The 144,179-nt window shown below is 39.5% G+C and overlaps 2 protein-coding genes, 3 long non-coding RNA genes and 1 pseudogene across 16 annotated transcripts; 1 reads left to right on the top strand and 5 right to left on the bottom strand.

Moving 5' to 3' along the window:
- The first annotated feature begins 8,899 nt into the window (after nt 1-8,899).
- LOC131251559 (glutamine synthetase nodule isozyme-like) lies at nt 8,900-14,615 on the top strand. Its single transcript, XM_058252316.1, has 12 exons — nt 8,900-8,996; nt 9,140-9,243; nt 9,352-9,400; nt 9,489-9,595; nt 10,585-10,672; nt 11,788-11,916; nt 12,015-12,089; nt 12,667-12,720; nt 12,830-12,867; nt 13,370-13,529; nt 13,628-13,688; nt 14,264-14,615. The coding sequence occupies exons 1-12, from the start codon at nt 8,973-8,975 to the stop codon at nt 14,356-14,358; spliced, it is 984 nt and encodes a 327-aa protein (XP_058108299.1). The 5' UTR covers nt 8,900-8,972; the 3' UTR covers nt 14,359-14,615.
- A 54,595-nt stretch (nt 14,616-69,210) lies between these two features.
- On the bottom strand, nt 69,211-105,306 carry LOC131251554 (beta-glucosidase 44-like; annotated as a pseudogene).
- On the bottom strand, nt 76,069-86,131 carry LOC131251556 (uncharacterized). Of its 11 annotated transcripts, none has more exons than XR_009173968.1 (8): nt 85,593-86,131; nt 84,868-84,933; nt 82,921-84,564; nt 82,725-82,809; nt 82,482-82,550; nt 82,120-82,198; nt 81,455-81,572; nt 76,069-76,537 (listed from the first exon to the last, which is right to left on the bottom strand). It is a non-coding gene; the product is annotated as an uncharacterized LOC131251556 (long non-coding RNA). The 11 variants fall into 11 exon arrangements; XR_009173966.1 differs by having other exon boundaries at nt 82,775-82,809; XR_009173961.1 differs by having other exon boundaries at nt 76,070-76,537; nt 82,725-84,219; nt 84,318-84,564.
- LOC131251555 (uncharacterized) lies at nt 99,426-100,645 on the bottom strand. 2 transcript variants are annotated; one of them, XR_009173956.1, is made up of 3 exons: nt 100,211-100,645; nt 99,887-100,088; nt 99,426-99,774 (listed from the first exon to the last, which is right to left on the bottom strand). It is a non-coding gene; the product is annotated as an uncharacterized LOC131251555 (long non-coding RNA). The 2 variants fall into 2 exon arrangements; XR_009173957.1 differs by having other exon boundaries at nt 100,019-100,088; nt 100,211-100,637.
- Nucleotides 105,307-106,655: 1,349 nt separating the features above from the next.
- LOC131252164 (uncharacterized) lies at nt 106,656-107,193 on the bottom strand. The gene is made up of 2 exons (XR_009174223.1): nt 107,046-107,193; nt 106,656-106,932 (listed from the first exon to the last, which is right to left on the bottom strand). It is a non-coding gene; the product is annotated as an uncharacterized LOC131252164 (long non-coding RNA).
- A 24,606-nt stretch (nt 107,194-131,799) lies between these two features.
- Nucleotides 131,800-132,759, bottom strand: LOC131252163 (probable calcium-binding protein CML25). The gene has a single exon (XM_058253029.1). The coding sequence runs from the start codon at nt 132,599-132,601 to the stop codon at nt 132,002-132,004; it is 600 nt and encodes a 199-aa protein (XP_058109012.1). The 5' UTR covers nt 132,602-132,759; the 3' UTR covers nt 131,800-132,001.
- Between the last annotated feature and the right edge of the window lie 11,420 nt (nt 132,760-144,179).

The raw sequence follows: 144,179 nt of genomic DNA, 5'->3' as shown, positions 1-144,179 counted from the left end.
GGATTTGATACCCTTTCTTGGCGTTACTTTTAATGGAAAAATCAAAAGTTGAAGGAATGATAAGATGATCTGTGAGGCAAGTTTTGGTTATCATGAATCTTCTTATTGGTTACCAATGATATCCTGAAACAGAGAAGTGAATTTTAATGATGATAAGCTGAGATTACACTGTATGCTCATAGATCTCAATGATTAGAATTTTTCTAATTAATGGAATAATACCTTGAAATTGATTATGAAGTTTACCGTGTGCTTGAGTCTAAGAGAAAGTAATATCCAACATTCATGAATCTGAGAATTCTCATATCTGGATTATTCTACAAAAATCACTCGAGTTTATAAAAATTGTTCTATAATTCTCAACTTATTTTTCGCATACTTTGCTCGGGACTAGCAAAATGCTGGTTAGGGGTTGTGTTGAGGGTCAAATATTGCATATCAGACCCAGTTATTGCATGGATTTACAAGCATGATACTGTTTAATGGCCCGATTTAATCGTGTTTGTAATGCAGGGTGTGTTTAAGAGCCTGGACTGAAAAAAGGTGGTAAATGCATGGATTTAATGCTCTGATGACACCCAAGGCAAGGGACGGACTCCAGGAGACGAAGATCGATGGAATTATGCATCAAGGATCCGAGGAAAGCAGGCCATTCACATTAAAGAGGTCCGAAATTGGTGAAAAATGCAAGATCACGGGGTTCTCGCCATCCGATCAGCTCAAAACTTTATACATGGCTCGAGGACCAAAAACTAACCGTACACGTCAAATTTCAGCCATTGGATCCTCGTGAAAGTGGTTGAACTAACAGATCAGCCCATAAAACCCTGATTTGGGGCCCACCCGCTGTCCAGATACGCTTTAACTTTGGCCCCCACGGTTCAAATGAAATGGAGAACAAGATGAATGGTGTGGATTTCTCATAATCATTATACAGTGTATATACTACACTTTTTGCACTAAGAGTGCATGGCAACACACTCTGTTTACGTGAACTCTTTTTCTGTCATGAAACAGGGGCGCCGGTCGATCTCTATGGGCCACCATCATGGTCCAGATGACTGATCCAGACAGTCCATGAGAATCACAAGGGCCATATCATTCATGCCTAGGTGGCAAATTTCCAAAAGTCCCGAAGATCCATTCTTGATCGTCCAAAAGAAAGATGGACGGTGAAGGGATCTGATACAATGGGCCATGCAGAATTTTAAGAAAACCCACCCTTCCTGACCAGTTTTTCGTCAGGAATCCAATGAACGGGGTGGATTTCTCTAAAAACTATACTGTGGGGCCCACCGATTGTCACAGCGTTTCCTGCTTACGCATGGACGAGCGTCCGTGAAAAACGGCCACAGTGGGCCGTTCTGTGATCACTATCAAGGCCGGATCAGTGATCCGGACCGTCCAGAGGATTCTCAAGATAAGGAAGGTTCCAACCATGATGTCAGACGGGTAAGGTAGATGATCGGCCACTCGAGACGATTCGTCGAATGCAAGGATGTATACGGTTTTCCCTGTGCAAAACAGGAAGTCCAGCTCGGTTACAAACATGCTGCGTAAAGAGGAATGCGGAAGCCCTTCTCATCACGCAGCCATCACCTCCATCAGCCTATAAAGAAAGCCGTGGAGGCCAAGAGAAGTTGTCTTTTTTTTGGGGGAACGAAGGAAGAGAAACGGAGAGAAAAACGGGGAGCCAAGAACGGGTGGAGGACGGATCGGTTTGGCTTATTGCACAAAAGAGAGAAGTTGGAGTTTGGTATTTTTTATTTATTTATTTTTCTTTTTATTTTATTTTGCTTTGTTTTGGATCCAGCCCATTCATGTTGGGCTGAACCTCTTAGCTAGGGCTAAGAGGTGAAGCCTGTAGCGAGATGGGAGAGTTTATTCTATGCATTTAATTTAAAATTTCTGAACTTAATGTGATTTTTAAGTTGATAATTCAAGGAATATTTTCTCAGTATTTAATGGTCTGTTGTGACTGAAATTACAATGGATTTGCAATGGCTTTGAATATTTCTCTTCCTCTTTTAATGTTTATGACGTCAGGAGGCCCTGTTGTTCACCATCGTCTCCTGGGCATGGTAGGATGACAGTACCCTTCCTGATCTTCATACATTGTTGATTGGTTGGTAATTAGTTTAATCCTGTTGTTTACTTTGTCTCCTGGGCATGGTTAGATGATGGAATCCATTCTAATTCATATACCATTCACCTCTTGAAAACTATATCAAAGGAAGTCTAGTTAAATTCCATGATTTCTGAAGCAGGCATAATTTCTCCCTGATCTCTACAAGTGGATCCTCTGAATCCCTAGTTTCTTTCCTTTGAATTCCTTAAAAGTTTTACATTAATCTCTCACCATTATTCATCAAATTCTATTTGGTTTAGATCACATCTTAGTCTAGTTCTATTTCTACCTAGTTTCAGATAACGTACAGGTATCAGTCCCTGTGGATTCGACCTCGGTCTTACCGAGTTTATTACTACATCACAACCCTATACTTGGGGAGTGAACACTTACTGACCATTAGCACTCAATGTTAGTTTATACAAAGGTGGTACCAATAAAGAATCGCATAAGTCTGATTAATCAACCGTAGGAAGCCAACGAATCTGCCCGATCACTTGAACATCAAGTTTAGCCCCATGATTTATTCACATAGGACCGAGATTTAATCGACCCATCGTTAACTAATCAAGACAATCATAACTAAATTAAAGATCTAACTGAAGCCGAGTCGGATAAGGATCGGATCTTTACTAATAGACCAAATCAACCTCGTTACTCTTTTATCATAAAACTGACGGTTTAGAGTAATCATGACCAAATATCCACTTTCACTAGCTATAAATAGGCCACACTATGAACATAGTTAATCTAAACCCTAATCATTGTGTCACTCCCCAAACTCGAAAAACGGGCTCACAAAATTCCCGATCGCCGAATCCGGTGCCGATAGCCTCCGTAGTACCCCATTTTCGGCTCCTAGCGCCCATACACTAGATTCTGATCCTGGGATCCTACAAGGAGGATTTTCAGTATAATTTTTTTTTTTGTAATAGAGTATAGCCACAAGTATAACCAAGCCACAAAACAACAACACCACATATCCACTATATCAAAAACTTTAAGTACAATGCGTATGAAAGAGAAATACAATATAGTAACAGAATCACCAGAAGCTCGGCTGCACGTTCCAAGCTCATTGCTGCTGCAATCTAACGCCACCTGCACGCATCTATAGTGCATAAGCTTATAAAAAGCTTAGAGGGTGGTGAAAGTGTGTGTAAGGCGAGTGCCAAGTGTACAATATCAGAGTAATGCGAAAATATACGGTAAGTCCATGAATGCTATCAACTGTATCAAAGCTATGTGATGTAAGGCATGAATGTTATCAGCCATACCAAGGCCATGCGATGCGAGGCCTATATAGCCAAATGTCATATGCGAGATGTAAAGCAAGCGTGCCAGTACTCATTAAGTATACATATCAATACAGTTCCTCTCTGGATATCACTGGGGTCTAGTACACCTCACACTGACTCCCTCCTCCCTAGCTACACAGTCAAGTAAGTGGAAGAGACCACACTATCCGCCTGACCAGTAGTCTGCCAATACCTACCCGGCTCGTCGATAGCGGACTCATTTGCGAGCTGGTCAAACTCAGCCTAGCTTATAGCCCTCTCACTCGAGTGGATAAGGCCACACCCCCTTCCAACCGACCACGACACAGTGGGAGACGCGACCTACTGGTATTCGGCACTCGGGCGCTCGTGTATTTACTCAGTCTAGACGTTGGAGCAGCTCCTGGTACCAAAAAGGTTCTGGGACTTTCACCCAAGAACATCCTAAGTGCCCACAGTGCTAGAACCAAGTATTTCCGGTATCCGATATGGCCATCCACGATGTGTCTGTGGAGCCACGACCCTGATGTCACTAGGGCGTGCAGTGATCAAGTCACACGTATGCGAGATGCATGAGTCACACCGTGCAATCATGCAGTAGTCTCGCGCGTACCATGCGCTCATGTGGGACACTCCGTCTCATAAGGAGTCCCGTAAATGTCTCAGCCCAACGGCTTATGCGATGATCAAACATTCCTCATATCAAGCATACATATGATGCGTATGGGCATGAATAATGGAATTATACTAAGCATGTTATAAAGTAACGAACTATCCTTTCAACGTAGATGGACCTAGACGGCCTACACATAACAAGTACGAGTCTATCAATGGGCCCTAGGGAGATTTATAATGCGGACATTAAACTAACATTATTCTTACAATGTGGACGTCAAACCAACATTGCTCCCAAGGCATGGCCCGCCGTAAAACATCATTACACAACCATGGAGGAAATCACACATTGCAATGGACCCTAAGGACATCCCATTGGGCCTCGACCCATAGGCCTTAGATACATCAAGTGGGCCGCCTTATATGGGCCTTATATAAATCAAGTGGGCCGCATCAATGGGCCTTATGTACATTGCAACGGGCCATATCCCATGGGCCTTTGAATGCATCAAAATGGGCCTAATCTCATGGGCCTTATGCATACCAAATGGGCCTAATCATATGGGCCTTATGCACACCAAATGGACCTAATCATATGGGCCCTAGATATATACCAAGGTGGGGTCCATTTGAATTACAGATCTATCTTATATTTACTCTCAAGCCTAAAATGGGCTTTCAAAATGATTGGACAGCTTGGATGCAGCACATGCATCATGGTGGGGGGGGGGGGGGGGGGTCCACATGAAGGCCCACCATCAGGTATATTATAAAATATAATAGATATACAATGTAATACACACACACACACACGCGCGCGCGCGCACGCACACACAAGGCAGCTGTAGGGGTGGGTCCCACCGTCCAGGGTGGACGGTGCAGATAGAACATATAGATCATGGCGGGTGCCACCGTCCATGAAACACATACATCACTGTGGGCTCCAACCGTCCACTGCCTGTGGACGGTACCAATAAAACACATGCATCATTGTGGGTCCCACGTGGGGCCCACCATAATGCTTATATGCCATCCATTCTATCCATAAGGTCACGCAGACCTAGATGAAGAGTAAAAACAAATTTCATCTTGATCCAAAACTTCTGTGGACCCAAAAGGGGTTTCAATGGTAGAGTTCAATTCACACTGTTTCCTATAATGTGGGCCACCTGAGTCTTGGATGGACCTGAATTTTGGAGGGTGGTCCACTACCCTGAGGGCCCACCATATGAATGGCTGGAGCAGTGGGTCCTGCTGGCCGACCGTCAAAACACAGCAGCGTGCTGCTACTATGTCAGGGGCAGCAGGCGCTGCCCCTTATTTTATTTTTTTTTTGTAAAACCTGTATTTCTGTGGTTTTTCACGTGTGGGGCCCGCTTCAAGGTAATCCACTCTAACCATTAGATTTCATAGTCCATAACAAGTTCATCAAGCCCAATATTGGGCCTGTTTCAGCATGTAGAAAAATTCGGGGAACTTTAAACGGTGGAGATCACTGTTTGTTAAGCAATGGCCCGCCAGAATCTCAGATTGGCTCCGTTTTTCGGTTCAACTCCAAAAAAAAATTGAGCAAAGGGATGGACGGTGTGGATTGATCTTATACATCCAGGTGGGGCCTATATGAGTGACCCCTTTCCAAAGGCTTGAAAAACAAGCCAATATTTGTGTTTTAATTCATGTCCAGCGTCCCTGGACGCTGGACGGTTTTGACATAACACATGCATTGAAGTGGGCCCTACTTAGGCGGGCCACCATATGGTGGGGTGGTGTGGATCACATACACATGCAAGGTGGGTCTCACCCACAAATGGATTAGGTCCAAACCATGCTTCATGGTGGGGTCCATTCGGGTGGGCCATATGGCCATTCCATCATACACAAAATACATAAATAACAAGAGAGGGAGAGAGAGAAAAAGAGAGTGGGACACGCGTGATGGAGGGACCCCGATACTATGGGCCCTCCGTTTTAAACATCTAATCATACATCAAGTGGGTCCCATTGCATGTGGGCCCACCAAATTAAAGATCAACGGTGGAGATCCTTCTCCACCCAAATGTAAGGTCTAGATGACCCTATCCATACATGGAAAATAAACATCATGATGGGGTCCATGGAGAATGGCCCCATCATGGAATGATCATGAGGATCAAAGTGGTCCATCGGCCACATTAAGGGTCCAAAGTGAGATCCATACCATCAATCGGTAGGCCTCACTTGTCCCATCATAAAAATATAAAAAAACCTATCCTATAAGGCACCCACCGATCGATCTTCTTGGTCTGTTGGAATGCCGATCTCCTTAAGCTTCACTTTGATGGTGGAAGATGAGAAGTGAATGGCTAGGATGATGGGTTTTTTGGAAATGGGAGAGTAGGCCACCAAAATCACATTTCTCTCACATGGAGAAGCTTGGACGTGCACTTCCTTTCTTGGCTTGGAATTTAGTGTTGAGAAAGGAGAGAGAGAGAGAGAGGGTTGTAAGGGAGAGAGAGTGATGGATGTGAGGTGAGTGATGTGAGATGAGTGATGGGTGAGGTGAGTGATGGGTTGACTTTGGTGGTTGCTTAACTTATGAAGAAAGAAAGCATGGGTGCTCTTGTACTTGACATGAGGTGATGGATGAAATTGATTTGACATGTTGTAAAGATTCTCTTGGGATTACAAATGCGCGGCATTTTCTTCGAAATAAATGCCGGATCACATCTTCCTGTCAGGGTATCGGATCGGTGCGAGAGACGCGGCGTCGAAACTGCAGCGATGGTGCGGTCGCACTGGTACAAGTCTTGAATTAAGCTGACTCAAATCTACAGCATACGACTTAGGGTCGATCGCAAATGTCGATTACTGATCGCAGGTTGCCGGAACTCGACGGGAAGGATCGCGGGATTCGACAGAACAGTACGGACTAGGATACAGGTCTTACACATTGCCCACGAGAAATCTCAATACTTAATTCATTTCAGAAATGCCCCGATTTTTCGAACAAGCTGTACACTGCTCGTTGGTGGGCCACTAATTTCAAAACTATAGAATAATATCTGTTTTACTGGGCTCGACGTCCAGCGTGAGAGTCAGACCTGGGTACTGTCCAGAACCACTCAACTTGAGTCAAAGGATAAGTGCATGAGAAGTGTAAATACCTTAAAGGAAGAAGCTGAAACTTAAGTGAATTGGGTCGTCCACTCTTATGCAAAGTTGATGATTTCGGACCATCGGTTTACGACCAAACTTCACACGTGGAGTAAGGATATTTTTCTACTCATATTCGTATAGCCGTGGCACCAATCGACCATCGGTAGACATTGAATAGACTTCTAACCATATCTGTCGATCGACGCGTCCAAATGGCGGGCCGAACATGTCTATACGTAGATCATCATTAGAGCTAACTATCCTATGGTGTATATCAATATGTACACCATGTAGTGGGCCCTAGAGGCTAGAAAAATCCTCCCATAGGGCTAGTATAGTAAAAACCCAACCCTTAGGGCCATTTACACCAAATCTGGCACTATATAAAGGCCTTATTTGGGCACCCCCTCCTCCTATACGAATTTCATGCCCTAGAGCAAGAGAAAAAAAGGGAGAAAGGGAGAAGAAAAAGAGGAGAAAGGAGAAGAGAAAGACCTTGGGGTGTGGGTGTTGGTGCACCTCCGCCCTCTCATCCCCTCTTTAGCCGCCTTACCGTAGCTGGAGTCGTCGTTGGAGCTTTCCCGATAATGGTTGGAGGTAAGTGTTGAATTTCAAATATAATTTAGGGTTTCAATAGTTGTTTATCCCAAATCTCATAAGCTTGTATGTTTGTTTAGGTCTTTTAACAATTTTCTCTAAAAACCTAACCCTAGGAGCTCAAAATCGGAGATTCCTTCTTAAAGGTGTGGACTATTACTTTTAAGTGGCCTAGCACCAATTTTAGTATGAATCTAATGATTATGAATGCGTGGGTGATGTATTTGGATAATCTAGAGAAAACATAGGAAAGACCACACCTCTAATCCTTTCAATCAACATGGAATGGTTATGGAATATTTGTTGTCTCTCACATGATTAGGTATGAATTTGATGATTGCATGTTCATGTCTTATTTGATTCTTGTACAATGTTTCCTTATAGCATGTATGATGCATTAACCCTTGTGCATTTTTGTACTATGAGATATATGAAATTCTCGGCTTCCTCATTAACCCACACAACACACATGCACATTTATTTCATAATATTGTTAGTAGTTTACATTTATAGCAAATTCTGAATTTATATGTTTAATGCGTGATTACACGACATCACTTATATAAGATGATATTTCCTAACTTGTTGAAGTGCTATTGAATACCATTAAATCCCTATGTTGGTTAGGAAACTGAGGTGAGAGAAGGTGGTCCCGTTGGTAGGACTATCCTGAGGCTGAACCAACGGATTTGGGCAGATGCGAACGGGTGATAATAGTTGGACTACATGGGTCGCTTGTACCCGATGATGTCCGTCACGTACTCGCATAAATTTGTATGGTCTGATCCACTTATTAACCAACCATGTTTGTTAACCTTGTCTGCTCACACCTGTATGGAACCTGGAACACCCTTCAACCCTTGAAGCCTATTGATAACCATTTGAAACCGATCCACTGACTCGAGAGTCGGGTATGGTGGAATGAGACACTGTGTCCGAGCTGTCGGCCTATGCTGAGGTGACGAGCCTCCCTGTAGTGACCGCGAGCGATCCCTCTTCTCAGCACTCCCCATGTGCTTGAAATCAGGAATGGGGAACCCGATGGAATCAAGGATCACGGGGTCCTAGCCTCGCACGTTGAGGGGCCTTGGCATCGCAACCAGATGAGGGCAATGATACGTGGAGTGTACCAGTTTTTCCAATATATTTGTTTTTCCAATCTCTCATTTTCAAATATATTTTGTTAATATGTGTTCTTGAATAGGATTGGAGGATCTGGTATGAACCTCAGAAGCAAAGCAAGGGTATTTTTTTAATTTTAAAATTGTTTTGAATTGGGTTTTTAATGTTGGATTGATTTATTGGATTTTGATTGGTTTTAGTTATTGGGTATTTTCATTTTCTGTTTTATTTATTTATTTATTTTGGGTTTTCTTGATTGGAACAGACGCTTCCGGGGCTGGTTGCAAATCCTCAGAAGCTTCCCAAGTGGAATTACGACGGTTCCAGCACTGGTCAAGCTCCCGGAGAAGATAGTGAAGTTATACTATAGTAAGTTTTATTTTAGTTTTATTTTAAAAAAAAAAAAATTTTAAATTTTTTTGCATTTTTAATGAATATTTTTACTTATCTTTTTGTTTTTGTTTTTTTAATGAACAGTCCTCAGGCCATTTTCAAGGACCCATTTAGGAGAGGCAACAATATCCTTGTAATTTTTTTTCTTTTTTTAATCAAAATTAATAATTATTAATAATATAATACTATTTTATTTATTTATTTATATGGTTTTTTTTTAGGTGATGTGTGATGCTTACACACCTGCTGGAGAGCCGATTCCAATGAACAAAAGACACAATGCTGCGAAGATTTTCAGCCATCCTGATGTTCTGGCTGACGTTCCATGGTAATGTTCCTTTCTATATTTAATGTTCTATTATTCCCTTTTATTTTATTTTAGTTTTTGTTATATTTAGTTAATTTTTGTATATCGGTGCAACGGGTGCTGAATCATATTGGATCATGGAAGCAAGGTCATTCTACCACTTACAAGAACACTTATAGTTGTCGTTGTTGTTTGAGGAATGATAACATAAGATCATGACTTTTATACAACGGTGCAATCGTGGGGCTGAATCATAGTGGATCATGGAAGCAAGTCCATTTGATCACTTACAAAATCTTGCTTGCTATGGTTGTCGTTGTTGTTGTTTGAGGAATGTTCACATACAATCATGGAATGCTAAGTTCATCCCATCTATTGTAAGAGGTGGGCCCTATCCTAAAGATCATGATCAGGCTGATCTCCTCGGTAGGGGGCCAATACCAACAAATCGATGAACGGTTCCCAATCTGATCCAGGGTACAAGTGTGGCCCACTTGATTAGTGGATCAGCATGGTTTCTACACTGAGTGATGAAGATGGGGCCACCTTTTTTGTGTGGACTGGATGTATGTGATCATTCATGTTATTGGTTGTTATTGGATGTATGTGATCTTCCTGATAGGGCTACACCTATTGATGCACACTCCCTTCTTTTCTACTATAGATCACATATAGGCAAGGACCACAACTTGTAGTATCCAGGAAAGATCACCTGAGACAAAAATCAGGATGTTCCACTCATCTGGTCGGCCCCTCCGCCCCCCTAATGGTGGGGCCTACCATTTTCATGTATGGATGCCGTAAATGAGAGATCGTGCGGTATTGCAAGTTATTGCACCATTACCTGTATGTGATCAGTTCTCTTAGATTAGTCCCAAGAGAAGTGACAAAAGGGAGCTTATGCATAAAAAGATGGGGATGTAAATATCATTTCCCTTGTTTTCCTGTTTGCTATCTTCTCTATATTGTGTTTTTATCAAATGAAATGATTTTTTATTTTTGGAAATCAGGTATGGAATAGAGCAAGAGTATACCCTTCTTAAGAAAGATGTTAGATGGCCCATAGGATGGCCTGTGGGAGGTTACCCTGGTCCTCAGGTACACCATACCCTTTCATCCCTTCAAACATATGAATTTCAATTTCCTTGAATATTTTCTATATGTTTATTTAGTTATCTTTTGCCATGCTCTTTGTTTTTATGGGTATTGTCTCTTCTTGGAGTCTCCCATCTCTTGATATGTTGACTCGGTGTTTGAAAACTCGGTGAGTCAACCAGTGGCTCGTATGAGTTAACTCGGATCGGTAGAAAAACTGGCCGATTCATGATATGGATCATTCCTGTTCATAACTTACTGAGTTTTAGTCAACTCAGCCAAGTTTTATGTTGAGTCAGCCGAGCCAGCAAGTCATAAAACTTGGTCCAAGTTGATCCTTTGTGAAAAGTTGCTAAATCAACAACATTACTTGCTGTTAATGAACTGATTTTCTTTGTTTTTCTTAGTAATTTTTAGAAATTTGGTTTTAATAGCAATTCCTTATCAATTAATATGCTTGCTTAGATTCTACTCCTTTTTATTTCCAATTTTTAAAAAATAATGTATGCTATTAATTAGTATTTTGAATACATGAATATCAAATGATATGTTATTTGTAAATCTATCCTTAAAAAAAATTAAATTAAACATATGACCAACCTGGTCAAATTTATGAGATTCGGGCGAGTCACCAGGTCGACTCGTTTGAGTCTTGACTCATTGGTCAACCGAGCTGAGTTAGAATTCCTGGTTATCAAACAATGTGTTGACTAAAAGACCCAATATTTTTGTTAGTTTTGGTATGAGTGGGACACCTTTTTTTGGAGATCAAGGCTGTTCATTTGTTGAGGGCAACCTTTGGTGGGTGATGCTCGCTGCAAATGACACCCCTGTTGGACAATTCTAGCCATCTGATTGTCGGCCTTAAATGCATGGTTAAAAATAAGATATTTCCCATCCACTGTGGGGTCCACCAGGTGGATGATCTGGGTCACTGAAAGCTGGATCCGTGCTAGAACTCCGCTTGTTTGTATATCATTGTGTGATGTTCTCTTTCTAATCATGATTTTTTTCACCCCTTCTATTTGTTCTTTGGACAAGGTCATCTCTAACAAGAAATGATTTTTCTCTTTCGCGGATGTCTGATTAATCTACGCAATTATGTGAATATTGGTCAGGGCCCATACTACTGTGGTGCTGGTGCTGACAAAGCATTCGGCCGTGACGTAGTGGATTCCCACTACAAGGCCTGTCTTTACGCAGGAATCAACATCAGCGGCATAAATGGAGAAGTCATGCCAGGCCAGGTGAGAATCCATTTCACCCATCCTTTTCTTTAACAGATTTGGTCTGCTTGCATCTCTTCATTATTCGATGCAGTTCTTGAACTTTGCTCCTCATGCAGTGGGAATTCCAAGTCGGCCCCGCCGTCGGTATCTCTGCCGGTGATGAACTATGGGTCGCTTGCTACATTCTTGAGGTAAATTGCAGATGCCCACATGGCAACCTGATTCTTTTACTATCTAATACGAGATTCCCATGTGTGGTAGTCCCATTCCCATTTGTCATATGGTTCGGCAACCACACAATTCATGGGGTGGCCCATTGTTTCCGGGTTTGGTCCTGCACAAGTAATAATTATTCATTTGAATGTAGTTATGGTGTAATTCTAAAAAAACAGACAGGCATTCCTACTATTTGTATGTTTCCCGTCTCCATTTTCTAAAATTAGTCTCAAAAGGAATTGTACCAGACATATGATTCCTACAACCTGTTATGGGATTCCTACTGTATGTATGATTCCTATAAGATGGAATGTTGCTTGTGTGAAATTTTTAAAAGAATCATAGTATATGTATGATTCATATGTTCTCTTTGCTATGTAAACAGAGAATTACAGTCCATGGCTGCTGTGGAGACCTTAATTTTGATATATATAGGGCTGAAAAGGGGAATTACATAGAATGTCTTGCTTATTTTAAAAGAATCTAATTATATGTATGATTCTACATTTCGTAAAACTAGTCGTAAGATTGTTCTCTTTGCTATGTAAACAGAGGATTACAGAGATTGCTGGCGTTGTTCTCTCATTTGACCCGAAGCCTATCCAGGTAAATTTATTTTTGGATGCCACCTATCTTTTTTTTTTCCATTGTTTTACAACTTGTTGTGGTTCTCTTTGTATTTTGATTCCATTCATATTGTGTTTGTTGTCGCCAGGGAGATTGGAATGGAGCTGGCGCTCATACGAATTACAGGTAATATAGTTGTTTTATGTGGAATGAGAAGAGGATTCCATTCATTCCATGTTTCTTGGTAGCAACACCAAGAAATCCTTCTCTTTTTTAGTATCTTTATGATCCAATTCCAGACCTTTGATTTGATGGACCTTACCATGGATGGAGGATGGTCCCAAAAAATTTCTAGATTGGAGGATCATAGCCATTTAATCGTTGGCCTTTTTCTCCACCCAATGTGGAATAATTTTACTTACCTGCCTGTTTACAGGCCTGCAGATTGAAGGGGTTAGGATTGTTTTGTTGGGTGGATTTTTGGGGCATGGGCTATCTTCCATCCATAATGGGGCCTATCAGATCAATTGTCTTGACTAACAGCCATGGTCCCCACACGTACCTACCAAATGCCACCCACAAACACTATCCTTGATCATATACTTATTTTCAACTGATTTGGAACAATTTGAACTTATTTGGAGTGAGTCTTGTTTTTCTTTTTTTCTTTTTTTTTTTGGGGTTTCAGCACCAAGTCGATGAGAGAAGATGGTGGTTATGAAGTTATCAAGAAGGCAATTGAAAAGCTTGGGCTGAAGCACAAGGAACACATTGCTGCCTATGGCGAAGGCAACGAACGGCGTCTCACTGGACGGCATGAGACTGCTGATATCAATACTTTCTTATGGGTATCCCTTCCACTTCATTTAATCCAATACATGTTCTAAATACCAATGTCTGGAAAACGCATATTCATTTTTCGTTTTGCTTACTGTGATTTGTGCAGGGAGTTGCTAACCGTGGTGCTTCCATTCGAGTCGGTCGAGACACAGAGAAAGCTGGCAAAGGTAAGGGTTCTTTTAAGCTTTAATCATCATCTCCTTTGCTGTTTTCCAAATTCCGCCATTTGGGTATGTTTTCCAAATTCCGCCATTTTGGATGGCTGATCAGTTTCTCTTGAACTGTTTTTTCTATTTCTTAATTGGACAATCTTAACCATCCCATATCAGCTGTTGTCGACAATCGAATAAATGCAATCTTCGGGATATATTCCATCCAAAATGGCACCATCATTTGGATTGCTTGCCCTCACCATGGATGGATCTTCAGGATGTATTCTGTCTCTGGTCCATTTTGTTTTAATTTGAACTGTTGCTGTATTTTCTTCTTTGGCCATCCATTTCATTAAAACAATCAAAGGGTCATTAGTCAATTCTCCCATTTGGGTCAATGATTTGGATGGCCTGGATTTCATATTACATGTATGCATGTGCGCTGCAGATGAGTTGTTGCCATCTAAGAAATGGTGGAAAGCCCATATCAGTGTAGTAGACCTTTTATCTTTCAAATTCAATTCATCAATCGGCCTAAAATGATTCGGTCTTATGATGAAGGGACTAAACATGTTGTGATGATCTTGCAGGCTATTTTGAGGACAGGAGGCCCGCCTCGAACATGGATCCCTATGTGGTCACTTCCATGATCGCAGAAACGACGATCCTGTGGAAGCCAACATAAGCTAAACATGGGTAGATTGGCCACATCCCCATTCTTCGTGGGGCCCGAATTTCCATTGGTTTGAGATCTTCCAAATGCATTTAGGATCTCTAATCATCTATTCTCATTGAAAAATTGCATGTGGTGCACGTAGTGTGTTTTTACTAGTCTTCCTTGTCCTTTTGTTTTTTTGAGGTTGTAGAGAGGCAGGTGAGAGAATGCCTTATGTTGAATAACACATTAGTAACAGCTAATAAATTCAAAGTCTTCAAAGTTTCCTTTTTTTGAATGGGAAAAAAAAAAAAAAAAAACAAACGTTGTTGAATCTTCATCACTGTCTGATCTGGGGCCCACCTCGTCTTCATGAGCGAATCAGATTAAGTGGAAAGAAAGAGCTCTTTCATGTCTGCAAGAGTATGATTTCATGATTTTTGGAAATTCCAGGAGCTGTGGTGGCCCAAGCCATATGTAGCCATTTTTTAAAGGCCCGTTTGGATGGCACCTAAAAAGAAACATTAGGTGCCTAAACTACATTTTTCAGCCAAACCCGAGTCTTTATTGTACTGCGGTCTCCATCTGCTTGGCAAAATAGTATACGGATTGGCTACTCCCCCCTGCCACCAGCCCGGTGGCTGGTGGTCGGTGCTATGTGGGCCCCACCATGATGTATGTGTTCCGTTCATCCATTTTTACAGATCATTTTAGTCTTGATCCCGAAAATGATAGGGATGTAAATCTCAGGTGGATCACAGCAAAGGAAAACAATAGTCATTGGATGATGGATATCCACCATTATAATCCTCCTAAGGCCCACTGTACTGTTTATTTGACATCCAATCTGTTGATTAGGTCATACAGACCCAGATGAAGGTAAAAACAAAGATCAACTTGATCCAAAACTTTTATGGCCCCCAAAAAGTTTTTCATGGTTGACGTTCATTCAACACTGTTTCCTGTAATGTGGTTCACTTGAGATCGGGATATATGTCATTTTTTGTCTCATATGTTAAAATGATCTAGAAAAATAGATGGACGGCATGGATGAAACACATACATCATGGTAGGGTCCACAGAGTACTTCTCGTTGGGTCCACCAAAAAAGTTGGCGTGGAAACCCCTTTTGCAAAAGTGCATCCAAAAGCGGGATTGGGGAAATTGGATTCCGTCGGGCCGCCATGATTGTACGCTGTTTATCCACGCCGTCCATCCGTTTTTCCAGCTCATTTTAGGGGTTGAGCCCAAAAATCCAAAGCTCAAGTGGACCACACCACAGGAAACAGTAGGAATAATGATTTCCACCGTTGAAACCTTCCTAGGGTGATTTGTCATCTACCTCTTCATAGGATCACTTAGACATGGATGGAGGGAAAACACAAACATCAGCTTATCCAAAACTTCTGTGGCCCCTAAGAATTTTTCAATGGTAGAAGTTCAATTCACACTGTTTCTGTGATGTGGTCTTCATTTTTAGATCAAAACCTAAACTTATCTAGTAAAATGGATGGATGGAGTGGATAAAGAACATAAATCACGGTGGGACCTGCAGAGTTTACTCACTAGGCTATTCAGTTCCTTCCGGGTTTGGGTACTACCCCCACCAGGCCAAGCCAGAGGCAGACGGTCCTCTCAGGGGTTACATGAGGCCCACCGTAATGCATGTATTTTATCCAGACCGTCCATGCATTTTTACATATCATTTTAGGTGATGAGCCTAAAAATGATGCAGATTTGAATCTTAGCTTCATCCATTGAATGTTCTTATTACGAGTCTATGACCCGAGTAGCATATGCCGTGGATCATCATTTATGCAATCCGGGTTTCCAAACCGAAATCGGATTCGGATTCTGTAGTAACCCCTACAGTACCCAGGTCGGTACTGGTCCTTGTTGGAAAGCTGTAGGCCCCAACATGATGAATGCGTTTTATCCATGTCCATCCAATTTCCTACATAAGGCATATCCAAATCTTAGGAGGATCACACACCAGGAAACAATGGTGAGTGAATGCCCACCATTAAAAAATTCTTGAGGTCCACAAAAGTTTTGGATCAAGATGATATTTGTGTTTTCCCTTCGTCCAGTTCTGTGTGACCTTTGGATGGTATATAAACATTACAGCGGTCCCTAAGAACATTTTAATGGTGGTAGTTCAATCAGCACTATTTTCAGTGGTGTGGTCCACCTTCATATTTAGATCTGCCTCATTTTTGGGATCATGACTTAAAATTAGCTGATAAAATGGATGGACGGAATGGATTAAACACATAGATTATAGTGAGACCCACAGTAGCGACGGGTACCAAGATCTAGAGGCGGAGCTACTGTCCGAGTCCAATTGGAAACCGATACCAGCCCCGTACTGTACCATGGAACGGCGATTCATAGCCCAATCAAAGCCCATTTTGAATAAAAAAGGAAATGAGTAAGGTAGCGATATATTCAGTACGAGAAAAGCTACAGTGCTCCATATCACTATATAAGTTACGAAAGCGGATTGGGTGCGGATTGGGGCCCACAGTTAGTATGCGTTTTATCTACGCCGTCCATCCGTCTTTCCATCTAAGTTTAGGGAATGAGCCTAAAAATGAAGCAGACAAAAAACCTAAGGGGCCACTATTAAAAACTTCCGAGGGGCCACAAAAGTTTTGGATCAAACTGATATTTGTGTTTTCCCTTTCTCCAGGTCCGTGTGACCTTATCAACAGGTTGGATGGCAAATAAACACTACGGTGGTCCCTAGGAAGGTTTCAACTGTAAGTGTCATTACCCCCATTGTTTCACGTGGTGTGGTACACTTGAGCTTCAGATCTTCTTTATTTTTTATTTCATGCCTTAAAATGACATGGAAAAACGGATGGACAGCATGGATATGAAACAGATATATCACGTTGGGCCCGCAGCGCTAGGTGGTGTTGGGGTCACCACCCAATCCGCTTCCATAAGGTATAGGGCTCCTTGTTGCATTGCGATATTTAGAAGGCGCAATCCATTGATCCAGACAGTTCATTATGTCTAGAGAACATTTTTTGGGCTATCATTGAAACAACACACTGATCCGACAAATATTAACCATTTGATTGATGGTCTTCAATATGAATGGACAAGATCAGTTACATAAAAAATAGTCGAAATCATAATTCGATCCATCTATTTGTCAGGATAATCATGGATTGCTTATGATTCTAAAGAATTACTTTCGTAAGGCAATTGCAACCATCCCATCCATGGCTTGCAAGAAGGGTTGGCTGTCGAAATATGGCCAAATCAAGGTCGATTAGATCATCCGATCAATGTGAATTTTGAATAATAGATTATAAAATATATTCTGGACTTAATGGACGGTTCAGAGTAATTGATAGAATTGTCAAAGTGAACTGATGTAACTAGAAGCACCCTGACTGAGTGCTCTCCTCATTTCTCATTAAATATAGGGAATTTGAAATTAAAAGAATAACTTCGGCATGATATGGAATTTACATTTCCGTACCTTCATGAAGAAGGCTTTTTTTTAAAAAAAAAAAAAAAAACAAAACTATGCACCCCACTAGAGCTGGACATCAACCCAAACTGAGATGAGCTTGGCACAACTCTACTCGTTCGGCCAGCAGCTTACGTTGGCTTGAGTTCAGCTCAGCTCGGTCCTCAAGTTGTATTGGACAACTCCGTCTGGTTCGGTCAATAGCTTGAGCTAGCTAGAACCCAGTTTGAGTTTGAGCTTTGAGTTCGAGAACTTACGGTATTCACAACATCAAGTTAATATCTTCCATATGAGGAGTGCTTTCTTGGCATATAACCATGGTCGTGTCTATGATAGTTACCTCCCGCACCTGAATCGGATCCATCACTTTCGTCGTTGATCCATCCTTAGATGTGTTTCTGTCCTTTTTTACAACAAGAGATTCGTTTATCAAGCTTGAGTTGCTATCTAAATTTCTATATAGGTGCTCATTCATCTCTCTTGAATCATAACGTGGAGAGAGTTATTATTATTATTATTATCATGCTCTTATATAATTATAAGAGTTTAAACTAGCTTTTTCAAGCTTTCTTTATGAGTATATTTATATGGAGTACCCAACACTGTATATAATACACCAAGATAGAAGAGAAACTTGGTTTATTACTTTTTTTTTTGCTCGTGTTCAATTCTACTTCAATATCATGTTGTCTAGGAGGACATCGATGATATCTAAAAGCCTATTACATACCACGTTTCAAGGCGAGTTGTAATTGCTCTTTTTCCAATTCTAATAATTTGACTTGCTCTTCTTACTTTTCCATAGTAGTTCTTTGACTCCTTATCTTTCGTATATTAGAACTTTTGCCTATTAAAAGTCTTATGGAAGGTTTGCATAGGGTTACAAGCTTTTTATTTGAATTTAGAATAGCCTGAAAAATAAGTTGGATCTCCTTTGGGGCTTTAGGACACGGTTTTGCATCTCCACCCCTATATGTTAGGTGTAACCTAAGTTGATGAGTTTTGTTAATAAACTTTGTCCTATATAAACGATACATAATCTTTTTTTTTTTTAGACCTTGGGAAATGGACTAGGGAATCGTAGTCCCAAACGTCAAGTAATGGGTCAGATGATGACATATCTACACTTCATATTTTAAAAGTTAGTATTTTGATATAGTTAGAAAAAAAATAAAAAATAGAAGCAACAACTTGATGTAAAAGATAAACAAAAGTCTGTAATATAATAAACAAAAGCAATAATGAAAATAAATAGTCTATTATATGAAATGGATATTACTAGATTGGTGACGGTCGGAGTTTGTTGGTCAGACCGACTGTGTTCTTTTAGTCCTACCGACAAGAACCGACAATCCTGTTAGTCAGACCGACAGAACAGAAACTCAGTATGTTTGCTACTGTCCATAGGTTAATTAGACCGACATGGGTGCTGGTTGAACGGACAAAGCCTAAAAGTCTCTCTATACCGACTCAAAGATAAATTATTGACAAATCAAGGTACTAATATTATATAAAGAAAGTAAAATTAAAGTAATTGCATTTCTTCGTTTGTGTAATATATTCAAATATACAGTACACCACTTTCAACAGATTAATAATAATTTATAACCTCCTTCATGTTGATGTTGTTGCAGGTGCAGTCTCTTCTTGAAACTTAATATCCTCGCTGCTCCTTATCCTCATACTCAATATCAAAAGTACTGCCTCCCCAAACCAAATACAACCAATCTTGTATATAAATTAATGCTTTAATTATTTTTGGTGAAAGTGAACTTCGATACTTGCTCACAGCCTTACTCCCTATATTAAAAGCGGATTCTGATGTCACTGTTGAAATTGAAATTGACAATATGTCTCGTTCCATCATTGACAGTATAGGATATTTTGAGTCAATGAATCTCATCTTCCACCATCTTAAAGCATGAAAGTCTAAATCCGAGCACTTTACAATTGACTCTTTGAGATACAAGTCTAGTTCTAATTCCTTTATATGATCATTTGTTTTTTCTTATGTTAAGTAAGACATGTATTTATGGAGCATAATATCATGATTTATAGAAATACTCACAGTTCTAACTTCTTTATCACTTACTATGGTTGCGGATAAAGTAGAAACATACGAAGTGTACAATTCTTCGATTGCGTCATGAACCTTAGAGGTTTTAATTACGCCTTTTCAAAAGAATAATTTTTTTTATAAAAATGAACTTATCCATGCTCATATTGCAATGATAATAAAAAATAACTGCTAAGACTATTAATAAATGGTATTCATCCTAGTACTTATTAAACTTCATTTGCATATCAATTACTATTAGTTGTAGAAAATTCAAACCCTCATCGACACTTTTTTCAGGGCGTTTTTAATCTTCTAAACAGACGAATACAAAAAATTTGCTGTAGGATACTTATTTTTTTAAAAAAATTATATAGTCTTAAAAAACTTTGAAAAATGTGTGTAGTTGTTTTATTTTATTCCAACCATCTTTAGTAAGCAATCAAGTATACGTTTTATCATGCGTCGCATATTTAAGAAATGCAAGTTCTAATTCTATAACTGATTCTAATATTTTTAAAGTCGAATTCCAACATATGTATACATCTAATTTAATGTTTTTTTTTTTTTTGAGATTTCTCATTCAAACATTGGATTATATCACTACATGTACTCAATCTTGAAGGTCACTCCCTTATTATTTTACACACTCTTATGTTTTTTTATAATGTAGTTAATTATTTTTAACTATTCTTGTATAATCAAGTTTAGTATGTGAGTACAACACCCAATTTGAAATATTTTCTCAAAAAAATAAATAAATTTTTAGTTATCTTAAACTTGTTATGTAAGAAGGAAATTATATTATCATTTGCAGAAGCATTATCTAAAGTTATTAGAGATATTTTCTTTTTAATGCCCCACTTCAATAAACAACTATATATGCAATTAGAAATAACTAAATCAGTATGAGGAGGACGAAGGTAGCATAAGTTAAAAATTATCTTACAGAATTTTCAATTTTCATCAACGTAGTGTGCACGGTTAATGAAATATATCTATTTTTTTGATTGAACTTCATCCATAAATCACAAGTCAAACTTATTCTAAAGACTAATGCAATTTTTTTTTTCATTTTTATCTTCTTGTTTACGTATATCTTCATGCACTCTTATTACAGTGATGCGGAAGGTCTTCTCAAGTTGATGATTAAAGAATTTACTATATCTTATGAAAACTTTACTCTTTATCATTTAAATTTTTTTATCTTCAATAATTAATAATCTTACATACTACACTTTCAACTTTTCTTTGTCATACTTATGAGTAAAAAATATACGTTGAGAGTCGTGCCCTTCAATCTTGGTAAATGAAAGCAATTGTTGACCTGGAATTGAAATTTTTGATTTATTTCAACAACTTTTCTTATGTCTATTTAAATGAGTATTTCCCTCCTCATGATTCTTAGTGTATAATAATTTACAACGAACACATAATCTTCACTATATCATTAAGCACGACTTCTTAAAAGTTATTCCACACTGCTGATATTTTCTTTCCTTTGGTTTAGGCTGAAGACACTTCACCCTCCATAATAAGAGGAGATGTGGCTGATGCATTGATATTAAAGATACATGAGACTTTCTAACTAGTCATTTATAAATATAGAGATAAAAAATTAATTTTATGCATTTATCATAACAAAGTGGTGTTAACTTATAGCAGAGTGAGATTTAAGGAGTGAGAATTTGAATATCATGAAAATAAATTATCTACACTTCATATATTGTAATGCTTTCATACAGGCTATACTTGCCTAACTATAATATCTAAATCAGTTACCTATTTAAGATTAAATAGATTGTAATTCATTTATTTTATAATTAAAATGTCATATCAAAATTCTGATAGCATCCCCCCTTATTTCTATAGAAATATTGATCATGTATTTGATTCTCATGTTAAGTATCAATATAAAGTGTGGATATTTGACGACATAAATAAATATAAGAAATATATCTATAGAGAAAAGGAAGATGAGTCGAAACAAATATATGTATTTAAATTAAAACAAATGAAAGCATTCCAATATATATAATCTTGAACTATAAAAAAAAATGAGATAATTTGAGAATTTCTATGTGTTAAAAAATACACTATATTAATGCCTGAAAATATAAAAATTCTCAATTGAGTATAAGAGAATGGGTAACTAATTATCCTATACTACAACAATTAGAAAAAATAAAAAATTAATTTAACCAATTGAACAATTAATGAAAATTTGTTATACAACCTAACAATAACAAGAACAATCTAATAATAAAAATCTAATATACAATCTAATAATAACAATAATAATCTAACAATACAAATCTAATATATAATCAAACTATAACAATAACAAATTAACAATCTAACAATAACAATCACATAACTAACAATTTAACAATAAAAAATTAATATACAATTTAATATTAAAAATCTAATATATATACAATTTAGCAATAAAACTTTAATATATAACATAACTATAGTAATAACAAATTAACAATCTAACAATAGCAATCATATAACAAATAATTTAATAGTAAAAATCTAACATACAATTTAATAATAAAAATTATTATACAACCTAAAAATAATAATAACAAATTAACAATCTAATAATAACAATCATACAACTAATAATTTAATAGAAACAAATTTAATAAATAATTTACTTTAAAATTTTAATATATATATATATATATATATACAATTTAAGAGTAATAATTTAAATAATAAAAATCTAATATACTACCTAACAATAACAATAACAAATTCTCAATTTAATAGAAAAAATCTAATATATGATTTACTTAAAAATCTAATATATATACAATTTAAGAATAACAATTTAACAATAAAAATCTAATATATAACCTGACAATAATAATAACAAATTAACGATATAATAATAACAATCACATAACTGCTCCACCTTTATGTTTATATGCTATCCAAACCGTTTATAAGGTCATTCCCAATAGGATGAAGTGAAAACACTGAAAAAATAACTTGATATAAAACTTTTATGGTCATAAGAATGCTTCAATGGTGCTCGCTGAATTTTCGCTATTTCCTCTTGTATGGTCCAATTAAGTTTTGGATACATTTCATTTTTTGTCACATTCTAAAATGAGCTAGTAAAACTAATGGATGGGGTGGATTTCTCAAAAACATCACTTGGGACTCCACGTAAAATCCTTGCGTACGAACTTCGTAAGAAATATACGTCCCAAGTTACAGACGACATAAACCAAACATTATAAATAAAAGTCCATACCAACCCTTAAATACCTATAAAATAACAATGGTTAGAATCTTCCTCTCTATCTTTCTCTCCATCTCTGTCGTTCTGAGTTTGGCGATTCGATGGTCGACACTAGCAACAACAACTACATTGATGCATCGTTGAAGACTGATCACCCGTCGTATGATGTAGATGACCCTGATTATGAGGCTAATTAGACTCGTACTGTAGCGAATAGGTTGGATGGTAAAAAAAATCACGATAACCCTTAAAAAGATTTCAATGGTGGGTGTCATTATCATTGCAGCTTCCTTTGGTGTGGCCCACTGGAGGAATGAACCTGCCTCATTTTCAGGATCATACGTTAAAATGATTGACAATTTTATTGTCGACATCAGTACCAACAACTATATTGATATATTATTAAAGGCTGATCACTCGCCGTATGGTGTGGATTAGCCTGATTATGAGGCCACGAGCTACTTCTCAGATAGACGACTGATGCTCGATATCTTAGTGTTCGAGTTGAGCATTAAGAAATCGTTATCGCCGTTCTTGAATTCATTACTATCAGACGATGAAATCAATACCGATGTTAGCTTCGCGTTTGCGGGTTTCGGTATCGATGACTTAACTACGGTAATAACAAAAATATAATATATAACTTAATAATAATAATAACAAAATAACAATCTAACGATAACAATCACACAACTAACAATTTAATAGAAAAAAATCTAACATATAATTTACTGTTAAAATGTAATATATATATAATTTAAGAATAACAATTTAACGATAAAAATTTAATATACAACTTAATAATAATAATAACAAATTAACAATCTAGTAATAATAATTACATAATTGCTCCACCTTGATGTTTATATACTATCTAAATCATTTATAAGGTCATTCCTAATGGGATGAAGTGAAAACATTGAAAAGATAGCTTGATACAAAACTTTTATAGTCATAAGAATGCTTTAATGATGTTCACTAAATATCTTCTGTTTCCTCTTGTATGACCCAGGTAAGTTTTGGATACACTTCATTTTTGGTCACACATTCTAAAATAAGCTACTAAAACTTATGGATGGGGTAGATTTCTCAAAAACATCACGGTGGACCCCACCCAGCATCCTTGCGCAGGAAATCCGTGTCCCAATTTACAGACAACACGAAACAAACACTATAAATAAAAGCCTATACCTGCCTTCAAATACCTACAAAATAACAATGGCTAGAATCTTCTTCTCCATCCTCCCCTTCTGCATCACCATCATTGCATGCCACGACCTCGATACTTCGCCACCAAAGTTTCTCGCCGTTCTGATCTTTAGTGATTCAACGATTGACACCGATAACAACAACTACATTAATACATTATTGAAGGCTGATTACTAACTGTACTGTGTGGATTACCCTGATTATGAGGCCATGAGCCACTTTTCAGACAGACAGCTGATGCCCGATATGCTGGTGTCCAAGTTGGGTATCAAGAAATCACTACCACCGTTCTTGAATCCATTGTTATTGGATGATGGGATCAAGACAGGTGTTAGCATCACATCGGTGGGTTTCGGTATCGATGACTTGACCATGGTAGCGGCATACATGATACCGGTGTCGCGGCGACTTTCGATGTTTAAGAACTATATAAATAGGCTTAAGTCGATTGTAGGTGATCAAGAGGCTAATAATATAATTAGTAATGCACTAATATTAGACTAATGACTTTCTATTCAATTGGTATGATATTCCTTCAAGGAGGTCACAGTTTCATAACATTAGTACGTACTAGGATTTTTTTTTATAGGAAATGCTACGTAATCAACTCGAGGTTCTATTTTTTTCTCTTTCTCTCTATCTAAGATTTTATCATTCATTAGGTGGCCTACCATATGAATATTTGGTTTCAATGATAAGCTAATCAGCAACACGAATTGGATATTACCCCCACCAGGACCTTGCTAGAGACAGATGGTCCTGTCAGGAATTTTTTGGGGCCCATTGTGATATATTATTTTTTTTATCCAAGCTCAACTTGGCTTAAACACAATTTCAAGTCGAGTCAAGTGGAGCTTTTTCAAGTTAAGTCGAGTGAGTTAATAGAGCTATAGTTCTTGTGAACTACCAAATTCTTCACCCTCTAAAATAAAAAAATGGCCTGATTGCTTTTCAAAATACTTCTAATTTTCATATGTTCTATTATTATTATGTGTAGAAATTATACTATCTCGATGGTCGAAAGTTCATCGTGTCGGGCCTTGCACTAATCGGTTGTGTCCCATTTCAAATAACTACAAAATTTAAGAACCCATTGTAATGGGTGTGCATTGAAGAACATAACTTAGACCCTACCATCTACAATGCCAAGCTCAAAAATCTATTGCTTGAAATCCAGTGTTCACTACCTGGAAGTAGATTCATCTATGATGATTTTTATGATCCCCGGTAGCAGACAAGTTCAATCATCCTGAAACATATGACAATTCTTTTCATTTTCATTTTCTTATAGGTTTAAATGATCTGGATTAAATAGTGGTCTAATAATTAGAACCATTAGAGGGTGGTTTCTTGATGAACCATTCTCTACAGATGAGGTCATAGTTCAAAGATCCAGTGCCTTGATAAACCATTCTCTATAAATTGGTCCATGATTCGGTGATCCAGACCGTTTATTTGATGTGTTATAAATCAGTTGCTCGATCAGAGAAAAATAAAGCAATCATCCACATGAAATGCCGATAATTCAATTTGTAGGATGTTTTGACCTAAAAGAGTTTTGGAGTATTTCTTATCTTTGGTTGGTCTCATAAGATCAACGGTTTGGATCTCCAAACTACTGGGCTCACATGTACAAGATGGGTCAATAAGGACATTTTATAACATGGAAGGATTGCTCGAGTTATCCTACACAACTAGTTTGTATTATCTTACTATGCAAATCAGTTGTACTAGATAAATGGCAGAAATTATTAACTTATTTTGTGATTATGATTATGTATTACAAATTTAAATTGTTATTGTGTGGATCGAGTCGTACAAATCGCTTAAGAAAGTGGATGACTCACTTTGGGTTGATTATCCCAAACTTATATGGTTGACCAATGTTGAACACAAATGACCGATAGTAGTTGGAGCTGCATGGGATGCTCTGCACTCAATGTCAGTTTTGTCTGGGGACCTCCATTGTCGATCGGGTCAGTCCATTACATGGCTTAATCATTCTTATGTTTGGTGGTGGTATAACATTTAATGAAATCTGAGATACTATTGTTATCCATGATTATGTCCATTCATAATCTTGCGCATTACGATCTTACAAAGACTCATAAGCTGAGCATGGTAGTATGAGACACTGTGTCCTAGTTGTCGGCATATGCTGGGGTGACGTGCCTGCCAAATTGGCAAAATATTAGGTGACAAACCCACTATGTTGGTAAAACATTAGGTGACGAGCCTCCCTATAGCGACCATCGAGCATCGATGAATGCCACAACCTAACTATGTTTTTAATGATATGGGGTAGCATGCCTTTTTCACATTTATGGGCTTAGGTGACGACATTTTCACTAATTATGAATGTCTTTGGATGACGAGTCTTACTATTAATTAGATTAAGTTATATGGATTATTGGGTGATGAAGCTAAATTTAGATCAAGGGTCACTAGTGATGGGCCGCTAAATACCACTACGAGATACATGGATCCGTTTAACGACTTTTAATAGAATGGAGGTATTTTAGTGTCGCCAACCTGCTGTTTAAACTGAAAATAATAAATATTTAGCTAATCATGCGTATCATTATATTATTATGTTGTGGGCTAACTATTGCGCATATGTTGACATCCTCATTAATAATAAAGTCGGTGTGAAAAGTTTACGACTATTGTGTTCCCTAGCCTTATCATGGTAAATATTGTTGGGTTGTGCTATGAGATAACCATTGCGCATATCATTATATCATCCATACATTTAAATAATTAAATTAGAAAGTTTTTGTTTTGTAATGTTATCATTGCATATGCTTGATTGTGTTGATAACATATGAAACTTAGAAAATGGTACCACTGTGTTAGTTACTCACTCATACCTACAATAGTGTTTTAAAACACAAAGCATTTGATATATTTGATGTATGTATCATTGATATTTCAGATGGACAGATGTTAATCGATTCGTTTCACCGTCGTGATGTTTTAGGAGTGTTGGGCGAAAGCAGAATACTTTATATTTTTCTTTCATTTTGGACAAGTATATTATGGCTTGTGTAGTCCTCATTTGGGTGGACACCACTATTGTAACTGTACATTTTGAATATTACCCATATATTTATAAGTTTAGTTACTTCTACTTAACATTTAATGCCGCTGATTTAAAGTTAATCTGATTATTGATTATGTGTAAATATTAATCGGACTACATGGGCATGTGAGAACTCGCTTATGTACATTTTTACTAGCTTCACACTCAGAAACTCGGGATCAGAATTTTCATACTCGAGTGTCAAATTTTGAGACGTGACAATTCCTCTCCTTTCACTCTCTTTCTCTCCTAAATGGATGAGTGGTTGTTAGTTAATGAAGATAAGAGGTAAGAGATGAGAGATAAGAAATTAACGAATAGAATATAGTTTAGAAATAAAGAGGAGGGAGAATTTATAGGTGTAAGGGATGAAAGTTTTGTGATTTTGAAAAAGTTTATGGGCTAAAAAGGATTTGAGAGGCTGTGATTGGTTGAGGGTATGGTGTGACACTTGGCAATACCTTATTGGTTAAGGAGCTTGGTATAGAGCGTCATAATAGAAAACTAACGACAGAAGGATCATTTTAGCTTGAGCAAGACTCTCGAAGTGGGGTTTCATTTCTCTCTTTTCTATCTACCACGTGATAAAATATTATGAAAATTAACATTCATATGAGTCTTGGTGAGGTCTGATTATTCCTTTTTATTGGTTTCCTTTACTTTATTATGGTCCTAATGCTAAATGAGCTTAGGCTTGGGCTTGGATTGAGTTTTAAATTGGGCCTAGTCTGGGCTTGGGTCTAGGGGTCACATAGTGTTCATATAAGCTCTTTCACCCTGGGTAGGGTGTTTACATGTGTTGAAAATGAAGGTTGCATGTTGACACATTAGAGCATATGGCATGTTGACACTCTTAAAGATGAGTGGTTTTACCCATCGCACATGTGGCACATTGGCATGTGTACAATGCTTAAAGATAAAGGTGGTTAGTGACACGTGCTGCATATGTCGTGCATTGACACACATTACACATGTGAAGCACTTAAAAATGGACAGTGGCCATATGACACATGTAGAGGTGCTTGAAGATGAAACTGACACATATCTAGAGGTGGGCATTTTTTACCCGATCCGGTGGATCCGACCCGATCCGACCCGTTCCGAACCGAACCGACGGCCTGGATCGGGTAGGATCGAGTAAGATCATTTAGATCCGACTAGTTTTCGGATCGAGATCGGATAATGGTTAATCAGGACCGTTCCGATCCGGCCAGATCCGGAGTAAAAATCAATATTTTTACTTTTACTTATGGTGTGGTCCCCTTGAGCTTTGAATATTCATCAATTTTGGGTTCAACAGCTAAAATAATCTAAAAAAACAAATGGACGGCGTGGATACACCACATGCATTCATGGTGGGTCCCAACAGAGTTCACTCACATATGAGAATGAGTTACTTGCCCGGCACGTCAATAGGCGGGCAACAACTAGATACTGTGTATTACTTGCTTTGCACGTAAACACGATAGGTTGTGAGAGTATGTATTAAAGTGGCTTGACCAAGTTACTTGGGCCCCACCTTGATGTATGTTTTGTATCTAACCTTCCATCCATTTGGAGAGATCATTTCAAGGCAATATCTAAAGAATGAATGAAATCCAAAGCTCCAGTGGAACCCAACATAGAAAGTTCTATGGACAGTGACGCCCACCATTAAAAACTTTTAAAGGCTACAAAAGTTTTAGATTAACCTGGTATTTGTGTTTTCCCTTATTTATTTATTTTTCAACTTTTGAACAGGTTGGATTTCAAATCATTATTTGGTTCATGCCCTAAAATGATATCTCAAAATTGATGGACGGTGTGGATATAACACATACAGCGTAGTGGGGCCCACAAAACTTGGTGATGTTACTTCAATAGCATGCCCGATGGGACAACACATGCAACAAGCGTTGATACAAATTTTTTATAGTCATGTGGGGCCCACCTTGATGTATATATGTTATCTAAGCCGTTCATCCATTTTTACATATCAATTTAGGTGTTGAACAAAAAATTATGATACGTTGAAGAAATAAGCATGCCATGCACATGGGACAACGAAAATATAAGAGGAGTGATGGAAAGATAGTACCTGTATGAAAGAATCAAGAGGCTATCCAAAGATATCTTCGTAAGGGCGGGTCAGCACAAGAGAGTAACCAACAGAAGTAAAATAACAAAAATAAAATCCTACCTACACCACTTTCATAGGTGCTCTCGATTGCATTTAACGTATGCAACAAGCCTTTAAACCCCTAGGTTGCCCCTAGTGGACGAGTTATAGTCTCGTGAGGGTTTGCAGCAATGTTACCCATAAACATTGAACTAACTAACTAAGAAAATGAAATGGAATGAAAGGCTGGATTGTCTCCCAGGAGCACTAAGTTTACTGTCTATCCTAAAACAGCATAAAGGAAACTATCCCAGTCCTACGAAAGCAGGAAAAAACTACTTGATCATGCTGCAAGGTTCCTCTTCCGGCCAATATCGTGATAAGTCTCTTAGTAAGTTCCTCAGCAAGATCATCCAAAAGCCCTTTTTGCAATAAGCTTGGGCGCCTTGGAGCATGACTTTCCAGAGAGACTTATGTACCTCATAAGAAATTTTTCATTGAATAGCTTGAGGTATCCAACGTATATACGATTCACCTGTGACAGAAGAAGTTTCAACGTTAGTACTCCATGGTGAATCAGAGACTACACGTAAATAAAGTTTAGAAAACTTCTTAAGAAGTGATGTAATCTCAACACATTCCGAAGTATCAGACTTCGGTTCCATTGTCGGCTCTTCCTCCTTTAATGGTAGACATTTAAGATCAAGGGAAGAAGGGGCTTCAGAATAAGGGTTCTCTCGGTCAGTGATGACTGCCAAGATGTTGTCTTGCAAGGGATCCACTTTATCTTTTGACATGGGATCGTTTGAACCTGCAAGGTGTGCCAAGCAATCCCAAGAATTGGGAAGTTCAGTTGAGTGTGACTTATTTTCCACATTGTAGCTCGTGATGATCTGCCTAAGGAAACCATCATCCTTGATAGTAGCCGGATTTACGCTTTCTTCTTCCAATCCTGCACAGACAGATTGAAAATCAATAGCGTAAGCATCGATGTGATCACTTTGTTTATTGAGACTACTCAATCGAGGCGTTGAATTGTCAAACATGTATAGCTCAGATGGTGGCCTCAATTGAGTGGTTTCAAATTCTAGGGTCGTAGCGAGCAACTCGTCCTTCTCCTGAATCACATCATCATTCGATTCAGAGGCGTGGTCCAAACATGTTTCATAAGAGTTAAAAAGGTCGGTTGTAAGGAGCTCATCCTCCACCCTTAAATCAGACATGTCAGGTGCGGGGAGTGACTCATTATGACCGACCACTTTATGTACATCTTGATCATTGACCTGGACCAACCTTGAGATAGATTCCAGGGGAACTGTGGCTGCACATTCAGGATCGCCGTCCTAATATTCATCATATTCTAGTTCAGTGCAGTGCGCATTTGGGATGGGATCGCCTTCCTCACATTCTATTCCTAAATTTGGTTGAGGTTCGAATAAACTAACCTTTACCTCATCATTGAAATCCTGTATGTCATGTAAGGAAGGTGTGTCATCATCACTATATTTAAAAGACACCCATGTATCTTCACCATTCTTTTGAACAGTCATCGAGTTCTTTTCATCAGGAAATTGAACCGCATGCTCATTAATGGAATCCAACTCCTCATTCCAAATTCCCGATTCCTTCAAAAGTGAGTGAGGATCACTTTCCTCACATTGTATTTCTGGATTGGGTTGTGGTTGGGATGAGGAAGCTTCCTCTATCTTTTCGAGGCGCGAAGTGAGTGTTTCCATTGCTTTTTTAATTTCCGTAAAACAGGCCATGTCATGCTGAAATGAATCCTCTTGGGTCGTTTCTGGTTGGATTTCAAAAGTATGGGATCCAAGAGAATAATCATTATAACATGTTGTTGGTTCATTTACCCGATTTTGATGTTCCCACCGATTATAGTTATACTGATCATAGGTGGGAGAATCTGCTGGTTGGTAATACTTATTATCACTCATGATATAGTCAAGCATTGTTTTCTTTTTATCAGATGGGTGATAATAATTCTCACAACTATAGTTATGATAACCTCAACACTTACGTACTGTTTTGTTAATCTGTGGGGTGTAATTGTTCTCCTGCATATAATCACGTAAGGACTTCTTAGCCGGTGGATCTTTATATTCTGATCGGTTCTCACTGATAGTTTCAGAAAAGTTTTGAGATATAGGTTGATTTATATCTTCATCATCCCAAAATAGGTTTTTCTTCTCAGCATACTGACGTTCCCACTCGTGCATATACATGATGAAACCCTTAATCTGAATTTAATCCTAAGAAAAATAGAAGAAAAGATCCTACAGCAATGTGGAAAGTAAGAGGAGGAGAAGTTAGAAAGAAGGTACCAAATGAGAAGTTTCTATGTTAAGATCCTGAAAAAGAAAAACAAAAGAGATTAGTTTCTAAAATACAAAGTCTAAAGTTAGAAAGTTCCTACAATTGAAATAGAATGTTAGTTTCTAAAAAGGAAAGAATTTCTAAAATTAGAAATAACTAACCTAGTTTCTGAAAACAAAAGAGGAAAGTTTCTAAAAATAAACTAGTTCTTAAAAATAGAAAAATACTAGAAAATAGAAATTTTCTAAAATTAAAAGAAAGCCTAGAATAAGAAAATTTCTAAAACTCAAACCCTAATTCTAAAAATAAAAAAAGTAGAGGGATTAGAAAGGGATTACCAATTTAGAAGTTATTTCAGGATCCTACAAAACAGGAAAACAGGTTAGTTCCTAAAAATAAAATAAAAAAAACCTTTAATCCAAAGTTAGTAAAATCCTAATCTTAACCTAATTCTAAAACTAATTAATTTCAGAAAACATAATTGTCAATCCCCGGCAACGGCGCCAAAGACTTGTTCACTCCCCAAGTATAGGGTTGTGATGTAGTAATAAACTCAGTGAGACCGAGGTCGAATCCCAAGGGACTGATACTTGTACGTTACCTGAAACTAGGTAGAAATAGAACTAGCCTAAGATGAAATCTAAATCCAATATAAAGTGATGAATAATGGTGAGAGATTAATCTAAAACTTAAGAGAAATCAGAGATAGGAAACTAGGGATTCAGAGGGTCCACTTGTAGAGATAACGGAAGCTACCTTGCATTAATTCAAGAACACAACTGGTAAGAAGAGATGTGTCAGATCTCTGAACTTCTCGTGAATCTAATCATCAATAGATAAGATTGGTGAAGATTTGAAAGTGATCCCGTCACCTAACCATGCCCAGGAGACGATGGCAAACAACAGCGATTTACCAATCTCACAGCCAATACTAAGAGAATTGTAAAAGTTAAGAAGGGTTCCATCACCCAACCATGCCCAGGAGACAATGGTGGACAATAGGGCCTCCTAAGTTCACAATCTCACAATGAAAAGAACATACCCAAAGCTATTGCAGATCTACTGTAATTTGAGTCACAATAAACCATTAAAAACTAAAAGTATTTCTTAATAATCAAGCTAGAATCCAGGAGAATTCAATAAATAGGAATCAAAGCAAAGCAAACATCCTAACCACTCACCTCTTAGCCCTAGCTAAGAGGTTTAGCCTAACCACATGATTAGGCTAATTCCAAAAATAACATAAACAAAAAGAAAAATAATAAAAAAAAACAACTCCCCTTCTGTCTCTGTGCTCCATGTCCAGCCAAAGCCAAGCTTGGATTGGATCTCCAGATCTCCTCTATTCTCCCATCTCTCTCCTCTTTTATAGATCTAGAGTCGGCGAACCGACTCTCTTTGTGCTCCACCGTTCACAGCAGACTCCTCATGGGACTCTGCTCTTGACAGCAAAACCATCTTGCATTGGGGTGATTGGTGGGGCACAAGATCAATGTCGGTGGAGAAATCCACTACGTCCATTAGATGCGCCTCGAAATTCTGATCAAAGATGGACGGTTTTGGATTGGATTTGGTGTGGTCCACGGAATCAATCACGCTACACTTTTTTGAACGCTACAAAATAGTCTTCTTGTGACCTCTGTAGCGGGAATTTGCCAGTGTGATATTACCCAAATTCAACATAGGTTTGACTGGTTTTCACCCCTCTGCGTGATGAACGGGTTGGATTGTCAATCCGATCGTGATTGGGATCACGGAACCAGCCTACAGCGGCCGGATTTCTCGGACGCAGGGCCTTTTACACATTACCGATTGCAGCGAATGCTGTGGGGTCCATGTTCGGAGTCCAATGAGAAATCCACTCCGTCCATTAGTTCCCTTTTGAAAAACCCATCTGGAATGAATGGTTCTTGGATGATTTCGGAGTAGCCCCTGATATTATTCGTTGCACCGTCTATCGTCCGCTTTAAGACTGAAATCAAATATCCATCGTCTTCCGAGATTCCACCACCTAGGCAATGGTCACGCCTACACCCTGGAGTGAATGGACGGATCAGATCGGACGTTTGGACCGAGATGATGGCCCACAAGGATTGTATGTCGGTCTCTGTTTCTGTTTGCGCAGCAGGGACAAGGATTTCCAAATCCTTTTAAATTTCGTCGGTCAACAATCTGTTGACCGGTTTGGTTGGTTCAATGCACAGCACATTCGCGTGTGCTGCATGCGCACACGACCTAAGGTGGGGTCCTCTGTAACGTTCATGACAAATATGTTCCGTCCATCTCTTTTCTCAGATTATTTTAACCGTTAGGACCAAAATTGAAGCATATCCAGATATCATGTGAGCCCCAAATCAAGTTTTCAAGGCTGATCTGTCAGTTGGGCCACTTCTACAGGGATCCAGGAGCTGAAATTTGATGTGTATGGTTCATTTATGGTCTTCAAGCCCTGTATGAAGTTTCGAACTGAACAGATGGTGGAAACCCTGTGATCTTGTATTCTGGTTGACTTTCAGGCCACTTGAGCTTCAGTTTCTCGATTTTCTTGAATATCTGGCATGTAAATTCATCGATCTTGGTACCCCGGAGTCTGTCCCTTGCCTTGGTGATTCTGGAGCATCATTTTTATGCATTTAGTATCTTTTTCAGTCCACGCTTATAAATCCACCTTGCAACATAAACACGATTAAATCGGACTGTTAAATAGTACCATGTTCGTAAATCCAAGCAATAACTGGGGTCTACTATGCAATATTTGACCCTCAATAATAGGACCTAAATTTAATCGACCCATCGCTAACTAATCAAGACAATCATAACTAAATTAAAGATATAACTGAAGCCGAGTCGGATAAGGCTCGGATCTTGACTAATAGATCAAATCAACCTTGTTACTCTTTTATCCTAAAACTGGCGGTTTAGAGTAATCATGACCAAATATCTACTTTCACTAGCTATAAATAGGCCACACTATGAACATAGTTAATTCAAATCCTAATTATTGCCCATGAGAAATCTCAATACTTAATTCATTTCAGAAATGCCCCGATTTTCCGAACAAGCTGTACACCGCTCATTGGTGGGCCACTAATTTCAAAACTATAGAATAATATCTGTCTTACTGGGGTCGACATCTAGCGTGGGAGTCGGACATGGGTACTGTCCAGAACCACTCAACTTGAGTCAAAGGATGAGTGCATGAGAAGTGCAAATACCTTAAAGGAAGAAGCTGAAACTTAAGTGAATTGGGTCATCCACTCTTATGCAAAGTTAAGGATTTCAGACCGTCGGTTTATGACCAAACTTCACATGTGAAGTAAGGATATTTTCCTGCTCATATTCGTATAGCCGTGGCACCAATCGACCATCGGTGGCCATTGAATAGACTTCTAACCATATCTGTCGATCGACGCATCCAAATGGCGGGCCGAACATGTCCATACGTAGATCATCATTAGAGCTAATTATCCTATAGTGTATATCAATATGTACACAATGTAGTGGGCCCTAGAGGCTAGAAAAATCCTCCCATAGGGCTAGTATAGTAAAAACCCAACCCTTAGAGCTATTTACACCAAATCTGGCATTATATAAAGGCCTTATTTGGGCACCCCCTTCTCCTATACGAATTTCATGCCCTAAAGTAAGAGAAAAAAAGGAAGAAAGGGAGAAGAAAAAGAGGAGAAAGGAGAAGAGAAAGACCTTGGGGTGTGGGTGTTGGTGCACCTCTGCCCTCTCATCCCCTCTTTAGCCGCCTTACCGTAGCTAGAGTCGTCGTTGGAGCTTTCTCGATAATGGTTGGAGGTAAGTGTTGAATCTCAAATATAATTTAGGGTTTCAATAGTTGTTTATCTCAAATCTCATAAGCTTGTATGTTTGTTTAGGTCTTTTAACAATTTTCTCTAAAAAACTAACCCTAGGAGCTTAAAATTGGAGATTCCTTCTTAAAGGTGTGGACTATTACTTTTGGGTGGCCTAATACCAATTTTAGTATGAATCTAATGATTATGAATGTGTGGGTGATGTATTTGGATAATCTAAAGAAAACATAGGAAAGACCACACATTTGATACTCTCAATCAACATGGAATGGTTATGGAATATTTGTTGTCTCTCACATGATTGGGTATGAATTTGATGATTGCATGTTCATGTCTTATTTGATTCTTGTACAATGTTTCCTTATAGCATGTATGATGCATTAACCCTTGTGCATTTTTGTACTATGAGATATATGAAATTCTCGGCTTCCTCATTAACCCACACAACACACATGCACATTTATTTCATAATATTGTTAGTAGTTTACATTTATAGCAAATTCTGAATTTATATGTTTAATGCGTGATTACACGACATCACTTATATAAGATGATATTTCCTAACTTGTTGAAGTGCTATTGAATACCATCAAATCCTTATGTTGGTTAGGAAACTGAGGTAAGAGAAGGTGGTCCCGTTGGTAGGACTATCCTGAGGCTGAACCAACGGATTTGGGCAGATACGAACGGGTGATAATAGTTGGATTACATGGGTCACTTGTAACCGATGTTGTCCGTCACATACTCGCATAAATTTGTACGGTTTGATCCACTTACTAACCAACCATGTTTGTTAACCTTGTCTGCTCACGCCTGTATGGAATCTGGAACACCCTTCAACCCTTAAAGCCTATTGATAACCATTTGAAACCGATCCACTGACTCGAGAGTCGGGTATGGTGGAATGGGACAGTGTCCGAGCTGTCGCCTATGCTAGGGTGAGGAGCCTCCCTGTAGTGACCACGAGTGATCCCTCTTCTCAGCACTCCCCATGTGCTTAAAATTGGGAATGAGAAACCCGATGGAATCAAGGATCGTGGGGTCCTAGCCTCATACGTTGAGGGGCCTTAGCATCGCAACCAAATGAGGGCAATGATACGTGGGGTATACCAGTTTTTCCAATCTGTTGGATAAACGGAATTAACTAAATACTCGGCTAACATTATCCATACATCACATTAGTTAGAATTTGGCTACTCGGTAGTTGTGGTCACAATGAGGGTAGTTGGTTATGCGCGATCGTTAGACGAAGTCGCTCGAGGGAGTGTTGTTGTGAGGGCATACATCATATCGTAATACATGCATATGTATTAACAAGATTAGTTAGGAATCTGTGAATCTATGTCTTTCATTAAATTCATTGTATAATTGATACTTGTCGTAACTTAAGGCCAATAGTAACTACTGAGTTAGCTACTCACTCTCACTCTGGGATGGTGTTTTAAAACACCAACCAGACCCTTTACTAGATGCAGGTGAGGCGGAGCTCAACGAACCGAGCAGTGTAAGCACGGATGAGGAAGAGGAGCTTCCTACTTCCAGCTTATGGGCGGATCACCGTAGACTGTGTGGGTTGATTATGGGTTATTGAGTTGTGAATCTAGCGCACCATTTCTTTTAAATGTTTATTTTATAAATTTTTGGGCGACCCGTTTGATGTTTCTGTAGACTTGTGTTTCTTAGCTGCATTTCTTTCAGTAGGTTAGTTGTAGTTGTGGTTTATGTTCCAGCCTACCCCTATATCGCTCATTTAAACTGATTTATGTACAAATCACCATAATTAGAATATAAGCGGCACCCGAAAATTTGGAGGCCGAGTTCCTACACAACCCCTGAAAACCTGGGGTGTTACAATGGTGGATTTAGCAACCTAGGGTCTAATATTAACGATTGACGGTCCATATTGGAAATTAGCGGACAGATGATTTGATTTATGACTACAGATCACTCCCAATGGTTAGGTTGATCCCAATTCAATATCAATACTCAATTTATATCATGATATGTTTGTCAATCATTACAAAGGTTCTTAGCCTGGTTTGGATAGGTTTTAGCAAATTGTTTTCGAAGTCCAATGGCTCGATTGTATGATCAAGTGATGGATTACCTAGTAGTTGTAGATCTAATTATCAGTGGGTCTTGATGTACAACGATTAGTCCATAATTACTTTGAGGAATCATATGAGATTTCATCTAGGTTAGGTTTCCATGAATAGGGTATTTTGTATCAACTTAGAAAAATTTTCAGGTTTTGTTTATATGTGAGCATATTTATTGTATAAGTTACGTGTACTCTCTTACAAATGTGTTGAATTAAATTACAATGGTAACACTTGAGTACTAAAAAGTACGGGGTGTTATAAGAATGCTACACATCTGAGCTCCAGTCTGTTTGAGCAGCCAACTTCCTTAGCCTTCCTTGCCTAAGGCTCCTCCTACCCTTAGCCACCACCTCATTCAACTTTGAGTTACTCACCGATGAGAACTCCACTCTAGTGGATTCTATGTCACCACAAAGGTCCACCTAGAGGATCGAATTCTCCACTAGAATTCCTTAGGTAAAACTGGTTGAACCCCTAGCACCATGCACGGCTTTCCTCCACTTCAGCCTCAAGCTATCCAAACTTTGCCCCTCCCTATTTAGACCCTTCGATTCCACCGACTAAGCTTTGCGAAACCCTCTCTCATCCCTGCTATTGAGTCACCACTATTTGTTCCGTCACCTCTTCAGCTAGCGGCTCACGGGATTCAGATAGCCAACATTCTTCCTGACTGATAAACTGTTTGGAATAGACTCACTACGTATCCTGATTGGGCTATTTACAAACAAATTATGGGCTCTAGAGAGACACCCTGACACTACAAGAAATAAGTCGATTACCGGCGCATTTTTCTCCGGTGGCCAACACAAACCACCAGTGTATATGTGAAGCAGCGGCATTTTTGTGAGGCTATCAGTGATTTGAATGAATAAGCACTGGTGATTCTAAACCTATTTTGAAGTCCTTATTTTAGTGGGGTGGCTAACAGTGAAGTGTGAACTAACAGTGGGTGTACTAACAAGGTTTTTTAAAAAATAAAATAAAAAAATAAATAAAAAATCCTTATTTTAGCTCCCACATCAGGTCGTGCGATCTCCTCCTCTCCTCTCCCAATACCTTCTCTCCTCTTCTTTCCTCCCTAGAAAAACTGACTCTCTCTCTCTCTCTCACCATCACCATGGACATCGCCATCAGCAGCATCTGGTATGCCCTCTCTGTCACACCATAGCCATCGACAGCATCTGGTATGCTCCCACCCATCTTGGCAGCCCCCATCTCTCACAACCCTCATCTCTCATAACCCCATTTTGGCAGTCCCCATCTCTTACAGCCACCATCTCTCACATTTGCGAGCCTCCTAACCTTGTGCCCGGTTGGTGGTTCTCTCAGCCTTGGGAAAACATCACATTGACAGACGGTTCGGATGTATTTTGATTGGTACATTCATGTAGCATGCTCTGATCTCAAGCGTGGGAGCATGGAGGAAGCCTTTCATGTGTTGAAAGTATGGTCCACAAGGATCTCATGAAATGGAATTCCATGATTGCTGGGTAAACAATCATGGAATTCCATGATTTGTTAATTGTTGTGAATGGAGTGGGATTCAACAGTTTTTGGGCAACATTTCTATTGGTTCTTGGCCTGGAATCTCGTAACTGTATAATTTCCTGGCTATGATTGATCTTACTGCTGTTTTGATTGGCCGCAGCCCAAGGTTCTTCTCTGCCTCTGAATGGATTTCATTGATTGTCTTTGCTTTCACCTTAAAACAAAAGGAGCCATATGCTCAAATTGAAGGTCCAAATCAATGGTTTCAAAACCAGACAGGAACAAGCAGTCAGACCAGTTTGCGCCAGAACCTGCTACCAAAAATCCAAACCAGGAAAAACCATCAAAGCTCAAGCTCATCCCTGTACTTGAAACTAAACACTCCAACCCACCACTAGGCCAATAGCAGACCAACTCATTTTTTCCTCTTTAGAATTTCAAATGAAGCAAATTAATTTCCAGGCCATAGCAGACAGAGCGGTTCTGACCATTTTCATCGGCAATTCGACAGGCAGGCCTGCTGGAGCCTATGGAAACCCAAATGCCCTTAATGCTGGGTACGTAGGTTACCCGCATGGTGCAGCAAGAGGCCCATGGAACAACCAAGCTACTGTTGGATATGGCTCTACTGGTGGAGGTATGTTGCCGGTAGTGGTGGGATTGCTTTTGCACCAGCAGGCCAACCTCTGACATACATGCATGTATCTATCAGTAGGATAGAATTAGAAAATTGGGTGTATTTATCAACCAGGGTAGGTAATGACACACATGTATGCATCTATAGAATTAGAAAATTGGGTTTATATATCAACTGGGTAGGCAATGACATGCAAGTATGCATCTAAGTATGGTGAATTGATATTCAGACCCAACCTGATTGATATCCAGATCAAAATGTACAAGGCTGATGGTTCAGTTAATTAATTTTTCTTTGGGCACTATGATGTTTTAGTGACTGCTGCGCAGTCCATCAATTGCAACAGGTCTTGTGAGGACCTAAACGCAATAATCAAGCCAATCCAAAGCATATGTGGGCTACATCGCAGTGAACAGTGGAGATGGGACATCCAACATCAACATGATACCGTAATAGCTTTTCGATTAGATCAGGTGCTGATTGTTTTGTATATTATGATGCTGTGAATCTTTAAGCATATGGATGACTTTTCCCCTTTGCTATATCTTAAGGTTATTTGTTTATTTATTTATTTATTTTTTAGATCGTCATGATGATTGGAATTTTAGAGTGTTTCTTGGATTGGAATAGAAAAATTCGTGGATCCCACTGTTTGTCTTTCAATCCCTGTTTTGCATATGTACTTTTATCTAGCCTCATCGTTAGTATTAGTGTTCTTGTTTATTCTACAATGAAATGTATTGCCCAATTAATAGAACTACCGGTTGTCTGTCGGGCTGTACTGATCCCTTTGGAATTCAATGTACTTTTATGCTATATTTTTTTTATTTGCTTATGTGAAGATTATTTGTCGGACATTAGCTACTTATGTTACTTTAATGAGCAAGGACATTCTAGCAAAGTTGAGAGATTTGGGTAAGTCTTGTTTTCTGTGTCGTGTCATTTGGATGGACTAGTGGAAGGGTTCTGATTTCACTGTGTTGCCATTTTCAAGTGGTGACACAATGATCGTTGCATTGCGAGGTCTAGAAAACAATGAAGGCTGACAACCATCTGTAAGCTGCAAATCTAGCATTATGCATGCATATCAATCTAGTCTGTCAAAATCTTGACTCCAAATTTGCATTGATCAAACATCTTAATAATTTGATTATGCTGGAATTGGAACACAGTCCATTTTAACTTTAAACATTTATTTAAGCACCCAATGTGGTGGTCAAAATTGTTTCTTGGGATTGACCTGTGTATATGCTTGTAGATAAGATAACGTGGTGGTGAACTATCACCATCATCTTGCCCTTTGTCATGCACATTATATTTGTTACTTTGGAACTTCATTTCATATTCTGATCAAGCATATTGCTTCTCATAGCTGGGTATCATCTTCTTGTGAAGGGCACATCAGTTACCCTCTTCTGCATTTGGAATTTAGCTTATAGTCTATGGTTCCTGTATATTCCCGTGTTAAGCCATTCCTGATAAAATTTGCATCACACACAGTATTCCCAGATATTTGTTCACGCTTAGGCTATTGTTATGATACTTCAAAAAATGATTTGTTTTTAGTAACAACAAATTTAGAGAAAAATTACATTTATGAAAGCGAATTTCTAATTTCTAGTTTCTCTTTGTTGGATATCGGAGAGCGCACAGTTGAATGGTGTTGAAATGAATTCTGAAGTGATGAAGGAATTAATATGTTGGTTAGCTCTTTTTTGTGAAGTATAACTGGAACAAACCTTTCATGGTGCGGGCTGTAAGATGTTTTGCAGGATGGAAACCAAACACATAAGATTTGAATCCATATATGTGCAATGGAATGCCAGGTCTGCGACGTTATGCATCTGACCATAGTCTACATTTAAAATTTACAAGTCTGTGAAAGTTCAATGCTTGAATATGGTCCTCTCTTACCGTTTGCGGTTTCCTGCAGCATTTGGCTGCATCAAGTGGATATGAGGATCGATATCGTGAGGTTTCTCATACAACGAGGTGCAAATGTAAACTGCATAGCTGAATCATTAGATAACTGATAACCTTTTAAGGTCTATTTGGTTGGGGGATCCCACATAATCAGAATTAAATCTAATCCTGTTTTTGGTGGGCCCCATGCCATACACGTTGAATTTTCCACACTTAAGTGGCATTTCCCCCCTGCATAAATGCAATTAGTGAAGTTTTAGGAAATAAAAAATCTGACATAGAGGGCATGGGGCCTACCAAAATCAGTGTTAGGTTTAATCCCATTTAGTAGGATCCCCTACCCAAATGAACCCTTAACTTCTTTTGAGTGTCTAATTGCAATGAATTGGATGCTTCTGTTTTCTATCTTAGATTTTTTTTTTCCTAAATAGGAAAAATAGAGTTGTATCTTTATAAACAAACCTCGATTCTTACTCTTATAGCTTCATTTCTGATGCATCTCTCCCGTACAAGTATCCTTTCTTGGGATGCAAATGGGTCAGGTTGGGTCCAACTGTGCAGACGATTTGGCTCAAAATCAAGCTATTCCACCTATTTGCCAATTTTTTAAAAACCATCCAATATTATCGTATGTGTGGCTCATGTAATGAGTTGACCAGTTTGATTTTTGGGTCAGGTCATTCACTATGCATATGATCTATTAGTTACGGCACACATGTCACGTTGGGCCGTATAGAGGTGTGTTGGTGAGGTTGTCAATGGATTGGTTCTGGTCTGAATTCAATCCTACTAAACCGACACATATATAAAGATCCAATCCAATCCAATCCTATCCGTTTGAAATATATACATATATATGAATTTTTCTTTCTTAACCTTTTAAATAAAACCCATACAAGATCTCTCTCTCTCTCTCTCTATTTTTTTTTATTTTTTTTTCCCTTTTATTATAATGGTTTTGTTTTGATGGCGGTATATGAATGACAGAGAGTGCATGAATGCACGAGTGGTGTAAAAATAGACAATGGCTTATATGAGTTGATTTATCAAGGCATGCACTAGCAATGGTAAGAGACATCATTATATATATATATATATATATATTATTTCTATTTAGTTTTTCCCTTTGTTTGTTTTAGGTTGTTGCAGCTTCATCTTCCCATCAATCAATCCCTACCGTTGATTTTCACTAAGGGTGGAAAGAAGCAAAAAGTGGTGAAGGCACAAGTCATTTAAGGTGAGGATGGAGAACGGGTGAGAGGGAGAGCGCCCTTGGGAGAGAGTTCGGCCGCGGAAATCCTCTTCGCAATATTTCACCCTCTTTGTCACCAACCTCACCTTTGACACTATGGAAGATGACCTTTATCATATTTTCAGCAGATTTGGGAGGTTGTCGGACGTTTTTCTCCCCAAGGATCGCTCCAGATTGAAGCCCCGGGACTTCGCCTTTGTCCGATTTCAATATGAACAGGACACCTTCAATGCAGCTCAATGCCTGAATGAGAGGAGAGTCGACGGTAGGATCATCTCTTTTGCCAAAGCCAAGAACCAGTCGGGCAACCCTAGCACAGAGAAGGCCCGACAGGCCCCACTGAAGCCCCAAGCTGGCTCAAAATCCCTCCCGGACAGGGTACAGGTACCGCCTCCCATTCGACCGGGCAATCCCACGACACTAGTCAAGAGTTGTGCAGCAAATTCGTTCACGGTTGTGGCAAATAGAGGGGAGGTGGAGAAATTGGAGGCTGAGCTTTCTTCAGCCCTCATTGCCACTTCTTCAAAGGTATCCATCTCGATCTTGCACTTGATTGATTCTTTTCGCAACTCCACCTTCTCCTCCCTGCAAGTTGACTTCACTACGATTGGCCCCAAACATTTCCTTCTTTGATTTCAATCCCAGCAGGAGATGGCCACCTTTACGGCTGCCACTTCTTTGCACTCAGATATGGGGCTAGTAGATGTGGCTATCTGGTCGGCTGAATCCACTCTCCTGTTTCAAGGGATCTAGATTCATTTACTGGGGATTCCGGCCCATGCGTGGTTGGCCTCGGTGATTGAAGCTCTAGTAAGCACCTTCGGAGAGGTCGTGAAGATTGATCGTGCAGCATTGTAAGGAACATTCCAAGCAATCGCCAGAGTTCGGATCAAGCCCAAACAAGGGGCATGACCTTCATAGCCTGAGGTACTTGTTAGTAAGGGGGAAGTCTTTCCCTATCTGTGGGGTAGTGGAGAGCCACTGCTCTAGTAAGAGAGCAACTAATCTCTGCCCATCTATTCATAGGGCGTAGGAATCCACGAAATCTTGGGTGGAAAGGGCGTTCCACTCTCCCAGGGACCCCCTCATTTCCCGCGTCCCACATGTTTGTGCTAATGCCTCTGAAGCCCCCACAACATTCATGCCTTTCCATTCACCCCAATCCCTTCCCCTGCTTATGAGTGGTGCCCAATCCATACCCAATTCCGCTGCTAACCCCCTCGACCCCTCTCGCCCAAGGGTCGTAGGGCTCCAGGCTCTTCCTGATAGGGGGCGTCTACACTGCCCTAGCTAAGTATTCCCCATCCTTCACCCCCACCAAATGTGCTTCAGAGGGCCAGTCCCAAGCTTCATCAAGCATCAGTCCAATAGGCCCAGCTTCTTCATCAAGCTCGGCTAGTTTCCAGGGTCTCTCAACACCCCAGCAGCCCTCTCCACATAGCCTCTCAGTCATTCGAGAGAGAGAGAATTTAGCTCCTGCAGCTTGTGAGTCGATGGGTCCCTTGTCCCAGCTGTTAGGTGAAAGCCAAAGTTCGCTGAGGGGAGAGCCCCTAGTTGCAGTGGGGAGCCTGTGTAGAGTTAGTTCCCTTCATAATAAGGGTCCAGAGCAGCCACAATTGGGGCAGGATTAGAAGGAGATTCAGTCAGCCCCCATAGCCAGCCTCTCCAGCAACCAGTCGACAACTTGTCCAGGCAGATGATTCCCTGGTTAAGCTAGCATCTTGTGAGTTACGAGGGGCTGTTCGTCGAACGAGAGCCAGATCGGTTGGATGTTCCCCTCTTAGGCTTGCAGTTAGCCCTCAGGACTGGCTACAAGACAGGGAGAATATCTAAATCAACATCCCGACTCCAACTAGAAAATGGCCCAGTAGGGAGGGTCAGACTGGCGGAATCTCAGGATTAGGGAGGTTAGGTCACATAGTTGTGGACCTGTCTCCTTACTTCACCAACACCTTGTCAGACAAGGGGCTCCCAACCCCTCTATCCAGCCCTTGCTGGAGAGAAAGGTCAGAAGATTGAGATCCTCTCATTTCTCCCATGCTGGAACTGTGCGTACAGGCGATGGCCTATTAGATTCAGGAGGATCCAGCTGCAATCGCAACCCCTAGCGGTGCCCCCACCCACTCAGCAGGTGCAGCTAATAGTGTAGTTAAAGGGTGAAGGAAAAAGCTGTTGAGAAGGAAAATACCAAGGCAATTGGAAGACGGGGAGTGGGTTAGTAGGCTCCGGAGATTAAAGCATCAGGCCGTGAACTTAGGCTGTGTAATAGATGGATAGAGCCCTGATTTGGAATGCCCATGGGGTAGGCAATATGTCTACCATCAGATCGCTGAGGAGATTGGTCAGGGACTTTAAGCCCTCGCTGGTGGCTATTCTAGAGCCCATGCTGCGAGAGGAGTGGCATGTGGCCATAGGTTTGAAACTAGGCTTCCACTCATCCCTTTCCAATGGTGATGAGGGGGGTAAAATTTGGGTGTTTTGCCTCAACCAATTAAATATTTATGTTCAGTCCAAGTCTAACCAAATGCTCTCCGTGAGTTTGTCTGTGCAGAACTCCAATGACAATATCCTTCTATCCATTGTCTACGCTAGTTGCTCTAAAATCAACCGTAGAGCTCTGTGGCTCGAGATGGCAAGCCTAAGAAAAGGCTTATCAGTTCCGTGGGTAGTGGGAGGGGACTTTAATGCAATTACGGGTGCGGACGAGAGATTAGGGACCCGGTAGGGAGACAAAGCCAGCACGACATAATTCTCAGATGCCATACAAAATGCAGGCCTCCTTGATGCAGGTTATGTTGGGAACAAGTACACGTGGAGCAACAACTGCTCTGGGTCTGCATGAGTGTAGGCCAGGTTGGGCAGGGTTCTTCTAAATGATAAATGGTCGGCGGCTTTTCCTGCATTCAGAGTGGAACATTTGCCTAAAGCTCAATCGGATCACACCCTGTCACACCCCAAACCCAGAAATCGGATTCACAGGAATCCCGATCATCGAGTCAGGTGCCGACAGCCTCCGTAGTACCCCATTCTCGGCTCCTAGCGTTCACATGCCAAATTCCGATCCTGGGATCGTACAAGGAAGATTTTCAGAATAATTTTTTTTTTGTAATGGAACATAACCACAGGTATACCCAATTCACAAAGGCAACATCATCATCACATATCCACTAATATAATCAATTGAATATAATGATGAAAGGGAAATACAAATATCAAAGCTCCAGAAGATAGCTGCACGCTCCAAGCTCAACGCTGCTGCAGCCTAACGCCACCTGTATGCATCTATCGTGCATAAGCTTATAGAAAGCTCAAAGGGTGGTGAAAGTGTATGTAAGGTAAGTGCCAAGTATACAATAAAGCTTATAAATCATATATAATCAGGATAAACGGAAATACGAACAAGATCATGAATCATACAATATCAGAGTAAGCGGAAATATACTGGTAAGTCCATGAATCATTCAATAACAGAATACACAATGCGGATCGGCTATGCAAACGCAGAAGTTAAATATCAGATGCCGATGATGTAATGCAATATGCAAATCCTGCTAAGTCTGTCTAGGCCATATAAGTACAAAAACATATAGTAACTCAAAATGCTAAGTACTGCAGATGCACTGTAATATGTAGTGCGAATGAAATGACCATGTTGGAATGTGACATCGGGAAGATAGTACGAAGTATCACAGGCTATGGGGTCCATCACAAGGGACTTCTATCCAAACTAGTCCCATACCTAAATTTGGATAGTCAGACATAATGTGGTAAACTCCTGATCTCAGGTTAGTCACGCGCCCAACCAAAATCCTGGCTATGCGAAGGTACACGTAACTATTGTTATACACCACCAGCCCGAGTGGATAATGAATGAATGAATGAATGGATATGTAATTTTTGCTCAATAAGTCCACATATCAGTACGGTTGCTCTCTGGGGAAATCACTGGGGTCTATTACACTCTACACCGACTGCCTCCCCCTAGCTGCATAGCCCAACCAGTGAAAGAGACCTCACTATCCGCCTAACCAACAGTCTGCCAATACCTACTCGGCTCGTCGATAGCGGACTCATTTATGAGCTGGTCATACTCAGCCTAGCTTATAACCCCCTCACTCGGGCGGATAAGGTCACAACCCCTCCCAACTGACCACGACACTGAGAGACGCTGCCTACTGGTATTCGGCACTCGGGTGCTCATGTTCCACTCGTCTACACGTTAGGGCACCTATTGGCCTTGGAGATTTTGAGATTTTCACACATGGACATCCTAAGTTCCCACAGTGCTAGAACCAAGTATTTTTGGTGTCCCATTTAGCCATCCACGATGTGCCTATAGAGGCCACGGCCCTGATGTCGCTAGGGCACACAATGATCAAGTCACATATATGTTAGATGCATGAGTCACACTATCTAGTGATGCAGCAATCCTGCGCGTACAGTGCGATAATGTGGGCACTCCGTCTCATAAGGAGTCCCGTAAATAGTTTGCCTAAGGGCGTATGCTATGATCAAACATTCCTCATACCAGGCATACATATGATGCGTATGGGCATGAATCATGGAGTTATACTAAGCATTTTATATGGTAATGAACTATCCTCACAACGAAGATGGGCCTTGATAGCCTACACACAACAAGTATGGGCCTATCAATGGGCCCTAGGGAGAGTTATAATGCGGATATTTAACTAACATTATTCTTATAATGTGGACGTCAAACCAACATTGCTCCCAAGGCATGACCCGCCATAAATGTCATTACATAACCCATGGTGGAATCACACAATGCAATAGACCTTGTATACATCCCATTGGGCCTCGACCCATGGGCCTCAAATACATCAAATGGGCCTCAACCCACGGGCCCTAATGCATCACAATGGGCCTCAACCCACGGGTTCCAAATACAGCACAATGGGCCTCAACCCACGGGCCCTTGTACATCACAATGGGCCTCAACCCATGGGCCCTAATACATCACAATGAGCCTTAACCCATGGGCTCCAAATATAGCACAATGGGCCTCAAATACATAACAGGTGGGCCCTACACCTGGGCCTCAAAACACGCAACAGGTGGGCCCTGCTCATGGGTCAAAGATACATCATGATGGGCCACAAGTATATCCAAGTGCGCCTTTCGAATAGGTCACAAAATACATCAAGCTGGACCTCATAGATGAGCCATAAAATACGTCAAAGTGGGCCTCACAGATGATCATATCACGGAGTGGCCTGCCATGATGTGTTTGAGATCCAACTAATTCATAAGTTAACATAGAGCTAGATGAAGTGAAAACAAAATATCAACTTAATTAGAAGATATTGTGGCCCCTAAGAAGTTTGAATGGTGGACGTCACTATCCAGTACTTTCAATGGTGGGGGCCAGTTGAACTTTAGATCTGACTCATTCGTTAGCTCATGTCATAAAATGAGCCTTCAAAATGGTTGGACAGTTTGGATGCAACACATGCATCATGGTGGGGTCCACACACATGGCCCACCAATTAAATGGACAGCTTGGATATAACACAGACATCAAGGGTGGGACCTACTGGCCGTCCAGCAAATGCTTGGACGGCATTGATAAAACACATACATGGTGGGTTCCACTGTCCACTACCGTGGACGGTGTGAATAAAACACATACATCATTGTGGTTCCAACATGGGCCCACCTTAATGTTTATATGCCATCCAACCCGTTGATAAGGTCACGCTGACCTGGATGAAAGGAAAAACAAATTTCATACTGATTCAAAACTTCTGTGACCTAGAAAAGGATTTTAATGGCAGCCGTTCAATGACATTGCTTCTTGCCGTGTGGGCCACTTGAGTTCAGGATAGGGCTGATTTTTGGAGGGGCCACTACTCAAAAATGGGGCCACCAAATGCACAGTTTTGATGTTCCACACACAACACGGTGGGGCCCACGGCTGGGTCCCTGCCCGTCCGCCCATGGCCAGCGCAGGACGCTGCCACTCCCTGGGTTGTCAACAACAGCAGTGCCTACTGCTGTTGTGTGATATATATATATATATATCTAAAATAATGAAATTTTGGAGGTTTTTCCTAGGTGGGGTCCGCATCAGGTAAATCCACTTCACCCATTGGATTCTATGACTCGAGATAGACCAAGCGAGTCCAATATGTGATATGTCTCGGCATGTAGAAAAATTTAAGTGAATTTAAACGGTGAAAATCACTATTTACTAAGGTATGACCCACCAGTTACTCGGATCAGCTTCATTTTTTGGCTCAACGCCTAAAATGAGTTGGGGAAAAGGATGGACAACTTGGATTGAATCCATATGTCAATGTGGGGCATATACAAGTGGCCCACCCAAATAGCCTTGAACCAAGGCTAATATTTGTGTTTTCCATTCAACGTCCAGCGTCCAGGGACGCTGGACGGTTGTGCATTTCAAGTGGGCTACCCACATGGGCCACCAAATGAGGGATGAGGAGGATACAACACTTATAAAGTGGGCCCCACCTATGGATGACTTGGATAAAATACATGCCTTATGGTGGGGTCCATCCGGGTGGGCCATACGGCCACATCATCACATACAACAAGAAAAAAATTAAATAGAGAGGGAGAGAGAAATACACGTATGATGGAGGGACCTCGACACTATGGGTCCTCCTTTGCATGATTTACAACATACATCAAGTGGGTCCCAATACATGTGGGCCCACCAAATCAAATTAACGATGGAGATTCCTTCTCCACCAAAATGGAAGGTCTAGATAACCTCTAGCCATGCAAAGAAAATAAACATCATGATGGTGTCCATGGGAAATGGCCCCATTATGGAATGATCATGAGAATCAAGGTGGGCCATTGGCCACACCTAAGGTCCAAAGTGAGATCCATACCATCAATCGGTAGGCCTCACTTGGCCCTTCATCAAAATAAGAAATCTAGCCTATGGTAACACCCACCGTTCGATCTTCTTGGTCCGATGGAAAGCCAAGCTCCTTGTGTGTCACTTTGATGGTGGAAGATGAGAAATGAATGGCTAGGATAGAAGTTCTTGGGGTGGAAAGTGGGCCACACAAAACCACTTTCTCTCCTTAAAATGCATGGACGTCCACCCTCTCCTCATGCTTGGAATATGTGAATGAGAAAGAGAGAGAGAGAGAGAGAGAGAGAGAGAGAGAGGTGGTTGTAAGGGAGAGGTGATGGATGTGAGGTGATTGATGGGTGAGGTGAGAGACTTATTGACTTTTGGGGTTTGCTTGACTTATAGAGAAAGAAAGCATGGGTGTGTGTACTTGACATGAGGTGATTGATTGATTGATTGAGTGATGGGACATGTTGTAGAGATTCTCTTGGGATTGCAAATGCATGACGTTTTCTTCAAAATAAACGTCGGCCCACATCTCCCTACGAGGGTATCCAATCGGTATGCAAGACGCGGCGTTGGAACCGCAGCGACAGTGCGGTCGCAATGGTACAAGTCTCAGATCAGGCTGACTCAGATCTATGGGATATGACTTAGGGTCGTTCACAAACATCGATTACAGGTCACAAGTCGCCAAAATTCGTCGAGAAGGATCACGGGAGTCGACAGAACAGTACGGACTAGGATACAGGTCTTACACACCCCCTTTTATTGTCTCTTTCGTCGCAACACCAGCCCATAATCAGACTATTCCAGTTCCTCAGAATGTGGACATTCCATGATATGTTCTAGCAAACCATCAAGAAGGCATGGGAGGGTGAATGTTCTAGTTAGCCAATGGTGAACGTTTAGCTCAAACTCAAGAAGATGAAACAGCTGTTGAAAGTCTGGAATAAGGAAGTATATGGGAACGTCTTCCACAAGATCAAGGCAGCGAGGATGAGCTTCAAAACATAGAGTTTAGGTTTCAGGACTCTATCAGTGACGAGTTGATCCAGGAGAGTGTGTTAGGCAGGTAGTGGCTAGAGCATCTAGAGCACATGGAAGAGATCTATTGGAAATAGAAATCGTGTATTCATTGGTTGGAGGAGGGAGATAGAAACTGTAAGACCTGTATCCTGGTCCGTACTGTTCCTTCGACTCCCACGATCATTCCCGACGAATTTCGACAACCCGCGACCTATGATTAACGTTTGCGCACAACCCTAAGTCGTATCCTGTAAATTTGAGTCGGCTTAATTCGAGACGTGTACCATTGCGACCGCGTCGTTGCCGCAGTTCCAATGTCGCGACTTGTGCACCGACCCGATACCCAGGCCAGGAGATGTGGGCCTGCGTTCAATTCGAGAAAAATGTCGCGCATTTGCAATTCCAAGAGAATCTCTACCCAATGTCACATCAATCAATCAATCAAGGGTCAAGTACACATCACTCACCCATCACCCATCACTCACAATCCCTCTCTCATCTCTCTTATCTCTCTCATTTTCTCTATTTTTTCCAAAAAAACTCCAAGCAACCCAATGTCCAAAAATTTTCCATGGGAGAGGAGAGCTAGTGTGGCCCACCTTCCTACCTCTCATCTCTACCATCCAAGTTTCATCTCAATCGTTGAAATTGTTCCTATGGAGCCGTATCATGCATTGACGGAAGAAGGAAGAAAAGATCAAAGGTGGGTGCTTCTATAGGCTAATTTTTTTATATTTTTATGATGGGCCAAGTGAGACCTACCGATCGATGTATGGATCTCACTTTGGACCTTAAGATGTGGCGGATGGCCCACCTTGATTATCATGGTCATTCCATGATGGGGCCATTCTCCATGGACCCCATCATGATGTTTACTTTCTAATTTTGAAAAATGGGTCATCTAGACCTTCCATTTTTGTGGAGAAAGGATCTCCACTGTTGATTTTGATCGGTGGGCCCATATGGGATGGGACCCACTTGATGTATGTTGTAAATCATAGAAAGGAGGGCCCATAGTGCCAGGGTCCCTCCATCACTCGATCTCTTTCTTTCTCTCCCTCTCTTTTCATTTTTTTTCTTGTGATAGGCGGCTGTGTGGCCCACTTGGATGGATCCTACTCTGATGTGTGTATTACCCACACCATCCAACCATTTAGGTGGCCTACCTGGACAGTATATCCGTAGGTGGGGCCCACCTTAAATATATGTTTTATGCAACCGTCCAGCGTCCAGGGACGCTAGACGTTGCAACACAGTGAAGTGTGAGTTGACAGTGGGTGTACTAACATAAAAAAAGGGGGGGTTTTGGGTGGGCTGCTCATGTGGGCCCCACCTTGATATATATTTTTAATCCAAGTCATCCATCCCATTTCCTACCTCATTTTAAGTGTTGAGCCAAAAAATGGAGCCAATCCAAGGTTTTGGCGGGCCATAGCGTAGCAAATGGTGGTTTTCACCGTTAAAACTCACCCTGATATTTTGGTACACCAAAACATATTGGATATTGGGCTCTTTTGGATGGTCTCAAGGTATGGAGTCCAATGGATGGGTTGGATTTTCCGGATGTGTGCCCTACCTAAGAAAAACTATGAGAATACAGTTTTTTCAAAAAAAAAAATAATAATAACAAAACAGCAGGCGCTACTGCTGCAATATGCACAGCAGCGTCCTACGCTGTTGTGGCGTCCAGAGGGCCAGGAACATGGGTCCCTTCCGTACGCCCCACCATGATGTGGTAGAACATCCACACCGTGCATTGGGTAGGCCCCTTAGGGCAGTGGGCCCCCACCAAAAATCAGCAATATGTGGAGCTCAGGTGGCCCACGTCATAAAGAAAGAGTGGGATTGGATGGCTGCCATTGAAATCTTTTTTTGGGTTGTCTCAGAAGTATTGGATTGTTATGAAATTTGTTTTCCCCCCTTTATTCTGGTCTTTGTGACCTTATTAACAGCTTGGATGGAAGATAAATGTTATGGTGGGCCCCACGTGGGACCCACTTGCATGGAAATGGATTGGATAGTGTACCACGCACAGCTATATATAGCTGTTGTATTGATGTCAACACCCATGTGGGTCCACACAATATATGTATTGTATCCAACGTCCAGATTTTGGACGGTGGTGCACACATTGATGTATTTGCCATCCAACTGTCCGTCCATCTTTGGGCTGCCGTGAGACCCACTCCACACGTGCTGCACGTGTGGAGGTGGAGCCCACAGATGTCTGCATTGCGATGTATGTGGCTGGGAGGATGTAGTGTACATCTCAGCCGTCCGCTCGTCACACCTGGACGCTGGAACTTGTAATATTTAAATAATCTTATATATATATACTATATATAGATATATGATATATACATATATCTTGTATTTGGTGGGCATGCACATGGGACCCACCAGAGGGATTGGCTGATGTACCTTTGATGTATTGACGTCACCATGGTCCGTGGGCCACATAAGATAGATGTGTTTTATCCCTGCCGCATTGCAGCCGTGGGACCCACACACGTGTGGACTCTATGATGTATGTATCTTATCCACACCGTCCAAACGGCGAACCACACCTTGATGTATTTTGTGGCCATCTGTGAGGCCCACCTTGATGTATTTTGTGGCCCATCTGTGAGGCCCACCTTGATGTATTTTGTGGCCCATCTGTGAGGCCGACCTTGATGAATTTTGTGGCCATCTGTGAGGCCCACCTTGATGAATTTTTTGGCCATCTGTGAGGCTCACCTTGATGAATTTTGTGGCCATCTGTGAGGCCCACCTTGATGTATTTTGTGGCCATCTGTGAGGCCCACCTTGATGTACTTTGTGGTCCATCCGTTAGGCCCACTTTGATATGTTTTGTGGCCCATTTGAGAGGCCCACCTTGATATACTTGTGGCCCATCATGATGTATGGGCTTTCCCACGCCGTCTACCCATTTTTAGGCCCACCTGCTGTATGCAGGGCCCATCTGATGTATGTGAGTCCCATGAGCAAGGTCCGTTGTTGCGGCCGACCTTGATATATGTATTTTATATACACGCCGTCCATTTGGATGGTGCTATATGCGCCAACCATGATGTATGTGCTTTGCAGCAACGCCGTCCATCTATTTTGTGGGACGGTGGACCCCTTGATGCATGCGTTTTATACCCAACCGTCCATTTGTTTTTGTCATAGGATAGGTAGGGCCCACCTTGAGATGTGTTGTATATTCACACCGCCCATCCACGTGGCCCCCACGTGATGTACGTGTTTGATCCAAGTGGCCCGTTGTGATGTATTTGTTGCCCAATTAATAAAGCCTATTGTGATGTATTTGTGGCCCCCATGAGCGAGGCCTAATACGATGTATGTGTGGCCGCTACATTGTATATGAATTCCTTATGTAGGCCACTCCTTGGGAGCAATGTTGGTTAGATGTCCACATTGATGGGCAATGATGGTTAGATGTCCACATTGTGACCTTCCCTTAGGCCTTATTAGACCATTCTCATCATTCCCTTAGTGGGTTAACCCAAATAAGTGGGCCCTATTCACCGTAAACGGATGGTTTCGTGCTATCGGATTTGATATAACCACGGCTGAGTGCCGATCTTTATACTATGGTTGATCGGCTGATCATCTATGAACCCCGCTTTGTTTAACTACTGATTATCGGTGCTGATTATCGAGGTCGACGCCGATTATCGACCCTGATTATCGTGCCGATTATCGATGCTGATTATCGGTGCCGATTATCGAGGTCGACGCTGATTATTGACCCTGATTATCGGTGCCGATTATTGATGTTGATTATCAATTTCGATTATCGTGACCGATTTGCCAATTTCGATTGTCGTGGTCGATTGCCGATTCCGATTGACTTGACCGATTGCCGATTAGCAATCGAGGCCGTTTATCATGACCAATTGCCAATTCCGATTGACGTGATCGATTTGTCGATTCCGATTATTGACCCATTCTGATTGTCGTGGCCGATTGCCGATTAGCGATCGAGACCGATTATCGTAACTAATTGCCAATTTTCGATTGTCGTGACCAATTTGTCGATTTCGATTGTCGAGGCTGAGTATCGAGACCGATTCCGAGTGTCGATTTCAATTGTTGAGACCGATTTCGATTGTCGAGGCCCATTGTGATGTATTCGAGGCCCATGGGACGTAGCCCATTGTGATATATTTTCGGCCCATATGCTGAGGCCCTATTTGATGTATATTAGGCCCGTGGGAGCAGCCCATTGCAATGTATATTAGACCCGTGAGATGCGACCCACTTGATGTATATGTGGCCCATGAGTGAGGCCCATCGCGATGTGTATTAAGATCTTGAGTGAGGCCCATGATGTTATATATTTGGCCCTAGTGTGAGGCCATGAGTCCACTATATGTTAGGCTCTATATGGGCCATGCCTTGGGGGCAATGTTGGTTAAATGTCCACATTGTTGAGGTTGATTGTCGATGCCGGTTATTGATACCGATTATGAGTATGTGACCACATAGCATCATGATATATACCCATACGCATCATCTGCATGTTTGTTATGAGATGTGGTTGACCATTGCATATGTCATTGGGGAGGTTGTTATGAGACTCCCTAATAGGCGGAGGTCATCTCACATGAGCGCACGACATGCGCAGGATTGATGCATGACTGGATTGCATGACTCATGCATCTTGTATTGTGGGTTGTGATTACTGTTCGCTCTAGCGACATCAGGGTCGTAGCCTCCACAGGTATATCGTGGATGGCCAGATGAGACATCGAAAATGTTTGGTTCGAGCATTGGGCTGCCATAGATGGCCCTGGGTGAAAATTCCTAAAACCCTCTTGGTACCAGAGGATGCCCCAACGTCGAGACCGAGTGGATAGATGAGCGCCCGAGTGCCGAATACCAGGAGGCCGCATCTCCCACTGTGTCATGGTCGATTGGGAGGGGGTGTGGCCTTACCCACCCGAGCGTAGGGGGCATTGCTAGGCTGAGTTTGACCAGCTCGTGAATGGGTCTGCTATCGACGTGCCGGATAGGTATTGGTAGATTATTGGCTAGACGGATAGTGAGGTTTCTTATGCTCACTTTGACTGTGCGGCTGGGAGAGCGGCAGTGCCATTTGGAGTGTACTAAACCCCAGTGATGATCCCAGAGAGGAACCATACTGATATGTGGACTTATTGAGCAGGAGTTGTAAAACCCGTATCCTAGCCCATACTGTTTCGTAGGCTTCCGCGGTCCTCCCAGTCGAATTCCAGCGACCTGCGGCCCGTAGACAGCAGTTGCACGTGATCCTGAGTCGTGTCCCGTATATCAGAGTCGGCTCGACTCGAGACTTGTACCATTGCGACCGCACCGTCGCTGCGGTTCTAACTCCGTGACTCGTACATCTATCCAATGCCCTGGCAGGGAGATGTGGGCTAGTGTTCAGTTCGAGGAAAACGCTGCGCGTTTGCAATTTCAAGAGAATCTCTACGACATGTCCCATCAATCACCTCATGTCAAGTACAAAACAACCCATACTTTCTTTCTCCACAAGTTAAGCAAAACTAAAAGTCAACCAATCCATCACCTCACCCATCACTCACATCCATCACCCATCTCCCATCACTTCTCTTTCAACCTCTCTCTCTCTCTCTCTCTCTCTCTCTCTCTCTCTCTCTTTCTTTTCACAAATTCCAAGCAACCAAATGAGCTCATGTCTAAGCTCTTCCATGAGAGAAAAGTGAGTTGTGTGGCCCACTTTCCATCCCAAAAATCCATCATCTTAGTCCTTCATTTCTCATCCTCTCCATCAAAGTGAAGCACAAGCAAGTCGGCATTCCATCAGACCAAGGAGATCGAACGGTGGGTGTTTCCATAGGCTAGATTTCATTATTTTGATGATGGGCCAAGTGAGGCCTACCGATCGATGGTATGGATCTCACTTTAGACCTTAGATGTGGCCAATGGCCTCCCTTGATTTTTATTATAATTCCATGATGGGGCCATTCTCCATGGAACCCATCATGATGTTTACCTTCCTAGCTTGAAGTGGGGTCATCTAGACCGTCTATTTTAGTGGAGAAGGAATCTCCATCGCTGGATTTTTATTTAATGGGCCCACATGTATTGGGACCCACTTGATGTATGATCGATTTCAAAGGAGGGCCCATAGTGTCGGGGTCCCTCCATGCACGTGTTTGTCCTTCTCTCTCTCTCTCTCTCTCTCTCTCTCTCTCTCTCTCTCTCTTCCCTTTTGTGATGATATAGTTGAGTGGCCCACTCGGATGGACCCCACCTTGGTGTATATTTTATCCACACCATCCGTGCATGTGGTGGCCCACCTGAGCAAGGCCCACCTTAAATGCATGTGTTATGGCCAAACCGTCCAGCATCCAGAGACGCTGGACGTGAAATGAAAACCACAAATCTTAGCTTTGGTTGAAAGCTTTTGGGGAGGGCTATTTATGTAGGCCCCACTCTGATGTATGGGATTAATCCACACCGTCCATTCCATTTTCCAAATCATTTTAGGCGTTGAGCCAAAAAATGAAGCTGATCCGAATTTCTGGTGGGCCATACCATGGCAAATGGTGGTTTTCACCGTTGAAATCTTCCCTGATATTTCTATACACAGAAAAATACTCAATATTGGGCTCGTTGGATCTGTTATGGACTGCAGATTTCATTGGCCGGGGTGGATTCACTTGAAGCGGGCCCCATATATGGAAAATCACGATAAAACATGATTTCAAAAAAAAAAATAAAATGCAGCAACTGACGCTGCTGCTGTCAGAGACGCAGGTAGCGGCAGCGCTGCGCTGGCGGGCGGACGGGTAGGACTACGGGTCCCCTGCCGTGGGCCCCACTGTGATGTATGTGCAATATCCACACCGTCCATCTTGTTGGCCCCTAGGGCAGTGGGCCCCACACCAAAAATCAACCGTATACATGGCTCAGGTGGCCCACATCAGAGGAAACAGTGGGATTGTATGTCTGCCCTTGAAACCCTTTTTATGGGCCACAAAAGTTTTGGATCAAGATGAAATTTGTTTTTCCTCAGCGTCCAGGTCTGCGTGACCTCATGGACAGATTGGATGGCAGATAAACATTACGGTGGCCCCACGTGGGACCCACAGTGATGTATGTGTTTATTTCCCACGTCCACGGCTGTGGACAGTGGAACCCACCATGCGGTATGTGTTTTATCCACGCCTGGCCACCCCCTGACTCCAGTGCTGCACCGGTCAGGTGGAACCCACCATGATTTTTGTGTTCTATCCACACCGTCCACACTGGACGGTGGGACCCACCCCCACGTGTGGGACAGTGTGTGTGTGTGTGTGTGTGTGTATTATATTAGATATAATATTGTATTATATTATAAATAATATTGTATTTATTATATATATTATATATAGATTATATATTATATTATATATAATATACATAATGGTGGGCCTTCATGTGGACCCCCACCATGATGCATGTGTTGCATCCAATCTGTCCAACCATTTTGGAAGCTTGTCTTAGGTCTTGAGGCTAAAAATAAGACAGATCTATAGTTCAAGTGGACCCCACCTTGGTATATGTATGGGACCTATTTTGATTTATTTATGGTCGTCCATTGAGGCCCACCTTGGTATGTGTATGAGGCCCGTCTTGATTTATTTGTGGCCGTCCATTGGGGCCCATATGATATGCATATGGCCCATGTGATTAGGCCCATTTTGACGTATTCTAAGGCCCATCTTGATGTAGTTATGGCCCATCCATTGGGGCCCACCTTTGATATGTTTATGGCCCATCTGAGAGGCCCACTTTGATATGTTTATGGCCCATCTGTGAGGCCCACCTTTGATATGTTTATGGCCCATCTGTGAAGCCCACCTTTGATATGTTTATGGCCCATCTGTAAGGCCCACCTTTGATAGGTTTATGACCCATCTGTGAGGCCCACCTTTGATATGTTTATGGCCCATCTGTGAGGCCCACCTTTGATAGGTTTATGGCCCATCTGTGAGGCCCACCTTTGATAGGTTTATGGCCCATCTGTGAGGCCCACCTTTGATATGTTTATGGCCCATCTGTGAGGCCCACCTTTGATATGTTTATGACCCATCCGTGAGGCCCACCTTTGATATGTTTATGGCCCATCTGTGAGGCCCACCTTTGATATGTTTATGGCCCATCTGTGAGGCCCACCTTTGATATGTTTATGGCCCATCTGTGAGGCCCACCTTTGATATGTTTATGGCCCATCTGTGAGGCCCACCTTTGATATGTTTATGGCCCGTTGTTGAGGCCCATATGATGTGGCCCATTTGATGTATTTAGAGCCCATAGGTTGAGGCCCATTGCGAGGTATTAGGGCCCATAGGTTAAGGCCCATTGTGATGTATTACGGTCAATGGGTTGAGGCCCATTTGATGCATTTGAGGCCCATGGGTTGAGGTCCAATGGGATGTATATCAGGTCTATTGCATTGTGTGATTCCACCATGGGTTATGTAATGACATTTATAGCCGGCCATGCCTTGAGAGCAATGTTGGTTTGATGTCTACATTGTAAGAATAATGTTGGTTAAATGTTCGCATTACAACTCTCCTTAGGGCCCATTGATAGGCCCATACTGGTTACGTGTAGGCCGTCTAGGCCCATCTTCGGTTTAAGGATAGTACATTACTTTATAACATGCTTAGTGCACCTCCATGATTCATGCCTATACGCATCATATGTATGCCTAATATGAGGAATGTTTGATCATAGCATACACTATTGGGCAGACTATTTACGAGACTCCTTATGAGATGGAGTGCCCACATTATCGCGTAGTACGCGTAGGATTGCTACGTGACTGGACAATGTGACTCATGCATCTCGCATACATGTGACTTGATCATTGTACGCCCTAGCGACATCAGGGCCGTGACCTCCACAGGCACATCGTGGATGGCTAGATGAGACACCGAAAATATTTGGTTCTAACACTGTGGGTACTTAGGATGTCCTTGGGTGAAAATCTCAGAATCCTCCGAGGCCAGGAGATGCTCCAACGTCTAGACCGAGTGGAATATGAGCGTCGGTGCCTATACCATGAGGTCGTGTCTCTTACTGTGTCGTGGTTGGTTGGAAAGGGGTGTGGCCTTATCCGTCCGAGTGAGGGGGCTATAAGCTAGGCTGAGTATGACCAGCTCGTAAATGGGTCCGCTATCGACTAGCCGGGCCCGATATTGGCAGGCGGATAGTGAGGTCTCTTCCACTCACTGGACTATGCAGCTAGGGAGGAGGTAGTCAGAGTGGAGTGTAATAGACCCCGGTGATTTCCCCAAAGAGCAATCGTACTAATATGTAGACTTATTGAGTAGGAATTGCATATCCATTCATTCATTCATTCACTATCCACTCGGGCTGGTGGTGCGTAACTATTTGTTACGTGTACCAATGCATGGCCAGGATTTCGGTTGGGCTCGCGACTAACCTAAGATCAGGAGTTTACCACATTGTGTCTGACTATTCAAATTTAGGTATGGGACTGGTTTGGATAGAAGTCCCTTGTGATGGACCCCATAGCCTGTGATACTTCGTACTATCATCCCGACTTCACATTCTAGCATGGTCATTTCATTCGCACCGCATATTATATTGCATCCACAGTACTTAGCATTTTGGGTTACTATATTTTTGCATGAGGTTGATGGTATTCGTGGCTCGTCAGGATTTGCATATTGCATTGCATCCCCAACATCTGTTATTGTCTTATTACGTTTTACATTGCATAGCCTTGGTATGGCTGATAACACTCATGGACTTACCAGTATATTTTTGCTTACTCTGATATCGTTTGATTCATGATCTTGTCAGTATTTCTACTTATTCTGATGATGTATGATTTATGGGCTTTATGGTATACTTGGCACTTATCTTGTACACACACTTTCACCACCCTCTAAGCTTTTGTAAGCTTATGCACGATAGATGCGTGCAGGTGGCGTTAGGTTGCAGTAGCGTTGAGCTTGGAGCGTGCAGCTGTCCTCTGGAGCTTTGATTTCGATATTTATATGTACTTCCCTTTCAGGATTGTACTTAAATGATTATATTAGTGGATATGTGATGATGATGTTGCCTTTATAACTTAGTTATACTTGTGGTTATACTCCATTACAAAAAAAAAATCGTACTGAAAATCCTCCTAATAGGATCCCAGGATCAGAATCGGGCACGTGAGTGCTGGGATCTGAGAATGGGGCACTACGGAGGCTGTCGGCGCCAGATTCGGCGATTAGAAATTTTATGAGCCTGTTTTTCGAGTTTGGGGCGTGACAGGAGTTGCATACTCATTCAATCATTCATTCACTATCCACTTGGGCTGGTAGTGCACAACTATTTGTTACGTGTATCTTCGCATGACCAAGATTTCGGTTGGGCGTGCGACTAACCTGAGATCAAGAGTTTACCATGTTGAGTCTGACTATCCAAATTTAGGTATGGGACTGGTTTGGATAGGAGTCCTTTGTAGTGAACCACGTAGCCTACGATACTACGTACTATCATCCCGACTTCACACTCCAGCATCGTCATTCCATTCGCACCGCATATTGCATTACATCCGTAGCATATGACAATTTGGGTTACTGTGTTTCTGCATTATATGGTTTAGATATAACTGTTGCTATTTGTGGACTCATCAGGAATTGCATATTGCATCGCATCCTCAGCATCTGTTATTGTCTTGTTATGTTTTGCATCGTATAGCCTTAGTACGACTGATAGTACTCATGGACTTACCAGTATATTTTCGCTTACTCTGTTATCATATGATTTATGATCTTGTCAGTATTTCTGTTTACCCTGATAATTCATGATCTTGTCAGTATTTCTGCTTATTCCGATATTTTGTGATTTATGAATTACCAATATTTCCGGTATTATATGATGACGGCATTGTATTGAATACTTGACACTTACCTTGTGCATACACTTACACCACCCTCTAAGCTTTCTATAAGCTTATGCAAGATAGATGCGTGCAGGTGATGTTAGGTTGCAGCAGTGTTGAGCTTGGAGCGCGCAGCGGTCTTCTGGAGCATGATTTTCGATTGACGTATTTTCCTTTCAGCATTGTACTCAAATGATTATATTAGTAGATATGTGATGATGATGTTGCCTTTATGATTTGGGTATACGTGTGGTTATGCTACTTATGAGACAAATGTATGTTGAAAAATCCTCCTTGTAGGATCCCAGGATCAGAACCTGGCGTATGTACGCTGGGGGCTCAGAATGGGGTACTACGGAGGCTGTCGGCACCGGGTTCCGCGATCGGGATTCCTGTGAATCCGATTTTTGGATTTGGGGCGTGACAGAAACTCCAAACTCTTCCATACATTAACTAGCGAGAAGATTAGGCGCTCGATCATCACGTCCATTAGAGACACAGCGTGGTGGAGTTCTTTGAAGACCTGTTCTCGACTGAGCCCTCTACTGGCCAAGATGTCTTCACCTCTGCTGTTCCCAGCTTACTATCGCAGCAGGATGATGACGAATTGATGCCCCCACCTTCCCTAGTCGAAACTCATGCAGTGGTGACTGCCATCCCGAAGGATGGATCTCTATGCCCCGACGGATTCTCAGCAACATTTTTTGTTGATTGCTTACCCACGGTGGGGTAGGATGTCCACAAGGCAACGGTGTTCTTGTTTGCTAGGGGTGAGCTCCCTAGGGCCTTCTTAGCGTCCATGATCTACTTAATCCCTAAGTCCTCCTCAGCCTAATCATTCGCAGATTATCGCCTTATCAGCCATATGCAATGTCATCTAAAAAATAAAACAAACTTCTCCTTAAACTGATTGCTTGTGAGCAAGGGGCCTTTGTAAAGGGTCGATCTATCACGGAGAACACTGCGCTAGCTCAGGATGCTATGTGAGACCTCAATAGAAAGGTTAGGGAGGGCAACACAATCATCAAGCTGGACTTAGAGAAAGCTTATGACAGGGTGGACTGACATTTCCTCAAACAAGTGTTGGTTAGATTCTATTTCAGTGAGAGATGGGTGGCCTTGATGGAAACTTGTTGGGCCAATAACTGGTTCTCGGTTCTTATTAATAGGGAAGTGGTGGGATTCTTCAGATCAACCAGAGGGCTGAGACAAGGGGACCCTTTTTCTCCCGAACTCTTTATCCTTGCAGCTGAGGCTTTCTCTTGGAGCTTCAAAAACCTGGTTGTTCGAGGTAGGTGCCATCCCTACAAGTAGAAAAGGGGCAACCCTCTTCTCACACACTTGCTGTTCGCGGATGACACCTTGTTATTCGTGAATGGTAGCAGGGCCATGCTCAAATTAGTAAAGGAATTTTTGGCATCCTATCAAGTAGCCTTGGGCCAGAAGATCAATAGCAGCATGAGCGATTTTATCTGTTCAAACAGGCTTTCTACGAGTAAAATTCGTAGCATGGAAAGACTGCTGGGAATCGTCAGGGTCCCCAGCGTTGTCAAGTACCTACACATGCCTCTTTCAAGGGGTAGATGCAAGTGGGTTGACTTCCAATTCATCATTGGCAAGATCCAGAGAAGAATTTCTGGTTGGAAAGCATGGTACCTGTCCTAAGCAAGCAGACTGACACTCATCAGGCAAGTGTTGGGCAGCACGCTGCTCCACGTGTTAGCAGCAACTCAGGTTCCAACACTGGTTATTGCAGAAATAGAACGTTTATTTGCTTGAGTCTTTTGGGGATGGGTTGACGATAAAGTTAAGTGTTAATGGGTGGCATGGAAGAAGATCTCCAGGCCGGTTCAGAAAGGTGGGCTAGGGGTTAGACATCTGAACGAGGTCGTGTCAGCTTTGTGGATGAAACTGGCTTGGGATGTTAAGTATGGGGAGAATGGTGGGCCGTGGGTGGCGCTCATGAGGGCTATTCACTCCAGTGATCTGGGGGCGGGGCCTTTGAATGCGAGGCAGGGCACCACGTCTCCACTTTAGAAACGCATTAGATCCCTCCTGCCTTCGCTAGACGCTAACGTGCAGTGGCTGGTGGGCATAGGGGAGCTGAACATATGGGACGCCAATTGGACAGGGCTTGGTCCCCTGCGCCAGCTAGCTGTTTGCCCCATCCCAGACGCTTTGAGGTCCTTGCAGGTCAAAGATTTCATTGGGCCAGCGGGGCCCCTCCCTCCATCAGTGGTCCTATCCTATCTTGCTCCGGAAACTCTTAACACCATTATCCAGGGGGCTTCGCTATGTCTAATGAAAGATTAGTGTGCTTCTGGCCCCATGCCCCGTCGGGCTTATTTACGCTCAAATTAGCTTGGAGGTTAAGCAGAACCCCATCTCCAATAAGTAGGCAATGGACCTGGTTCTGGAACAGCTCGTTTCCTCCAAAGTTGTCAGTTTTTATTTGGACACTGTTGCAGGGAGCTGACCCTAGTGGACGAGAGAGTGTAGTCTAAAGGGGTTTATCTAACGTCAATATGTAATTGCTGCCAGTGTTCATATTGTCGACGATATTATCGATAATATCGATATTGACTAGTCAGCGACATTGACGCCCCCGTATATCGCGTCCCTTCGGGGTTTCGGTGAGTTTTCGGTGATTTTATCGCTGAAACGATAAGATGGAGATATTTTTGATATTATCGAGCACGATCAACACCCAAAACTCCCATGCATCATTGTCACTCAACAATTTCGACAATATTATCTTTAAATATCATGAAAATATTGGTCCAGTGACATTTGACTTCCACCAGTTGCTTTGTGCGTAAATACCAGAAAAATCAAAAAATAAAAAATAAAAAAATAGAAAATCAAGAGGATGTGTTGAAATTGCTTCAGATCTGGTTTGAGTTTTTAATTCTGCCACCTCTTACTACATCTATTTGGATATTTAAGCATTTGACTTGGAGCAACTTCACCATTAATGGCTTTGGGGCAAAAATCTGACTCTTCATCTTCTTCTTCTTCCTCCTTCCAACGATTCTCTCTCACACACACTCTCTCTCTGACCAAAATTAATGACTCTCTCTCTCTCTCTCTCTCTCTCTCTCTCTCTCTTTGTTTCAACTTCCAAGGCTCTGTTTCCGTCAATTTCCAAAGCAAGATATAAAGTAGCTATATGATACTCAACAATGTATGATGATTTGATACACTAGAACTTAAAAATTGTACACGTGGCATACATATTAACTCATAATACACCAATTAAATTGTGGAAGTAGGTTACTTAACTCACGGTCCCAAAATGAGATTGTTTGGGCAATCCAATGGACACATTAAAATAAAATAAAATTTTATTTAAATATTTTTAAAAATTATTTGTATGGATAGGATGGATGTATGGATGTTTGGATGATTAGATGGCATGGATGAATAAAGGGAGGGATAGAATGGTTGGATGGTTGGATGGATGTTTGGATGATTGGATGGGATGGCTAGATGGCTAGATGGCCGGTTGGATGGATGGATGGATTTTGGATGAATAATTGGATAAATGGATTGTTGGATGCTTGGGTGGATGGTTAGTTGGATGAATGAATAGATGGATGGGATGAGATGGATGTATGGTTGGATAATTGGATAGTATCGTTGGATGGATGGACGGATGAGATGGTTGGATGGATAGATGGGATGGATGGATGTATGTTCACATGATTGAATGAGATGGTTGGATGGATGGATGGATGTTTGGGTGGGCAGTTGGATGGATGGATGATTGGATGGGATGGTTGGATGGATGGATGGATGGATGGTTGGATGATCAGATGGGATAGAAATATGGGAAGGTTGGATGGTTGGATGGATGATTGGATGTAGGCGCACAAGATATGACAACATTTTAGCTTGGAGTTCGGGGTTGCTCTCATCCCTCACCAGACTATAGTGAGTGGGCCCCTCCTTTCATTGACTTGTATGTGAAGGAACGTGTCCTTACTAGGGCATTGAAAGTCATAGGATATGCTATCCAAATAATGGGAATTGATTGAAATGTAATTAATTTATTTTTATTATTTTGTCTTTAAGGTTGCAGGCAGAGACAAATGATGGCTAGATAGAGGGATTTCTTTTATATAACATTTTCAACATATTAGTATAAATATTATACATTTTTCATTATAAAGTAATACAATTTATTTAGTATTCATTTTTAATTGTGTTGTGCAACATTTTTTAGGTTCTAAATATTTAAAAACAATACAGGTTCCAATTAAATATAAACAATCAGATGGATTAAGAAAAAAAAACTCGCGGTCAACACCTTTATAGACAGTCAATAGTTTTTACTAGTGCATATTTAAAGGTTTTCCAAGCATTTTTCATGGTATATATCGGTGTTTCATGGCATTTGAATTATGAATGGCTTGTCGGGAGCCTTTTACTAATACATTGATAGATCTATACTGATGTATACTGGTGATTTGATATGTCTAAACGACCTATACCAACATATACCAGTGCTTTCATATGTTTATATGACGCTTCGGCATGCTTTTTTCAACATTTCTATATATCTTTTCTGGTGTCTTGGCAACCTTTTTGTGGCGTTCTTTTACCGGCTCTTTGATATGTCTAGACGACGCGACAGGCCTTTACCGGCGTTTCTGCATATCTTTCCCCGGCATTGAGGCAACTTTTTGCAGCGCTTAAATATACTTTTATTGGTGCTTTTTTCATCTTTTACTGGCACTTTGATAGCTTTTACCGGTTCTTTTTATAGTTTTTACCGGTGCTTTTTACAGCTTTTATTGACTCTTCTTCAGGCTTTTCCTACGAACACCAGAAGCGCCGGTAAAAGTCTTTGTTATAGTGGCGGCCATCAAAAGCGTCGGTAAACAGGTATGACCACCAGTAAAAGATACAGCGACGCCCACCTTTAGTGGGGCATTACAACCGCCGATAATTCCTTTATCGGCAATTTTTGAGACTTTGGCCTTTTTGGCCACCGGTAGAGCCCAATATTCTTGTAGTGTGAGCTGACCTAGCTTCTCTATATGAGACTAAGGGCAGAGGTATATTACCCTCAACACCAATAATGTAGTGGTTTTGATTGGGAGTCTTTTTCTTACATATATGGCACACACGAACTCTTTTAAACAAGGAAAATGGGTGTTTATAGAAAAAGTCAAATCAAACTGTCCATCTCTTCTAATATAATTAGTGTGAATTTGGGAGACATACAATGCTAAGTTTGTTGGGGGACCGTGGAAGCACATAGAGTCCCTTTCGGAAACTAATAAAACCAAGCAAAAGGAATAATAATACAGAGATTTTAATGTGGAAAAACCCTTTTAGAAAAAAAAAAAAACACGGCACAAAGTGACAGATCACTTTGAAAGAAAAAATTACAAAAAGAAAGAGCTTACCCAATTGGAACAACCTCAAATCTCACTTTTGCTACACCCTTTGAAACACTAGGATGATTTAGAAACACTTAAAATACCTCTTAATCCTATTTACACCCATATATATATATATATAACCTTGGAGAGAATCCCAAACGAAATCGAAAACAAATCCTGTAAATTCGCAGTTGTGCAAAAAATCAGCACAGAATATGTCGATTCCATTGAACACTCATAAATAACATCGAAAAACTAATCCTTCAATGACATTGAAACTAATCATTCGATGTCATCGAACTAACACCTCAACTGTCCAGATACAAAACACGATTTTCTAGAAATTCTTAATGGCATCGAAGACTCATCTATGGCATCAAACTAATCTTGTTAATGGCATCAAACACTCATCAATGGCATTAAAAAAAAAAAAAAAAAAAAAAAAGCCTAGTTAAATGGGATCGAGAATTGTTCGATGCCATCAATGCTATCGAATGTGACATCAAACAAACTGCCGATGGCATTGACAGACTTAGTAACAGACTCAATTTAAGACCTATTACAACAAAGTATGCGATGATAGTCAATGGTCCAAATTCTATAGTTATATAACCAATTGGTAGTGTTTAAATTAAGGTATGGCACATTGTAGAATATTAGAATATATAGAAAAGATGAGAGATTAGTAGAGATTTGGAGAGACCTTAAGATATCTCTTAACAAATATAGAAGATTTCTAATCTAAGTTCTTTTTAATCTAATCTAAAAAATTGTATTTTTTTAGTATGCATGTATTATTTCTTTATTTGTGCTGCTGACTACTGGCTCTCTCGGTGAGTTTAACAGCGACTCAGTTTGATTTCTGGTTGAGTTAAGTTGATTTGGCTAAGTCACGAGCATGAAATATGCTTAGAGGGGAATTAGGTGTTTGTGTTCTGAACTGGATAGAATCGAAAGGAACGAGTCCATTCTAGTTCAAAGAGTTCAAGCATTAAAAGAGCTAATGCTTTTATTTCTATAGTACCATTTGGGTTTCACCATAATCCAAGCCATTGATATGGCCTCGGCATGGATGGCCTATACACCGTCGGATTCTAAATTGAAAATTTCTAACCATCGAACATTTCTCCCTTTTGTGGTAGAGTATGAACTAATGTTATATTTAATAACCTATTAAAGAGTTAGGATTTCTTACAATTTGGGTAATTTTCAGTACAAGAGACATCTACGGTGAGGCCCATCATGTCAATGGCTTGGATTACCCTAAGAAAAAATGCTAGCTATATGCATACCATTTAAGTTGGCTGGCTAGGTTCGAGCACATTGCCGATTCTACAGTCAAACCACAATCAAGGGTAGAAACGTAAGATGAGGTTAAATTTCCCTGTTTTCATAGTACCTGAGATACCCTTATTTTCCATTCCATTTAAGGGTCGTGGTAGGGCATTTTGGTCATTTGACATTTTTACTCCCCCAAAAGAAGAATAAACCACACACTCCAATCCAATCCTAACCATTCCATCCATGTCTTAGAAAAAGGATAGCTATAAATAAGGTCAAATTAAGGATGAACTAGATAATCGGATCAGTGTGATTTTCCCATGGTGGTGTATGAAATGTATTATGGACTTTGGATAGTTCATATGAATAATTGAACTGTCCAAATGGTCCAATCTAAAACATAAAAACCAAAAGCAATGTGAAGATGAAAGCAATCACAGCTGCAAAAAATCCAAATACCAAAAGCATAAAAACCATATCCTTATACTTAAAAAAGGATGAGCAGATTTTCATAAACAATCTAATAAATAATATTGTTTAAAATAAGACCTAATAACTAATAACTACCAAATTAATAACCAATTTACCATCCAAATCACCATAACTTCTATTCATCCTATGAGGAAACCTAAAACATGGGGGATGCATGCATAAAAAAGGATGTAATAGCCACTTTTATGCTTAATTCTTATGATTTTTGCGAAGGATTTGTCGGAACCATTGCACCGACATCTTTGGAATCCGTTTCAGGTTGTCATTGTAGTCGATGTAGTGCAATCCAAATCTTGATGTGTAGCCGGAACGCCACTCAAATTTATCAACCATTGACCATGCAAAGTAGCCGATTACGTTCACTCCATCGTCCATCGCCTTCTTCAAATTGAGTATGTAGTCTCTGTAGTAACTGATTCGGGTCCAGTCATGCAGACTATGAGAAAGTGTGACATTGGCCGCATCGTCCATTCCTAACAAACCGTTAAAAATGTTGGTATATGTATGAAAGCTAGTCTATATTTTTAAAAAGATGGTGTTAATGTAGACCATATATTTGTGATTTTTAAAAGATTTCTTACCATTTTCAGATACTATCATGACCAAGTTATTGTATACTTCCTTCACATAGGTCATAGCACTGTACATACCCCAAGGAACAATGTATAGCCAATATGAGTGTGCCTGCATTGGTTCATTCTTCCATCAGTACAAATCAGACAACCATAAGAACTTAAAAGAAGTTATGAAATTTAATATGATAAGATTAGTGATTTTTGGATTGCATTTATTACAATGTTGGTATCTTCTAACCATGGTATTTTAATTTTAATTTTTTTTGTGGTCTATGGCCCATTTATAGTCTAGTGATGAACTATGCATATACTGTGCATGGGAAGACAAAAATTTTGTCCACTAGGTGGATTGGTTCTCTCATGATAAAAACTATAAAATAAAATAAAATCACAACCTCCAAAGCCCAAAACCTAGAACTATGATATCAATCAAAATACCTTAGAGAGAGTTGGAACACCCAATTAAAACTCAAATCGATAAAGAGGATATAGTCCACACTTCCATGATTTTCTTTATTTGATTGAGTTACACTCAAATTTTGATTGGGCATCCGAACAAACTAAATGACACTACCTAATAATAGCATATTGACAACATAAGAGACCTATAAATCACAAAGCCTAACAAAATATAAATTTTAGAAAAATGGCTATGAATTCAACAAGAAGGTCATACTCTCTATCCAATTGGCACACCATTGCGATCATCTACATTAAAAAAATAAAGATAGAAAAGTTAGACAATTCACTAGTACATAGCTTAAAATGTATGAAGAAAATTGCTAAGATGAAGAAATAGAGAGTTACATGCCCATCCAACGCTCCAATCTGCAGCATAATCAGTATAAGCAGGCTTCACATGGGGATCATACATATAGTATGAGGTATAGTGGTTAATGCCAACATAATCAATGAATCCTTTCACCTTCTTTATTTAACTACTTGTGAATTTTGGAAGCCTCTCTTTCACGATTTGGCGCATGTTATCCGGATATCTACCGTAGACTATAGGATGCAAAAACCTGTGATTTTATACCAATGGCCCACAAAAAAATTCATGCATTTCTACCTTTCGATCAGTGGCCCAAAGATAAAAGGTTAACAAAAAAGCACAGAAATGATCCCCATCTAATACAGAGGGCTAAGAACTCTCAATTTGTCATGACCATCCATATTGGGACTCATCATATTAGCAGTGGGTCCCTCTTAGTAGACTTCTGGTTTAGAAAATAATACTTACCAACCAAGGTGGAAATCTCTTGCTCTTTGGGCTGCTGCAATGTCATCAGTGCTATTAGTGAGAGGCTCATACCAAGAAAAATCCAACAGAATTCCAATCCTCCCTTTTTGGGAATCCTGAAATATGAACCATAAAAACCAAAAATCACAAAATGATGATGTAAAATGGGAAACATCCTAGAGATCCAGGCCATTCATCAAGTTGTGTATACTAAATGAAGATTACCGACATTTTTTTATTAGTTAATTGCTTTTGTACACTTGATTTTTAGCATAGGGCATCTGAACAGTGAGGCCCACTTGATAATTGGGACATATTTTGACATTTTCCTGATACTTGTGACGGTACCAATGCACAGCTGCTGCATGAGCAAGAATCAAGTTATGTGCTACAATGTATGGCTCAGTAGCCAAGTTCCCAGATGTGCAGTTTCTGAAGGGCTCCGAACATCTCCCTGGAGCGAAGCTCCCATCATCATATCCCTGTTTTGCGATGACATGTAGCTCATTGAACGTAAACCAGTTTTTTACTCGATCGCCAAACATCTTAAAGCAGAAATTTGTGTAATCTGCAAAATCTTTGCTGTTGCACCACATGAACTTTGATCAACCCAATGGTCTCATGGACCCCATCATGGAATGCCCCATGCCCCCATCATATAATCTTAATTTGAGTTTAACCTTAGTTCTACAAGTTGCTGACTCAGCTAGAAACTCAACCAAGTTAACTTAATGCTGAGCCTAGCTCGAAAAGACTCGTCAAATTGACTATGTGACTTGAGATTCAACAATCCTAATATTTTCAATTTATAAAAATTAAATATCGAATCCATTTGATTTGAGTCTTCGAGTCAACACGACTAGGTTTAACGTGGCCCAAATCAAGTAGTTACCTGATGGGGACATTTTTAGGTGTTCCCCATTTATCATGGAGCCCACCGTATGAATGGTAATCAATATGTTTCTTTTGGGCCATAAAAAATCCCAATCCAATATTATATGTTTCCACTATTTATTAACATGCGCATAAGAGAAACTTACACAACTTGTCTACTAAGCCAGCCTGTGTATTCTTCCTCAAGGGCTTGAGGGAGATCATAATGATGAAGATTTGCATGAGTAATGCCTACATTCCCATCATTTCAATACAAAAGAGAATCACTAACTTGCACCATATGATTAACATACATGTTTTAAGGCCCCCAATATTAGTGGGTCCTACCAATTGTGTAAGATAAGGGTGTGTATCAAGCGCCATGAAGTGTTCACTACTATTTGGATAATATACACATAAAGCTATTTAAAAATAGAAAGAAATGGAGAGAGGAAAATACCTTTCTTAATCATAAAATCAATCAACTTTTTATAGTAAGCAACCCCTTGCTCGTTAACACTTCCCTTGCCTTCTGTGTATCACAAATTCTCAAATTGTATGAGAAATATATGTATATATATATATGTGTGTGTGTATATGATTAGTATTGGGCGAGGCCTAACAGCTCCTATACAGGAATCATAAGAATTAAGCATTTTATGTTTAGTGACCTGGGAAGATCCTTGACCAAGAAATGGAGAACATGTAGACATCCATATTCATATCTGCCATTAAATTAATAGCTTCCTGCAATATTTAGTAAATACACGTCATTATAAGTATTATTTTATATATACACAAATATGTGTTATGTTATTATCACTTACCTAATTTGCAATTTTTAAGGTTTCTACTCTTAATAAAAATTTCAAAAAATCATGAATATTTGAAGAGGCCACTGTGATCATCATCATTTAAGCATGTATTTATTACATTGAAAATTCATCTACATATACATATATAGGCACATGCATCATGTATGTACATGAAGGCACACATAAATAATAAACTTTTATTGTCCATTTGGTACCTTGTAGCGGTGGTACTCATCAACCGAAACATCTGCAGTCACATTGTTGTCCATGATTCCTGGTATTTAAAGAAATAATAATAATAATAATATTCAAGAATGAAAAAAATAAAATAAAAATAGACACAAACAAAAAGAAAAGAAAATAATTAAAATTTAACATTTAAAAATCGAGCATCTCAAAACCAATACAATAAATTTTGGCCCACCTGATTTATGAATCTTACCCTAGGTTTCAGAACCTTTACATAGTAGAGATGATGGGATCCACACATTTGGGTCTTACTCGCTGCCTAAACACTACAAGAAAAACATCCTTTACCGGCGGCTAAAACAGCCCTTAAAAGTCCCAAAAACCGCTGATATAAGAATTACTAGTGGTTGGACTTGTGCTGCTAAAGGCGGGCGTATCTTTTACCGGCGGTCTCCTTTCTTTACCGGCATTTTTGATGGCCGCCGCTAAAAATTACACTTTTACCGCTACTTATTATTCTTCACCGGCGCTTCAGTTGACTGCCAGTAAAAACTATAAAAGTGCTAGTAAAATCCGTAAAAAATGCCGGTAAAAGCTACGAAAAATGCAAGTAAATTTTGTAACAAACGCCGGTAAATGCATTACAAGTGTCTATAAGAGATTAAAAACGCTGGTAATGCTGTAAAAAGTGCCGCTAAAGGTGCCTATAATACTAATTCTTTACTAATCCTTTCATGCAAATTCCTATTAATTCTGGCTAATACTTTCCTATAACTGTTGTCTACAATCAAATCTCCATCAGTCTAACTATCAAAACCGTATGATTAAATAAAAAGAATTTGGATTACCCAATAATCCGATTTCATAAAAACTAAAATGAAAATAGAGATGAAAAGACAGTGAACTAGACGAGTAACCCGGCCGAAAATTCAACAGACTCCTATTTGGATCATTAAGCAAGTCTTCAAACTACAAGGTAGATAGCTTCAAAGGTTTTCAATTAAAAATATTTATCGATATATAAAACTTGTGTGACAAGCCCCTGTTTGGTAACAAGACTAATAGATATCAAGTAATGCAGATATGGAACACCTATTACTGAGGGCAAAGAAATACTATTAGCAGATACCAAAAAAAATCTACCATACATGTGTGGCCCACCTAATGATTTAATGCACATGTAATTTTTAAATAGGGAGAGAAACCATCAAACATGGGAGTATTGCGTGCAAATTGATAGTATCACATGTTGGTTACTTGAAAATATCGGCACATTTGAAGCACTTGAAGATGCATGGTGAAATATGTTGTGTATGTACACACAGGCACATTGGCATATATAATAAATGTTGGGCTTTCTAATGTTGAGTGCAGTGCATGCGAGGTTCTTAAGGATGGACAACCTCACTTGTGGCGCATGTGCTATGCATGCTTACAAAATAAGTACTCTATGCACTTAATTAGATGATTGACTTAAAACAACTTGTCCATGTAGCTTATGCAAGTTAAAAACCTTACTGTCCATGTAGTTCTATCATCAATTTTGTTCGAATTACACTTTAATAGTCCTCCAATCCCAATATGTCTATTCACATCAAACATTGATCAAAACCTAATGGTCCCTTTGAGAAAGGCCAAGGTGATCCAAGCAATGATACTCAGATGCATGCACATGTACCAATCATAAGACTTGTGCAAGAACATGCCCAAGCATCAGCTGGGGCCTGTCATAATCATACCTTTATCTAAATGAGGTTGTTGTGATTACCAAGTGGCATGTACTTATGTGAGAAATTAAAATAGTTAGAATGAAAGTTAATGTAGATATTCAATATAGGCATGTTGCCGAAGTTTTTTTTTTGGATATTCTTAATTTCTGGACTAAAGAAGGTTCACAACAAGTCCTACCTAATGTTTGGAAGGTCCTCTTCAAACTCTAATTTCATATTAAAACTTAGAAAGGGTAACATGAGAATCATGTAGCTGACCTGTATTTAGTCACAAAGTAATGAAGGAATGTACAAATCTCTACTATAGCCAATTCCTTGCTAAGGCATAGCCTGCAACCTCCAAATATCAGGAAATGTTGATGAGACTCCAAGCTATTGTCCTGCATTCAATGATCATTTGTATCTCAACCACCAAAAAAAGAAAACATAAATAAATAAAATAAAGAAAGAAAGAAAGAAAGGGCATCAAATAATGTTAGCCTCTGTCGTGGCAAGTTGGGTTTTTGGGCAAAAGGAAATGGCATATCATTCTTCTTGTTGTCTTTTGGGCTATATGGGCAGAGCATAATAATCACTGCTTTAGGAATTCCTCAGTCTCAGTTGCCGAAATGTTCTCTAGGGTGCTAGTTTTGTTTCAGGATTGGGCTCCGTAATGTTATTTTTGCCAGGTTTGGCTACCGTGGGGCAGTTTTTTGTAGTTTTTGTTTTTCCTTGTTTCCTATAGCTTGCTGTTTTTTCTCTTGCCCTGTAGGCTTTGTTTTTGTTTGTTTCTTTCAATAAAATTTTCATCTTTCAAAAAAAAGTGTAGAACAATTTCTTGCCATTACTTTTTTTTGTTGACATTACTATTGAAAACCTAATCTTTAAAAATTGGATTCTGGTTTGATCTAACTTGGGAAATTTCTCAGCATTTCATGGTTTGCTTTTTTGTTTCCTTCATTGCCAGGACTGTCAATGGACAGGATGAGCTAATGGCTTCTATCCTATCTTGTTATGGGCTGGGCACAACTCTCATTTTGAACTTATGGAACAGAGCATGGCCAGGTTACGTTATCTTGCTATGGGTTGTCCTTTTTTTATTTCTAGGCCCTTTAATCTTGCTATGGGTTGGGCACAACTCTCATTTCTCATACACTAAAAACAGCGTGATAAATAGGCGCACATTAACTACTTGATTAATGGATATGCAGCATATCGAATTACTCAAGTTTGTCCTTGTAGAGAGAAGCATTTTCATCATTAAAAAAAAAGCCATTTCAACTAGCATTCATTACAACAATCTAATGGAAGGTACCAGAATCTAAAATCCTTAAGAGGTATCTCGGCAGAGGTAATTAGATTAGGTACGGAATGAAAATTCCCTCCTAATGAGTTACTATCCACTACCTCATTGTTCCCATTCAACGCAGATGGCCTAATATGGATTGGTGCTTTCCTAATACTGTTGAGTGTGGAGGCCACCCTCCAAAGGTAGGAGAATGAAAGAAAAGATGGGGTCAAGACCTTGTTAATTCATATATTTTATATTACCCATGTTTTCATTGGTATGACCTTCATATATTTTATATTTCACTGCAACCTTGTTAATTCTTGGTGTGTTATGTTTCAAATCTAGCCTGCATATTACAACCTTGGGGTGGTCTATTGTGAGATGATGCAATATGATTTGGCTCTTAACTACTATGAGAAAGTTGCACTACAAAGGCCTATGTATGCAGAAGCATATTGCAACATGGGTATTATATATAAAAACCATGGGGACTTGGAATCAGCTATTGCTCGCTACGAGAGGTAGTCCACTGCTTATAGGCTCTCATATTTGTAGTCGTAAATAGTGCATGACTCTTGATGCATTTTGATTGATATTTATCTTTAGTGATGGATGTTCTGCTGTGTCAATTGTTTGACAGTGTCTCTAAATTTTGAGATTGCCAAGAATAACATGGCAATAGCCTTGACAGACTTAGGAACAAAGGTGGGTTTCATTTCAAGGTCCTACTTAGTAAGTTACCGGAATATCTCCATATAGCAAACTGTTTGAGCCTAGATGTCGAGAACGGAATATCCCCATATAGCAAGTTACTGGATAAATCCCTACAGAAAACAAACCAACAAAAATTTCAGTTAAATCCTCCATTACATTCTCAATTGCATCAGTCCACTGTTTTTAGTGTATGGGAAAAGTGGACATATAGGAAAAACATGACCAATGGTCCATATGCAACACATGTAAATGGTCCAACCAATGAGTGGATCAAATTGGTTTTTAGGGTAAGGCATGTTGATGGTGAGACCCACCTGATAAATAGCCCTGTCATGCACACATCTACTGCAAAGATAACCCTCAACCTCATGTGAGAAAGCATGCATATCATTTCTCCTTTAAATCATTATGTTCACAGCTATAATAGTAGAGTCACTTTAAGGCTAACTTTGACATTGGTAAGCTTTAAGGAACAAATTATTTAGCAGCAAGTGTAAGGCCCGTATCCTAGTCCATACTATTCCGTTGACTCCCGCGATCCTTTCCGTCGAAGTCTGGTAATCCGTGACCTATAATCAATGTTTACACGCGACCCTAAGTTGTATCTTGTAGATTTGAGTCGGCTTAATCCGAGACTTATACCATTGCGACCATACCGTCGCCACGGTTCCAACGCTGCGTCTTGCATACCGATCCGATACCCTAACAGAGAGATGTGGGCCGGTGTTTATTTCGAAGAAAACGCAACGCATTTGCAATCTCAAGAGAATCTCTACATTATGTCCTATCAATCAATCACTAAAATCAATCAATCAATCACCTCATGTCAAGTATAAGAGCAACCCATGCTTTCTTTCTCCACAAGTCAAGCAAACCCCAAAAGTCAACAAGTCTCTCACCTCACCCATCACTCACCTCACATCCATCACCCATCACTCTCTCCCTTACAACCCTCTCTCTCTCTCCTCCTCTTCACATTTTCCAAGCAAGGAAAGTGGTGCACGTCCAAGGAATTTCAAGAGAGAAAAGTGGTTTTGTGTGGCCCACTTTCCCATCCCAAAACCCTTCATCCTAGCCATTCACCTTTCATCACCTTCCATCAAAGTGAAGCACAAGGAGACCAGCGTTCTAATGGACTAAGAAGATCGAACAGTGGGTGCTTCTAGAGGCTAGATTTTTCATGTTTTGATGATGGGCCAAGTGAGGCATACCGATTGATGGTATGGATCTCACTTTAGATCCTAGGTGTGGCTGATGGCCCACCTTGATCCTCATGATCATTCCACGATGGGGCCATTCTCCATGAACCCCATCATGATGTTTATTCTCCTTTCATGAATAGGGTCATCTAGACCTTACATCTTGGTGGAGAAAGGATCTTCACCTTTGATTTTCGATTTGATGGGCCCACGTGTAATGGGACCCACTTGATGTATGATTGATTACAAAGGAGGGCCCATAGTGTCGGGGTCCCTCCATCACACGTGTCCCTCTTTCTTTCTCTCTCTCCCTCTCTTTTCCATTAGTTTTATGTACGATGATGTGGTTGTGTGACCCACCTGGATGGACCCCACCATGTAGCATGTATTTGATCCAAGCCATTTGTAGGTGGGGCCCACTTTATATGTGTTATATCCACACCATCCATCATTTGGTGGCCCACCTGAGCAAAGCCCAAACTGTCCAGCGTCCCTGGACATTGGACGTTATTTGAAAAACACAAATATTAGCCTGTTCCACATGCTATTTTGGTGGGCCACTTGTGTAGGTCCCACCTAGATGTATGGATTTAATCCACACCGTCCATTCCTTTCCCCAGACCATTTTGGGCGTTGAGCCGAAAAATGAAGCTGATCCAATTTTCTGGTGGGCCATACCTTTGAAAATAGTGAATTTTACTATTTAAATTCACTTTAATTTTTTGACACGCCGAAACATATCGAATATGGGGCTCGTTTGATCTGTCTTGAGCTGTAGAGTACAATGGCTAGAGCGGATTCTTCCGATGCAGGCCCCACGCATGAAAAACTGTAAAAAAATAAATTTCAACAAAAAAAATAACATATGCAGCAGACGCTGCTGCTGCTAGAGGCGCGCAGGAAGCGCCTGCGGCGTGTAGCTGACGGACATCAGGACCCATGGTCCTAGACGTGGGCCCCACCATGATGTGTGTTTATTATCCACACTGTTCATTTGGTGGGCCATTTCTTGAAGTGGGCTCCCTCCAAAAATCAGCCCTATCTGGACAGCAGGACCCATGGTCCTATGGTGGGCCCTACGTGAGACCCACAATGATGTATGCGTTTTATTCACACCGTCCACGGCAGTGGACGGTGGAACCCACCATGCGGTATGTGTTTTATCTATGCCTGACCCCTGACACGGGTGTTGCACCGGTCAGGCCCCACCATGATGTATGTGCTAGTCCACACCGTCCAGAGGGCTGGACGATGGGCCACCCCATGAAGCATGTGTTATATCCTAACCGTCCATCACTGGACATGGACCCCACCATATGGACAGTGACATCCACTCGTTCGAATTTCTTAGAGGCCACAGAAGTTGCTAATCAAGCTTATTTTTTTGTTTTCACTTCATCTATGTCCATCTTAACTTATGAATAGGTTGGATCTCAAATACACCATAGTGGGCCACACCATGATGTGACCAACCCTTTGATCAGGTGGCCTACACTGTAAAGAAATAGTGGGATTTGAACGTCTATCATTGAAACCCATTTGCGTCACAGAAGTTCTAGATCAATGGGGAATTTATTTTCCCTCTTGATCCAAGTCTTTATGATCTTATGATTGGATTAGTTGGCAATTAAACTTTATAGTGGGCCCTATGGTTTATTTTACCGTGAAAATTATTATCTCCGTTGTCATTTGTGGTATGGTCCAAATGATCCTCCAATATGATTTTTGGGATGTATGATTAGGCCCATCTTAATTTATTTATGGCCGTCCATTGAGGCCCACTTGGTATATATATGAGGCTCATATGATTAGGCCCATCTTGATGTATTTGTGGCCCATTATTGAGGCCCACCTTGATATATATGAGGCCCGTGGGTCAAGGCCCAATGGGATGTACATAAGGCCCATTGAATGTGATTCCACCATGGTTTATGTGTTGACCTTTATGGCGGGCTATGCCTTGGGAGCAATGATGGTTTGACATCCACATTGTAAGTACAATGTTGGTTAAATGTCCGCATTGTAACTCTCCTTAGGGCCCATTGATAGGCTCATACTTGTTGATAATTCATCACTTTATAACATGCTTAGTATAACTCCATGATTCATGCCCATACGCATCATACATATGCTTGATATGAGGAATGTTTGATCATAGCATAAGCCGTTGGGCTGAGACATTTACGGGACTCCTTATAAGACGGAGTGCCCCACATGATCGCGTGGTACGCGCAGGATTGCTGCATGATTGACGGTGTGACTCATGCATTTCGCATTGTGTGTCATGATCACTGCACGCCCTAGCGACATCAGGGCCGTGGCCTCCACAGGCATATCGTAGATGGTCATATCGGATACCGAAAATATTGCATTGTGGGAACTTAGGATGTCCTTGGGTGAAAATTTCAGAACCTTTTTGGTACCAAGAGATGCTCCAACGTCTAGACCGGGTGGATACACGAGCGCCCAAGTGCCGAATACCAGTAGGCAGCATCTCCCACTGTGTCGTGGTCGGTTGGAAGGGGGTGTGGCCTTATCTGCCCGAGTGAGGGGGCTATAAGCTAGGCTGAGTTTGACCAGCTCGTAAATGAGTCCGCTATCGACGAGCCGGGTAGGTATTGGCAGACTACTGGTCAAGCGGATAGTGTGGTCTCTTCCACTTGCTTGGCTATGCAACTAGGGAGAAGGCAGTCAGTGTGAAGTGTATTAGACCTCGGTGATATCCAGAGAGGAACTGTACTGATATGTATACTTGATGAGGACTAACATGCTTGCTTTAAATCTTGCATATGACATTTGGCTACATAAGCATCGCATCGCATGGCCTTGGTATGGCCGATAGCATTCATGCCTTGCATCACAAACCTTTAGTACAGCCGATAACATTCATGGACTTACCATATATTTCCACATTACTCTGATATTGTACACTTGGCGCTTGCCTTGCGCACACAATTACACCACCCTCTAAGCTTTTGTAAGCTTATGCACGATTGTTACGTGCAGGTGGCATTGGATCGCAGCAGTGCTGAGGCAGGAGCGCACATTAGATTATTTTGGAGTTATTGATCACCTTATATTTCCCTTTCCATATTGTACTTAAAGTTTTTGATATAGTGGATATGTGGTGATGTTGTTTTGTGACTTGATTATGCTTGTGGTTATGCTTCATTACAAATTTTTTTTTACTAAAAATCCTCCTTGTAGGATCCTAGGATCGAAATAGTGCATGTGAGTGCCGGGATTTAAGAATGGGGCACTACGGATGCTGTCGGTGCCAGATTCGGCGATTGAGAATTTTGTGAGTCCATTTTCCAAGTTTGGGGCGTGACAGCAAGACACGCCTCTTAGAAAACATGTGCCCTTCTAAAGGAAAATGTTGCATGCTTATTGATAATTCCAAATCTTCCTATAAGAAAAGAATTTAGGGAACAATTTACTAAAAACCGATCTTTCAGTCCATTCTAGACTCAAGAAATTGCCACTTCTGGCATGGCAATAATAGAGAAATGAAATGGTAGAAACTTATAAAAGAGAAATGAACACAGTTCATATTTCTAGGGAAAATATACTTTATAGTCAAATAAATGAATAAAGTAGCAGAATTCTTGCTAATTGTAACAAAGCAGTGGAGAAATGCAACCCATTTGTAAAACAAAATCAAAGATTCCCAAGTCTGGAAACTTGTCACTAATTGGACCCCTAGGCAAACCAAAACTATCTTTTTATGACATTCAATAATTCTCTGTGGACTGTACAACTTATCTGAATCAAATAATCATTCCAACAAAAAAAAAAAAAAACACTTAGCAAAGGAAACATACTCACAGATGGCAATGGTTTTAAGAACCACAAACTCATAACGGTCCATGAATGGCAAAATCACAATGTTGCCAAAGTAATCGGATTCCTTCTTCAGCACCGCATTGATTTCCTTCCTCGGATTCTACAACATGTTAGTCTTCAAAATGAGTAGAAATTGAGTAGACGAGAAACTAATAAACATACAAGTACAAGTACAGAACCCACACACCAATCCATAACTCATGTGGTAGACTCAATGAAAATAACCTCATTTCAACACTACTGAGGTCTTGGTATTAATTCCCAAGTGGGGTGTGTGTACTAACATGTTAACCAATTTTTAAAAAAAGTATAGCATGATCCCCGCTAGCAGCAATTGCCCCTGGCCAAGGAATCAGGGCAATCCACTCATCAGGTTGGTCACACGTCCTCAAAAGAAATGGATGGTTAAAAAAATATTGATCTCTGGTCCACATTCAATGTACATGATTGACCCACATGTATCAAATGACATGTATCAGCGTGAGAGACTAGAAACCACACCAATATGGATTCTTTCACATTTCTCAACTAGGAGCTCCAAGAATAGCAACCCAATAAACAAAGAAAGGGAAACAATAAAAAAAATAAAAAAGAAAAATAAGCTGTAACAATCTATCCAAAAAAATTATAATAATGATGTCTCTTACCATTGCTAGTACATGCCTTGATAAATCAACTCCTCTAAGTCAGTGCCTATTTTTACACCAATCATGCACCCTCTTTGTCCTTCATATACTTTTATAGAATGGTTTTATAGAATGCTTTTCTGTCAACATAATCTTTTGTTCGCTTCAAGTACCTTGAAACTTAAAGGAATAATATTCCAGGGCAGGGAAAAGGAAAACAGAATTCACCATTCAGGATTCATTTTCCGTGGTATCCCATGAAATCACCACATAGACAATCATCGTCAATTTGAGGTACTTCCATGTACTACCAAAATGAACCATTTCTAGACATTTTTCATGGTTTTAAGCATTAATATCTAACTAAAATTGAACCTCCTTACAATGGTAGCTTGAGCTTTCAAATCCTCCAGATTAAAATTCCATGCACTGATTCCACGAATGTACTCTTGCTGCAAGACCCGAAGAGAATGAGTACAAGAAATTCAAAATATATAGATAATATGGACATGATTAGCTCCCAGCTACTAGCACTAGTGTTTCATAACAAAAGCCCAACAGAGAGACTAGGTTGAAAACCATATATTTCATAACAAGAACGGTTTTCATCTTAATTATTTCATTACTTTTAAACTTTTCATCAATGATATAGTTCACAAGTAAACATATCTATAACCTTCACCAACTAATGGAACCATACTTTGCCAACCCCTGTTGATAAGCAATATTTACTGGTCAGAAATTAAATCAAGTACTGAAACAAACAACCACTGTCAAAATCCAACTACTAGAGTTATATATAGTATAGGATCATTAGATAACCTTTTTACATGTGTCGAATGTGATGAACAGATATACATGTAACACTTGCCATGGATAAAATGAAGAAAGCAAATTCGTAACCCTCCAGCTCGGGTGACTGCCCATACATATTGTGGCCCAAACAAACTGATGACAGGATCATTAAAACCATAGGCCCCACTGCTCAAACTGTTGAAGACTCCGCTTCCTAGAGGGGTGGTTTCAAATGTGGGTGCACAGTATACCTAGCACATCCTTGAAAGTTCAGCAATATCAGCCATAAGCTAGATTCTTGAAAACAACAATTACAACTAATGAAAGAAATCATTTTAGGTGCATGGTAATTAAAAAAAAAAAGAAGAAGAAGAAGAAGAAGAAAAACCCCCACAAATTCTACCCATCTAAACATGGTATATGAATTTAGCAATTTAAAATGTGGACATGAAAAAAGTAATAGTTATTTTAATCAACATAGTTCGAAAACGAACCAACGTTCTTTTAATTAAGCAAATAAAATTTCAGCTTTCAAGACCAACTGCTACTTTCTAAGTCTACAATACCATAGCTTTCAGGATTAATAGCTACTTTCAGGACTAAATTAGACACCAATCCATACCTCAAGTGGTAGACTGAATGAAAATAACCTCTATTCCCAAGTAGGGTGTGGCTAATAGTGGGGGTTATGTGTACTAATGCATTAACTAATTTTATTTTATTTTTTTAAAATAGTCTAAAAGACTATTGAGGATTTCAAATATGTGGAAGACTCAAAAGGGCACAAAGGAATGTTTCTTCAGATGGCCCCTACAGCATTAGAATCTAAATTCAAATGATTATCTAAGATGATTCAGCCCTGCATGGTAGCTGTGGTATGATTGGCACCATTTTCCATTAAAACCTTAGAGATGTATGAAAGGTGTGTAGGCATTAGGCAAGCATCGTGTGGCACAATCCAAACCATTCATATAAATCCCATGGGACTCTAAATCCCACGTTATAGTTGTAATATTCTCACTACAGGGCAATTCACAGCTATCTTTGTGAGAGTAGCATGAACAGAATCCTGGTATAGCCATCTTTATGAGGTTAACATGATTGAGATCTTTGGATTTTTAGATCTGGTTACCATTGGTCATGCAATTAAATATAATGCATTCCAACTGGCATTTATGAAGGAAAGCCATCTAACTTACACAAATAGTGAAATTTTCTACACCAACAAAAGTCAATGTAAATATTGTGAAAATGAACAAATAGATTTTCTATTTACCATGTGCTCTGTCCTACAAAGTCCGATCCCTTGTCAACATTTGCCATAACCTATCAGGACAACCCAATTCATGTAAGGCCTGGAGGAACGATACATTTCTCTCTACAAGTATGAGTATAGTATACAAAAAATCATTTCATCATCTTACCTTGTCTGTATCATTTACACGGATCTCTGAGCATCCAGAAACACAACATTTTCCCCAGCCATGTGCGACCACATTGCAATGACTTTGTCTTTATATGCAGACGTGTCCTCAAACTATTTCACACATAGTTGCCTAAATTGCCAAATCTGTACTTTTTCTTTGTCATCTCAAAATTACATCCTCCCAAAACAGAAATGCTCACTAATCAAGTTGCCATGGCCTTAAATTTTTATTTTTTAAAAAAAACCTATTTTAAGGAACTGTTAAGATGTTATCAACTAAAAAACTGGAACACAAAGTCTAAGAAAATGTATAAAGTGGTTAGGATTGTTCAACTAATTTGATCTTGGTCTTGTGACTTGAGAACAGTGGGCTGCACAATTAGTTGGTTTTATTTGGGCCTACATATGACACATACAATTTCTGAATGCATCTGTATCAGTTTGTCTTCTTTTCTTTCTTTCTTTCTTTCTTTCTTTTTTTCTTCTTTTTTTTTTTTTTTTTTGATTTTTTATCAGTAGAATCATGTGATATAGAAGAAGAAATTAACCTGTGTTCCCTTCTCAAGTAAGTGAATTGCAAAAGATGAGACTCTAAACAGAATCTTCACACAGGGCTGCACATATAAAGACAGAACACAAACCATTAGCAAAAAATCTAAATTTCTCTTTCTCCCACCATCTTAGAGCTTTGCTAATACAAAGGCTCATCTACAATTCCATTAAAAAGATAAGCATACACAAAAAAGCCCATAAAAAGTCTGATCTTTGAAGGGATTGAAGCACTAATAGTACAGATATGTGGATTAAAGCCCCTAAACATAACAAAAAACTAATAATGAAAGAATCATATGCAAGTAAAAGCAACAATAAAAGCCACAAAAGAAAAAGAAAAAGAAAAACCATAGAATCAGGGAATGGAAAAACAACCCGAAGAAATCGAAAAGGGTAAAGTCCGTTTCAATTTCATCTTGAAAGCCTTGAACTTTGGTAGAAATCATACATTGATGAAAAGGGAACAATGACTCTACAAAAATCAGAATATCTTAGCAGAATTTAGAAACAGATGGAGATTCCAAAAATCCCCCTTTAATTATATATATATATATAAAACATGAAAAACCCAACAAAAGCCATATAAAATATAACTTGTAATGCTTTACATTTCGGAAGAATCAAAGAAACTAGAGTAATAGAAGGAACCAACAAACAAAATTCTTCTCTTGAAATCTTTTTTTTTTAATGTACAATAACAAGGAATGGATAGAGATTACACCTGTGCTTGACAAGCTTGGAGATTTCCTCTCTTGGGTATCATTTGAGTTTCTAGTAGAACCATCTTCCGGCCATGAAAATCGCTACCGGAAGAAGATTTCAAGGATGGAAACTGAATAGAAGGAAACCCAAAAGCGGATGAGGATTTCTTGGGAGAAAGAGAGGTGCAGAGATGGGGACATGGCGAAAAGAGGCTGCTTTTGCTCAAAATATCAACCATGGATGCCAAGGATCAAAGCTTTTCACCCTTTTCTTCTTTTTTCAAGACAACAGAGAACTTGAAAGTCCAAAAAACTAGAGGTGAGAGAGAGAAGGTTCCCATTATCATAACCGGCGACACCTGAGATCGAGAGACGCTGGAGAGAGAGAGAGAGAAAGAGAGAGAGACTTTCGGTAGGATATTGCAGGGAGGAGAGAAAAGGGGAGATGGGTTTTGGTAGAAAAGAGGTGGGAGAAGAAGAGGCACGATGGATTTGGGATTAGCGCGCGTACGCGGTTTTGCATATTTGGGGATAGGGCGTCGCGCGAGATAGGGCTTTAATCTGGGGTTTTTTTAAATTTTAAAACAGCGGTGGTGGCCCGTTTTGTACACGGGCGCCCGCGTAAAAACGCCCCTCATTTCATCTATAATGGCGGTTTGATGTGGCCGCCTGTGATTAAAATGCCTCTAATAGCTATATTTTTTGTAGTGAAAATAGGTGATGTTAAGGATTTTGATATGATGGCTCCCACTATCTGTTGAATGGAAGCAGATTAAAGTGTCACCCCAGATAACGCATTAATATGTTTCCCTGACCGTGGGCTCACCTTGATCTATGTGCTAGTGATCGGTCCTTTGTAGGCCCCACCATGATGTATGTGTTTCATCAATGTCGTCCATCTATTTTTCTAGATAATTTTATGACATGAGCATAAAAATGAGGTATATCCAAATCTAAGTGGACCACATTACAGGAAACAATGTTGATTGAACGTCAACCATTAAAAACTTTCTACGGGCCATAAAAGTTTTGGATCAATCTAAACTTTGTTTTTTCCCTTCATATAGGTCTGTATGACCTAATCAACAGATTGGATGTCAAATAACCAGTACAGTGGGCCTTAGGAGGATTTTAATGGTGGATATTCACTCACTATTGTTTTCCTGTGGTGTGGTCCACTTGAGATTTATATACCTCTCATTTTTGGGATCAGTCCCTAAAATGATCTTTAAAAATGGATGAATGGCATGGACAAAATACATACATCATGGTGGGGCCCATAGAGCACCGACCACTAGCCATCGGGCTAGTGCCAGGGGGAGTAGCCAATCCGTTATCGCACGCTCAGGCTTGAGGAGTAATACTAAAAAGAGGGGCCATTGTAAATGGATGAGATCTGGATATATCCATTGGACCAATATTAGGACAGTTGAATGCATAGTTCTACCTCTCTTCTTAGCCATCTATTTGTAGACCACAAATCTAAAGGCTAATATTATTTTCTGAATGAAATTTTTAAGTCATATCCCATCCACAGTGCAAGAAAACTGATCAATGGTCCACACTGTTACAAAATATTGATTTTAAAATATATTTTAATAAAATAACAAATAATATATAATATATAAAAGTGTTTGAAAAAGCACCTTTTGTGGGTTTTGGGAATAGTCCCACATTGGAAAAAAAGAAGAACTTTTTGTGGTTTAAATGAAAACAGTGGAGTATTATAATATTTACTCACCTAGTCCAAGGACTATGGACCTTGCGCATTGGAACACCCGCGCGCGCGCGCTCGCGCTCGGGCTCGGTCTCGGTCTCGGTCTCGGTCTCCGGCACAGGTTCGGTGCAAGGGCATGGGCATGTGAGGCAGTGTGGCTGTAGAGGCCCTAGTGGTGCACTTTGCACTTCGCATGCCCGCATCGTGTCGCATACTCAAGGATATACCGATGCGAGTTGGATATCGAGTGCAAGAGACAACAAGTCTACTACAGGATGGGTATTCACACTAAGAGGTGCAGCTGTATCTTGGGGATCCAAGAAACAGACTTGCATAACGCACTCGACTATAGAGTCTAAATTCATAACTCTGGCTGCAACAAGCAAGAAAGAGGCTGCGTGGCTAAGGGATCTTCTATTAGAAATCCCTTTTTGTGAAAAGTCTATATCGACTGTGTCACTACATTGTAATATTGAAGCCACATTAGTTAGAGCCTATAGCGGCACTTATAATGGTAAGTCTAGACATATTAGTCTTAGACATGATTATGTCAGACAATTGATTCGAGATGGAATCATTGTTATTTTCTATGTGAAATCAAGTAATAACCTTGCAGACCCTTTTACTAAACCTCTACTGAGAGAGGTAGTAAAAGCTACATCTAGAGGGATATGGTTAAAACTCTTCAACCAAAGTTCTACCAGTGATGGTAACCCAACTTAAAGTCGAAAAATCTCTAATTTTGGATTTAATGGGTAATAACAAGTCACTGATATGTGGAAAGTTTTCAGCACTAAATTATAAAACCTCATTTATAATAGATAAAGTGTTGAGCGTTATGAAAGAGGGTTGAGTCTTAGAACTCTTAATGAAATCCAATTTATAGACAAGTGTATTATAGTAACGAAGACATTGGAAGGATTTCACCTATATGAACGTAGAGATGGTGCCGTCTCTCATGAGAGTTAGGAGTCTTCTCTCGGGATCGTTCACAAATTAAGATAAGCACATGGCCATTAATTGTGCTGAGTAAGACTGTGGGAATTTTAAACAAACATATAGCAATATGTGTGTGGTTTCTCTGACTCTGTTATCTATGAATAACTGGTTCAACGCTATGGCTACCAGTCATTTCGATAGAGTTTTGAGATACTTATACTAAGGAAAGATTAAAATCGAAAGATATCTTTCTTAATGCATCTAAGTTGATTATTCTTGCAGAAATATTTAATCGAGTAAAAATATTTTTAAAAATCAAGTGGGGGATTATTACAAAATATTGATTTTAAAATATATTTTAATAAAATAAAAAATAATATATAATATAGAAAAGTGTTTGAAAAGAGTGAAATACATTGGAAAAAGAGAAGAACCTTTTGTGGTTTAAATGAAAATAGTGGAGTATTATAATATTTACTCACTTAGTCCAAGGACTATGGACCTTGCATATTCCGTGCGTGCGCGCTCGGGCTCGAGCTCGGGCACAGGCACGGGCTCGGTGCGAGGGCGTGGGCATGTGAGGCAGTGTGGCTGTAGAGGCGCTAGTAGTCCACTTTGCACTTCGCACGTCTGCATCATGTTGCAAAGGGTCAATCCTTTGCGACCTTGAGCGAACCAAAGCGAGACGTGTGCGAGTCGCGGTGCGACTAAGCAGCTAAGGCGGATGGCTGGATGAAGGGTAGACTAGAGGACTGAATGAGAGTCCTCCAGTATATATAGAGAGCTAGAAAAAGTGTTGTTGCAGCAGATCTGTAACAGCTGTGCCATTAGTGAAGGGTCCAGCAGTAACTGCTGCATGGCTAGCCCAACAGCTAGTTGCTGTCTCACAACAGTTAGCATACAACAACTTAATGGCCTATGCACAACAGTCAGAAAATGGCCATGAAATGGATAGTTTTATCCAACAGCTAGAAAACAGTCATGGAATTTAATTCCCTGGACCATAACCCCCAGCCATCATAGCCTATGAAAGGAGGGTTTGGATCGGTTTCCAAACCATCTCTCAACCCACTCCAGCAGACCCATACGAACTGAGATAGTCCTCCACTCATCTCATATACTTCAGTAATTCCAGCAAGATAGTAAGGGTTCAACCCTTTGCTTAAAGAACAGACCAACGGTGTGGTCTAGAACAGTTCAACTGAACCAGTGGCTGAAGATTTGACCAGTGCAGTGGTCTAAATCACATAATTTTTCTACTCTTTCTTTCTTCTGGGATTTTTTCTTTTATTGTATTTCTGCCAGACTGAGTGTAATAGAGTTCTAATAGGTGGGCCTTCATGTTTACTGAATGCAGACTCACACCAGGCTCGTCGTAACATAGAAGCGGTTTGCTTGTAACCTATCAGCATACTCAATTCAATTGAGTAAGGGCAAATGATGCTTTAAGGACAACATTTCAGACGTACTTCAACCTATCCTTATTCGAGCTAATTTTGTTTTTCGGTTTCCATATTATACAAAAATTATATTAATCTGTACAATTTCCAACAATCTTAAAACGTTATTTTTTATGGAAGCCGACAGTATTTCATCCATCAAGTTGATGAATCAGGACTTGATACGTCTTAATCGGTTCGATGGAACCAATTTTACAAGATGGCAAGACAAGCTGAAATTTCTCCTGACGGCGCTAAAGATCTATTACATATTAAATCCAAATTTGCAAGCGCTACTTTAAGCATCCGATATAGACACACCTGAACAGGTGGCTGCACGCACTAAACGAGCCGAAGACGAACTCTTGTGTTGAGGACACATTCTAAACACGCTCTCCGACCGACTGTACAATCTGTACCAATAAACATCATCAGTAAAGGAGATCTGGGCCGCTCTGGAGTTCAAATATAAGGCCGAAGAAGAAGGTACTAACAAATTCCTCATCGCCAGGTATTTTAACTTCACTTGGTAGATAACAAACTGCTGCTGCCCCAAATCCAAGAACTGCAGCTAATAGTAAACAAAATTAAAGCAATCAAAATTGATCTTCCTGAATCATTCCAAGTCAAGGCTATAATCGCTGAATTGCCACCGATGTGGAAAGACTATAGAAAGAAGTTGCTGCATAAAAATGAGGAGTACACACTAGAACAAATCCAGAAACGCCTCAGAATTGAGGAAGAATCCCGTAACCGTGACAGAAAGAATGATAATGGGAATGCCTCGTCCAAGGTACATGCAGTAAAGAATACTAGTAACAAGAATCCAGAGAAGGACGATTCCCTAAAACCCAATAAAGAGAAATTTAAGAAAAATGCCTAAAAGAATAACGAAAAGTTCAAAGGCCCATGTCATGTCTGTGGAAAAACCGGGCACTATGCTCGAGTATGCCGACATTGCAAATTTAAAAAAGAGGCAAGTGCAGTAGAAGAAGGCGATATTGTGGCTATGATCACTAAGGTAAATACCATCCAAGGTAAAGTTTTAGGTTGGTGGTATGATACTGCCGCTACAGTACATGTGTGCTACAACAAATCAGCCTTCAAAACTTATGAGGAATTGATCAATGGTCAAGAAGTCTAAATGGGTAATGAAGTCCGATCGAAGGTCGTCGGCAAAGGAACTGTCGAAACTGATATTCACCTTTAGGAAGAAGGTGATTCAGACTAATGTACTGCACGTCCTAGACATGAGGCGAAACTTAGTTTCTGAGGATCTTCTGGGTAGACCAGACATAAGGGTAGTGTACGAGTCAGGTAAATTGATTGCCTAAAAATGAGAATTTTGTCGGAAAGGGATATGCGTATAACGGGATGGTTAAGTTTTCTCTAAATGAAAGTAGCACTTCTGCGTATATGGCTGAATTCGTTGGACTGTGGCATGATAGATTAGCTCATATAGGGTGTAGTAGCTTGAAGTTTATGGCTAAGAATGGTTTAATCTCATATACAGATGATGAAACCGATAAATGTGAAGTGTGCATATGATCCAAAATGATGAAAAAACCTTTTCCAAGTATTGAAAGATCATATCAAGTATTGGATCTTATGCACAGTGATATCTATGAGTTAAACGGCATTCTTACTTGTGGAGGTAAACGGTACTTCATAACCTTTATAAATGATTGCTCTAGATATATGTATGTATACCTACTAAAGAGCAAAGATGAAGCATTGAACATGTTTAAAATATATAAAGTAGAAGTAGAGAATCAACTAAATAAGAAAATAAAAATTCTCCGTAACGATAAAGGAGGAGAATACTTCTCAAATGAATTCGATAACTTCTGTGAAAAACATGGACTAATACATCAATGTACTGCGCCATACACACCTCAGCAAAACAGAATAGCTGAAAGAAAGAATAGAACATTAGTAGAAATGGTCAACTCAATGTTGATAAGAGCAAAGTTGCCACTAAGTCTATGGGGTGAGGCACTGCTTGCAGCATGCCATATACTAAACAGAATTCCGTCTAAAAAATATAAAATATCTCCATATGAAATATGGAGAGGTAGAAAACCTAACCTAGGATATCTAAAAGTGTGGGGGTGTCCTGCATATTACAGAATCCCTGATCCAAAACGAACTAAGTTAGGACCAAGAGCTATTAAGTGCGCCTTCGTAGGGTATGCACAAAATAGTAAATCTTATAGACTTCTAAACATAGAGTCTAATATAATAATAGAATCAAGAGACGTTAAGTTCTTTAAGAACTCACTATCCTTAGAGTCAAAGATAATGAAATCTAAACTCTTAATAGAGAACCAGATAATACATCTCTACAGATAGTGGAAGCTCCTGTTGAACCCCATAGGAGTCAAAGGATAAGAATAGAGAAGAGTCTAGGAAATGACTACATAAACTCACAACGTGTCATTTTTCATCTTGTAGAAGGAGATAGAGAAAATGTTATAAGAAAAATACCTATAGTGATGACTATAGAAGATGATCCTAAAACATATAAAGAGGTTGTATCCTCTAGAGACTCAGCTTTCTGGAAAGAAACTATAAATAATGAAATAGAATCCATATTATCAAATCAAACATGGGACTAGTAAACTTACCTCTAGGTTCTAGACCCATAGGTTGTAAGTAGGTATTTAGGAAGAAATATCACACTGATGGGACTATCCAAACCTTCAAAGCTCGACTAGTAGATAAGGGTTTTAGACAAAAAGAATGGATAGATTACTTTGACACATACTCTCCTGTAGCTAGGATAACATCCATTAGGATATTATTTGCGCTGGCTTTCATACATCATATTCACATCCACCAAATGGATATAAAGACTACATTCCTGAATGGTGACCTCAATGAGGAGGTATACATGGAACAACCTGAAGGTTTAATTATATCAGAAAATGAAAACAAAATATGTAGATTAGTCAAACCTTTATATGGATTAAAATAAGCACCCAAACAATGACATGAGAAGTTTGATTCCAAAATACTATCTCATGGTTTCATGCATAATGTAGCTGACAAATACATATATTCTAAAGTAGATGGTAGTAGTATCATTATTATTTGTTTGTATGTTGATGACATATTAATAATAAGTAATAAAATGGAAGCTGTAACTGAAACAAAGAGGTTTCTATCTTCCGTATTTAAAATGAAAGATCTTGGACAAGTTGATACCATTGTAGGTATCAAAGTTAAAAAATATTGTGGGGGTTATGCTTTGTGTCAATCTCATTATATTGAGAAGATACTAAACAAGTTTAACCATCTGAATATTAAGGAAGTAAAAACCTCATTTGATCCAAGTATCAAAATAAAAGAAAATACTGGAAGAACAGTTGCACAATTAGAATATGTGAGTGCTTTAGGGAGTCTTATGTATGTTATGCAATGCACTAGACCTGATATCGCATAAGCTATGAGTAAACTTACTAAGTTTACTAGTAACCCCAGTACTGAACACTGGAATGCAATCTATAGAGTTCTTGGTTACTTAAAAGCAACCAAAGACTTAGGACTATTTTATTCACAGTTTTCTGCCATATTGGAAGGATATACCGATGCAAGTTGGATATCGAGTACAAGGGACAACAAGTCTACTACAGGGTGGGTATTCACCCTAGGAGGTGCAGCTGTATCTTGGGGATCCAAGAAACAGACTTGCATAACGTACTCGACTATGGAGTCTGAAATCATAGCTCTGGTTGCAATAGGCAAAGAGGCTACGTGGCTAAGGGATCTTCTATTAGAAATCCCTTTCTGTGAAAAGCCTGTAACGGCTGTGTCACTACATTGTGATAGTGAAGCTACATTAGCTAGAGCCTATAACGGTACTTATAATGATAAGTCTAGACATATCAGTCTTAGACATGATTGTGTCAGATAATTGATTCGAAATGGAATTATTGCTATTTCCTTATGTGAAATCAAGTAATAACCTTGTAGACCCTTTTACTAAATCTCTACCGAGAGAAGTAGTAAAGGCTACATGTAGAGGGATGGGTTGAAACTCTTCAACCAAAGTTCCGCCAGTGATGGTAATCCAACCTAAAATTGAAAAATCTCTAATTTTAGGTTTAATGAGTAAGAACAAGTTACTGATATGTGAAAAATTTTCAGCACTAAATTATAAAACGTTATCCATAATAGATAAAGTGTTAAACATTACAAAAGAGGGTTGAGTCTTAGAACTCTTAATGAAATTCAGTCTATATGACAAGTCTCTAATAGTAACGGAGACACTGGAAGGATTTCACTTATATGAACGTAGAGATGGTACCGTCTCTCATGAGAGTTAGGAGTCTTCTCTCGGGATCGTTCACAATTAGGATAAGCACATGGCCATTAATTGTGTTGAGTAAGATTGTGGGAACTCTAAACAAACATATAGTAAATATGTGTGTGGTTTCTCCGACTCTGTTATCTAGGAATAACTGATTCAACGCTATTACTACCAATCATTTCGACAGAGTTTTGAGATACTTATACTAAAGAAAGATTAAAATCGAAAGATATCTTTCTTAATGCATATAAGCTGATTATTCTGACAGAAATGTTTAATCGAGTAAAAATATTTTTAAAAATCAAGTGGGGGATTGTTACAAAATATTGATTTTAAAATATATTTTAATAAAATAAAAAATAATATATAATATATAAAAGTGTTTGAAAAGAGTGAAATCATTGGAAAAAGAGAAGAAGCTTTTGTGATTTAAATGAAAACAGTGGAGTATTATAATATTTACTCACTTAGTCCAAGGACTATGGACCTTGCGTGTTCCGCGCGCGCGTGCTCGGGCTCGAGCTCGGGCACAGGCACGTGCTCGGTGCTAGAGCGTGGGCATGTGAGGCGGTGTGGTTGTAGAGGCACTAGTGGCGCACTTTGCAATTCGCACATTTGCATTGTATCGCAAAGGGTCGCTCCTTCGCGACCCTGAGCGAACCAAAGCGAGACATGTGTGAGTCGCGGTGCGACTAAGCGGCTAAGGCAGATGGCTGGATGAAGGGTAGACTAGAGGACTCATTCAATCCTCTAGTATATATAGAGGGCTGAAAAAAGAGCTATTGCAGCAAATCTATAACAGATATGCCATTAGTGCAGGGTCCAACAGTAACTGCTGCATGGCGAGCCCAACAGCTTGAAAACAGCTAGCTGTTGTCTCACAACAGTCAGCATGCAACAGCTTAATGGCCTATGCACAATAGTCAGAAAACAGTCATAAAACGGTTAGTTTTCTCCAATAGTTAGAAAACGGTCATGGGATTTAATTCCCTGGACCATAACCCCCAGCCACTTAGCCTATAAAAGAAGGGCCTGAATGGGTTTCCAAACCATCTCTCAACCCACTCCAGTAGACCCATACGAACTGAGATAGTCCTCTACTCATTTCTTATACTTCAGTAATTCCAGCAAGATAGCAAGGGTTTAACCCTTTGCTTGAAGAACAGACCAACGATGTGGTCTAGAACACTTCGACTGAACCAGTGGCTGAAGATTTGACCAGTGCAGTGGTCTAAATCACATAATTTTTCTTCTCTTTCTTTCTTATGGGATTTTTTCTTTTATTATATTTCTGCCAGACTGAGTGTAACAGAGTTCCAATAGGTGGGCCTTCGTGTTTGCTAAACGCAGACCCACACCAAGCTCGTCGTATCCTAGAAGCGGTTTGCCTATAACCTATCAACATACTCAATTCAATTGAGTAGGGGCAAATAACGCTTTAAGGACAGTGTTTCAGACATGCTTCAGCCTGTTCTTATTCAAGCTAATTTTATTTTTCGGTTTCCATATTATATAGAAATTATATTAATCTGTATAATTTCCAACACGCACTACAAAATCATGGGCTTGATTTTATATATATCACACACTAACAAACAAATAAAGCCCATTTACTTGATAAACAAAGCGAACAATTAAAAATCAACATAAATACATGTAAAGCATTAAAACAATGAAAATAATAATAGCTTAGTGTGTGTTTGGTTGTAATTACTATCACGAAATATCATGATATTCACTACAACCAAACTCATGAAAAAAAAAAAAAAATCAATCAAAATAAAATAAACAAAATCGAAAAACAGATTTAGAAAAAGAATTCAAAACGTGATTGGATTACCTGGATAACGAACAAACACATCCCATATACTCGGCCCACGACCATACTCAGGACCAGCCGCTCCTTCAGCCTGGTATGCCGAAGTTGCTGTGCCGAACACGAACCCCGGTGGGAAGCTCTTCCTAGAGAGGCCTCCAGTGTCATAGCGGTGACCACAAACACAATGGACGGATAGGATGAGAAAAATTGAAATAAAGTTGATAATCTTCATATTTCACTCTTCTCACTAAGAACTTTGAATGCTTTTTATTTTATTTTAGCCCACTCTCATTTATAAAGAGAAAACCCGTATCAATCGGTAAAGATAAAAAGAAATTTATGTTTTTCGCCCATTTGAATTTTGAAAATCCGTTAATTTCTAACGACATGGAGGTTCTAACGTTTAGAAGCTTAGATGGGGCCCACCATGATGTTTGCGAGGAATCATCCCGTCCATCCATTTTTTCAGATCAATTTTGTATATGAGTCCAAGAATCAAGCAGATCCAAAACTCAGGTGGGCCACACAACGTGAAAAAGTGGGTACGGAAATGCCTACCGTTGAGACCTCCATCGGGTCCACCGTATGTTTATATGCCATCCATACCGTTCATAAGGTTATTCCTACTGGGATGAAGGGAAAATAGAAAAAATTACCTGATCCAAAACTTCTGTGGCACCACTAAAGTTTCAATAGTGGACGTTCCATCCTCACTCTTTCCTGTCGTGTGGTCCACTTTAGTTTTGGATCTGCCTCAATTTTTTTTTCGTGCCCTTTCAGGATCTGGAAAAACGGATGAACGGGGTGGATTTAAATCAAATATCACGGTGGGTCCCGCTAACTTCTTAGGCAGGCAATCCGCATCTGTAGTTAGGGCTGTTCACAAGTCAAGCTAGCTCGAAAAACTCGCTCGACTCGGCTCGAGTCAGCTCGGATTAACTTGGCTTGAATGGCCGATTCAAGCCAAGCCAAGCTAATTATTTGAAGCTCGAGTTGAGTTCAAGCCAAGTTCGACCAGGGGCTATTTCAACTCGACTCGACTCGAACTCGACTCGACTCGAAGCTCGAACTTGAACTCGACTCGGCTCGATTAATAAATATATTAAATGTTAAATATTATATATATATATATATTATATTAATATAAGTTTTAAGTTTAAACTTAAAAATAAAAAAATAAAAAACAAACCTTAGAGTCTCTACCCGACTGCACACATCCCATTCCCTTTCCCTTTCTTCTCTTTCTCTGCCCATTGCCAGCTGCACGCCTGCCCCGACCACCACCACCAGTTTTCATTTCAGCTCCACAATAGTATGATTTCAATCTCTTAAGATCTACTTCTTAAGTGAGAAACCCAAGAAATTCGAGATGGATTCTTCTCAGATTTGTTAGAGCTTCAAGGAAATCCAATGATCTGATTGGCTAGAGCTCTTTACTTAGATTTCTGATCTGTGTTTTGCTCTGTTTCTTTTCTAGTACTTGGATTTCTGCTGGTGGAAGAAGATCAAGAACAGATCAATTCTTACAAGTTTTTTCATCCAATTTGAAGCTTTGTTTGGTTTTTTCATCGGGTTTTGCTTTGATTCTCTTAAGATTTTTGAATTTTTCATCAATGGAGGAGGATCAAGAACAGAATCCATTACTCTCTCACCCAACAAGCTCGAGCTCGACTCGAGGTAAACTTGACTCGACTCGAACCACTAGCTTGACTCGAACTCGACTCGACAGCTTTGGCAAACAAGCCAAGCTTCAATGTTGAGCTCGAGGCTAAGCTCGAGCTCGAGCTCGAACTCGAGTACATCATGGACAAGCCAAGCCAAGCTTGGCCCACGTCGACTCAACTCGGCTCGATGCCCACCTCTATCCGTAGTACAGGAGGATCGGATTGGAAGCGGATTATGTTAGGCCTCGGTAACAGCTTAAGTTGGTGAGGCTGTAAATGTGGAGCCCACCTTGATGCATGTATTTTATATCTAAGCCGTTCATCAGTTTTTCAGCTCATTTTAGGTCAATGTTCCAAAATTGTAGTAGATCCAAATCTCAAGTGGACCATGACATGCAGTAGGGATTGAATACCTACCATTAAAAACTTCTTAGGAGTCATGAAAGTTTTGGATCAAGCTGATATTTGTATTTTCTCATCATCCATGTTTACATCACCTTATAAACAGGTTAGATGGAAATTAAACATTATAGTTAACCCTAAGAATTTCAATACTGCTGGAAATATTGGTCATTGAACGCCCACCGTTAATATGATATTTAAAGGTGAATGTTCAATCACTAATGTTTTCTCCGGCATAGTTCCTCTGAGATTTGGATCTGCTTCATTTTTTGCGATCATGCATTAAAATGAGCTAGAAAAAGGATGGACGGCCTGGATAAAACATATACATCATGGTCTGTCCCACATAGCACCTACTGTAGCCACGTCCCTACTACTGTGCATTAGGGGCGTCCAGCGAAAACTCTTCTTACCCTTTTTTAGAATGTAATCAAGTCTAACCGGTTGGACCACAAAGTACATTCCAACCAGTGAATAGCGTCCATCCTATTAAGTGTATGTGACATCCAACCGTTCCAGTAGGTTTGTCCCACAGTGATAATCATATATACTACAAAAATCATCCCTATCTATTTTTCAGGTAGGCCACACCATGTAAACCAATTTGAGAAGTAGATATTTTTATTTTAATCTTTTTACAAAGTGATCCTCCTGGTAAGGCCAACTTATTGAACGGGTTGGATGTCACATACGCATAAAAGGTTGGAAATTGTTAGCTGGGTGCACCATAACTTATAGGATTCGAAATCTTCTGTATTAATAATATTTGTATCTAAGTATCTATTTAATTCTTCGTAAATAGCCTAATTAGTTGGACTTTTCATCATTTTTGAAAAAATCATACTACGGAGGTGCTATCTGTTAAACTGAAAAATAAGGTATGAAAAATCTTTAAGCCTTATTTCAACATTGAGGTCTTGGTATTAACCAAGGGTGTGGCTAATAGTGGGGTATGTACCAGTGTACTAACCAAAAATAAAAAAGAAAAAACAACGAAGTTTAACTGATAAAGGTCGATTTGAATGCTAGGATCATCTAATATTTATTTATATGTTGCTATCATCGAATATTTATTTATATATTATTATTATTTTTGCATGATCCATCCATAGTGGCCATGTGGGCCATGTTGACAGCATTGTTGATCATGAAATCAATGGATCCACGTGTGTGAACAAAACCCAAGAAATGAACCATACTTAGGTGGAGCATACCCAAGAAATGAACCATACTTAGGTGGAGCATCATATAACTCCCCTTATTGAGATATGGCTCAAAACGCATGATGATGTGGCACACTAACATATATTGGGCCATTCAGCTCTATGGTCCCACGTACGAGTAGTAGACCAAAAACGTCATTTACGAACGGTTTTAAACCGTTCCTAAAAGAGGCGTCGTAAATAATCTGGAACGGTTCAATATCATATCAAGTACCATTTCAAAATTTAAGAACAGACTCTTAGGAACGGTTTTAAACCGTTCCCTAAGGTTGCCAACGGTCAACTAAATTTATAGGAACAAAATTTTAGGAACGGTTAAAACCGTTCTGTTTCCAAAGTCAAATTTTTAATTTTTGGAACCGTATTTTGCATTATTTCGAATGGACAATAAAAGCTGTACATTTGTTTTTATATTTAAAAACCAAAGAATATTATATACAACTAAAAATTAATATTGAACAAATATGGTACAACTTTATAATAAAAATTATATATATTTACAACAATAAGTTTACAATTGCATGAATACAATAAAAATAAATAAAAAAATCCTCCATGATGTGCTCCACTCCTAGAGAAAACGCATGGTCCTTTATGGTTGCACCATGACTTGCAATGACACTCTGAAAGGGGAACTTGTCTTTGCATTGCATATTAGGCAGAGCTTCTTTTGGGCTTGCTTTGTAACTATTAAAATCAAAACAAAGACGGTAAGCAATTTGATTAGCCAAAAAACAACATAAAGATTCAAAAACTAAACACACGAGTGACTATTCAACAACTAAAACTAGAGGATCACCTGTCATGTTGCATATTGTCCCAGGCAAAACAATGCCTGTGTTAGGATGCACACTGAGGATTCAAGCACTTAACACAGAGTATGGAGATGATTCATTGGGTACTATACAAGAGCACATGTTATAATCCATACCTTGACAACAAACTGAATAATCATCACCAAGAGGATCTAGAAAGGGCTGTGTAACTTTTTCAGCTTCTTCCTACAAAATATGATGTTATAATCCTAAGAAACAACTGGGGCAGAAACAACACTGGCATATCTTCAATGAGCAGAGGAGTCTTAAGGAAGTCATAGAACAAGTGGTCGGAGAATTGCACTAACCTTATTAGGATATGGGAGATCGTCAATGTATATAAAATAATCCTCCACAGGTGATGCTACAGCCAAATCACTACACAAATAACAAACATGTTGTCAAGGATTTTTGGATGTGAGGACAACCCATGGGGTTGGCTCGGAATGGAGTATCCCAACGTTTTTCTGATTTTCCATCCGAGAGGATTTGAATCAGAAAAAGTCGAATGTTTGTTCTCTCCAAGACGTCCAACACCAAAGTGGAAATTCATTGAAAGGCCATCTTTCTTCAATCCATTCTCTTCCTTCTCCCACTCAAAATGAAATAGTTAGGGCTGCTGTATTTGATTCAATCAACGCCACCAAAATCAAAAAAAAAAAAATAAATAAATAAAAAATCAGTGTCACTCATCCTAATATGCATCGGCTCTGTAGACTGCATGTGAGAAAGAAACATGTCTCAATACAAGTTGATTTTAAAAAGAAAAAGAAAAACTAAGAGTAAAATCGAATGATCAACCCAAGCTGTCCAATTTTCATATCATTATCTCAAACCCATTTATTTCATAGAAAAATACGAGTTGATATAACAGATAGCAGTACAAATAGTCCAATAAAACTCAATAGCCTTTCATTCAATGATCCAAACAAGAAAAAGAAAACACCAACGCAGTGAAGACGACCTGCCAACACACTATTGCAAAGGATAGTCCCTTTAAGCAGCTCTAAAAACTTATTTAATAAGGCCACTTGCCAACACACTGCTACAGATATCCTGCATTCTGCTACAGCTCTAAAAGCTTATTTTATGGTATTATTTAGATTATTTGGCATGGACATACTAGGCATGGTCTATCCCATTTCTATTAGAGGCTTAGGTTGCAAAAAGGTGGGCTCTTGCACCAATTTTTGGTTGAAAAAAATAAATATTGCTTCCTTTGATTGAGCATCACGTACATTCAAGACAAGAACATGATTGACTGTATGTATGGCTACAATATGATAAAACTAAAAGAGGAAAGATTCTACTAGCTATGCTGTGAAACACAACAGCCCCTGAGTAGCATCTCATAGATGGGTTTATCCAAGTGCCATGTCAATCAGGCCAGCTGCATCTCCTCACATGTTTCGTTTCTTTAAATATGATCACCTGCAATAGGTTACTGAGTCAGATATAAGGCAAGCTAGCTGGTGCTTTTCATTTTTCTGGGCCCACCATCTGGTAATGTAAACCATTCATCTAGTAGAACCTGTCATGGCTGAGCCCTGGTGAAAATTACCTCCATCAGACAACCCTTTCCATCTGATTGGTGGCTCACAAAATGGATGGTTACAATCAAGAACTCACACTAAAAAAGAAAAACATGGGCCCAATTGATCTGTTACGAGTTTGAATCATCCAACATTGGAGATTTTCACAGCATGCCCCATCCACTTGAGGCCCACCAGACTGTTCTGCGTAGCCAAACATTGTATATTGTTTTCTTCAAAATGCATCATGTTTCCATCAATCAAAATTGGGAAATTGACAACCATCTACAAAATCTTCAAAATGCATCATGTTTAAGTGTTGGGATACACATTACAACTTACAAGTGGGGCCAACAGTTGTGAGATACAAACTTTACTTTTATAAGCTCTGCCATAGATGGAAGATGTGTGAAAAAACCTTACAAAATGAAGCTTTTAACCTGCCTGTCAATGTCCTACAAAAGCCGGATAAGAAAAGAATATAAATATCAATTGTCTAGGAAAAAGATGGCCAAAGATTGGATGGCAAGGAACTTTCAATTAGATTTGGTTGGGTCATATATAACAAAATGGGAACTAGTAAAATTATAGAAATATTACTAATGCAATCCAAATTTAAGCTTGGGATGTGAAATTACTATTCTCAGTTGATATGGGTTTCAAAGCATGGATTGGCTGCAAACAAATCCAGACGTACTGGCTCCTTGAAGAGTTCCTTACTGACATAAATTACACTATTGCAGTTAAGAGTTACACATCCTATAGAGGCAAATATCATATACAAGGACCAAACAAATCAATACCATATTAAGTAAACCTGAAACAGATGTTTGCTAAGCCTGCACGTGTGTGGAGCTGTGCCCATCCACATGTAGCCACACATGCCAATATGGAAGATGTGTATGAGATCCCAGCTTTTCATAATTTCATTAGATGAACCAGATTGATTGGATGTTCTTGTGCAAAAATCAGGCAGTGTTGCTTCTCAGGTCGGGGACAAAATACAAAAGAAATGGATGGCTGATACAGTTTTCTTCTAGACATCCATTTATTTCTTCACAGTGGTCCATTTGATGGAATGCTCTTGCCTCACACCCTCATGCTATTTTGGTGTCTGTGGTTGGCAAGGCTCCACTCAAGTGTGTACTTTTCGAACCTCACCCAAAACGTATGCCTTGGGTCCAAGAATCAGGTCAGTCACACATCTGGCGAGCCAAACATATGCAAAAGAAATGGACAGTCGACATTTAATGTAAATGTGTGGCCATTAGATGAGTGGACAAACCTGAATTCTGCACAAGGAAAGCCACATAGTGGCTTGCACGTAATGAGCAGCTTTGATCATGTATTCATGTAAGTATTGTGGACCCCCGAGCCTACACTCTAAATAGTTGCTCCCACTTTGAATAAGCATATTGCATCCAAAGATAAATACATTAATACAAGTCAAATATTATGGGAACTCTTCGTGATATTGATACACTGAAGATTGGTATTAAAAATAAAAATCAAAAAATCAAAACATCCACATTCTACAGTTTGAAAACATCATCCAAATATCTCACACTATTCATAAATGAGGAAGCCAGAATAGGAACCATAAAATGGAACAAACAATTGGAAAAACAACATTTAAAATGAATTTACTCAAAATTTTAAAATGGACAGCAGGAAAGAAAAAATTTCTGCAGATCCATAGCTAAAATTTTTGCAGGTCCATAGCTGCGGTTGATATGAACTGGGTTTAAGTAGATGGATACTAAATATCCAAAAAAGTTTGAAATTCAACTACATAAGATGCAAAGTAACATACTCATGGATCCCAAAAATGAATCATATCTAAATCTAAGGTGTACAACAAAATAAGAAAACAGTAATAATTAAATATCCACAAAATAAGATACAAATATTTCCTAAATCAAATTTGTAAGTAAAACCTGAAAATCAACAAAAACCCATTTGAATATGTGACTTTTAGAACAATTGATGGATCCACAAAATATAACAAATAAAATATCAAGAGAAATGATACTCAGTTTTTAAATAGCAATGAGCTGAATTTGATGGTCTAAGTAACTAATAGAGAAAAAGAAGAACACGAGATCTGCCAAAAGCCTTATATATGGGTGTAAGATGACAGCCCAGGTTAATTTATCAGCTACAGAAAAATCAAAATAGCAAAAACAAAAAAATAATAAATAAATAAATCTGAAAGGAACCATAATATATTATTTATTCACTACTATTTAATACTATGCAACAGACTGACTTTCAACTCCAACCACAATTTTATACTGAGGCTAAAATTCCTATTTGTGACAAACAGGGAACTTCCACTGTTTTGCACCTTGTTGGTTCATGCAAACCCAAGTTGTCTCAAAAAAGAAAATGGGGAATAATGTTAGATTATTATGCTCCTAGAAGTCACTTCATTTTTCTAACCTCTTTTTTGGTGCACATTCAGTTTTGGGTTTCACAAATACTGAATTACATCAGTCTAAAGTTGAAGAAAATTTCCTCAACAACATAGATAAGATAATATCATCTAATAGAAGAATGGGGTGCCTGTATGCTAATCCAGACTGTCCAAAATCAGATGCGTGATGCATGCATAGCCAGAAAAAAAAAAATAATAATCAAAATAAGCAACAGAAAAGCAAAAAAATAAAATAATCACCACTGTTTGTAGCTTTTGTAGCCCATAGGAAGTTTTTAATGGTCAATCACCACTGTTTCCTATACTGTGGCCCATTTGGGATTTCTCCGAAAGGTCGAAGTGAATCCGTTCTTCTTCCCTGTGTAATGATCTTTTACACTTTGTTATGCAAAACTAGACTAGCCAACTCGATATGATGGGTTTGGTCAAATTAACACCCAGACCGATTTCTTCTTATTTTCTATATATATAATCTTCATCTGTTGAAAACACATTGTAGGTCCACTAATCTTCATTGCAAAAAACCGAGAACCTCATAAACATGTTTAACACATCTGGCATAAACATAACTAGTCATTTCGATAAATAAGCTCAATATACCTTGCCTCCACTTCCTCACCCTTCACTAGCATGGTGAAGCTTATCCATTAAGAATCCATCTTCATCTTTCAAACCACAATTACAAATCTGAGATGGACTGATAAAAACAGTATTGAGACAGGTAACATACAGGTAATAAATTGGTCAGTCCATGTCACTTATTATATAAACAAACTTTTAATTCTCCAGTGACAAAAGTAACTAGAAATAGTGACACTGACCAGAGATGAGGAGCGAAATATTGGATGAGGATCTTTATATTCTCTAGTGACAAAGGGATGCTGCATCCAGGATACAAAATTAATAGGCAAAAAACTCTAAATTATTATGTGATTTGGCTATTCAATAATAAAAAAGGAAAGCTGCAACTCGACTGAATTTGAGATTGGATAATTAGTCACTGCTTATCACTCTAAAGCTCTACAAGGAAGATTTTTTTTATTTTTTTTATTTTTTATTTTTTTAAAAGCTCGCAATCTCACCTGTAGTGATTCGGAAGCAGATGGCCTCAAGCTTGGTTCACTGCTAAAATGTGTTGTTAGTTTCAGTCTTTAGAGATCATGACTGTTGGTTATCAAGATTATTTTAATCCTTGCCAAATTTGGATCTCTAAGGCTCTTAACACATAATTGCAAACTGATGAAAATGAGATGGTCTCATTTTAGGTGTCTACCAAACAGGCCCTTACTAGATTGATTTTGTATTTAAAAAATAAATAATCAGATGTGTGGGTTGTTAATGACAGCAACGTAAATGATTTTTCCATCAAAAGCAATGAATACGCTCAAACAGCACTCTATCCAAAACACAAGGCAAAAAAAAAAAAAAAAATGAAAACTAAAAGAAAAGAAAAGAAAAAAAAAAAGTGTCTTTACTCTTGTAAACATTTCAAAAGAAAATCCTTAGCCTCCAATGAGAGATGCTCAGGGATGGGTTGATGTGACTTTGTTGTCCCAATATAGAACAGAGCAGCAACCTGGAAAAGTTAATTTGAAAAATCCAAATGCCAGGAAGAGTCGATGAAAGGAAACGAAATCAAACAACTGAAAACAAGTTTTTTTTTTTGAATTTAAGTATACCTCTTCGTACTGCTGGCTCCAGGGAGGTTTTCCTGTAGCCATCTCGATAATAGTACATTCAACAGAGATAGGAGAGATAGCCAGCAGACAGTACATCCAACACTCCATATGTCAGCAGAGCTAGGAGAGATAGCCAGCAGAGATATAAACAACTGGAGGTAGATACAATGTCATACACCATTACTGAATTGAAACAAGTATCTCAAGGATCCGTGAGCATGAAGTGGAGGTAGATAGCCAGTAGAGATATAAACAACTGGAGGTAGATATAATTACCTGTTGAGAAATCCGAACCACTTCAGTTAGGGCCTGAACAATATTAAGAAAAATAGTTGTGTGAAACTAAATGAACCAAAAATAATGGACAAAATAAAAGAAAATACGATCAATAGAGAAAATTCTCGCCATAACAAACTAGCCATTAGACAAGCCCTAGGGATGAATTAATTGGGCTACAGCTCACCATATGTTATGTGCCCTGGACTCTGCAGGATCCAAGCCATAATCTTCACCATAAATACGCATGCTAGCTAATCAATTCAGCAACAGCTCACCAAAAAAGGGAGAGGGAGATCGAGAGAGGGAGGGAGAGTGAGAGGGAGATCTAGAGAGAGAGTAGAGATCGGAAGAGGAAGAGGGAGATCGAGGGATAGGGAGATTGAGAAAGAGGGAAGGAGAGTGACAGGGAGATCGAGAGAGCGGGTTGAGATCGGGAGAGGGAGATTGCACGAGAGGGAGATTGAGAGGGGGAGAGGGAGAAGGAGAGGGAGAGGGAGATCGAGAGAGGGAGAGGGAGACAGCCGGATGTGAAATGAGGGTTTGGGGGATTTTGGCGTAAGAAAAGGATGGTAATGATTCGGCCGGATGTGAAATGGGACACACAAACAAACAAAACATGCACAACAGAAATATAGGGAGAGGTCGAGACCATAGCACTGCGACAAGCTAAGATATGTGGAGTCAATCCCAGTCCTTGCAGTCCCCGAACACTGTGTTGAGTTAGCTTTGTTTTCTGAAGGTGGAAAACAACAGCATCACTGTCAACCCCAAATACTGGGTTATAACTCAAGAGGTTGCATACAGCTAAGTTCATTCTTATGCCTACTAATGGAATAGATTATGTATCCACCAGTGCAAGTAACTAGCAGAAGCCACTGTTATCTACCTGTTCACCAACGACATTCAAAATGGGAACGAGACTGACATAAATGAGATAGAAGTTGCCGGTGCCTGTGAAAAAGAATGGGAAGAAGATTAATCGCGTGATGGATCAAGAGCTCTAGAAGCATCAGGGTCCAATATGTTCAGATGCAAAATCTCATTTCCCACACGATAAGAGAATTGACCCAAAGCCTCAATAAACGGCATAGATTCGATATCCCCTGCACAAAAAATTGCCAACATTGTAATACCACCAAAGATGAAAGTCCACGTGTTGAGTTGTTTATCCCACGCAAGGACAAACATAAAATTACCACTTTAAAGTTAGTTCTACCTATCGTTCCGCCTAGTTCTATGACACATACGTCAGCAGGGCCTTCTTTCCCATCCATAATAATAACTGTTACATGCTCAATTGACTCTTGAATAGCATCTGTAATGTGGGGGACAACCTAATGACAGGTAGAGAAAAAAATAGATACTAAGTTGATCATACATTAAAGGATGTCAAGCCATGAAGACAAGCAAGAGATATAGAGCAGTGTGCCTCTTGGGCCTTGTGGGGTCCACTGAGAGGTTTCTAACTAAATTCATTCCATTCATCTGTTTTAAAATAAAACAATAAAACGAAATGATAAAAACTAAGAAGATCCAACACTCAATTAGCACACACCAATAAAACAGAGTAAATAACGACAGAGTTGGAACACAACAAGCAATTGGAGTACGGTTCATAACCGTTTTCAATCAAAAATGGCTTAGAGCCGTTTCCAAACCAAACTCTGACACGTTCCAGTTTGGTGATTTTGGTGTAGTGAACATGCTCTTGGTTCTATGGCCTTGAAATAAAACATGCTTTGGTTAAAAAGAAATTATTTTTATTTCATCGTATAAATAAGCCACACATATAAAAATTCATCTAATAGGTGTGCCACACCACCAAATTTTTATTATCCATTATTCAACAATTGCTAGGTTAGGCAATCACAACCATTCCGTCGATGATGTTCAATCACCACTTTTCCGTGTTGTGGCGTAACACTCCGAATTTCAGAGGTCAAGCATGTATTCGATCTCCAATATTCAATTTCAAGGGTCGATGTACTCGATATATGATATTCCGGGTGTCACATATGCCTTGCGGAAGCGTGATATTTCGACATGTTTACTCTAATCTCTGATAAATTATAGTACTAAACTATATAATATAATATACTTTGAAATTTACGCAATTATAGCAAGTAAATCAACTAAAAACAGAAAGTGTGCATCTATCCAGAGTACGGGTCCATAGCTGGGGCCCAATATACAGTTCTAAAAAATAAATAAAACGTGTCAAAGTGTAGTCCGCTCAACGCCAAGCATTCGCTGCAATCCCGTTGAGCCACGCACTGGCTACATCGGTCATCTAACTGCTGGAAGTATGAGAACTCCTTCTCTAGGTCCATATATACATCCTCCAACGTGTTGACCTCGATAACACCTGCATCGAAAGCATCGTCTGGTTGATGGTTTAGAACATCGTCCTAGAGTAGGAGTGAACGATCAAATCAGTGGCTCCATTAGTTCTAAGTTACACATATTATCAATACCATCAACACATGTAATGATAATGCACGTAAGCACTCACTTCACAAGTACTTTTGTTAAATGTACGAATGGAAGTATGACATGATGCATTCTTTTATAATCCAACACTCCCTCGCAATTGACTTCAATGCTTATTTCGCTAATGCCAACACTCCCTCATCAGGTAACTATAATGCCAAATCGCCACAACCTAAGCTAATGAAATGTGGTTGATATGTATGTTTAGTAAAGTAGTTATTGAGTCATATTCATCCAACATATATATTGAGGAATCTAGAGTACTTCTATTTTTATCATTGGTCTCAACCGGATCACTAGGCTCGTAATGACCGTAACATCCATAACGGCTCCTAGCTAGTGTCCCTTGGTCTACTTGGGTTCATCACTCCTAGTTAAACACATACAATAGGCAAGTTGTCCATAACATTGCTCAATGGTCACTACGGGAAAGCTCGTCATCCTAATATAGGATGAAAATATGAACATGGTATCTCATATTACCATACTCAGCTCATGAGTCATCGCTAATGGTTATTAGTAGACTCATTCAATGGGAATGGAGTATCCTAGATTCAATAAGCTATGGTCATACATTGTGAACATACACGATCAATCAGTAGTTAGAAAATTTTGACTAACCTACGAGAACCTCAGCGTAATCGGTAATGGGTGCAAGCATCCTGCATAGTCCAACTACTGTCATTCGTTCGTATTTAACCCGAGTCAATCGAACAAGCCTAGGGTGGTCAACGTAACTCGAGTCACCGCTTAGTTCAACGATTTGCCGACTAACCCAACATCTTTAGCAGTTCTAACTATCAATTAAAGGTTAACAAACCATTAAACAATCACAATGAAATTTAGCACAAATCCTAAATTTAACAAATCATTCATTCAAGCATTTCATCAAATATTTAAGCATTAATAAGCGAGAATTATCACAATTTGCAATTAAAATCCAAGTGTAGACATGTTATCATGCATTAAACCATTCACAATCAAGAATCATTAATTGAGACACTCAAGGGTTGATAAATGGCAACCTAGGAGTAATTGACCGCACCTTTGCGATGATTCGCTCGATTAAGGCTTCTAGTGTTACGGTTTATTTTTAGGGAAAGATCACCGAACGACCTAAGTAAGCATTCAAGCTTGTAAGATTTGGAGAAAACAATTATAAAAATCATTGACTTACAAGTGTGACTCAACACTTACCTCAAATTATTACTAATAAGACTCCGATGAAAGATCTAGTTGTTGTTAGATCGCTGATCAAAGGTGAGTAGGATAAGCTCCTTTGATCCATCTCCCTTTCACCCTCTTTCTCTTATCATTTCTCTTCTTTCTCTGTCTATTTCAAGGTTAGGGCACGAATTCGTGTAGGGCGAGGGTGTGAAAGGAAATAGTATTTATAGTGCTAGAATGTGTACAAATGGCCCCCAATGGCCCTTTATTCATTATACTAACGCTAAGGGAGGTTTCCACCCAATGGGATCCACCAAGAGGTGTACGGGTTAATATAGGCCATGGGATAAGTCTCCCACTAAGAGATCTTTTTTCTAACATAACCCTTCGATAATCGGACATATCGATCAACTAGGAAAGCCCTAACTCAGATCGACAGTCACCAAACGTTGATCAAGTCTACAACTATATAGATGTGAGTAGGGTAATTATCCCGATCAGTGTTCTAAATTTGGTCATCATCCAATGGTCTAAAAGGTATAACTTCGACAAAGAATGAATGGTCATAATTTCGATTAAATTCAGGTTATCACCTTAAGCATTCGCATAATTCATGCACTTGGCTTGTGAGTTAAAGTTGACCGATCCTAGGTACTATCTCGGCTCAATGTCTGTAATGGACTTTAAGCCCGACAAGACAGACGTTATTCTATAGTTTCAAGTCTAGGGGATCACCAACATACGGTATAAACCTAATCCAGCTAATTGGGGTATTTCTGGCACAAGTTACCCCTCGGGATTTCTCGCAGGTCCCGTTAGTGCCGGTTTCACCTAAGTTCGCGATGCTACTCATTCGCAATTAGCAAAAAAGGGTGTCCGACTCTAATTATCATAAATTCGTCAATTTCGGCCTAATTAGGGGATTTAGTTAGACTAGTACTACTCCCTAATAGTCTCACTTGTGGACGTAACAATGTTTCAGTACAAAATTTTACAAGATGCTACATATGGTCCCCCTAATCTTTGGATTGACCTCTTTTTTAGTCTCATGCCTTAAAATAAACTGAAAAAATTGTATGGACCACATAGACAAAACACATACATCATAGTGGGGCCGATAGAACACCGTCATGTGCAGTCTATGTAACCTACATCAACCATTAAAAAAAAATAACATGCCCACCTTGAGGTCTATATGAAATCTGCAAATTACTATAGAAGATAGGAAAGATATCGATTTTTTCGTGAATACAATCGATTTGGTCATGAATACGATTGATTTGCTTGTGAAACCTGTATGATCTAGTTGCAAAAAACCAACAAATTATTAAAGAAAATTGGAAATGTACTGGATGATCTAATTGCAAAAAACCAACAAATTATTAAAGAAAATTGGAAATGTACCAAAAATTTCAAGGACTCAATTGAGTATGTCAGCGATGAGCACTTCTTGTATGAAGACCTGTTGATCGAAGAGCTTCTTGCTAACCCAACATCTTTAGCAGTTCTAAGTTCTTGGATCAAGACCACTACTTTTTCATCAATCCAATTATGCCTATTGGAAGGCAAGAATGCGCATATTTCTGAAATCTTTGGATCATACAGTTTGGGACATAATTGAGAATGGATGGGTGGCACCGATGGAACATTTTGTGTCAGATGATGGTGTTACCACATCTAGACCTTTAAAAAAAAGCCTTTTGGACCGAGTTTGAAAAATCAAGGTCCACTTGTGGTGCAAAGGCCTTGAATGCAATCTATTGTGCAGTTTCACAAGAAGAATTCAAAATAATATATATGTGTGAAACAACTAAACAAGCATGGGATCTATTGGAAACTACCCATGAAGGAACTAGGACAATGAAACGGCCTAAGCTTCAGCTCCTAACCACACAATTTAAGAATATCAAAATGGAGGAGCATGAAACTTTTTTGGAATTCTATACAAAGCTTAATGACATTTGCAACTCCATGTGGGGGTTGGGGGAAAGAGTTCCAGTCCCGTGCATTTGTAAGAAAATTCTAAGATCCCTACCGGAACGCTTCTCCACAAAAGTCACTATCATTGATGAATGTAAAAATATTGATGATATGGATTTGACCTATTAAATCAATTGCACATCCTTGAAAAGTCTAAGTCTTTACGATAGGATGTAATTCACTCGCAAGCACGTGTTGCATCGGCCCATGTTTCTGACATACCTCACATCCCCTAGCATATTAAAGGCAATCGACCATCATTTTTGGCCAAAAATACTCATAGCACCTAATTGTGAACCTCATCTTTCTTCCAACTTGGTGGGCTCCACATATCCCCTCATGTACTTTGGTCATGGCCAACATGGCCTCCTTTTGGCCTAAGTGTTGTAATAACATGCCATCGACCCCTTTTCTATACAACTTGATGTCGACCATGACATAATTCACAACTATTCTCCTGATAGCCCTGCTGGTTTTGGCTCGAGGACACTGAAGATAGTTCTTAATTGGAATTCTCCAAACATTTTTAGTTATCTCAACCTGATTGATTTTCAAGGCCATTTCCCTTTGAAAGATTGATAGTAAATACCTCTTTTACACAACAATTATTCTCTCATTGAACCCTTGGGTGATTTGGAGTCCAGCTGCTAGTTATGTCATCTCATTGGCGTCAACATTATGTTTTCGTGTTACATGTCTCAATTCGAGCTCATTAAAATTATCCATCAGTTGGGTTGCCAGGGCATAATTTGGCAATAGAGTAACACTAGTGCACTTAAACAAACCTATCATTTGGTTTATTACTATTTGTGACTAACCTGTTATTTCTATTTTCCTTGCACCTAATTCCATTAACATTTCCAAGCCGCTCACCAAAGCTTCATATTCAACTTGATTATTTGTATATTCAAATTCTAATTGGAATGCAAACTCCTACGTCATCCCATCTGAGGCGATTAAAATAGTCCCTTCTCCTGATAATTTTTCAGTTGTTGAACCATCAAAAAGCAGTTTCCAACGCATCAAATATACATGATATAAGTTTAACATCTATGGAAGAAATTGACTTTTTATGTCAGATGGATGATCGACCAAAAAATTTACAATGGTCCATCTTTTTACTACTCTTTGGGGAACATACTTAAGATCAAAATCGGATAAAGCTAACAACAACTTACCAATTTATCCATTCAAAATTTGTTGATTTAACATATATTTCACTAAATCAATAACTGCAATTACATTAATTGAATCAACTAGTAAATAATGTCTTAACTTAGTGGTCATAAAATACAATGACAAGCATAATTTTTCTATTATAGAATATTAACTTTTAGTATCTAGCAACGTTCGATTGAGGTAGTAGACTGCAAGCTCTTTCCAATCATCATCAGCTTACGCTACTAAGGCTTCGATTGATTCTGCCGAAGTCGTGACATATATCTTAAGTGGTCAACCTTTGACTAACGACATCAACATAAGTGGCTTCATCGAGTTTTCATTAATTTTATCGAAAGCCAACTGATGTTCTACTTCCCATATAAACTCATCTCCTTGTTTCAACTTCACTAATGGAGAAAACATGATAGTTTTTCCTGCACAATTAGAAATGAATATACGCATAAGGTTAACCTAGCTGAGAAAGTGTTGCAACTCTACTTTATTCCTCAGTGGCTGAGAATCTATAGTTACTCGAGTCTTATTTTGATCTATCTCGATCCCTCGCTGATATACAAGGAATCCTAAGAGGTTTTCGTCCGAGACAATAAAAGAGCATTTAAGAGGGTTCATTTTCAGTTTATGGACCTTCATTTGCTCAAATGATTTACGTAAATTCACAAAATGTTCTACGGCATCAATCAATTTGACTGCCACATCATCAATGTATACTTTCATGAAGTGGCCAATCATGTCATGAATGATAGCATTCATTACCCTTTGATAAGTATTCCCTGAATATTTGAGCCCAAATAACACAACTAGCTAGCAATTAGTTGTATCCCGATTAGCCATCCATAAAGGAAACAATCTAATGCCGAGTTGCTCAGTCGATCAGCTAATCAATCATTAGCATGAGGTACTCATCCTTAGGTGTGGCTTGGTTTAGGTTCTTAAAGTCAATACATATTCGGAGCTTACCAATTTTCTTGATGATCAGAACCACATTGTAGATCCATTTCGCATATTTGATGGGCTTGATGAATCCTACCGTAATGCCCTGGATTTTTACTATTTTAAAATTTCAAAAATCCTTAAAATTTTTCGACATAACTAGACTATGTTGTCACTTACTGACCCTCAACGCTCGAGGTGAGCCTATACGGGGGTGGTACCAGTAAAGAACTGCACAAATTTGATTAATCAACTGTAGGAAGTCAACAAATCCGTCCGATCACTTAAACCTCAAGTCTAGCCTCGTGATTTGTTCATGTAGGGTTTAAAAATAACCAACCTATCACTGACTAATAGAGACAACAATAACTAAATAAAGAACTATGTAAAGCTGAGAAAACTATGTGTCAGATCTTAATTAACAAACCAAATCAACCCAGTTACTCATTTAGCTTAAGAACTAACGGTTTAGAGTGATCATCATCGAATCTCTATTTTCACTAATTTTAAATAGGTCACACTATGAACTTAGCTAATACAGACCCTAATCATTGCACATAAGAAATCATCATACCTAATTAATTTCAGAAATGTCCTAATTATCTGAATAAGTTTTGGACCGCTCATTAGTGGGCCACTAAACTCGAAGCTATAGAAAGACATTCATCTTAGTGGGCTTGACGTCCATCGTAGGTGGTGAACCAAGAAAGTACGCAAACTGCTTAACTTGGGTAGAAGGTCGGGTGCATGGGATGTGCAAATGTCCTACGTAGAAACTTGAAATTTAGGTAACTTAGGCTCTCTTCTCTTTTGTGAAGTTGCGACTTTATGAACGTTGGATTTCAACCAAACTCAAGGTGCGAGTTAAGGATATTTCTCCACACATATCCGTAAAGTCGTGGCCTCGATCAATCAACGATGACCGTCAATCGTAAGTGGGGCCCTCATGGCTAATTGAAGCATCCGATTATCGCTCCATGATGTAAATAAGCTAGTGGGCCCTCGGATGGTCCTGTACGTAAAAACCAACATCCCCTAGGGTAAATTTTATTGAAGAAGGGGTCACCAGGGCTATTTGTGCACATTCTAGTACTATAAATAGCCCTTATTTGGACACCCCCTTCTCCCATACGAATTTCATGCCCTGACTTAGGTGAGAGAGAGAGTGAGTGTGTGTGTGTGTGAGAGGGAAATATGGGTGCTTGTAGGGTTAATATTTCTTTAATCAAACCTTTGTCTAGTTAGAGCTGGGCATCAGACCGAGTTGGATCGAATTTGGTCCAACTCGACCAGGTTCGAAATTTGTAGGTCCCGACCCGAACTCGATCCGATTTGGGACCGGATCTAGGTCATTTAACTCGAACAAATCCGAACTCATAGTGGCTTGTATCGATCCGACTCCGACTTGGTTAGAAAAATCGAGTCAGATCGGATTGAGTAAGGTTTGGATAAAAACTGATGGACCGTGTGGATAAACCAAAAAAAGTTCAAAATGGCCCCACATAATTTACTCAGTAGGAAAAAAATGGATGGTTAGCTTATTAAAGAAGCTTTACACTAGAGATAGCTTCTTGAAGAAGCTTTACACCGCAGATAGCTTCTCGAAGAAGCTTTACACAACAGAGATAACTTCTTGAAGAAGCTTTGTAAATGGTAACTCACAAGTGGCTAGTAGTCGGTGCTCTGTGGGGCCCACCATGATGTGTGTGTGTCATCCATGCCATCCATCTATTTTTATATATCATTTTATGATATGAAAAAAAATGAAGTATATCTCAATCTTAAGTGGACCACATTACAGGAAATATTGTTGAATGAATTTTGACCATTAAAAACCTTTATGGGCAAAAAAAGTTTTGGATCAAGCTTATATTTATTTTTTTCCCTTCATCTGGGTCTTTATGACCAAATCAACCGATTAGATTTCAAATAAACAGTACAGTGGGCCTTCGGAGGATTTTAATGGTGAATATCCATTCATTATTGTTTTGCTGTGGTGTGGCCCACCTAATATTTATATCCTTATACTTTTTTTATCAAGCCCTAAAATGATCTGTATAAATGGATGAACGGAATGGATGAAACACGTACATCATGGTGGGCCCCACAGAGCACCGACCATCAGCCACAAGGGGAGTAGCAGATCCATCTCCCTCTAAGTACAGCTAGCACCAGCTAGCTAGCTGATCTAGGCACGTGTCGTGCGAAGACGAGCACTGACGCTCCTTGAGCTCCGAGTTGTACGAACGGTTCAAAGGAGATCCACGTTACATGGCCCCACAGTGACCTATTTACTATATTTACACTGTTCATCTATTTTTAGAGATCATTTTAGAGCATTATCCAAAAAAAATGAATTAGATCCAAAGATCATCTAGACCACATCATAAATTGCAGTGGAGATGATGATTTTCACCGTTAAACAATTTGTAGGGCCACCATAATGTTTCTTTTCCATCCAATCTATTCTTAAGGTCGCAAAGACCTAAATGAAGTGGAAAAACAAATTTCAAGTTGATCCAAAACTTCTGTGAACCCATAAAGGGTTTCAATGGTAGACGTTCAATACCTCACTGCTTTTCGTAGTGTGGTCCACTTAATGATTAGATTTGTTTTATTTTTGTCCCAACCCTTAATATGATATTGCCAAATGGATGGACGGTTTGGATATAACACATACCTCGTGATTAGAGCCACAGAACTTGCTAACGTTACACTAGCCAATCTGCTTCCGTCTTTGGGTTTGGATGTCAAGACGATGCCTGTAAACAGCTGTACGCCGACCTTTTTCGATCAATGTCTGCTATCAGTCTTTTTCTCTTTCTCTCTTCCGTCCACAACTATCCATCGTATCTCAGTGTATATCTCTCCAACAGAGAAATCTCCAAAATCTAACGGCAGAAAGAGAGGTATTTGATCTACCGCATATCTAACTAGTCTTCTACTCACCTTCATCTTCAACAGAAAGGGAGAGACAGATATAAAGAGAGAGACAGATATAAAGAGAGATAGAGAGAGAGAGAGTTGGGGGCTAAGTGTATGTTCGGCAGGTTTTTTTGGCGCCAAACGAAAGCCCAAAGATACAGGGATATTTTGTAAAATAGAGGGATATTTACATCCCCGGGTCAGGTCGGGTCAGGTCGGTTTGGTTCGAATTTTCGGATCGGTTCTGTCCGGATACACTACTATTCGAACCTGATCTGAAAAATGATCGGATCTGGATGGACAGACTCGATCAGGCCAATCTATGCCGTCAGTTCTATTCGGAACGGTACTGAGTCGGGTCGGATCCCTGGATCGGGTCCAACATGCCCACCTCTATGTCCAGTACCAAATGTCCACCAAATCCATCCATGCCAAGAATCAAAGGTAAGAATTATATCTTACCCTTCAATTAAATAACCTAGTGCAAATTTCTAGTCATTAATGATGTTCTCATGATTTTGATTTGAGAATTGATGATTTTTTCCCAAATCTCTAACCCTAAGAGCTCTCCTTCTTAGAGGTGCGGACCATTATGCCTAGGTTTCCATTTATTGACCCTTGAGGGTCTCAATTGATATTTTTTGTAGTAAACAGTTTGTAAATAGCTAGCATGTCCATATTTCGTATTTGGTTGTAATATGTATCATTGGTTGTTTATGGATGCTTACATGTTTGATTAAATATTATAGTGAATGTATTTTTCTATAGAGGCTCACATGTTTGATAAAATGCCTCGATGATTAGATGAGTGTGGCATGGATGCTCTCATATTTAATAAAATACTTAAGTAGGTGTGTTGTTCTATTGATGCTCACATATGCATGTTTGATGAAATGCATAAGTGGTTGTGTTGTCAAATTTAGATTTCATATGAAATTTTATTGTAATTTCCTGATGAATTGTTAATCCTTAACAATGTTTATAATTGCTAACAATGTTGGGTTTGCTGGTAAATTGCCCAAACCAAGGGGTGGCCCTAGCTAGGTTAGCCACCCTAGGCTCGTTCGATCGACCCAGGCTGAACACGGACAGTCCACAATAGTTAGGCTACATGGGATTCTTGCACCCAATGTTGGTTGCGCTGGAGTTCTCGTAGGTCAATCAAATTAGTCCACTTACCTACTGATCATGTATGTTCACCATGTATGACACGACTAAATTAAATCTAAGATACTCAGTTCCTAGTGGATGAGTTCATTCATAACCATTAGTGCGATACGATCCCACTAAGACTCATGAGCCGGGCATAGTGATATGGGACACCATGTCCAAGCTGTCGGCCTATGTTGGGGTGACGAACCTCCCTATAGTGACTAATGAGAATTGATAAAGGTGAAAAATTATTATTCGAACGGCCCCCGTCAAATTATCCGGTCGATGGTTCTGTGCCAGAATACTGTTTGAACGACCCGGGCGTGAATGGAATTGGGTGACGAGCCATTTTTCCTTTTGTGGTAATTTAGTTTTATGTGACAAGCCCGCACCTCAGAATTTAGTGATCATACTTGGTGTTTGGGTGACGATCCATACCAGTTGATCCTTATACCTTTAGGGCCTGTTTGGGAGTGTGGATTTGTAACCCCTTAGATTAAGAACCCTTAGGATTAGAAACCCCTCTGGATTTGCAATTCTCCCAGTGTGTTTGGCACACTGGAGTGTGAATCAACTTTAATCCAAAAGTACATATCTGTAGTATATTTACATGGATTTGAATTTAATTACTAAATCAACTTTAATATTTCTAATTAGTGAGATATGTAACTTTTGATACAATGGTTGTGATAAGCCTGCTGAAATATATGTTTTGCCCGAAAATGATGAAATTCCAAGTCTCGGCTGGGTCACAAGCACAAGATCATGTCTAAGTGACTAACCAACAATTAAAAATCATTGATTTACATGGACAATGTTTGGACGGTGTTGGATAATGTTTGGACGGTGCTGATCATCATTAATGGGCCATGTGCCCAATAGAATGATAGTTTATAGTGACACACATGTTATACTTGCAACTATTGAAATGATTTTAGGTGTAATCCAAGCTCTCACCGTGGATTACAAACCCCCTCAAAGAGGGGATTGGAAATCCCATGGATTTGAAACCCCCAGTTACTTTATGCTGCCAAACAACCAGGGGATTCGAAACCCCCTCCAATCCCCTCTAAACTATGGTGCCAAACGACCCCTTAGGTATCTTGTCGTATCTTTGGAATCGTTGATTTATGAGATAAACGGGTGATACCTAAATTTGAACTAAGGAACATTGGTGAGGAGTCGCTACGTGCTGCAACGAGACACGTGATATAACGTTAATATCTTAGCTTCGCCAATATGCTGGATGAATAGAACTTAATAATTACTCGGCTAACATACGCATTCACCGCATTATATTAGATATGATTTTACGATTTGGCGTTGGAGTCGCTTGTGAGGGAGTGTTAGCATTTGTGAAATTAACATTAAAGTCGCTTGTGAGGGAGTGTTAGATTGTAAGGTACATGCGTCATTACATAATCTCATTCGTGTATTTAACAAGAGTATTTAGGAAATGCTTGATTTCTTATGTATCACTAACTGTGCTGATTGAGTCGATAATATATGTAACTTAGAAATAATAGAACCACTGAGTTAGCTACTCACTTGCACCTGGGATGGTGTTTTAAAACACCAACTAGGCATCGTTGTAGATGTAGGTACTGTGAAGTTTGATGCGTTGGAGGAGGCATATATATTAAGAGGAGGAGTTCTTGTATTTCCATTTGTTGGGTGGGCCAATGTAGGACACCTTTAGGATGTTGATGAGATTTTAGGGTTGACACATTTTGTATTTTTTAAACTATATATTTTGCTCAGTTGTAGTCTCATACTCTATATAGACATATTTTACTTGATAGTTGATTTACTTGCGTTAAAATTTACGTTTATTCAGGGTACATCGCATAGTCTATTTCAATTCTATGAATGCTCAAATTTTAGGTAAAAAAACTATAAAATCCCACTTTCGCAAGGCATAAGTGGTACTCGGGATATCAGGAGTCGAGTATCTCCTCGGCCCCCGAAAATTCAGGGTGTTACACCTGCCTTTAATAGTCATTAGATCTCCTCCTTTATTTTCAAAGTAACTTACATTTCTATTTGAATGGGTGGTTGTTTGTGTGATCAATACCCATTCCTTATTGGCAACTTATGCTTAACCAGGTTTCGGTGTAAATCAGGCATCTCATGGTAATCCCACACAAAACAATCATCAAACTGTCTGAATAAGTCAGTGAGCTTGGCCTGGACTTGTGGTTCCAACAAACCATTGATAAAAGTCGACTAGGGATTTTGTTTTGTCTCTAAATTTACTTCTACCATGGAATCCAGGACTTGGGCCTGAGAATCATCCAAATTTTCTAAAGCCCTCCTCATTTCCTTCATATCTACGCTAAATGTAGCATAGACTGAAAATGATCCTGATCAGATGATCCTCCACCAAACCAAATTGGTGGTTAATTTAGAAAGGTTAGCGGTCCAAATTCAAAGGCAAAAAACAGACTGTTATGAGTGTCTCAGAAATGTGAAATTTAGTCTATGCACCATGGATTATGGCACTCACATTTTGGAAGGTCCGGATTGGCATGGATGAATGGCACTTGTAGTACACAGAAAGGCTTTTGAGCAAAGAACACGGTCATCAAGCAAATTCCTGATAGTCAGGAGGCTAGGATAACCCAAACCATCTGATTATAGAGGTATGGCACATATACTGTCGGGCCTGAAATTTTAACGGTTTAGATTGAGGCACGTATGTGCTTGTGTACAATATCCCTGCCCATACTGGTGGATGTTTGTAACTTGGTTTCAAGATTCAGGGCAATTCTCGTGGGACTAGTTTGAGTTGACTCAGACTCGGTGGGACTCAATTTGGTTCGACACAAATCAGCCCAACTTACCTGAGATTTTGGGGACTTGGGCAATAATACAAAGGATACTACCACACACACCCAACATGGGCAAGACCCTACACCAGATCCTTCAAGACAAAGGATACTACCACACACACCGGCCCCAAACTTCATAGAATAAACCCTCCACCAAGAGCATGTACATCCAGCAACCCAAGACATCTCTAGCCCTCACCAACAAGCCCAAACTACCTGAATCCCTTGAATAATATACCAGCTAATGCCGCGATAAAAGAGAGTTAAACCAAGAACCCATGTGAGTAGTTAAGTTTAATGACATTACACATGATACATGGGAGTGTTTGAAGTTGTAGTGACACATATAACACAAGTGACATATTAACACATTGGCGCACGTGGCATGTTGTCACGTGGCATAATTAGAGTGATTGAAGATGGACAATGGTGCACTTAGCATGTTGTCACATGTGGCATAATTAGAATGATTGAAAATGGACAATAGCATATGTGGCATAGCGACACATGAGGCACAAGCGAAACATGGATGGGAGCACATGTAGCATAGTAGCACATGTACCACAAAATGGGAGAAGGGCAATGATTGTTGAAAAATTATACAGAAATAATGTTTTTGGTAAAATATGAAAACCGAAAGCATTCTGAAACCAAGACAGGCTAAAGCATGTATTACAACGTTGTCCTTAAAGCGTAATTTGCCCCTACTCAAATAGATTGAGTATGCTGAAAGGATACAGGCAAATTGCTTCTATGATACGACGAGCCTAATGTGGATCTGCATTCAGCAAATACAAAAACCTACTAATGGACTCTGTTACATAATTTCTGGCAGAAATAGGAAAAAAAAAAGGAAAAAACCCAAAAGGAGAAGAAGAAAATCAGTGTTAGACCACTGCACTGGTCTTATCTTCAGCTAATGGTTCAGATGAACCATTCTAGACCACATCGCTGGTCTGTTCTTCAGGCAATGGTTCAGATGAACCTTACTGTCTTGCTGAAACTTTCTGATTTATAGGAGAGGATATGAGTTTGCTGGAGTGTGTTGTGATAGTTTGGCAACCCATCCAGGCCCAATATATATAGGCTATGGTTGCTGGGAGTTATGGTCCAGGGAATTTAATCCAAATGATTGTTTCTAGTTGTTGGGAGAAACTAGTCGTTATTGGCAGTTTCTAACCGTTTTGCATGTGGTGTAATAGCTGCGGCATGCTGACCATTGTGAGACACTGGCTAGCTGTTTCTAGCTGTTGGGCTAGCCACATGCAATAGTTTCTGCATGGTTAGCAATCAATTGTGTGCCACTAGCGCCTCTACATCCACATATGCCCACGCCCTCGCACTGAGCCCGTGCCCGTGCCCATGCTCGAGCCTGAGTGCGAGCGCACGCGCAAGTCCGATGCACCTCAGTCCAAGTGAGTAAACATAAAGGTATTCCACCTCTCTTATATAAATCAAAGAATTTTTTCCTCCTTTTCCAATGTGGTACTATTCCCAAAACACTTGAAAAAAGTATTTTGCAAACCCTTTTTTTAATATGTATATAATATATTTTTTAATTAAAATATATATAAAAAAAATACTTTTACAACAATCCCCCACTTGTTTTTTAAAATATATTTATCGAAAAAATATTTCTACCAGAATAGAAACAGTTTATATGTATAAAGAAATATATCTTTCGATTTGAATCTTCCCTTAGTGTAAGTATCTTAAAGCTTTATCGAAATGACTGGTAGCCACAACGTTGAACCAGTTATTCTTAGATAACAGAGCTGGATAAACTATACACATATTCACTACTTTATATTTTAAATTTCCCACAATCTTGCTTAGCAAAATTAATGGCCATGTGCTCATCCTATTTCATGAACGATCCCGAGAGAAACTCCAACTATCATGAGAGACGATACCATCTCTACGTCCACATAGGTGAAATCCTTCTAGTGTCTTCATTACTATAAGACACTTGTCTTTTAGACTGGATTTCATTAAGAGTTCTAAGACTCAACCCTCTTTAGTAACGCTCGGTACTTATCTATTATGGATGAGGTCGTAAAAAATTTCAGTGTTGAAAACTTTTCACATATCAGTAACTTATTTTTACCCATTAAACCCAAAATTAGAGATTTTCTGATTTTAGGTTGGGTTACCATCACTGGTGGAACTTCGGTTGAAGAGTTTCAAGTCCATCCCTCTAGATGTTGCCTTTACTACCTCTCTCGGTAGAGGTTTAGTAAAAGAGTCCGCTAGATTATTGCTTGATTTCACATAGGAAATAACAAAGATTTCATCTCGAATCAATTGTCTGATATAATCATGTCGAAGACTTATATGTCGAGACTTACCATTATAGGTGTCGTTATAGACTCTAGCTAATGTGGCTTCACTATCACAATGTAGTGACACAGCCGATATAGGCTTTACACAAAAAGAGATTTCTAGTAAAAGATCCCTTAGCCACTCAACCTCTTTGCGTATTGCAGCCAGGGTTATAAATTCAGACTCCATAATCGAGTGTGTTATGCAGGTCTGTTTCTTGAATCTCTAAGATACAATTGCACCTCCTAGGGTGAATACCCACCTTGTAGTAGACTTGTTGTCTCCCGCACTTGATATCTAGCTCACATTAATATATCCTTCCAATATGGTAGGAAATTCTGAATAAAATATCCTTAAGTATTTTATTGCTTTTAAGTAACCAATGACCCTACTAATTACATTCCAGTGTTCAGTACTAGGGTTACTAGTAAACTTACTAAGTTTACTCACGTCATATGCGATATCTGGTCTAGTGCATTGCATAGCATACATAAGACTCCCTATAGCACTCACATATTTTAGTTGTGCAATTGCTCTTCCGTTATTCTCTTTTAGCTTAATACTTGGATCTAATAGAGTTTTTGCTTCTTTAATATTCAGATGGTTAAACTTGTTTAATATATTCTCAATATAATGAGATTGACACAAAGTATTCCCCACAATGAGATAAAAACCTCTTTGTTTCAGTTACACCTTCCATTTTATTACTAATTATTAACATATCATCAACATATAGACGAATAATAGTAATACAGCTACCATCAACTTTAAAATATATACATTTATCAGCTATATTATGCATGAAACTATGAGATAGTATTTTGGAATGAAACTTCTCATGCCACTGTATTGGTGCTTGTTTTAATCCATACAAAGATTTAATTAATCTATACACTTTATTTTCATTTTATGGTAGAACGAATCCTTTAGGTTATTTCATGTATACCTCCTCATTGAGGTCACTACTCAAAAATGTCATCTTTACATCCATTTGGTGGATGTGAAGATGATGTATGGAAGCTAGTGCAAATAATATCCTAATGGATGTTATCCTAGTTACATAAGAATATGTGTCAAAATAATATATCCCTTCTTTTTGTTTAAAATCCTTAGCTACTAGTCAAACTTTAAAAGTTTGGATAATCCCATCAATGTGATAATTCTTCCTAAATACCCACTTACAACCTATAGGTATAGAACCTAGAGGTAAGTTTACTAGTTCCCATGTTTGATTTAACATTATAGATTCCATTTTATTATTAATAGCCTCTTTTCAAAAAGCTAAGTCTCTAGAGGATATAGCCTCTTTATATGTTTTAGGATCATCTTCTAAAAGATAGCAGTCATTACGATAGGTATTTTTTTATTAATAGCCTCTTATTATTAATAGCCTCTTTTCAAAAAGCTAAGTCATTACGATAGGTATTTTTTTATAACATTTTCTCTATCTCCTTCTAAAAGATGGAAAAAGATGCACTGAAAGTCTATATAATCATCGTCTAGACTCTTCTCTATTCTTGTCCTTTGACTCCTACGAGGTTCAATAGGAGTTTTCACTATTTGTGAGTTATACTATTTGGTTCTCTATCAGGAGTTTAGACTTCATTATCCTTTGACTCCAAGGATAGTGAGTTCTCAAAGAACTCAACGTCTCTTGATTCTATTATAGCGTTAGACTCTAGATCTATGATTTTATAAGCTTTACTATTTTGTGCATACCCTAAGAAGGCGCATTTAATAGCTTTGAGTCCTAACTTAGTTCTTTTTGGATTAGGAGTTCTGCAATATGCAAGACACCTCCGCACTTTAAGATATCTTAGGTTAGGTTTTCTACCTTTTCATGTTTCATATGGAGATGTTTTATATTTCTTAGATGAAATTCTGTTTAATATATGATACGCTGCAAGCAGTGCTTCACCCTATAGATTGAGTGACAACTTTGCTTGTATTAGCATTGAGTTGACCATCTCTACTAATGTCTTATTCTTCCTTTCTATTATTCCGTTTTGTTGAGGTATGTATGGTATAATATATTAATGTATTAGTTCATGTTCTTCACAGAAGTTATTAAATTTATTAGAAAAGTATTCTCCTCCTCTATCGCTACGGAGAATCTTTATCTTCTTATTTATTTGGTTTTCTACTTCTACTTATATACCTTAAAGATGTTCAATGCTTTATCTTTGCTCTTTAAAAGGTATACATACACATATCTAGAACAATCATCAATAAAGGTTATAAAGTACCTTCAACCTCTACGAGTAAGAATGTCGTTTAACTCACAGATATCACTATGCACAAGATCAAATACTTAAGATGATCTCTTGACATTTAGAAAGGGTTTCTTTATCATTTGGATCGTATGCACACTTTACATTTATCGGTTTCATTTTATGTTTGTGAGATTAAACCATTTTTAGCCATGAACTTCAAGGTACTATACCCGATATAGGCTAGTTTATCATGCCATAGTCCAACGGATTCAACCATATACGCAGAAGTGTTGCTTTCATTTAGAGAAAACTTGACCATACCGTTATAAGCATATCCATTTTCAACAAAATTCTCATTCTTCGACAGATTCAGTTTTCCTGATTCATACACCACCCTTATTCTTGGTTTGCCCAAAAGATCTCCAGAAACTAAGTTTTGCCTCATGTTTGGGATGTGAAATACGTTTGTTAGAATCACTTTCTTCCCAGAGGTAAATATGAGTTCGACGGTTCCTTTACCGACAACCTTCGATCGGACTTCACTATCCATTTGGACTTCTTGACCATTGGTCAATCCTCATAGGTTTTGAAGGTTGATTTATCATAGCAGACATATACAGTAGCGGCAGTATCGTACCACCAACTGGGAACATTTCCTTGGATTGTGTTCATCTCAGCGATCATTGCCACAATATCACATTCTACTACACTAGCTTCTTTTTTAGATTTGCGATATCGATAAACTCGAGCATAATGCCCGATTTTCCCACAGACATGGCATGGGCTTTTAAACTTTTCGTTCTTCTTCTAGGTGTTTTTCTTGAATTTTCCTTTATTAAGTTTCAGGAAATCGTCCTTCTTGGGATTCTTATTGTTTATATTTTCTACTGCGTGTGCTTTGGACGAGGAATTCTTGTTAGTATTCGTTTTATCGCGGTTGCAGGATTCTTCCTCAATTCTTAGATGTTTCTGGATTTTTTCCATTGTGTAGTCCTCAGTCTTATGCAGCAACTTCTTTCTATAGTTTTTTCACATTGGGGGAAACTTAGCAATAATAGCCTCGACTTGGAATGATTAGGAAGATCAATCATAATGGCTTTGATCTTATTTACTATTAGCTGTAATTCTTGGATTCGAGTCAGCAGCGGTTTGTTACATATCGTGTTATAGTCGAAGTACTTAACAATCAGGAACTTGTTGGTACCTTCTTCTTAAGCCTTGTATTTGAACTCTAGGGCGGTCTAGATTTCTTTTGCTGATGATATTTGTGTGTACAGATCATACAAACGGTTGGAGAGCGCATTCAAGATGTGTCCATGACACAGGAGTTTGTCTTTAGCTCATTTGGTGCGGGCAAGGATCTGTTCAGGTGTGTCTTTATCAAATGCTTCAAGTAATAGTTGCAGAGTTAGATCTAAAATATAATAGATCTTAAGTGTCGTCAAAAGAAACTTGAGTTTGTCTTACCATCTGATAAAATTGGTTTCATCAAACCGATCAAGACGAATCAAGTCCTGATTCATCAACTTGATAGATGATACACTATCGGCTTCTATTAAAAATTACGTTTTAAGATTGTTGAAAAATTATACAGAAATAATATTTTCTGTAAAATATGAAAACCGAAAGTATTCTGAAACCAGGACAGGCTGAAACACGTATTTGAATGTCGTCCTTAAAGCATAATTTTTCCCTGCTTAAATAGATTGAGTATGCTAAAAGGTTACAGGCAAATCGCTTCTAAGATATGACGAGCCTGATGTTGATTTGCATTCAGCAAACACGAAAACCCACTCATGGAACTTTGTTACACAATTTCTGGCAGAAATAGAAAAAAAGAAAAAACTCAAAAGGAGAAGAAGAAAATCAGTGTTAGACCACTGCATTGGTCTTATCTTCAGCTAATGGTTCAGATGAACCGTTGTAGATCACATTGCTGGTCTATTCTTTAGGCAATGGTTCAGATGAACCTTGCTATCTTGCTGGAACTTTCTAGTTTATAGGAGAGGATATGAGTTTGTTGGAGAGTGTTGTGATAGTTTGGAAACCCATCCAGGCCCAGTATATATAGGTTAAGGTTGCTGGGAGTTATGGTCCAGGGAATTTAATCCAAATGATCGTTTTTAGCTTTTGGGAGAAACTAGTCGTTATTGGCAGTTTCTGACCATTTTGCATGTGGTGTAACAACTGCTGCATGCTGACCGTTGTGAGACACTGGCTAGCCGTTTCTAGCTGTTAGGCTAGCTATATGTAGTAGTTTCTGCATGGTCAGCAATCAATTTTGCCCCACTAGAGCCTCTACAACCACACATGCCCACGCCCTCACACCGAGTCCGTGCCCGAGCTCTAGCTCGAGCGTGCGCGCAAGTCCGATGCACCTCGGTCCAAGTGAATAAACATAAAGATACTCCACCTCTCTTATATAAACCAAAGAATTTTCTCCTCTTTTTCCAATGTGGGACTATTCCCAAAACACTTGAAAAAGGTATTTTGCAAACCCTTTTTTTAATATATATATATATATAATATTTTTTAATTAAAAATTATATAAAAACAACACTTTTACAACAATGATAAGTTGGCACATGTGGCACATGCGAGGTGTTTTGAACATGTGAGGCCCAATTGAAGATAGATGGTGACACATGTGAAGGTTTCACGTCTGTTGCATAACAAAAGATGGACAATGAAAAGTTGGTACATATGGCATATTTGAGGAGCTTTGTACATGTGGGACCCAAGTGAAGATGGATGGTAGCACATGTGGCATAGTGTCACGTGTGCTACACAATAAAAGGTGGACAATGGAAAGTTGGCACATGTGAGGCACTTTTACAAGTGATTTCTAAATGAAGATGGATGGTGGCACGTGTATGATGCATGAAAGGGACGAATAGGGAAGAATATTATCTCCTCTATATGGTATGAACCTTAACTCTACATGGTGTAATAGCTCTTGAATCCACATGAAATAAAGAAAATTTTAAAATATTTTATTCATGTCTCTAAAACAAAATTAGAATGCTTTAAATAATAAAACATAAATCTTAATTAAGAGTCCTAATTTGACTAAAGTGGAATTTACCTAAAATAGTAAATATTACTAAATATTGAAAGTTCTAATTTAATCACATGGAATAATTTCTTGTACGATTAGAAGCAATTCTTAAGAAGAAATCATATACTAAAACTTTAAAACCAAGAGATATTGAGTCATTTTCTCGTGAAGTAGTGTGACGTGATCCACTTATGTTTGTCGGTTGGCCTTGGATGGCATGTTCCCGTCAAAATTCATATATCATATTCCGTAACGATACTCGGATCAAAAGTTACGGACGATTTCCAGTTCGCAACTACAATTTCTCTATATCCTGAATGAATTTCTTTGATTTGGATGCACCTGAGGCCCAATTATGACATGGGCTACGTAGGACTAGAGCTGGATTTGAAGGAATTGATCCACTTCTATTCAGGCTTCTTTGGATCCATTTGTACTAACAATACGTCCGGGGCCTGCTCTACATGAACGTGGCATTGTCACATGTATCACACAACCAACGATGTACAATGGAAAGTTGGCACATGCGGCACATTTAAGGGCTTTGTAGACGTGGACCCAAATAAAGATGGACGGTGGCAGATGTGGCATAGTTCACAAGTACCACATAGACATTGCAAAGTTGGCACATGCAGAACATTTGAAATGTTTTGTACATGTGGGGCCCAAGTGAAAGTGCTTTATGTGGTATGGGCACCAGGAAATTTCTAACAGTGGGCGTTCAATCCCCACTGTTTTCCATGTGCTCCACGTGAGATTTGGATCCATCTCTTGTTAAGGACCATGCTTAAACTGACCATGGTCAGGACCCCACTTAGTAAGCAGTTACCTGACTTCACTTAATAGGCATACGATTTAGAAGACTACGCCCATAAAGGTGAGCACTATGCCAATTCCAGGAAATCGTACCTACGAGGGTAACCAGTTTCTAAGAGATTTTAGAGAAACTGTTACCAGCGGGTGCGGATTAGGTGAGGCAGGTAACAGTTTTGCCGGCTCATTTTAGGGCATTCTACCTACAGTTTATCTGAATGATAATAACCCTATAAACGGTTTGGATATTATATAAACATCATGGTAAGTACGTTTTCGTTCCCAATGTTTCATTTGGTGAGGCCCACCTAAGTTTTGAATCTGCCTCATTTTTAAGCTCATGTACTCTTGTGGTCTTTAAAAGGAGATGGACGTGATCACAGATATAACTTTGTGCCCAGGATTAGAGCTGTACATAGGGGTGTACACGAACCGAGCTAGCTCGGTTAGCTCACTCGACTCGACTCAAAAAAGCTCGATTTGACTTGGTTCGAAGCTGAGTTCAAGCCGAGTTCGACTTGGCCCCAACTCGACTCAACTCAAATCATAATAGTTCGGTGACTCGGTTTCTTTGATATTGATGTTGCTCACCAAGTGTTTGATGAAATGACTTAAAGAGTGTGGCTGGTGGCAAGGAAGGTATGTATATGAAACCAACACCCTTTTTTTCTTGATTTTTTATGTTGCTTAGAAGGTATTTGATAAAATACATGTAAAACCATTGCTGCTATCTCAAATACAATGAGATTTGAAAGGTGCAGTACAGGTGTTTGTGAAAATGCCTCAATGGTGAACTTGACTCGATCTTGGCTCGAACTCGGCCCGAGCCGTTGACCAAACCGAGTCGAGCTGGCCAATCAGGCTCGAGGACTGAGCGGAGTCGAGTTCGAGCTGAAGTCAGCTAGTGGCCGAGCCGAGCCGAGCTGAGGCCAGCTCAACTTAATGTACGCCCCTAGCTGTATGCGAACCAAGTTAGATCGGTTAGCTCGCTTGACTTGACTCAAAAAAGTTTGATTCAACTCGGTTCAAAACTGAGTTCGAGTCGAGTCGAGCTGATTTTTTGAGCTCAGAAAAAATTTCGAGCCGAGTTCAAACTTGCCCGAGCTCGATTTGACTCAGATCAAACCCCAACTCGAATCGAACTCGGATCGAACCAGTTCGGTGACTCAGTTATTTTAATATTGATGTTGCTTAGCAAGTGTTTGATGAAATGACTTAATGAAGTGTCAACCGGTGGCAAGGAAGGTATGGATATGAAACAAATACCTTTGTATCTTAATTTTTATGTTGCCTGAGTGTTTGATGAAATATCTATGTAAACCAATACTGCTACTTTGCATTATGTGAGAAATTGAAAGTGCCCTTCATGTGTTTGAGAAATTGCCGCATAGGCTCGAACTAGTCTGAGTTACTGACCGAACCAAGCCAAGCTGGTCAGTCAAGCTCGAGGACCGAGTTGAACCGAGTTCGAGCTAGGGTCATCTACTGGCTGAGCCAAGCCAGCTTGACTTGGTTTGACTCATGTACACCTCTACCCAGGATCACATGCAATCCGCTTTCTGATCGGGAGGTGGATTAGGTGTTACCCAGTAACAAGTTAGCTGGTGTTACCCTGATCACGCCGTCCATCCAATTTTCAATATTATTTAGGATGTGGATAAAAAATTAAGAAGATCCAAATTGCAAGTGGACCACACCACATGAAACAGTAGTGATTGAATGAACACTATTAAAATCTTTCTCTGGCCCACCGTAAGTTTTATTTGACATCCAAACCTCTTGATAAAGCCGGACGGATCTAGATGAAGGGAAAATACAAAGATGAGCTTAATCCAAAACTTGCCCACAATAAGTTTTTAATGGTCAATCACCACAGTTTCCAGTGGTGTGGTTCCTGTGGTCCACCTGAGATCCAAATCTGCTTTTAAGATCTGGGATAAGTCCTAAAATGAGATGAACGTGGATCGGTCAAAGTAACATACTAACGTGTTACACAGGTAACACCCAGTCCGCTACGGCTCGATCATACCCATAAACACATCCCGAGTACTCATTCCTGACCGACCAAAAAGTGGCCCAGTAATGGATGTAAACAAGTTGGACGCGGATTGCGTCCTACCCCGCCCCTCCAGCTTGAAACGGGTACAAGCTTTGAGTGGCCACTGTCATGTATGGGTTTTATCCACACCGTCCATCCATTTTTTTCGTATCATTTTAGGGTATAAGCCCAGAAATGAGGTATATCCAATGCTTAAGTAGACCACACCACAGGAAGCAGCAGCGATAGTGATTCTCACCGTTGAAAGTTTTTTATTTTCCGTCCAAACTATTAATAAAATTACATAGACCTGGATGAAGAGAAAGCACAAATATCAGCTCCATCCATCCAAAACTTCTGTGGCCTCAAGAAGTTTTCAATGGTAAGAGTTTAATACCTCGTATAGTCTACTTTGATATTTGTATCTGCCTCATTTTTTGGATTATAACTTAAAATGATAAAAAATAATAATAAAGAGATTTTATTTTATTTTTTTAAATAACGATGGATGGACGGAGCGGATAAGACCCATACAAAGCTCCTTCCCCGTTCCCAACTGGAGACGGACGGGGGTAGAAGAAAAAAGAAAAAAAGTCGTCAAAGAGGCAAGACCATGAATTGGTACACCGCACTGTCCCACTGCGCATTTGTTACCTGAGCAATCATCAGAATCGTTCAACTGTTGCGACTTACCAGCCAGGGCCCCAAACCGAACCAATTGAATAATCCCAACCATTCGACTGGTAATTCGAATAATCCATCAAACGGCTCAGATCATCCACTACAATGGACTACTACCACTAAAGAGTGGGACCGGCCCACTGGATGTATGGTCCATAAACCCAAAACCCAATACAGAAAACACCATCTAAAAAAATCTAATTTAAAATTAACAAATCTCTTGCATCTCTCAATTCCTTCACACAAAGATAAAAAATAAAAATGAATTAACCCACCCATAAAATCTTGATTTCATCAAGAAAAAGAAAAAAGAAATTAAAAATATATACATTTCTCAAAATCCCAATTCAAAACCACTTAGTGAAAGAAGGAAAAGAAACAGATGAAATCTCACCCTTCGATCTCCCTCTGCAACTTGAACGGCAGAGATTGTGTCATCATGATCTTGAATTCTTCGAAATCAATCAACCCATCCCCGTTACGGTCCACGCCACTAATCATCTTCTTGCAATCATCAACCGTACAATCATCTCCCAGACTCCTCAACACCTTCTGCAATTCTTTCGGCGAGATGGACCCGTTCCCATCGACATCAAAGATCATGAATGCATGGGTCAAGTCTTCAACGATCTTCGTTGCATCCACGCCGTTGATATTGAGCTCAATAAATTCATTCAAATCAATGAAACCATCACCGTCCGAATCAGCCTCTCCGATCATCGAGTGCAATTCTTCTTCGGATGCTGGGTGGCCTAAGCTGGCCATGATCGAGCCGAGTTCTGTCGATGATATCTTTCCGTCGCCATTGGCGTCGAACTTACGGAAGACGTCTTGGAGCTCATCGAGGTGCGTTCTTTTCAATCGATGAGGAGTGAAGGTAGGGTTGTTGGACGCTGGGTTGTTAGATGTTGGATTCGTGGTCTCGTGGGGAGAATTCAGGGCGGGTTTGGACTTCTTTAGGCCTTTCGTGAAGAAAGATCCAATACCCATGTCTTGGATTTTAGAGAGAGAGAGAGAGAGAGCTTTGGATTTCTTTTGGAGGAAAAAGGACAGAAATAAAGAAGTTTTGATGTGGTTCTTTGAGAGGGAGATTGGGTTTTCTTTCGTATGCAAATGCAACCACTAGAGGGAAAATAGAATGTTTTTAAAGAAAAAACTAGAGAGATGACTTAGAAAATTGTGGTAGAGCATGGTAGAGAGGGAGGATCCTAGTATATGCGGTCCCAGCCTCACCATAGACGGTGCGGCACTTACTGTGGGGTCCACCGTGATGTATGTATTTCATATCCACGTCGTATATACGTTTTTGCAATCATTTTAGAGCATGAGCCCAAAAAATATAGTAGATCTAAATCTCAAGTGGACCACACTATCGGAAACAGTAATGATTGAACGTATAACCGTTAAAAAAATTCCTAGGCTAAAGTAATGTTTCCTTAATGTTTATTTGCCATCCAACCTGTTGATATGGTCACATAAACCTACATGAAGAGAGAGAGAAAAAAAAAAAAAAACCATATATCAGATTCATCCAAAAATTGTGTCCCATTATCAGTTTAAAAATGGTTAATCAGAACTATTTCTTTTGATACGTTTCACCTGAGATCTGAATCTGTCTCATTTTTGGGCTTATGTCCTTAAAATGATGTTAAAAAAAAAATAAAAAATAAAATTGGAGGGCCAGCGTGGATATTGAATACGTACATCAAGGTGGGCCCGGAATAATGGCCGCACCATCTTGTATGGGGCTGGGGCGGCACCTAATCCGCTCCCGAGAGGGAGAATCGTAACAAGAATCCTTCGTAGGATAGAACTAGCGACCGAGGTCGGTACTGTTTACACGTGGCAAAACTATGTGGGACCTATCAAGATGTATGCGTTTTATCCACGCTTTTCCATCTATTTTCTAGACCATTTTAGGGCAAGAGTACAAAAATGAGGTAGATCCAAAGCTCAAGTGGGCCACACCATAGGAAACAGTGGGGAATGAACACCCCATCATTGAGAAATTCTTGGAGGCCATGGAAGTTTTGGACCAAGCTGACATTTGTTTTTCCCTTTTTTCATGTTTTTGTGACTTTTTGAACGGGTTGGATGGAAAATAAATATTATGGTGGGCCCTAGGACGGTTTTAACGGTGTTCATCATTATCCCCGCGGCTTCTCATGGTGTGGTCCACTTGAGCTTTGGATCTGCCTAATTTTTGTGCTTTTAACTAAAATGATCTAGAAAAATGGATGGACGGCATAGATAAAATACTTACATTATAAAGGGGCCCACGGAGTTTTGCAGGTATACAGTGTTACGATGGATGCGGTGTTCTATACACTACACAATCCGAATCCAAATCTTAATGTGAATCGTTATAATGAGATTCTGAAATGCCGTTGGAGTAGCTCTAAACATGGTTTGGAATTTATACGTAGAGAGACTTTGAGAGGCCGCGGAACATCATCTGTTTTACTAAAGATAATCCTAGCCATGAAAAAATAAAGTTGCCAATAGGCCGTTGATAATTCTGTCATTTTGTCTCCAAAAAATGAACGGATAGGATCTTTTGTGTGAATCCTATATTTTGCAGAGTAATCATGGCACATACATGGACACAAGAAGGGACCTCGCTACTGGACGGTGCTCGGTGGACTCCAAAATGATGTATGTTTTTATCCACACTGTCCATCCAGTTTGGATCACTATTTTAGGGTATGAGCCAAAAAATGAGGCGGATTCAAATTTCAAGTGGACCACACCACACTAAACAGTGGTGATTGAATGCTCTCCATTAAAAACTTCCTAAGGTGGCTGTAATGTTTATTTCCCATCCAACCTGTATGATTAGGTCAGACAGACCTAGATGAGAGAAAACGTAAATATCATCTTGACCCAAAACTTTTGTAGCCCCGTGAAGATTTTAATGGTTGACATTCAATCACAACTATTAATTTCCTGTGATGTGGTCCACATGAGGTTTGGATCTACCTCATTTTTATGGCTCTTCCCTAGAATTAGCTGAGAAAATGGATGGACGGTGTGGATAAAACACATATATCATGGTGGGCCCACATGTCACCGTCCAGCCGCAAGTCTCTACTGGCAGCGTCTGCGTACTATCAGCTTTTGTAAGCCTTCTTTTGGTGGGTATGGATTCGTGAGAACATAGACCATCCAATTTGTTAGACTTTAGAGCATAGGCTGAAAATGGAATTGACTGGATGATCCTGACCACCCACCAAATCATGCATTATTTTGGAAATGGTAGGTCATCTAAATTCAACCGATGAAATTGGACAGGGATGAATGTCTCATAAATGCAAAATACTCAATCTATGTTCGATCCCTCAACCATCCACTAAATGTCCACAGACCTGATAAGCAGATAATTAAATAAGCTTCGTGTTTTTTTTTTTTTTTTTTCCTTATCTTTTTTGTTATGATTTGGATAGTTGAATTTGACTCATTTGTATGGCTGGTTTACCATTTTTAAGTGGCTGTGTATCATCCACCGCACCGCCAGAGTATTACATGTTTTTCTCAACAAATTAACGGTATTGAAAACTCTCACTAAATCACGCCACTAGTAATTAGAATTCGCGATTCTCGTACTATTTTAGTCGAAGCAGGAAGCTTCCTGGAACTTTCGGTACTTTAAATCCCACCACCTTTTGTCCCCCTAAAGATACTGTGCTCCAACTAGCATGGGGACATGTGGACAGTCCAATCAATAGATCTGGACCGTCCACTAGGTTTTGACCACAGTACATGGGCCCATGCACCCAAGACTCAGAGTGCTTTTTCATAGCCTTTCGTTTTCTAAGGCTTTGATCAAGTGGATTGGATCATCTGATCCAAGCGGTTGCTTGGAACCATAAGTACTTTGTTATGGGCCCCGCCAAATGGCTGGTTTGAATTGTTGAACAGATCTAGATTTTTAATGAAAGTTTCTTAGCTGTCATTTTGTAGGACGTGATTAGCAGGGTTAGAATCGTACGGCTGGTGTTATTTTTGCTCGTTGAATCCGGTAAGGTGACATGCACACTTTGAACGGTCCGGATTGATTTAATGGACTGACCCACTTGAATTAGGATCGAAATAATAACCCATACTGCATGCTTTGGGAGAACTGGTTCGTTTTTCCAAATAAAACACCATGTTAGTCTGGAATAGTAACACGTGAATCCCAATCCATAACGTTCGAATCATGGGCCTACTCAAGATAGGGTGTAATAAAAAAGAAAAAATCATACTGATCGGACGGGTGTAAAGAATCAATGCAGTGCAGAATCTAGATCGAGAAAGATGGTCGAAAAGAATAAGTGTCTGTCCATTTATTGAACATGATTCTCGGGTTACATCTCGTCGTAACCCTAATCATGATTTGGACGGTTTGGATGCACTATCCAGGGACTATGCCCGAGCAACATGTAATCAAGACTATCAAAAAGTAAAGCATGGGCTGCGGTTCCTATGTAGTGAGAGATCATGGAAACCTCATGCCCTTAGTTTGAAATCGAACGCATGGAAGCTTACTTTGATAAGATTATAAGGGGTCGTTTGGCACCTTGGATTGGAGGGGATTGGAGAGGATTAGAGGGGGTTTCAAATCCCCATGGTTGTTTGGCAGCATAAAGCAACCGAGGATTGCCAATCCAGGGGGTTTCCAATCCCCTCTTTGAGGGGGTTTGTAATCCAAGGTGAGAGCTTGGATTACACCTAAAATCATTTGAATAGTTGCATGTATAAATGTATGTCACTGTACACTATCATTCTACTGGGCACATGGCCCACTAACGATGATCAGCACCGTCCAAACATTGTTCATGTAGATCAGCACCGTCCAAATATTGTCCAGCACCGTCCAAATATTGTCCATATCAATCAACGATTAAAAATCGTTGGTTAGTCACTCAGACATGATCTTGTGCTTGCGGTCCATCTAAGACTTGGAATTTCATCACTTTTAGACAAAACATATATTTTAGTGGGCTTATCACAACCATAGTGTCAAAAATTATATATCTCACTAATTGGGGATATTAAAGTTGATTTAGTAATTAAATTCAAACCCCCGTGAATATACCATGTATGGGTATTTTTCAATTAAAGTTATTCACACTCAAGGGTACCAAACACACCGAGAGGATTGCCAATCCAGGGGGTTTCCAATCCTGGGGGTTGCGAATCCAGGGGGTTCCAAATCCACGCTCCCAAACAGGCCCTAAGTACTTATATTAGCATACATAAGGTTGTCAAATTTTAAAAGATAAAGATAAACAATGATATTGGTCAGATCCTAAGTACGGTCAGTTCGTAAGTATTCTACATAATTGAATATCAGCTGAAGATCAACTTATCATTTCAAGAAGACGTTGCTAGGCTTCAAGATTATTATAAATAGATAATATCTATATTTACTCACTAATAGGTGATATAACTCTAAAAAAACCTTAGATTAGGTGCTTTCAAAAATCATTTATTCGGGATTATTTTTGGTATATTTGTTCTAGAGTTTGGCTAGCCTAATTTTTGTTTCGACCGGTCTAACTTCTTTGGTTAATATAAGTTCAAGTTCGAGTTAAAATTCAAAATTTGTTAAAAATTCAGCTAGCCTAATTTTAAGTTCGGTTAGCAAAGTGAAATTCGGGTTAAATTCTAACAATGTAAATTTTTTATTTTTGCAAAAATTCAGACAACTGAACGGAGACTTTAGCTAGCCGAATTTTATATAAATTTTATCTCGCGCAATTCAATAACCATTAAAATGAATTCGGTAGAATCCAGCCAACTGAACCTACTCTTAGGGTAACTGAATTTTCAAACCATTTAGTTATAAATAGATCAGGTCTTCTCTTATTCCAAATTACAACAAAAAATCATTTCAAACCTTTCATAAGTGTGAGAGAAGGTTAGATCCTCGTCAAGCTTGTGCAGTATTTATAAATTTAGTTTATGTTTATTCAATTCCCTTTTTCAATTTAATCTCAATCATATTCTAAAGAGTAGTATATATTCTACTTGAGAATTAAGAGAATTAAATCTATAACAGTAGGATTTTTTATTTTTTTATTTTCTAAAATACTTTAAAACCATATACTCTTTTTGGCTAAGCGAATGCTGCCTCGTTCACATTTAAGAAAGAAGATTTTCTGCCACAAGCTTCAACCGCATCTTCAAATATACATTTGAATATAGATATTTTATTATTTTATTTCATTTAGGATTTTCTGAGATATTCTGTGAAAATTTCAATGGGTACAATTTGTGATAGCCCGTGAAAATCACAAATTGAGTTTTTATTTGTGATATCCTGTAAAAATCATAAAATATATTTTATTATAGTGAGCCTGTGAAAATTATAAGGAACTATATAAGATTGTTAAAACTAAAATTAGAAGTCGGTGTTGTATTTATTTTATCTTCTCTAACTAGTTTGAAATATTGATTTTAAAGATATTCGTGAAATAAGATTGTTCTGTTTACTATTTTAGGTAAAATCAAAATACTTTATATATTTCGATTATTTAACATTATCCTTTTCACCTCACTCCATCTATGACATCTATAGCTTATTTTTTTTTAAAGATATTCTTTACTCTTTGGGTAGGACCTACCATTTACTATCATAGCTCATTGAAATTTCATCCCTTAGATTAAAACCACATGTGAATTCTACCCACATGATCTAACGGTCATATGACCATAACATTGTGAATTTGATCCACATGATCGAACGTCCTCGAAGACAACGACATGGGTAACGCTTAAAAAACTAGATCGCATACAAATAGTCATCCGTTTCTGTCAAGGACACCGACGTAACGGGGATCCTAAAAAGAGGCCAAGCGGGAGTCGTGTACGTGACGGGCGCGGATTGCACACTGACCCTGCTAGTGCCGACGTCGGTGCTAGTCGGTTCACCATACGCCCACATGATCTATGTAATCTATCCACGCCGTTCATCAGTTTTGATAGCTCAATTCATGCCATGGGTCAAAAATGATGCAGATCCAAATATCAGGTGGACCACATCACACCAAAAAACAGTGATTGAAAGCCCACCATTAAAAAATTACTGATGGTCACAAAAGCTTTTGGATCTGAATGATATTTGTGTTTACCCTTCATCCAGCGGTTAGATGGCAAATAAACATTACAGTAAGGACTAAGGAAGTTTTTAATTCTTGGTAAGATTTATATTGGCCGTATTTTTTTAGACTCATGCCTTAAAATAAGCAGAAAAATGGATGGATGGCAAGGATAAAACACATATATCATGGTGGGGCCTAAATAGCACCAACCGGTAGCCACGTAAGTTCTGATTCCCTGCCGACGCTGCCACTAGCAAGTCGGTACTGGTCGGTGCCATGACGTATAATGTACGTGTTTTACTCACTCCTTCCGTCAATTTTTCCGGATCGGCCCAAAAATGGTACGTATCAAAATCTCATGTCACATCACAAGAAAGAAGGGCAGTTGAACTCTCACCCTTAAAAGCTTTATGGCACCAAACAAAGTTTTGAATAAACTGATATTAATATAGTCCCCTCTTCCTGATCTTTGTGACCTAATCAACAGACTAGATGTCAAATAAATATTATAGTGGACTGTAGGAAGGTTTTAATGGTGGGAAATTTAATAACTATTATTTTTCAGTGGTATTCTCCATCTTAGATTTGAATCTATACCCTAAAATATTGATCCAAAATGAATGTTAGACATGTATTCAACGGAAACGGATTGGCTACTGCCCCCTAAGGTGGTTGGTGCTATGTGGGCTCCACCATGATGTATGTGTTTCATCCAAGCCATCCATCTATTCTTAGAGATCATTTTTGCAGTATGAGTCCAAGAATGAGGTATATCCAAATCTCAAGTGGACCACATTACAGGAAACAGTGTTGAATGAGGGTTGACCATTAAAAACATTTTGGGAGTCATAAAAGTTGTGGACCAAGCTGATTTTTGTTTTTGCTCTTCATCTGGGCCTGTATGACCTAATCAACAAATTGGATGTCAAATAAACAATACCGTGGGCCTTAGGAGGATTTTAATGGTGGATATCCAATCACTATTGTTTTCATGTGGTGTGGTCCACCTGAGATTTATATCCCTCTCATTTTTTAGGATCAAGCCATAAAATGATCCGTAAAAATAGATGAACAGAATAGATGAAACATATACATCATGATGGGGCCCACAGAGCACTGACCACCAGCCACGGGGCCGGTGGCAGGGGTAGTAGCCAATCGGTTTCCAGATAAAACACAAATTAATGCGACGCTCGCGTAGCCCGAGCGGATTGGCTGGTTTACCATCCAACACGAATCTGGCTGATTTGGGTACGTGTCTAGAAAGAAGAGCCCTGCCGCTCCTCGAGCTCCGAGTTGTTCAAACGGTTCAAAGGAGATTAAAGTTACATGACACTTAAAATGAAGTATTTATTGTATACGCCGTAAATTCATTTTGCCAGCTCATTTTAGGTCATCAACTTAGAATTGATTTATATCCAAAACTTAAGTGGACCACTCTACAAATATGAGTGAGACTATAATTCTTTCCTTGGAAATATTGGCAGGGCCCACCATAATGTTTATTTTCCTTCCAAATATTTTTATAAGGCCACACATACCGGATGAAAAGGGAAAATAAATATCATTGGTCCAAAACTTGCATGAACTCCATGTGAACGGTATACATTCAATCCTCTGCAGCTTTTTGCAGTGTCATCCACTTATCTTGAATCTGTCTTATTATTTTTTTTTTTTTTGGCGAGTCTTAAGACAATATCTACCAAATGCAAGGACGGTCGTATATAATACATACCTCAGGACTTACATAACTCGGTGACGTTAGCACACTAGTAAGATCGGTGGTGTGTGGTACTCCAGCCAATCCGCTTCCTCACAAAGCACCGTCGAGCAGCGACATGGGACACTGCTAAAGGCTTTTGCATGAAAGTTCTGTCCGGAAACCTAGGTGGGGCCACCGTAATGTGTGCGAGAAATCCACTTGCCCATTCATTTTGTGAGGTTATTTTACCTTGTTAAGTTAAAAATGAGCTGAATCTAATACTCAAGTGAGCTGAAAATGAGAGGATTGAACGTCCACAATTGAAATATTTGTGGGCCACGAAAGTTTTGATTCGGGATAATATTTATGTTCTGAGTTCATCTCAGTAGGAACGACGCAATGAACAGTATGAATGACACGTAAAAATCACTGTACACATCTTTTCCTTTAGTACGGCTGCTTGAGTCTTGGATCGTATTCACTTTTGATCTTAAGTCCTAAAATGAGCTAAAAAAAAGAAAAGATTGGACGGATAGATTTCTCACAAATATCACGGTGGCCCACCTAGTTTCCAGCGCAGGAACTTCCTGCGAAAGTTTCGCAGGAAACCCGCGTCCAGCAATATGGCTACTGGCGGTGTCCGTACGCAATCCGCGTCCAAACCGCGTCATCTTGGTAATGTAGAATTAGGAAGCGCTAGTTCAACGGCTATAGCTAATTGTAGTCAACACAAAGACCTAGGTCCAAAAGTATACGCTACAGCTTTTATGCCGTCAACGGTGGAAAAGATTAAAAAAGTTGCATTCCAACCGGGGACATGGGGACACTCCAATCAATAAGGAAAAAAATTATACTCTGGCAGAGTTTGACAATCCATACACATGCATCCGATAATCTAAACCGTCCAAATTGTGGTATCATGATAGATGAGCAAGAGGTCCCATTAGTGGAGTTGTCTGGATTTACTTGTGACTCTTGCAACTCAGGTAGAGAAAGGAAAAGAATTTCACAAGGGAAACAGAAAATAAGGGACGGCAAGGATAGCGTTTGCTGAGAGAAGAGCTAGTAAAATGCAGGGCATCAGTTTATAAGCATATGCGTTTTCAGAATGCAAGCATAACCTTACAAATAACTAGGGCTGTATATCGAGCCGAGTCCAGGTGGGCCAAGCTTGGCTTGGCGTGTCCGTGCTCTTCTCGAGTTCAAGCTCCAGCTCGAGCTTTGCCTCCAACTTACTGTTGAAACTTGGGTTTTTTGCCAAAACTTTCAAGTTGAGCTCGAGACGAGCTAATGGTTCGAGTCCAGTCGAGCTTGCTCCCAACCTAACTCAAATCACAACCTGCACCTGACTTAACCCAATAACCTGACCCAATTGACCCAACCCCTAAATCAAATATTTAATTAATAATACACACACACACATATATAATATTAGATAAAACCATAGATGGTACTTTGTTGTTGATATTGTGAGAGAGAGAGAGAGAGGAGCTCGAGTGCGGCGGGTTAGGTAAGGGAAATTGTATGAGAGGGACGGATGGGTACGATAGGGTTTATGTTTTAATTTTTTTAATTTTTAAATATAATATAATGTACTTATATATATATATATATATATATATATATATATATATATATATTCAAGTCGAGCCGAAATCGAGCTTCGAGCCAAGCCGAGTTCGAGTCGAGTCGAGTCAAACTCTACTATGTTTGAACTTGGTTTGTTTTCAAAACGAGTTGGGTCATATAAAGTTTGGCTTGCCTTGATTCATCGTTTGAGTCGAGTCAAGCCGAGCTACATTGAGCCAAGCTGAGCGAGCTTTTCGAGCTAGCTTGGCTCGTGTACAACCCTACAAATAACCGGTTTGGATATTGGAAGAAGCCCAAGATCAAATGCAAGCATGCTGTACGACCCTTAGCTTGGGGCTACCTTGATTATGTATTATGTATCCACTCCGTCCATGCATTTTTCCAGATCAATTTAGGTCATTATACTAAAAATGAAACGAATCCAATTATCAGTGGACCTTAAGGAGACATTGATTATTGACCATTAATGAGCTACAAAAGCTTTGAATTAAGCTGATATTTATTTTTCTATCCTTCATCTATGCTCTTGACCTTATTTACAGATGGGATGGCAAATAAGCACTATGGAAACATTAAGGTTTGCCTAAGGAAGTTTTTAATAGTAGGCCATTCAATCACAACTGTTTCCTATAGTATGGTCCATATGATAATTATATCTGCTTAGTTTTTGGGTTCTTACCCTAAAATTATTTTGAAAAACAGATGGGTGGCGGGGACACAGAATACATACATCGATGTTGGCCCCAGGATAAGAGTCGCGCCCTCTTGGCTGAGTCTGGGTCTCACTTAATCAGACCCTAATTGAAACAGTTGTAGTACGTCCGAGTCCGTAATAGAGCGTTCATTGCATAATTGAATTTGGACGCGGGATCTACTGACGCTCCACGAGCTCTGAGTTGTACGACTAGTTCAAAGGAGATCAAAGTTACTTGAACCCCACAAATTTGTATTTATTATATCCACATTCATCAATTTTTTAAGATCATTTTAGAGCATTAGATAAAAAATAATCATATTCAAAGCTCAAATGAACCACACCAAAAATAACATTGGTGATAATGATTTTCATCGTAAAAAAATTCTTAAGGCCCACCATAACATTTATTTTGTTGGGTTTTGGACAATGGAATCACATAGAGATGGATCTAGGATAGCAATTCAAGAGCACCAAGCAAACACAAGAGAACATAAAGATCTAACGTGGAAAACTCTTTCGGGAAAAAACCATGGCATAAAGCGATAGATCTTCATTATGAAAGTAGAAATTACAAAGAGAAAAGATTTACCCGATTCAAACAAGCTTGAATCTCTCCCTTGCTACACACCCTTAGCAAACTCTAGAACCCTTTTAAAAAGCCTTAGAATCCCTTAGAATAATCCCTCCAAATTCCGTTTATACCCATATATGTAGTTTTAGGAAGAATCCCAAACAAAATTGGAAAGACTCATAAACGAAATCGGAAACAAATCCTGCACTTTTGCAGTTGTGCAAAAAATCTGCGCAGAATCTAATTAAATTTAACACATCAAATATAACAATCTACACCGTGTCTTCAATCTTTAAACGTGTAGCTCATTGTCCTCTTCTTTTATCTCTACCTCACATCATAGCTTCATCAATGCTTCTCGTGCATACTCCGTCTTCCTTTTACGCCATCGCCAAACCCAGAGAAGTTATACAGAACTTGAACTTATTTGTAGGAACAACCTTGGTGAGCATGTTTGCTGGATTCACGCTGGTGTGAATCTTCTCCAGAGTTACGTGTTCACTCCCCAAGTATAGGGTTGTGATGTAGTAATAAACTCGGTAAGACCGAGGTCGAATCCACAGGGACTGATACCTGTACGTTATCTGAAACCAAGAAGAACTAGAACTAGACTAAGATGTGATCTAAACCAAATAGAAATTAATGAATAATTGTGGAAGAATTATCTAAGACTTTAAGGAATTCTGAGAAAGGGAACTAGGGATTCAGAGGATCCACTTGTAGAGATCAGGGAGATCGTATGCCAGGATCACAGATTATGGAAATTTACTGTACTGCCATTGATATGGGTTTCAAGAGATGAAGAATGGATGAATTAGAATGGATTCCATCACCAAACCATGCCCAGGAGACAAAGCAAACAACAGAATTAATCTAATTATCAATCAATCAACATGCCATGAAGATCAGGAAGGTACTGTCAT

Source organism: Magnolia sinica, chromosome 7 (genome assembly GCF_029962835.1).
Source record: "Magnolia sinica isolate HGM2019 chromosome 7, MsV1, whole genome shotgun sequence".
In the NCBI taxonomy this organism is placed as follows: Eukaryota; Viridiplantae; Streptophyta; class Magnoliopsida; order Magnoliales; family Magnoliaceae; genus Magnolia; species Magnolia sinica.
This window is presented reverse-complemented; position numbering and strand designations above follow the sequence as displayed.

Bases quoted from the DNA above. Each gene is read 5' to 3' on its own strand.
- LOC131251559 (XM_058252316.1), top strand. From the start codon at position 8,973: ATGAACCTCAGAAGCAAAGCAAGG. The intron at 12,090-12,666 runs GTAAATTGCAGA...CTATGTAAACAG, and splicing joins TCGCTTGCTACATTCTTGAG to AGGATTACAGAGATTGCTGG. The intron at 13,689-14,263 runs GTAAGGGTTCTT...ATGATCTTGCAG, and splicing joins CACAGAGAAAGCTGGCAAAG to GCTATTTTGAGGACAGGAGG.
- LOC131252163 (XM_058253029.1), bottom strand. From the start codon at position 132,601: ATGGGTATTGGATCTTTCTTCACGAAAGGCCTAAAGAAGTCCAAACCC.